Source organism: Equus quagga, chromosome 9 (genome assembly GCF_021613505.1).
Source record: "Equus quagga isolate Etosha38 chromosome 9, UCLA_HA_Equagga_1.0, whole genome shotgun sequence".
Taxonomy (NCBI): Eukaryota; Metazoa; Chordata; class Mammalia; order Perissodactyla; family Equidae; genus Equus; species Equus quagga.
The window spans coordinates 28,770,605-28,899,342 of record NC_060275.1 but is presented as its reverse complement, the minus strand read 5'-3'; the positions used below and the strand labels follow the sequence as shown (position 1 = coordinate 28,899,342).

The window sequence follows — 128,738 nt, the reverse complement described above, 5'->3', positions numbered from 1 at the left end:
AGTTGTGTATTCTTCGTTGTGGGTTCTTCTAGTTGTGGCATGTGGGATGCTGCCTCAGCGTGGTCTGATGAGCAGTGCCATGTCCGCGCCCAGGATTCGAACTAACGAAACACTGGGCCGCCTGCAGCGGAGCGCGCGAACTTAACCACTCGGCCACGGGGCCCGCCCCTTTGGTTCCCTTATTTTAAATAACATTAGAAGTTAGAACATCTGTTTTCTGTCCTTATTTAAAGTATTTATGGTGTTTCTTTTTTCCTTTAGGATATCATTGAAGCTGAACTTACAAAGAAAGTAGACATGATGGAACTCTGACCAGAGACAAATAAACTTCGTCTTCCCTAACGAAGTAAATCGCATAGGACTTTAAAGAATTGTTTCCTGTTGGCATTCCTTAATAACTTAATTTTTGTGTTCTTAGATGAGTTAATTTCGTTATTGATAGAATAGTGGTTCCTGTGTATTGCATTTTTGTGTCCTGATCGTTTTCATATTAAAAAATGTTGTTGGTTTTCCATGTTGCTGGCAGTTAAGTGTCCTTCAGTAGTTCTCTTAGGTGGACATAGTGACAGTTGTCATGCAGTTGCTTAGGTCAGCTGAGTGACCTGCATCTCCAGTTACGTTTCTCCCACCCTTCCCTCTCCAGCGGTTTGCTGTCGTTCTTTCTGATCAGCTCACCTGCCTACCTCCAAATGTTAATATATGCAGGAATTTAGTTTATGAAAAAGATGACCTTTTAGATCAATAGTAGGGAGATGGCTAATTCAACACATGGTGCTAAATCCATACTTCACAGCTTATGTCAAGATAATTCCAAAAGATCAAAGATTTAAATATTAAAAAATAGATAGTAAAAGAAGTCTTGGAGGAGTTTTAATGTTTGGATTTTTACATAATCTTAGAGTCGGAAACATATAGCTAAAATCCAGGAGCCATAAATTAAATGATTAAAATATTTGAAAATTTTAAAATACTAAAAATTCCTGCATGGCAAAATCTTTCATAAGTCAAATCAAAGGACATGACAAACGTGCTGTAGGGAAGAAGAAAGAGAGATTTTTCACTTTGCACCTTTCTGTACTTTTAAAAATTCTGTAGCATATGTTTAAGAAAGCAATCAGGTTTTTTAAAAATTATTTTGTTGAGGTCACGTTGGTTTATAATGTTGTGTAAATTTCAGGTGTACATTGTTATATTCCAGCTTCTGTACAGACTGTATCATATTCATCACCAAAAGTCTAGTTTCCATTCGTCACCATACATATGTACCCCTCTACCCTTTTTGCCCTCCCCCACCTCCTTCCCCTCTGGTAACCACCAGTCTGTTCTCTCTATCTGTGCATTTGTTTGTTTGTTTATCTTCCACATATGAGTGAAATCATATGGTGTTTGTCTTTCTCTGTCTGACTTATTTCACTTAGCATAATACCCGCAAGGTCCATCCCTGTTGTTGCAAATGGGACAATTTTGTCTTTTTTTATGACTGAGTCATACTGCTTTGTATATATATACCATATCTTCTTTATCCATTCATCTGTTGATGGGCACTTAGATTGAAGAAGCAACCAGGTTTTTATAAGATTATCTAAAAGACCTTAGAAATGTCCCTCCTCTCCTTTCCCATAAATATAATACAAAATACAGAAGACACTCGTATTTCCTTTTTTGGAAGCTGTCTATCTCCTTTAGCCATATAGGTATTGTGGTTTGGTCTTTTTCTTAATAATTTATAGGAGCTCCTTATGTATTAGCTAAGTTAATCTTTTGTGATTTGAGTTGTAACTATTTCTCCAAGTTTGTCATTTGTCTTTTGATTTAATTGCAGCACTTTTGGTAAGGCAGCTTGGTAGATGGATTGTGAAAATGACCACAATAATTTCTCCCATCCCTGTGTGCTTACCCTTTGTATTGTGACTTTACCACTTCTCTCATCAAGAGGCAGAGTCGGTATCTCCACCTCTGGTATCTGGCTTGGCCCTGTGATTTGTTTTGACCATTGAGACAACAGCAAATGTCAGAAAAGCAAAGGATTAAAAACTGCTTGTGCTTTGGCACTTGCCCTCTTACTGCTCTGGAATTCTAAGACCACCATGTAAATAAAACCAGACTACTGGAGGGTAAAAAACTACATGGAGCCGAGATAAGTAATTCCAGCTGAGTTCTGCCCCCATGCCAAGATCATACAGGCTGCAAACTGTCAGATAGGTGAACAAGGCCCTCTTGGACTGTCCAGCCCCAATCGAACCACCAGCAGACCACAGAGATCAACCAAGCTGGCTCAGGCCAGAAGCCCACAGAGTCAACCCATAGAATCATGAGAAATGATAAATGATTGTTGTTTGAAGCTTATTTTAAGCTTTGGGCCGTTTGTTAGCTGTAGTAGCTAACTGATAAAAGTAGTTTTGGGGGCCAGCGTGTGGCACAGCAGTTAAGTTTGCACTTTCTGGGTCAGCAGCCCGGGGTTTGCTGGTTCAGATCCTGGGTGCGGACATGGCACCACTTGTCAAGCCATGCTGTGACAGGCATCCCACATATAAAGTAGAGGAAGATGGGCATGGATGTTAGCTCAGGGCCAGTCTTCCTCAGTAAAAAGAGGAGAATTGGTGGCAGCTGTTAGCTCAGGGCTAATCTTCCTCAAAAAAAAAAGTAGCTTTTGAAATTAATGTTCAAAGGAAAAGGAGAGCAAAAAATGTACAATATAAGAATCAGAAGAGAAACTTGGGACCAGCATAATTTTATAAAACAATAATTATATTAAATGTGAGTGAGAAAATGTTTTAGTTAAAAAACAAAGATTGAAAGAATAGGTTTTTTTAAAAACCTCTGAGTATATACTGTACATGAGAGAAATATCTTAAAAATAAGGATAAATGGATCCACAATCATGGTAGGTAGATTACATACTTCTCTCAGTAATTGATAGGCAGAAAAAAAATCAGCAAGGTTACAGAATATTTAAACAACAGAATTAACAAACTTGATCTAATGGACATATAAAGAATTCTATACCAAACTGCCACAGATACACGTTCTTTGCAAGTGCATCCAGAACATTTACAAAAATTGTCCAAATAGTGGGCAGTAAAAGAAATCTCAACTACTACAAAAAGACTGAAATCATACACAGCGTGTTCTCTCACCACAGTGCAATTCGGTAAAACTAAATAATTGAAAAATGGTATGTTTAGAATTTAAGAAATGCATTCTAAATAATTTGTGAGTCAAAGAAATTATAAATTAGAAAATATTTAGAGCTGAACGGTAGTGAAAATTCGATATATCAAAACTTGTGGATTTCTACTTTGGGGCATGATGGAGTAAGAATGATCCATTTGACTCTCTTGCTTTAAATAGCTAGAAAAACAAACAAAAAAATAGGAAACTACAGTCTTCAGATATTGAAAACAAAGAAGCAGAGGACATTAATCCATGCAAGAAGAGAAAGAAACAAGGTGAGCCCTATGATTGTCCCAGCTATGACTGCCTGGAGAGAGTTTCTAGTCTGTAGCTCAGGGAGAGAGAAGTCCAACAGCCTGAAGGTCTTGCCTTGTTGAGGAGAGAGAGATGAGAATTTGAGGAATCCAAAGTAAAATTTGAGAGACAAAATAATAGAGAGCCCTGGAGATCTGCAGAGGTATTTCCTCAAGTCTTTGGCTGAACTACTGATTTTCATATACAGATGAGGAGACCACCTGAAGCCAGTGAAAGAACCACTGGAAAGGAGCAGACTGAAAAAACTGGAACACGCAAAAGGCTGGAAATAGTTCATGTTCCTATGAGCCAGAGTGGAACCACTTCCTACTACATAGAATGTTGAGGAGCATCTTCAGAAGAGTGTTTGTCTTAGTAGGGATGCCAGCTTAGCTCTAAAGTCATGCTAACACGAAGGCAACCATGGACTATACATAACAAATGAGTGTGGCTGCGTTGTAATAAAACTTTACTTACGAAAGCAGCGAGCCAGATTTGGCCCACCAGCAGTAGTAGTTTGCTAACTCCTGCCCTACAATAGCTACAAAACTACAACAGAGGTGTAGCTAATAAGCCAATGGTGGAGATAAAATGGAATCATAAAAAATGCTCAGTCCAAAAGAAAGCAGGAAAAAAGAACCAAGGAGATCAGACAAATAGAAAACAAATAAGATGGTAGAATTAAACACAACTATATCAGTCACATTAAATGCAAATAGTTTAAACATTCAAATTAAAAGGCAGAGACTCAGTTTGAATAAGAAAATCAAAACTCAGTTAAATGCTGTCTACAAGCAACCCACTTTAAAGATACAGACAGGTTAAAAGTAAAATCATGGGAAAAGTATACAATGTAAACTAAGCAAAATTTTGCAGTAATATCAAAATAGATGTCAGAACAGGATTACCAGCATAAAGATGGACATTTCTTATTTTTTTCTTCTTCTTCTCACCAAACCCCCCCCCCCCCCCCCCCCCCCGCCCCCTCCCGTACACAGTTGTATGTTCTAGTTGTGAGTAAGATGGACATTTCTTAATGATAAGATTTCCAAGACCATACAATGGAAAAAGAATAGTCTTTAACAAATGTTGCAGGGACAGCCGGATAGCCACGTGCAAAAGAGTAAAGTTGGACCCTTACCTCACACTATATATAGAAGTTCAGTCAAAATGAATCAAAGCCCTCAATATAAGAACAAAAGTTAGAAAACTCTTAGAAAAAAAGAGAGACGAATCTTTATGAACTTGGACTTGGCAAAGAATTCTTAGATCTGATGCCAAAAGCATAAGCAACAAAAGGAAAAATAGGTAAATTGGACTTCATGAAAATTAAAAACTTTTGTGTTTCAAAGGACAACATTAAGAGAGTAAATAGACAATTGACAGGATGGGGGAAAGTATTTGCAAATCATGTATCTGAAAAGGGACTTGCATCCAGAATCTATAAAAATTCTTAGAACTCAATCAATCATAAAAGGCAAACAATCCAATTGAAAATATAGATAAGGGATTTGAATAGACATTTCTCCAATGAAGATATACAAATGCCCAATAAGCACATGAAAAGATAGTTGACATCATTAGTTATCAGGGAAATGAAAATCAAAACCACCATGAGATACTACATCCAACCCACTAAAATGGCTAGAATAAAAGAGATATTAACAAGTGTTGGTGAGGATATGGACAAATCAGAACCCTCACGCACTAATGGCAGAAATGTGAAATAGTGCGGTTGCTTTGGAAAACAGTTTGGCAGAATCTCATATAGTTAAACATAAAGGTAATGTAATGTATGACCTAGCAATTCAACTCCAAGCTATATACTCCAGAGAAATGAAAACAGATATCCACACAAAAACTTGCACATTTGCAGCATCATTATTCATAATGCAAATGTCCATCAGCTGATGAATGGATAAACAAAATAGTATATGCATACAAGAGAATATTATTCAGCCACAAAAAGGAATAAAGTACTGATACATGCTCCAACATGGGTGAACCTTGAAGTCATTATGCTAAGTGGAAGAAGCCAGTGACAAAAGAGCACATATTATAGGATTTAATCATTCATATGAAATGTCCAGAAACATATATTGATAGAAAACAAATTGATGCTTGCTTAAGGCTGCGGGGATGATAGCAAAAGGGTACAGAGTTCCTTATGAGGTAATGGTTGCACATGCATGTGAATCTATTGAAAACCATTGAATTATACACTTTAAATGGGTGAATTGTATGGTATGTGAATTATATCTCAATAAAGCTGTTGAAGAAAAGGTGTGGAGATTAACAAGGAAGAAGTAGAACTGTGTTTATTCTCACATGAAGTTAGTGAAGAGAACGTCCATCCCAGGAAGTTAGGAAAAGAAGAACAAAATAACCCAAAGAAACTAGCAGGAAGAAATAATAAAAATAAGAGCAAAAGTTGATGAAACAGAAAACAAATACAATGGAGAGGATCAACAAAGTCAAAAGTTGGTTCTTTGAAAAAAACTGGGAAACTTGCCATATCATCTAAAATTTTAAATGTATGGATATAGCATTGTTCATAATATTCTCATGTCTCCAGAATCTAAAGTGAATCTCCTTTGCGTATTTGTTCCAACAAAATTTGGGGTTAAAAAAAGGAGATGGTCAAGCCAGCCCTGATGGCCTAGCACTTATAGTTTGGCATGCTCCGCTTCGGCGGCCTGGGTTCAGTTGCATGGAACCATAGCACTTGTCTGTCAGTAGCCATGCTGTGGCAGTCGCTCACATAGAACTAGAAGGACTTACGACTAGAATATACAGCTATGTACTGGGGCTTTGGGGAGGGAAAAAAGAGGAAGATTAACAACAGGTGTTAGCTCAGGGCAAATCTTTCCCAGCAAAACAAATGAAGGACATAGTCTAGGAAAGCAGGAAACCTGGGTCCAGAGAGGAAAGAGAAGAAGTAGAACAATCATGGGGAGTCAGGGGCAGTGGCTCAGGCAGACCTTCTTTCTCTTTGCCTTGACGTGCCAGGAAGAGTGTGGGGTGTGGGCAAGCAAACATCCAAAGCAGCCAGAATTAAGCTTTTTCGCTATAATTCCATTTCGAGGTCTCTAATCTGCATATTTCCTGGAAGCATCGGACATACCCACATGTATGAGGGTGTGTGTGACAGGGAACCTGTTTTTCTTGTCTCTACTTCTGACCCCCGGACTGCATGCCTCTGTAGAGAAACGCTGCTTGACCCCTAAATGCTTCTGCGTTTATAACCTAAAACAGAGACATTCTTAGATAATCACAGTGAGATGATTAAATTCACAAAATTTAACAGTGATAAAATATTATCTAATATATAGTCCATACTCAGATTTCTCCAATTGTCTCAATGATGTGCTTTATAACAACTGTCTTTCCAATCCGGGATAATACACTGTGTGTGGTTGTGTCTGTCTTAAGCCAGCTTTTGATACCTAGTTTTGACCATTTTGCTTTTACTGCTTCATTAGAACCCCATTTCTAGGTATATGAAACTTTTTTTCCCCTTAAATTCAGCTATCGAAGCTAGTCCAGCTAGTGGGGGGACTACTGGGGACCATTGCATATTGAGATCCAAGCCCTGAAGTGTTCCTATCCTCTGCCCAGCATTCTGCCGTGTGGGAGGGGCATTACTGTCAACAGATTTGCCTTTGTCTATACTAAAATAAGAACTCATGACTTAGGCAGGGGCTCGACTTACCAGCAGAATGGAGTTAGCCAGTACAGCTTCTGCTCCTTGGGAAGCATGTGAAGGTGAATATTGGGTAAGAAGTGCAGAATGAGGGCCAGCCCTGGTGGCCTAGTGGTTAAGTTCAGCGTGTTCCACTTCAGCGGCCCAGGTTCAATTCCTGGGTGTGAACCTACACCACTCTGTTGGTGGCCATGCTGTGCTGGCAGCCCACATACTAAAAAATAGAGGAAGATTGCCGTAGATGTTAGCTCAGGGTGAATCTTCCTCAGCAAAAAAAATTTAAATAAATAAAAGGCAGAATGAATGAAAAGATGTTCCTCATCAGAATGTGTCTGAAGCTATTTTAAGAGTAGACAGAGGATTGTGTGTGGATGTCCTTGGGGCCTGTTCGGTTGCCAGGGGAATTTTTTCTTGTGGGTTATCACAGGAGCACGTGACAGATAGCTGACCCTAGTCTGGCTATGAGCTGGTGCCTGGACTGCTGATGTGCTGGCTTTGATGAGATTCAACCTAAAGAGACCACTCTGCCAGCTTTATTTAGTACCTTCACGCACGGATGTCCTTCTGGTCTTAGCACAACTTCCTCTCATTGCGCAGGTCTATATTTTTAGGCTTATTTTTCAGTGCCCATCTCTTACATTTACAGTTCCCTTAAAGTCTTCAGCAGCCGTTGTGGGCTGACAGCCCGCCTCCTCTGCTTTCGAAGAGAGAATTGCTCCCTCTGCCTCTTCGGGATCCAGATTTTCCACAGCATGTTCAGACGCTGAGCGCGACACCTAGCTCTTATGCTTCCTAGCAACGTGACCTTAGAGACATGGTGTCAGCTCTCAGGTGTTGAATGGATATAATAGTTGCCCTACCTGCCTTATCCCATTCATTCATTCACTTATTTATTAACAAGTTTTATTAAGTACTATGTGTCAGGTAGTGGGGCCACAAAGATAGATAAGAATATTCCCTCGTTCTCAGAGAGGCAGTTTATAAATTCAGAGAGTATCAGACTGGAAGGACTATCCAGTCCACATTTTAGTCTCACAGACAAGGAAACTGAAGCCCAAAGAAGTAAACTGGCTGTCCAGATGTCACTCAGCCACTAACCAAGTCAAGATTGGAACCCAGCTTGCTTATTTCCCAACCCAAAGATCTTTCCTCTGCATCGCCTGCTTTTGGCTAAACTGTAATAAGCGTCAATCTCCCTATTCAGCTTTTAACTTCTTTAGAAATCTAGACTGAGGTTGCCCAAGCTCCTCAAAGTAAAAAAAAAAAAACTTCTTTCAGAAAATGACAAAAGACTCCAAACTACTTTGAACCACAAAAGTAACACCTGTTTATTGTAAATAATTCCAATTCAAAAGTATATAAAATTAAAAACTCTAAGATCTTTCTTACTTGTATCCCCAATTCTACTTCCCAAGAGTAGCTAACTACTAACCGCTATCATTAGAGTGAATCCTTCTAGATTTTTATCTATGCAAATCCAACATGTACACATATTTTTATATTCTTATTTTTTTTAAGATTTTATTTTTTCCTTTTTCTCCCCAAAGCCCCTCGGTACACAGCTGTTTATTCTTAGTTGTGAGTCCTTCTAGGTGTGGCATGTGGGATGCCACCTCAGCATGGCTTGATGAGCCGTGCCATGTCCACGCCCAGGATCTGAACCGGTGAAACCCTGGGCCACTGAAGCGGAGCATGCGAACTTAACCACTTGGCCACAGGGCGGGCTCCTATATTCTTTTTGATACTGTGTAGTATTTCAACATACAGATATATTATACTTTATGACTTTTAGATGGTCTCCAATCCAAAAATTTTCTTTTCTTTCTTTTTTTGAGGGAGATTAACCCTGAGCTAACATCTGCTGCCAATCCTCCTCTTTTGCTGAGGAAGATTGGCCCTAAGCTAACAATCCATGCCCATCTTCCTCTACTTTATATGTGGGACGCCTGCCTTAGCATGCTTGCTAACTGGTGCCATGTCCACACCCGGGATCTGAACCTGCGAACCCCAGGCCACCAAAGGAGAATGTGCAAACTTAACCACTGAGCCACTGGGCCAGACCCCAAAATACTTTTTAAACATCAAAAATTATCAGATACTCCCCCCACCCCATTAAGGCTGCAAAATTAATATCTAATGATTGAGAAAATATACAGTAACAGAAAGCTAATATGAATTCAGAAGTTAATACCGTTTTTATATCAATTTGAATTTATTCATCAAAACAGCATCTAGAGACATTTAAAAAATAGTTTTCATATATGTATGAGACATGGTATATATTCAGCTGATGGGTTTTCCTGTGTGCATAGATAGATTCTGGATCCTTCCTGATAAGTCTGTTATCTGTCCCATCCTGTTTCTTTGTTGGGGACCACTGCTGTAGTGCTGCCAAGGATCATTAGCACAAGTATATAATAGCAATGCTCTCTATTGGCCAACAGGTCCCTCTGAGTCATTGTATCAGTTTTGAATTGCATTTTGCTGCATATAACAGAAAACACAAAAACATGGCTTAAACAAAAGAGAGATTTATCTTTCTTTCATGTAAAATGCCAGAAGCAGGCAGTTCAGGATGGAGATGGGGACCTCTCTGTTCATTAGGGACTCCAGTTTCTTCTTTGTGGTCCACTATGTTTTAGCACTAGTTTCCAACCTCAAGGTCACCTCATAGTCATATGATGGCTGCTGTAGCACCAACTTTCATATCCACATCACTTTGGGTGACTCTAGCTGCAAGGGGGACTGAAAAATATATTTGCATAGACACCTTGTTGCACAGAATAAATTTGAGGTTCTGTTAGTTAAGCAAGCGTGAGAAGGAGGATTGTCCCTATCACAGTAGAAATCCTTTTACCTTCCAGTCTTGCGTTGAATTTAGCTCCCATTCTGTTCTTCATAGAAAAAAGATTTCCGGGGCCAGCCCCATGGGCCGAGTGGTTAAGTTCGTGGGCTCCGCTTCAGCGGCCCAGGGTTTCGCTGGTTCGGATCCTGGGCGTGGACATGGCACCGCTCATTAGGCCATGCTGAGGCAGCATCCCACATGCCACATCTAGGAGAAGCCACAGCTAAAATATGCAACTATGTACTGGGGGGATATGGGGAGAAAAAGCAGAAGAAAAAAAAATATTGGCAACAGTTAGCTCAGGTGCCAATCTTTAAAAAAAAAAAAGAAGAAGAAAGAAGATTTCCTTTCTTTCTTTTTATTTGGCTTTGCCACTTCTCTTTCTGCCACTTTTTGTTCTAACAAAGCTTAGCTTTTCTTTCTCTTCCAATTTGAGATGTCGGACTCCCTTCTGTTCGTATTTTTAAAGTAACTCTTTAACATTGCTTTATATTTTAGAGTTGTATCTCTCTTCATCTCTAGGTTTACAAATATATATTCTTAAGTAACTTTTTTTTAAAAGCAGAGAATGTATAGCAAAATCAGAAGGGTATAACTTGATTACTTTTCAAAGTGAACATACCCATGTGAACATCACCCAGATTAGGCTATATGTATACAAACTTACCAGGAGACCACCTTCCATAGGCCCCCTCCCAGTCATTACTCTCCCAAAAGTAACGAAAATCGCAGCTTCTATCACATAGATTAATTTACCCTGTTTTAGAACTTTATTTAAATGAAATCGTGCAACATGTACTCTTCTGTGTCTGGATGCTCTCACACAACATTATGTAACTGAGATTTGTCTATAATGTTGCATGTAGCAGAAGTTTGTTCTGATTGCTTTAGAGCAGTGATTCTCAACAGGAAAGGGGATAATTTAATCCCCCCAGGGCACACTTGGCAATGTCATCTGGGGCTTGACTAGAGGATCTGCTTCCGTGTTCATTCAGTTTGTTGGCTGAATTCAATTCCCGGAGGTTGTAGGACTAAGAGCTTCAGTTTCTTGCTATCAGCTGAGGCTGCCCTCAGCTCCTGGTAGCCGTCTGAAGTCCTTTGCCAAATGAGATTCTCCAACACAGCCACTTATTTCTCAAAGCCAGCAAGGAAGGGTGAGACTCCAGTAAGATGGGCACCATGATCTTACCTAACATGGTCATATAATCATGTACATCTCGTCACCTTTGCCTTACTCTATTGATTAGAAGCAAGCCACAGGCCCTGCCCATCTCAGGAGTGGATTGCACAAAGGGCGTGAACACCAACAGGCAAGGATCGGGGGGCCACCCTAAGAGTCTGTCCATATATCACTTCTGCTGAGAAGTCACCCATCCATCTTAACACTGTTCTTTTGAAAGTAATGTGTGTTTTTTCTGTGGCTACTCTTAACATTTTCTCTTTATCTTTGGTTTTCAGCAATCCTGTGATGTTCTAGGTGTGCTTTTCTTTAAACTTCTCTTAATTAAGGATCATAGAACTTGTATTAGCGGCTGGACATTTTTCATCTATTTGGGAAAGTTCAGCCATTATGTCTTCAATTATTGCTTCTGCTGCATTCTCTCTTCCCTTTCTGGTACTCCCAATTACCTAGATGTTAGACTTTCTTACCGTATCTCATATATATTTTGCACTCTTTTCTGTGTTTTCCATCCTTTTTCTTTTTCAAAGTTTTTCCATCTTTTTTCTCTCTTTCAGTCTGGATATTTTTACTAACCTATCTTCCAGATCACTAATCTTATTCTCGTTTATTTGCTGTTAGAGACATCTATTGCATTATTAAGTTGTTGTATTTTTCAGTGTATAATTTCCATTTTGTTTGTTTGTTTGTTTGTTTGTTTTGAGGAAGATTAACCCTGAGCTAAAAACATCTGCCACCAATCCTCCTCTTTTTTGTTGAGGAAGACTGGCCCTAAGCTGACATCCGTGCCCATCTTCCTCTACTTTATATGTGGGACGCCTGCCACAGTATGGCTTGCCAAGTGGTGCGTAGGTCAGCACCAGGAACCAAATGGGGGATCCCCAGGCTGCCAAAGCGGAAGATGCGAACTTAACCACTGTGCCACTGGGCAGCCCCCATTTTTTTTTTTAAATATATAACTTCCAGGTCTCTGGTGAGGTTCTCCATTTTATCTTTTCTTTTCTTGAACACATTAATCGTTATTTATTTTAAAGCCCATATTTGACAACTCCAGTATCTTAATTTCCCTGGGTCTGCTGTATTTTCCTTGGTCCTATCACTTGGCATGGTCATTTCTTGGTAATTTTTGACTAGGTACCAGACACTGAGAATGAAAAACTAGAGAGCTTTTAGATCGGTGGCTCTGAAAATGTGTCATCAGTGTCTCCTGGGAACCTGTTAAAAATGAAAATTCTGGGGCTGGCTCTGTGGCCGGGTGGTTAAGTTCGCGAGCTCCGCTGTGGCAGCCCAGGGTTCCGCTCCCGGGCGCCGACATGGCACCACTCGTCAGGCCATGTTGAGGTGGCGTCCCACATCCCACAACTAGAAGGACCTGCAACTAAGATATACAACTATGTACCCAGGGGGTTTGGGAAATAAAGCAGGAAAAAAACAAAAGGGAAGCTTGGCAACAGTTGTTAGCCCAGGTGCCAATCTTTAAAAAAAAAAAAAGAAAATTCTTGGTCCTACCCCAGACCAGCTGAATCAGAAACTCTGGGACACATCCCAGCGATCTGTGCTTTAGCAAGCGCTCCAGGTGTTTCCGATGCACGCTCAACTTTGAAGAGCACTGTACTCTATGATATCATCTTCCTCCACGTGGGATAATTCTTTCACTTCTGGCAGTTTTAATAGGAGCAGAGATTGAGCTGAATCCAGGATGGGTTTCAGTGCCTGTGAGCCCTGTTTTCTTGCCCATTCACACTTACTTCTAGAGTCTAGCCCTTCAAGGGTTCCTCCACACAACCACTCCGCTGCGGCAGCCCCTGAACTCCCAGGGTTATCTCCCCAGCACTATGAGACTGCTGATTCCTCTGCTCAGCCCTCTACCTCTTGACTTGTGCTGCTTACAAATGGAAGAACGCCTTAAGGAGAAAAAAAAAAACCGATTCAGACTGTTGACTTCGCTTCTCTGAGCTTCCTTTCTTTCTGGGATCTTGACATCTCAAGTTCTGACTGCTTCGGTTGTCCAAAACTCCAGATTTTTTCTTCCCAGCCCATTGAGACCACCAAAAACTGTGCTCACACTGCCACCTCTTGGCCATCAATTTCTGCTCAGCTTTTCAGCATGTATATCCCACACCATCTATGACTCAGCACATTCCTCAAAGAGTAAAGATACTCAGCTCCTAGAGTTTCTCTTCTCTCTGGAATCTTGGCTCTTTGAGTCCTGGCTGCCTGGACAGCTCTCTGATGCCTTCAAACAGGATTTTCTGTTTTCATTTTTCTAGCCTTTCTACTTGTTCTCAGCAAAAGGATTAATCCACCCACATAGATCTGCATTTATACTGTAACATCGATTTTTCTATACCACCCCACCTGGTCTGAAGTTTACCACTTCAATTCACATCCTTTTATAGGAAGCAAAAAATCATCTCACAACCCTGATATCAATCAGACGTATATTTATAACTGACTTCCAGACCTCAGCAACACTGTGGACATATGAAGTGCAAACACTGTAATTCATCTTTCATCTCCCCTTTTATTATTCACAGGGGATGCAAGTAACAACACATCATCAGTTCAGCACTGTGCAGATGAAAATCTAGTGGGAAAACCTCTAAGCCCTTGGTTCATCTAATAAAATCATTGCCCAAGGAAGAAATTCTGGAGGAGAGGTATCCAGGCTTGCTCTCTGAGTGACAGTTTCTATTTGGAATAAAATGGATTTCTTGGGAAAATTTATGAAGGGGGTTATGGCCAGGGCAACTCTAAGATGGTCCCCAATGACCCCGGCCTTCTGGTGTCCTTTTCTTTGTCTACACCCCTCACCTTGAGTGTAGGCTGAGCTTATTGACTTCCTTCTAACAAATAGAACTCATGGAACATAGTTATACTAAACCTTTCTTTGTTTTTTATCTGAAATTCAAATTTAACTGGGTGTCTTCTATTTTTTTTTTTTTTCTAAACTGGCAACCAGTGTGTATTCTCCACTGGTGGTGTCTCTAAATTAGAATTCCCATTGTGAGTGGCCAATGTTATAGTACTCTTGACAATGGGAGTCATAACTTTGATTGGTCATTGATGCAAGTAAAAGATGGAAAGAAATTAGGTTTTGAACTCAGCTCCTTATTGAAATCTCTTATTATTCTAATACTTTTCAGTTGATTCTCTTGGCTTTTCCAGATATGTAATTATTTCATACATGCAAATAATGATAAATTTATTTCCTCTTTATCAATTTTTTGTTCTTATAATTTTTTTCTCAGGAGCTGCTGTCATGTTATGGTAATACCAATGTGGTAATGGTGGTAAATGTTTTTGTCATTATTGCTATGTGACAAACTACCCCCAAACTGGCACAAAACAATCACAGTTTCTGTCGATGAGGAATCTGGACAGGGCACAGTGGGCATGGCTTATATTTGCTCCTTTCTGGTGCCTCAAGTTGGGAAGATTTAAAGGCTGGAGATGATTCAATAGCGAGGGGTAGAATCATCAGAGATGTCTTCACTCTCATGTCGGGCAGCTTTTGCTGGCCGTTGGCTGGGGGTCTCAGTTAGGCTGCCAACCTCTGGCTAAAACCCTTGCACATGGCCTCTCTGAGTGGTCGCTCCATGATGACTGGTTTGGGCTTCTTCCCAACTTGGTAGCCGGCTTTTAAGAGTGAACATCTCAACAGAGCAAGGCAGAAGTATATAGCATTTTTTATGATCTAACCTTGAAAGCCACAAAGCATCACTTCCACCATACTATATCAATCAAGGCAGACACAAAAGTCCACCCACAGAGTCAAGAGAAAGGGGGACATAGACTCCACTCCCAGTGGGTGGATTGTTAGGATTACATTCTAAGAACATGTGAGATGGAAGATATTGTTGTGGCCACTTTTGGAAAATACAGTCTGTCAAAAGGAACAGCCTTGTGTTCCTGAGTTGAGTGGAAATTCTTCCAATAAAGGGCCTTTACCTTTAAGCCTGGGTTCAGATTTATTTATTTATCATGTCAAGGAAGTCCCTCTATTCCAATTTTATTGAGTTTTCTAAAAATAAACAATAGATGGTAAATTTTTTCAAATGCCTTTTCAGCATCTATGAAGAGTCAGTAAAATAAGGTAAAATGAATGAGGTTGTGGTTGCTCCCTTCGAGGTGTGCCTGCAGTTCTAAACGTAAATACTTCTGAGCACTTATTATGTGCCAGACACCATGCTGGGCACTGGGTGCCCACTCTTCCACTCTCTCACCCCTAACCCCAAACAAACGCAGTAACCTAATCCTGCAACTCTCTCATTCCTGTGACACCCATCACCTGTTTGGATCATGTTTGGATGACCTTGAGCATTTACACATACAATTTTAGCCACCAGAGGGCAGTCATATTTTAAAAATACTTTCAAAGGGGACAAAAAAGGACAAACCCATTCCTTGAAAGGCTATCCCTGGGGTCCTAAGGCCAGAGTCAAATCACATGAAGGGATTCACTCCAACGAGGACACAAGCCCAGGACCCAAACCACTCTCGTATTTCAGGCCTGGGGATTGCACCAGTTTATCACGAGGCTCTGGTCCCTTGAGCGGAGGATGATGTAACAAAACCTGACGGCCACAATGAAATAGATCAGAGGGCCTCCCTAACCAACACTTCAGAGGAAGTTAACTGCACAGGAGCCCCTAGAGGTGGGGCCTAGGACACCTCCTTTCAAGACCTCCAGTCGATGAGCATTTATGGAGTGCTACCTACTCTATTCAACAACCAGCTCTGTATTGGTCAGAAGAAACACAGACTTGCTCTGGCTACAAAGAGAGACCTCGCTTGCACAACATTATGGGAAAGCTGTGAGGGCAGGCCCAAGCCAGTGTCCCGTCAGGATACCCTTTTCCTCCATTTCAAGGCAAGCACACAGAGAGGCCACCCAAGACTCCAGCTTCTCTAGACGCAACATGCAGCCCTGACCCTTGGGGTCCCGCCAGGGTAGGGATGCTTCCAGGAGCCCCCAGCCCTTCTCTCTCCTCTCCCTAGCCTAGCATAAGGGATCTACTTCCAGTGTCTTGTTTTGTTTGTTTTGTTTTTGCTTGTCCAAAGTGTTTTATCCACGCCCCACACCCTCACCAATCTGAGGCTTGAGCAGCTTTGGGAACAAAAGCGAGAGAAAGGTTCTTTCACTACCCAGCCTCCCCCAACCCCCACATCAGTGAAGGCAGAGCCTGCTTGAATAGGAAGAAGGAAAGGGGAGGAAAATAGTTAGTATTTCAAAAACATTCTCCTTCCACAGGGTTGCGAAATGCACAAGACTTAGCCCAAGTCTGGCGTAGGGGAAGAACTCAATGAGTGTCAGTTATTCTGTCTCCACAGTTCCTTACTGGAATTCCCAAAGTCGCAAAGTTGTAAAAACCCAAAGGTCTTTCATAATTCATTTGGCAAAACCTAATCGGACCTGAATTGATTTGGTGGCAAAATTTCGCCTGAACCACCACGTGGCTAATTTTGCTCTACACACACTACTTGGTGTGAGGACTCATATACTTCACCGCAGAAATCTAAAGTGTTTGATTTCAAGGTGCTGTCTCAAGACTCCACTGTGGATGTTGTGAGTCTATGGTGTAAACACCTGATTGTCTTTCTAAAATCTGGAACATTCTGAATTCTGAAACATACCTTGCCCCTGGGACCTGTTTGTACAGGAAATCTAGGTTCCATAGCTTTTCTCAGCTATTATCCAGCTGTGTGACGAGATGTGGTGATCAGACCCTAAAGTGGCCCTAAGATTCATGTCGCCTGCACTATTCGTGCCCCTTATGATCCTCTCGCTTTGAGTGTGGGCGGGACCTGTGACTTGCTTCTAATTTAGAAGAGTATGGCAAAGGTGAAGAGATTTTAAAGATGTAATTAAGATCTCAAATCAGTTGATTTTTATTTTTTCAAAGGGGAGATTATCCCGAGTCGGCCTGACTTGATCGGGTAATGGCCTTTAAAAGCGGAACTGGGCCCTCCCTCAGGTGGAAGACTCTCAGTTGTTGCTTTGAAGAAACCGCCATGCTGTGAGGGGGCCTATGGAGAGGGCCATTTGGCAAGGAACCATAGGCAGCCTTTAGTCTCCGAGAGCATCTGGCTGACCACCAGCAAGAAAAAGGGGACCTCAGTCCTGCAACTGCAAGAAGATGAATTCTGCCAACAGCCTGAGGGAGCTTGAAAGCAGATCTTTCCCTACTTGGGACTCTGATGAGATGGCAGCCCCAGCTAAAACCTTGATTTCAGCCTGGAGAAACCCTGCAGCAGGGGACCCAGCTGAGCCAAGCTCAGACTCCACTAGATTGTGGTCATTGGTTATGCAGCATAAAGAACTGGCACATTAGAGACATCCCTTAGCCTCCCTGGGCTCCAGTTGCTCATCTGCAAATTGGGGAAATGGTTGGACTAGGTTGCACCTAGGAGTCTTTCCAGCTCCAGCTGTTGGAGTCTCTATGTATGAGGCAGATGCTGGGTGCTTTGCTGTTGGCAGAAGATAGAATTGTCCCCTCGTGGGTGAGGAGATGCGGAGCTGGGGGCTGTGGGTACAAAGGAGGTGTGCCGTTGAGGCAGCTGGTGCACAGGCAGAGAAAAATGCAGACAGCTGAGGACTCGCCCCATGTCCCTGATGACCCATCTGCCAGGCTGGACACTGACCACAGCTGGCACCGCTCCTGGCTGCAGAGGTGATCATCTTTCAAAAGCAAGAAAAACAAGCATTCTTTTTTCCCTGCTCTGTAAGAGAAGCTCCGCCATGCTGGGCACCTGTCCAGTTTAAGAGGGGGCACAAAGCCTATTCTCAGCAATCTTCATCTGGAGACAGCTAAAGCTCTCAGGCTGGTGACCTCGGGAGCTGACCTGAGGAACTCGTGGGAAGCTGAGTCAGGGAGGGCATCGGGTTTCCTGTGAGCTCTTGGCAAACCTCTGAAGTGGGAGAGGTTGTGCTTCTGCGTTCGCCCACCAGACTGATCTGCCACGTTTCCCTGCTTTCCGTAATTCTGCCTCCTGTATGGGGGTCTCAGACCACCGACACGCCCTGGAGGTGGAGCATCAACTCACTGCCCTTCCTCCCCAAATACTCCCTCAGACACAGCTCACACTTTCATTTGACTGGCTGAAGCGATTGTCCCTTATTAAATTCCCTGGGGGATGATCTCATTAAGGCTTGTTATGGGTCACTTCTATTTCAGGGAGAATAAATTTGCTGGAATCTTTCTATGGGCAGCTAGTTAATTGAAACCTGAGGTAGAGGCTGGGGGGAGGAGTAGGCATGGGTGAGGTGGTAGAGAAAGCCCCAAAGGGTGGGTGTGTAACTGACTGAGTGAGGAGCTGGGAGCTGGTTGGCAGGAGGAGGCAGGGGGTACATGTGAGGGGAGCTGATAAGGAAGAAAGCACAGGCCATAGAGGGGGAAGGAAGACAAAACAAGTGTCCACTGCAGCCTGATCTGCTGAGATAGCCTCCTAGCTGCCTCCCAGGCCTCTGTGCTCGACCCTGCCCTGACACATGAGTCCAGACCAGCATGAAGTGATAAGAGCCTAGGCCAGGATGTGGCAACAGAGATGGAAAAGAAGAAGATAAAAGAGAACTTGGAAACAAATTCGATATAGGGATGAAGGAGAGGAAAGAGCCCAAGATGACCTTGAAAGATCCCTAGAGAATGGAGAGGTGCCAGAATATAAGCCCAGCAAAGGACTCAGATCAATGCCAAGTTCGTGGCGCTATTGTTTGAAGAATCCCTCTTTACCCACTTCTAAAAGAAATGACATTTTCTGTCTTCTGGCTCTTCAACCATTCATTTGCTCATGCATGCATGCATGCAGCTAACGTGAACCGAGTACCTACTGTAGATCAGACCCCGTGCTGAACACTGGGTAATGCAATATAGTCATGCGTTGCTTAACGACAGGGATACGTCTGTGAAATGCATCATTAGACAATTTCCTCATCGTGCGAACATAAGGGTGCGCTTACACGGACCTAGATGGTATAGCCTCGTATACACCTAGGCTCTATGGTACTAATCTTATGGGACCACCGTCATATACGGGGTCCATCCTTGACCAAAATGTCATTATGCGGCACATGACTATATAAACAAATACACATCTTAGGTCAAGTGACTTGAGTCCATTCAGAGCTGTTAGCCGTTCTCAGAATCTCTTCTACTTCAATTCCCTTTTCAAACAGTTGTGCCAATCTTCAGCATAAGTGCAACAGAGAAGAGGATATGAAGATGGAAGAAAGTTTTGTGTTGGGGACCTTAACATCAAATGAACTTGTGAATGTGGTAGTGCTGGAAGACAAGTGACCACTAATTCATTGTGTGGTCTTGGCTGGTCTCTTGAACTTCTAGGCCTGGATTCCTTCACCTGTAAAAGGAGGCAGTAGGATTAGGTGATTCCCCAAAACTCTCCTACCATTCTTTCTATGCTTTGTTTTATGGATGTGAAAATGCTATGAAAAGTTTGATTTCTACATAAATGTGAGGTAGTCCTTTATTTCAGAAAACAGTAATAATGTGAGTACCCACAGAGTAGCTGTGGGGTGTGACATGGAACTCCGTGCTTTACTCCTGTGTTTGCAGGGGCGGGTGCTCCATTTGAGCCACAATCCTGGAGTCTCTCTCTCTGGAAGAAAGACATCTGATTGGCAAGGTTGAGGGAATGAACTGCGCATGCTCCACTAAGACCCGCTGGATACTTGTTACGGACTGAATTGTGTTCTCCTCTAATTCCTATGTTGAAGGCCTAACCCCTAGTACCTCCAAATGTGACTGTATTTGGAGAAAGGCCTTTAAAGAGGTGATTAAGGTAAAATGGGGTTGTTAGGATGGGCCCTAATCCACCATGACCAGTATCCTTATAAAAAGAGATTAGGACACAGAAAACACAGGCTGAGGGGCAACCAGGTAAACGCACAGCGAGAGATGACTGTCTGCAAGCCAAGGAGAGAGGCCTCAGAAGAAACCAAACCTGCTGACACCTTGATCTTGGACTTCCAGTCCCCAGAGCTTGAGGAAATAAATTTCTGTTGTTTAAGTCACTCAGTCTGTGGTACTTTATTATGGCAGCCCTAGCGAAGTAATACAACACTCTCTTTAGGACTTGAGAACTAGTATCATACTTTCTTTAGGACTTGCCTGCCTACAGAGGGGCTATGTTCTGGGCTGCTCGTCATGCAGCAAATCTGCCACCTGGGGGAAGAGCTGAGGTCTTCCAGGCCTGTCTGCGGCTGGGTGAATGTCCATCTACAGTGGCCATGACATATTAGGAGGTCCATGGGGACCGCACATTCTCATCATGTCCTCCAGTCTAACTTTTATCTACCATAAAACTGACATTTCAATTTCACCTGTTTCCTGTGTGTTATTTGTCAATTGGTTCTGAACTTGAGGAGAAAAAGACAGTGGATGGTTTATTGTACCTCCACTGCCACCCCAGCAAGAAAAAAAGATCACAACCCATGTTACAAAATAAGTCTTCCTTGGAGATTTTATTCCTTTTTCCTAAACTCCTCTCTCACTGTTGCCCTTACCACTCCCAGATGAGCACTCTACCTCCAGGCCCACTCATTCCCAGAATGGCCTGGCTCTTTGATTCCATTTTGACATCTGCCTAGAACGCCTTTCCTTTTCTTCTCTTTGTTGCAAAATTCTCTCCATTCTCAGAGTCTTGCTCAGAGGTCTCCTCCTAGCTGAGTCCTCCCTGGGGCCCAGGCCGAGTTTGCAGCCTCCTCCTCTCAGCTCCTATGACTCTGGGTGCATATTTCTATTATGTTGTCATATAGTCCCAAAGTTAGGTGACCTCATGTCTGTCTTCCCCACTAGGATAGACTAGGTTGAATGCTGCATCCAGAAAGACTTCCTTTGGTCGCATCTGGGTCCCCAGATGTGCATGGTACTTGGCTCCAATGTGGGTGTCCATAAAGTGCTGGGAAATGAATGAATGACAGAATGACATTTTGGCAAATTCGTTTGTGTGTTTCTGTTAGTATTCTGCCAACCCCTTCCATTTCAAGTAGACTGCCAGGTTGGTACTTCCTTGCCTCAGGGATTTTGGCTTGGTGCAAAGCAGAAGGAGCCTGAGGTCAGTGCCTTTCCTGTCCTTTGAAAACAATCTAAACTCACTGAGTTTCATGTGTGTCATGGGGGAAGAGAAGGGGAAAGGAGGGGAGATGACCTTTGAGAGAGAAGAAATCATGAGGGCCCAGAAGGGGAGAGAGGTGTGGGTACCCTCACCCCTGCACAGCCATCCATGATGGAGGTGGTCAGTCCACCTTCACGGGGTGGAAGCCGTTTGGGGATCCCAGCCTTGGCAAAGATTTCTGCTCCCCATACATGAGACGAAAACAGAGCCCAGCTATCACCTACCACTGGGTTTTGGCAAATGATGTATCTGCATGGATGAAAGACTAGACCCCAGCCTATTTTCTGAGGCTCCTGGGTGGGGAAGGGAAATGAGGCTTAAGCAATGACTGACATGGACTTCCCTGCCAGATTTGGGCTTAGAGTATATATTAAATCAATTTATAGGACATAAAGAAAGCGATGTTTCCTGTGTACTTGAGTTGGAGGACTAGATTATCGTGCACTAGAAATGAATTCTGAATCCTTTGTTTAGGTCCTGAAATGTTGCCCCTAACCCAGCCCAATTCTACCCCAGAAATTTTGCCAAGGCCTGAGCTGGCTCAGAATTTACTCCATCCTCCTCTCACCTGCTTCCTGGAATGTGGCAGTTTGGGGAGTGTCTTATCATTCTCAGACTGTAGGGTGACATGTCCTCACGGCAGCTCCACAAGGGAAATCCTTCAGCTGATGGGTGTTTCCTGCCAAAGACTGAAGGTCCCAGTAAGGAAAGTTCTACTGTTCCCTCAATGAAGATGGAGAGTGGAGGGGCTGCTTAAGGTCACACCACACCCTGGGAGAGTGAGGCACCCTGGGGAGGCTGGAGAAGAAGATCCACGAGGAAGGGGCCCTGGTGGGGTTGGGGTGGGAATGAGGCTATGATGGACAGGAAGGATCCCTCCAGCCAGCAGGAGGCCTGCCTCCAGGGAACAGGTGCCCGGGAAGAACACGACATCAATAGATCTCTCTCTCAGGCCTGATTAGTCACCTCTACCCGAGTTAAGACATCTTGGAAACCCAAGCATCTCTCTCTCTCTCTCTTCTATTTAGCACCCCCTCTTGTCCTTGCTGCCCTCCTCTTTCTTTTTTTTAAAGATATTATTTTTTCCTTTTTCTCCCCAAAGCCCCCCAGTACATAGTTGTATATTCTTCGTTGTGGGTCCTTCTAGTTGTGGTATGTGGGATGCTGCCTCAGCGTGGTTTGATGAGCAGTGCCATGTCTGTGCCCAGGATTCAAACCAACGAAACACTGGGCCGCCTGCAGCGGAGCGCACGAACTTCACCACTTGGCCACGGGGCCAGCCCTGCCCTCCTTTTTCTTGATGTGTAAATCAAAGCTGCTCAGGGCCAGTGTGGTGACGGAAGAGAGGACATGCCATCCGTCTCCCAGGTAGACTGGGGAGGGAATATGCATTGAGAGAAGAACAGAGCAGCAAAGAGAAGAGGGGAAGCCCAGTGGGGACTTCGGGGAACAGGAGAGAGGGAGGGGCGCTGTGGATTTGGATCTCTGAAAGCAGAGTCAGAGACAAGAGCAGGCTTGCAGGTAGACGATTTTGGGAAGTTCTCCAGGAATAGGAGAGAGGGACCAGGAAGAGCAGCTTGAGGAAGGAGAGAGAGCCATTTCCAGGGTGTGCTACCAAGTTGGCCTCTGTGGAGACCAACTGGGGCCTGGCCCTGCTGTTTGCCTCTGGGGAACCCAGGCTGCAGAAATGTTCACATGAGGAAAAGAAGATGGGACATTGATCCACCAGCTCCAGCCTCTGTTGGCCAAGGGTCACCCCTGGGATATTAATTCCTTCTCTCATCCAGGATCGTTCATGGCCTCTGAGTGTTCTAGGAGGAAGCCCTAAGGCAGGTGACGTTGGCACACAGCTGGAGTGAAAATGTGGGCCAAGAAGACATGAGCCAGGGCACCATGCAAGACAGAAGGGTGAAGAAGAAGATGTAGCCAAAGAATGGAGGGAGGAAGGGAAAGACGGGGTGGTGATGGGGAGGGGAGGACAAGACAAACAGGAACAATCCCTGTTTCGGGAAGAGATGCAAGCAGGGCAGAGGCAGCCCTTTTGCAGCTGGGGATCCTCTGCAGAGCTCCTGGAACTGGCTGGGGTGAGTCCTCAGTGTAACAGTCTTTTCTGCCTTAGACTGTGGCAGGCCCGCTGGCAAGGACAGGGTAACCTTGGCAGTGACTGTACATCCCCACCCCCTTGTAGCCAGGGGCAATCTCTTTTGGGCGTCCTAGGAAGATAAGCTTTCTTCTTGATGGTCCTAGCTCTTCCAGTTCAATATCGTCAACTTAGGGTTCCCGACTGAGAACACACCTCACCCAACGGGCAGGTTGAAGGCACATGATTTTACAGAATGATCATGTCTGCCAGAATGGAAGCAAGCTTCCTGCAGTCCTCGTGGCAATGGGAAATCCCAGACTGGGTTATGGTTGCCACTCCCTCTCCAAGCCCTTAGTCTTGAGTAGACTTGAGGAGATAGGCTCTTGAAGCTTCCGAGGTTTAACAAATCCTGGAACCTTCCATATTTGTATTCTATCTACACTTTAGACTCAGTCTCATCCCACCATAGGGTGGGGCTTTTCCCACACAACACTGATCTCCTTCTCTGAATTATTATAGCACAATCAACAGCACAGCCTTAACACTCAACTGTCTTCTTATTGTTTTTTCCCTTTGAGTTATTCTCATCTTCTTGGGCTGTAAATTCTAGAGCTTCTTGGTATTTCCCAGGTTCATGGTAGACTAGGACTGCAAAACAGTTGGGGTTGGTGCTCGACAAGAATGCCCAGATAAATGTGTGTTAGACTGGCCCTCCCAGGCTGTCAGAATGTTGTGATTTGAGAATCCTGAAAAACCTGGCTAACCAAAAATATTTGCCTCTCCCTAGCTGACCGGACTTGCTGTCTGAAATTCCTACCTTGTATGTCACTCCTTGATGGCTTCTAACGAGTGTTTATTTCAGTTGGACAAAGTATTCTGTCACCTGGGAGGGGAAATATATTAGTCAGCTATCACTCTAGTAAGAATTAGATTCCTTAATTAAATGTTGTTAAAATATGGAGACTAGAAACCTTAGAGATTGAGTCTGAGGCCAGGAAGTTTCAGTTGTCAGAAGAACAGGGAGAGAGGGAAACAGAGCTAAAGTCCTGGTGCCCTGAATGGTGAAAGGTGAAGGCAGTGACTGGGTCAAGGAGTGTCCTGGATATAGTGAGAAAAGACACACTAAAGACAAACTTCGATTTTACTATTTTGCCTTAGGTAAGGCCATGCCTATAGTGGAGTAACTCATTCAGGAGACAGTGTTCTGTATATTCCATTAACAAGGTCTTAGTTCTCTGAGGGCAAGAACTGGCTGGTATACAGGTGGCCCTCTGTATCTGGGGGTTCCGCATCCAAAGATCCAACCCCCCCGGGATGGAAAGGCCTAGGTGGTTGTATCTGTAGTGAACAAGAACAGACTTTTTTTCTTCTTATTATTCCCTAAACAATACAGTATAACAACTATTTACACAGCATTTACATTGTATTAGGTATTACGAGTAATCTAGAGATTAAAGTATACAGGAAGATGTGCTAGATTATATGCAAATTTATTGCTAGTGCCATTGAGTCTATTCCAACTTCTAGTGACCCTGTGTGCAGTACAGCAAAACCCTGCTGGGTCTTTTTGCCCCTCCCTCTTACGTTCCAGCGCTATGTCAGAGGATGCTCCACTGCTATTCACAAGGTTTTCATGGCCAGTTTTTCTGGAAGCGGGTGACCAGGTCCTTCTTCCTAGTGTGTCTTAGTCTGGAAGCTCTGTGAAACCTGTCTACCATGGGGGACCCTACCAGTATTTGAAATACCGGTGGCGTAGCTTTCAGCATCACAGCAAGACGAAGCAGCCACAGTTATGATGACCAACAGATGGATGCGGTGGGTCCCTGAGCAGCCACAGTGGTGATAGCACCAAATCTAAACCAATAGATCACCAGTATATGCAAATGATATGCCATTTTATTTTACTTTTATTTCTTTATTTTTATTCCCCTCCCATCCACTATGCCATTTTGAATAAGGGACTTGAGCATCCATGGATTTGGGTACCTGCGAAGGAGGCAGGATCCTGGAACCCATACCCTGTGGCTACGGAGGGATGATTGTACGTCTCTTTCAGTCTGACCCACAGTGCATGGGTATGTGTTCTCTCGGACAACAAGAATGGAGCCAGCTTTCCACTCACCCTCCAGCTTCTCAGGCTTCCTGGACTTATGGTAGGCCTGGCTACACTCGTGAGGCCTCCCCATCACCCCAGGGAGGGATCTTGAGATGCATCCCTGCAGAGCTGGGCTTTTGCCCTTCTGGGGATTGCAAGGACTCAGGGCAGAAACCACAAGCAGAATTAAGAAGCCAGAACAGCTTTACTAACTGCTTTAAGGGCCACATTTCCCCCAAAAGGAAAATTATCATTTTTATCAAAAGTAAAAAAAACATCATTTTTCTGCAAAGTAAGAGGATAATCTCTGTGGTCCCCTTCTCAGGCTGGTGGTTACCAGTAAATGACAGTTACTCAAGAGGAGGGGAGGCCTTTGGAAGCCGGCTGGTGTCCTGTGGTCCTGGGGACTTGCCCCCTGTGATGATGGGAGCCCTCCCAGCCTGCTGGCCCCACACAGGTTCTGTAAACCTCTGCTTGGTCTTTCTCCTAGGGGGCCCCATCCTGTTTCCCCACAGCCTGGTGCTTTTGCACTGACTCCTCAAGAGAGGAGTCACATGAGATACTCTGCTTCATTTAATTTTAGGTTATTGTTGCTGCTGTCAGTCTATTGAAGTACTTTAATGAATGCTTGTATTGTTTTCACGCTCAGAGCCTTTTTCAAATGATCAGCACATTATAAAACACAATAATGAGTCTAATTCCCCGCCCCCAATACACACCCCCCCACACAATGGCATTGCTAAGTCCCCCAGATATGCACCGGAGTGAAAAGAGTCTGGGATTTGGAGGCACAGAGCAAGGTTTGGTCCTGACTCTTCTATTTAGTGCTGGTGACCTTGGGAAAGTCACGCATTCATTCTTTCAATAAGCACTTATTCAGAATCTCCTTGTTGTCAGTCATATCATCTCTGCAATATGGCAACAATTCCCGCTCTCACTACTTTTCAGGACTCTTTAGAGGAGCTAATGAAATCAAACTTATGAAGCGTTCAAGGGGCGCACTATGCAAGTGTACAGTGTTGGTATTAATCTGCGAAAAGATAAAAAACACACTTGGAAGGGTTGGGGGAGAGGGCCCAAACCACAGCTCTTGGAAGGTCGCTTGTAGGAGACACACTCCTCTTCTGGGCTGTCCCGCCGTGCCCCGCACTGTCCTGAGCCCAGTCTTTCCTCAAGCCCGACTTTGCTGGGGATTCCCTTCTCTTCGTCCCTGGAGAAAAGCCCTGCTCTTTCTCCAAGGCTCTTGTCAAAAGCTTCCGCTTCCACGAAGTCCTTCTTGCTCTTGGGAATTAATTTCTCCCTCCCACGGGCTCCTCCTCTGCTTCAGTGACGGCCGTGTTCCACTTGTGAACTACTGCAATTTGTTGCTAGATCAAGGCCTGTTACCAGACAGACAGTAGTGTTCTCGAGGGAGGCGGCCACGCTCTCTTCCAGGAATCCTGGCTCTGCCCCTTTAGTTCATATGACCTTGGTCAGGGGCACTGTCATCTCTGAACCTCGGTTTCCTCCTCTGTAAAACCTACCTACCCTTGTTGACTATTGTGAAGTTAATGAAATGCCACATGTCAATGGCCTAACAAAGCGCAGCTTGTATTAGGGGACAGGCATCCTATGATGTCTTTTGAATAAAACTGAACGGCACGCATACTTTGTTGAGCTCCTAATAGACACAGAGAGGAGGTGGCCACTTAATATGTGCAAATGAGGAATGCTGGGACCATCCCCACCCAGTAATATTTTCCCCACCCAGGATTTGATACCTGAAGTCTCACCAGGAAATATTAATTCCTCCTCAGAGGCACTCCTTTATGTTTCAATACCATGGGGAGAGGTGAAGCATTCAACCGTTCCACCTTCGGGATTCCTGGGTGATGGTGCGCAGGGTCACAGGGGAGGGAAGTGGGGAGTCTGAAGAGTCTTGGCAGGACTGGTCTTGCTTAATGCCACATGTTTATTTTAAACCAAATGTAACATATTTATTTAAAGTCGAAGTTTTAGGATCTTGTCTCCTTTTTTTCCGACACCCATCCTCCAACAACTGGGTGCCCAACAATTCAGTTCAATTCTGACACTAACTACCCAGTTAGCACAGACCCCACAGGGTTAGGGCTCAGTCCCACAAGTCTGTCGACTTCAGATGCCAGCCACAAGTGGCGTCCCCAGTTTACCCACACTTATGTTCTGGGGGTTCCCCTGACTCCCCCTTAAGTTCAATAATGTGCTAGAATGACTCACAGAACTCAGGAAAGCACTTTACTCAGTATTGCTGGCTTATTATAAAGGATACAACTTGGTAACAGCCACATGGAAGAGAAACACGGTTGGGGGGAGCACAGAGCCTCCACGCCCTCTCCAAGCATGCTACCCTCCCAGCATCTCAATGAGTTCACTAACCTGGAAGCTCTCTAAACCCTAACATTTAGGGGTTTTCACTGAGATTTTATTATGTAGGCATGATTAATGAAATCATTGGCCAACAGTGATAGAACTCAAGCTCCAGCCCATCTCCCCATCCTGGAGTCGGGGGTGGGGCTGAAAGTTCCAACCCTCTCACCGTGAGGCTGTTTCCTCTGCCAAACCGGCCCCTATCCGGAAGCCACCTAGGGGCCCACCACGAGCCATCTCATTAGCATATACTCAAGTGTGGCTGAAAGGGGTCTTTATGAATAACAAAAGACACTCCTATCTCTGGGGAAATTCCAAGAGTTTTGCGTGCTCTGTGCCAGGGACTGATGACAAAGACTAAATGTGTATTATTAATTATACCACAGACCCCCTGATGTTCTTACTTAAATACTGTCATTTTCAGAGCTGTAGAGGCAAAGGTGGGGGACTGGAGACATTCTTCCTAAAGCTAGTGTTTCAGTTGCTCTGAAGTCCTTTCTTCCAAATCAGTGCGTCTTTGGGACGTGTCCCATCCACCACCCACAAGGAAGGTCCTTCTTTCCTAATGCCTTCCTTTCTTTCTTCTCTTTCAGCAGTCCTCAGTTTTAGCCTCCCCCCTCCACAATCCTCCCCCAAACTCCACCTGCCCCTTGGCATGGTCAGCTCGGGGTCACACACTCTCCTTCCTCTCCAAGATGTCAGTGGGCCAGGGAGGATTTGCTTTCTGCTGGTCTTGACCATAACACTCAGTAGAAGTCCTGGTGAGGACGTCATACCCTGCTTCCCCCTTAGTGTTTAAAACATGAAGCCCAGACTCCTTACACTCACATTCAGCCCACAACCTCCCTCCCGCTTTTCTCTCTCCTCACTTCTCTGCTGTCCAGCCACAGGCAGCCTGGCCCTTGAGTTTTCATCCTTCAAACATCCCCGGGCTTTTCCATGTCTCGCCCCTTTCTCCCCAAAGGTCAGCTTCTCTGCACACTTGCTCCTTTGCTCACAAACATTTATTGAATGTGTCCTATCTGCCAGGCCCTGTGCTGGACATCAAGGGGGCTATAAGGAAGGATGGCGTGGGCGCTGCCCTCAAGGAGCTGACTCTCTTTCTCCTTTCTAACAGCTGTCAGGCAGGCTCCAGGTCCTCCCTGAGGTGTTCCCCGATTACCCTCAACTGCACGTCTCCTGCCCTCCTCCTAGCCTCTCATCCACTTGGCATCTGGCACCACTTCCTTGTTTGGACATCCTTTCAGGTTTCTCTGTCTCCCCAGCTAGATGCTGAGAAGGACTTCCTCCATGCACACCGTGTACTCAGACTGTCTGCCACCAAGCAGGACAACGCACTCTGGCCCCTGCTCTACTCTCTGGAGTGTCAGATGGATGAGAAAGAAGAATATGTACGAGTACTCAGGAGGGCAAATGTTATGAAGGGAGCAAACAGGTGCTGAGATGGGCAGTGGGGTGCTGGTTTAGTTGTGTCAGAGGAGTCCCCACCTCTCCCACCCCGGAGGTCCCACAAGGCCTGGCGCTGTGCTACACGGAGCTGCTCTTTTCATCAAAAAAGAGACCAATACATACTGTTGAAAAATTTAAAGCTGTCCTTTGCATTTATTTCCACTTTTTACTAGAAGTTACAGACTTTCCATATAGAAGGGGTGTCAGAGGAATCACCTGATTGCAAAGAGGCACTGGGAGCCCAAGACAGAGGAGCCCCAGTCATTCACCCACAGGGGCAAATGGCAGCAGTAACACTGTATGATTCAGCAGTAACACTGCAGATCGCCCTAGGCGTGGACATGTTTGTAGGACAGCGTGACCAAAGGAGTCTTGGCAGACATTTCGGTAGAGGCAACGGGATGGAGGGGTGGTAGGGGTGGTGGTGATGTAGGTGGTGTCTGGGCTGGTTTTATGGAGATGGGATTTCAGGAACTTGGAGAGCTGAGTTTGTGATGCACAGGAGATTCTAGGAGAAAATTTCAGGGCAGAAGCGGGATCAACGGCCCGGCCCTTCATGCTCCTCCAGAAAGGGAACAAAGCAATTGCTCTACGTAGCAATCTGACTATGGTGGTAACAGGGATATTAGTAATTAGGATATCAAACGCCCCAGCCTCCAAAAATATGCACAGTCCATTCACTGTAGGGAACTGACTTGTTGGTATCAAACAGGAAAAGGAGCCCAAAGGGTACCTCAGTAGTCAGGGTCCTCCTCCAGGATCTCTACAGCATTGATGAGATAAGACTGTCAAGGAGTTGTTTTAAAACGGAATGTATTAGTCCACATTCATTCATTCCAAGACTGACAGCTGTGATGTTAGTAGCTGCTTATTTTTTTTCCTCTTTTTCTCCTGAATGAGCCTGGGTTCTTGTGACGCCCCACAATCTCTCAAATTCCTTGACGACTAAGGTAGCAGAGAAATAAATGAATAAATTAAAGAATGAACAGGCAAAATAACATAAAGATGAAACGGTTATCTGGCACACCACGATCTCAGGGAATCTTGAGGAGGTGGTTGGTGGTAGCGGTTGGTGAAGGCAGGCTCTGTCTGTGCTGGAGTCCAGTCCTGCCACTTACTGGTGTGTTACCATGGGCATGTCACTTTACCATTCTGTGCCTCAGTTTCCACCTTTGTCACCTGGGGCTAGTAATACTACCAAACTCATAGGTTTGTTCTAAGGATTAAATGAATGAACCCATTTAAATGCATAGTACAGTGCCTGGCACATTGTAGGCATTAAAATAACAGCTAGCTATTATTATAAAATTATTTTACCAATTTACTCATTTAGTCAGGGATGGAAAACTCCCAGGCCTGTAGGGAGTCAGCATAAATGAGCAAACTGGAGGAGCTGAAGGGCCTGACCTAAAGGAGACACCGACATTAAGGGAAGTGTGGGGCCAGCCCTGTGATTTTCAGAATGTCCTCTTGAGGAGCATCACCCCAGGTCCCAACATGGCTTGAAAAGGTAAAGACCTTTGATATTTTCTCCTCAAGCCCTTATTTATTCATTTATTTCTCCAGGTCCTACTTTTAGGGAGCGCAGGCCTTTGGCTAGATATTGAGTTGGCAAGTTTGTTCTCAGCACCTCTTCTTTCTCAGCCCTGCACCCGCCAGGTGGCCTGCGCCCACCTCACCTTTCTTTGGGTCCCACATCCAGCAAGTTTCTCCCGATCCCAGACCTCAAGGAAGGGCCTCGAAAATTCATAGAGTGCGCCGGTGCGTCACCCTTCCCAGGGTGAACCGAAAGTCAGAGGAGTGACTCTGCAGAGGTGGAATTTGGGGCGTCTGCAACGCGCGCAGGGTCGGAGCGGGGTCTCCCTGGAGGCCCCTGTCTCACCAGCAGGTGGCGGTCTATCTGCGAGGCCTGCAAGATTCCCGTCCAGAAACTTGAGCGGGATGGTGATGCCACCGCAGGAGAAGAGCACAGTCGAGTCTCCCCGAGCCGAGCTGTCGGCGTCCGTGAAAAAGTGGAGAGAGAAGCGAGCGGACAAGCTGCTGGAGTGACTCAAGGATTCAGACACCACGAGCTTCATTTGGAAAGGCTTCAGGAGGGGTGAGTAGTGAGCAGCGCACGGCGAAGGGAGCGCTGTCCTTTTCTTAGGGCATTGCCCTTGGCTTGCATTGACTGCCTTTCCGAGCCGCTGGGAAAGACATTTCTGGAAGGGAGCTGCGTGATCAGATGGAGGGAGCGCGAGAAAGAAGCCGCGAAGCCGGTGCCCGCGCGCCAGGCGCTCTGCAGCGGGAGGAGCGCGTGTTCCCTCCCGCCAGATGGCGCTGTCTGGCTTCCCTCGGCTTCCCGCTCCAGTCCCTGGAGGCCCTCGCCGCAGCGGCCGCTCTAGCCGACGGACACGGGCTCTGTGGTTCCGGGCGGAAGTGAGGCGCCGAGCGGAACGGCCTCTGGTGACATTTTCTCCGGGCGGCGCGGACGAGTGAAGGCACTTGGTGGTGGAGGCTGCGGAGGCGGCGCGATTAGCTTTTGCCCCGGCGGGGCTCTGACCGCGACCCTCTGCTCGCCGCCGGGGCTTGTGCTGAGGAGGAGAAGGCGGTGGTGGCCGTCGCGTCCCGAGTCACCGAGGCCGGGAGAGTCCCGGCCGGGAGGTCGGTGCGTGCCCCGACGGGGCGTGCGGAGCGGGCGAGGAGGCGCGGAGCCGCCGCGGAGCGCAGGTGAGGCGGGAAGGGGCGCAGGGCCCCGGCCCGGCTGCCGGTCGAACCGTGGGACCGGGCGGCGTCCGGGGGAGGGGTCGCAGTGAGTCGGAGCGGTGCGGGCCGCGGGGAGGGCTCTGCGGCGTCCGGGCGCGGGGGTCGTGACGGGCGGGGCTGCCGGGCGCCGGGCGTTCGCGCCCGGACGTGGCGGGACGCTCAGCCCCGGTGGGGCTAACGAGGGGGGCGGACAGCCCTGACCCCTTGCTGCCCGCCCGCTGCTGACCCTCGCGTCCTCCCGGCCGAGTTGGCGGGCCGAGCCCCCCCTTCCCGGGGCCGTTGGGGCCCGGGCAGGCGGGTCCCTTTTCCCGGGGGCCGAGAAGAGGCTGGAGGGGCCGCGCGGGGCAGCGGCTTTGCGGCCCTGGAGTTGTCTTCACGCAACTTTGCGGCGCCCGGGGCCGCCGGGGAAGTGGTGGTGGCAGTTCTGCCAACTCCGCCAGCCCCGCGAGCCGGGGTCTGACGCCGACACCTGCCCCTACTCCTGGGAGCCCGGGCGGCCGCCGGGGCCTAGGAGGAGGGAAGAGAGGCTTTCTCAGCTTGGCGCCGCCTGCCTCTCGGCGCTTCCACTGCCTTCGGTCGGCAGACGCCTCTAGTCAACGGGAGGGATGTGTCAGTCGCCAAAATTGACCTCTTCTAGCGAGTTTGTCAACTTTATTTGGAAAACCAGGGAGGATGTAAACTGACGAGCCCCAAGTTAAAGATCATCGTCTTCTCTGACTCTTCCCAGAGAGAAGTCTCTTCTCTTCCCCAGTAGCACTTCGTGCTCTGTACTTTATTTCTTGTAGCGCCCATCTCAGCAGTCCCCCCAACAGCCCCGCCCGTCATACATTCTCCCTTTTAAATCGTCCTCTCCGCTGTCACAGGATAGATGCTCACAGGTTAAAGGAATGAACGTCTGTACTCGTTCTCCCAGATTGAAGCGCTGGAGCACTTGATGCTTGGATGAGCTTCTGCTTTCTGAATCCTTCCGCCCATTAGGATGAAAAATCCCACTGATGATGCTTGGTCAAGGTTGGGCCTCTAAATTACAAATACATCTGGCAGTTTTGCTTAGGCTGTTATTGTGTAGTGTCGTTGGGCCCTTGCTAACAGTTAGAATCACTCCCTTTCTTCTAGGATATTTTAAGGATGGAGTCTATTAACTTCCTAATGTTTTGCTGATCCTGGCAATCTGGATTCCTCCAGTAAGAGCATTGCCTTTTGGTTTAACAAGCATTTTTAGAGGCCTGCAATTGATAGTTATTACGTGATGTCCTGAGGAGTCACAGTGTTAAGTAGGAAGTGTAATGTTTTGGTTGAGTAATCTGGCTGATACGATGCCTAGTTGAGTGCTTTATGCACCGTAGGTGCTCAGTAAATATAAAATAATGGATTAAATTTGAATTCAGGAAACTAAGATGGAATTTACTGCCTTGACCTGTGCTACTTTAAAAAGAACCTTAGTGAAGTTTCACGCGGTTCTATTAAATGCGAAATATATTTTTAGACATTTCTAAATTAGATTTAGAGTGCTTCTCAGTACCACTGTAATCTTAAAACTTCAAACCATGTCTTTTTTGTAATGTTAACATAGATGTAAACTTCAAAATAGGTGTATAAAATGTGAAAGGGAAAAACTTCAAGGGTGGTTATACTTAGTGCATCAGCTAAATATGATTCCTTAGTGGAAAATTTTTTCTTCTGACATCTTTTTGTGAAAAATGGCATGGACTGGATTTTGGAGCTGGAAACTTGCCCTATTGTTAGCTTCATAAATGTAGTTGTTATATTACTAGTTCAAGTTTATATTACTTTTAAATGCGTTTATGAAAGAGTGTCATAATAATAGTCTATTTTATAGTCTTCATGATTAATCCACGACTTGTATGTTAAAGGTAAATTGAGCTTTAATTTAATGCAGTTCTGTTAGAACTGAGTCTTCAATGTATGTCCTTCAAAGGTTTCTGTTTCATAAGTGACATTGGTACCTTAAGTCTGTTTTATTACATGACTAGTAACTTCTGGGAGCTTGTGTTGTCACTTATTATTCCAGGGGTTGTTTTGCTGGGATCTTCAGTCTTACGGTTTTATTCTGATGTATGCATGAATAGACTTGACTGATGGGCGGTTAGAATGTTTTTGTTTTTTGTTTTTAAAATTTGGAACTGGTATATACTAGAGACTCAAACCCTACATTTATAACTTTGATAAATCATCTTAGACGTTCCTAATTTTCCTGCACTTAACTAGAGATATGAATACAATGTATATTTATGTTTACTAAATTGACAGTACTTGAAAAAACCTGTAAAAGGTGAAAAATAATTGTACTGTTAATGTGTATTGTTTTGAACCATAATGATTTCAGCATTCTCTGTTATTTTAGGAAAGCGTTTGGGCTGAAATAAAGTTCCTTGCGTAGCTGTAATTATGTAGTAAAAATGAAACAAACGTATTAATAACTAAATAAAAAGTTATGAGACTATAGAAAGGGAGACAAGCTATTGAGAAAACACAGAGGACAAAACATTTGGGTGGAACCTTTTTATTCTCATAACATGAATTTGTTGATTGCTTACTGTGCATAATAGTGCTCTGCTTGCTAGTGCTATAGTGGTGAGAAAGACTGACAAGGTCCAGATGGTAAAGGACTTAAACGCATTTAAACCTGAGGTGTCAGATGGATTTCCAGGTGGGCATTCCAGGCTAGGGAACAGCCTAAGTGAAGTCATGAGTATCACTGAGCTTAAATGGTTAAGTGTGACCAGTGCCGTGAATTTCCAGAGGGACACGTAGGGTAGATGAAGGGAGGGCCAGGTTGTGAAGGTACCTTAGTCTGCTGATGAGTTACTCATTTTCCTCTTTTAGGGGAAAAAACTCAGGTGGAATGTGAAGGACAAGATAGGCATTCCTTTTGAAAGATTTTTCTTTATCCTTCAGTGAGTAGAAATTTTCTTGGTTTTATTTCTTTATTTTGGGTTGATTATTGATCATCAGACTAAAGTAGTTATTTTTCTTGAGTTGTCAAATTCCAGTCTTAAATTTAGGTTTGACTCTTGTCATGAAACTTTTCTGAATCCTTTTAGCCTTTATCTTTAGTTGTACCTACTTTCCTTACTCTTTCAGGAGTCATGATTGAACTTAAGGGAAATAAACAGTGTTTTCTGCTTCTTTCTGGGCAGCTTCTCAGCAGAAGTGGGATTGATGGTCAGTCAGTTCTCACACTCTGCCTACAGGTCCTTGTGGTAAAAGGAAGGAGCAGGGTGAAACTAGAAGTGTCTTACTTGTTTTATTCTCTTCTGTGTTCCTGAACTAGCTTAGGAGAGGAAATGTGTGTTGTATATATTACACATATTTATTATAACATATTAGTAGCAGCTGATAATAGTAAACGTGATTTTAAAAAACTAAAATGACCAGTATGACTCAGATTTCATGATTTCCTTATTTAGGGTTTGTGGCTTTAATTTACACTGTTTAAATTTTGTTTCTATTCTCTTTCATGTGTTTATTCAAAATAGGGACCCCATTCCTCTTTGCTCAGATTTTGACACTTAATAGCCAACTGATAGAGGGTATAAATCCTGAGTATTAATTTGACTTTATTTAATTTTAAAACTACTCGGATGAGTTTTTCAAGTTAAAGGAAGATTAACCAGAAGTAGAAAGTTATCCACAGAACTTATTTATTTGTATATGGGAGTATTTATACCTGGTTAAATTAAAAATCCATTTATTGAGCACTTAGGTGCCAGATGGGGATGGGTACAAAGATCAAAGAAACCATTTCTGCCCAAGGAACTCAAATCTAGTGAACCAGATGATTTCTAAGTTTCTTTCCTGCTCTGAAATGTGGAGAAGAAAAGTAGGCTGTAGGAGAAAAAAGTATTGTCAAACAAAACAACTATAGTATGGAGTTAGTCTTTTTCTTTGTAAAATCCTTTAAAATAAGGTCATGGAGGGGGCTCGCCCGGTGTCCTAGTGGTTAAGTTCCCGTGCTTGGCTTCAGTGGCCCAGGGTTTCACCAGTTCGAATCCTGGGCACGGACATGGCACCACTCATCAGGCCATGCTGAGGTGGCATCCCACGTACCACAACTAGAAGGACCCACAACTAGAATATATACAACTATGTACTGGGGGGCTTTGGGGAGAAAAAGGAAAAATAAAATCTTTAAAAAAATAAAATAAGGTCATGGAAAATAGCATTTTTCTTTTCTTTTCCTTTTTTTTTTTTAAGATTTTTTGTTTTTATTTTTTTATTTTTCCTTCTTCTCCCCAAAGCCCCCCAGGACATAGTTGCATATTTTAGTTGTGGGTCCTTCTAGTTGTGGCATGTGGGATGCTGCCTCAGCATGGCCTGGTGAGTGGTGCCATGTCTGCGCCCAGGATCAGAACTGGTGAAACCCAGGGCCACCGAAGCCAAGTGCGTGAACTTAACCACTCGGCCATGGGGGTGGCCCCAGCATTTTTCTTAAGTAGGTCTCTAATTTTAAAAGAAAATGATCAGAGACATGAATGTTCCTTTTTTGTACTGCCAGTTCATTTACAAGATATTTTTTTCTTTGTGTAGAATTCAAGTCCATATATTAGTAAATTAGTTCTGATTGAGCAACAAAATTAAATCTGCTAAAACTTATTTATAGCCAGAGGCTGGCCCTGTGCTGTAGTGGTTAAATTCGGCATGCTCTGCTTTGGCAGCTGGGCTTCGCAGATTTGGATCCTGGGTGCAGACCTACACCACTCTTCAAGCAATGCTGTGGCAGCAACTCACATACAAAATGGAGGAAGATTGGCACAGATGTTAGCTCAGGGCTAATCTTCTTCAAAAAAAGAGAGGAAGATTGGCAACAGATGTTAGCTCAGAGAGAATCTTCCTCACCAAAAAAAGAAACTTATAACCGCCATTCCCAAGAATGTGGATAAACTAGGATTGTACCTAGGTAACCTAGAAATTTAAGTTTTCATTAGTGTAGTTGACATTAGGGAAACAAGATACTGACCAAAGGGATCAGTAGAAGTTATTTTTCACTGACTTGTTTGTTTAAAAAAATAGCTTTTATGATGTCCAGAGTCAGCGTTTTGTCAGGTGCCTTGTAATTAGAGAAAGGTATTGTTGACGATAGGGATGTTGGGTGTGGACTAAAACTCTAGGAAAACAGGACTGTTTTCATTTCTGTATTAAGAACAAAAACCTCATGTGGTTAAGATTTTAAGCAGTATCCTGTCTGCCTTAGTTTTAACTTAGTGTAGAAGCATAGTTTATTCTTAAATCAACGTTTTTTCATCAAGGATTTCCCGTTATTTTTCTCCACCACAATCGCTTAAACAATTTGCTATGAGCCCGAGGGCATGTATAGAGAATAGGTTTTTGGCAACATTTATCTTGGGGACCTTAGGTCCCAGCACTTGGCGACCCATCTTTATGTGTACTGTCTTCTGAGGGAGATAGAAAATGGCCAGAGCAGAAAACTTGGAGGAAATCTAGAGCCTTTGTTTTCAGTTATTCTTGATTACATTCATGGTCCGTTTGAGTACTTAGAGGGTCTCTCATTAGCCACGGTCCATTCTTTGCGTTTGGTAACTTCCTTGGCTTCTTACTTGATGCTGGTTTATTCACAGCCCTGGTGCTGGGCCAGATAGATGTCAGTAGTGGTAGTATCTGCATCACGAAGTGATTTGAGCAGGCATTATCACTCTTGGTCTATTTATAGAGCTTATATCACTGGCGAGAAGGTTGGCTGGCAAGCATGCAAAGCTGCTCTCTTCCCATGTTGCAGTCTCACAATTTATATTTCAGTTCAGGGTAGGCCAAATCCATTCAGCTGCATTAATTTTTAGTGTTCCCTTTCTGTGTCTCCAACCTTTTAGCCCTCCAGTTTCTTGGTTAACTTCACTCTTGAAGAAAAAAAACCCAATTAACTATTATCACACTGAAAAATAATTAGCAGTAATTCCTTAATATCATATGATATTCAGATTTTCCCATTATCTCATAAATGTGTTTTTAAAGTTATTCAGATCGAGTCAAATAAGGTCTGTGCATTGTTTTGTAATCTATGGTTCCCCCCCTTTCTTTTTCCTGGCAAATTGTTTGTTGAAGCCACAGGAGTTTTCCCACAATTTGGATTTGCCAGTTACATTCCTGTGGTGGTGTTAAACATGTTCCTCTGTCCCCTGGGTTTCTTGTTAATTTGTATTAGGCTTAGAAGTTTGTTCAGATTCAGTTTCTGTAAAGTATATTCTCTCTCATTTTTCTTCCTTTAAGGGGGGGCAAAAATAATTAATTACTCATAAGTCTTCACTCTTAATGCCTTTCATCATTCCCATTCTCAATCTTTTATACTTTGTCTTGTTTTTGGCCTCTTCAGCCTCTTCCTTTCGAGAGCTAAGTGAAGGGAAGGGATGAGTTGCTGTGGAGAAAAGCAACTATTTCTACTATATTGTAATTCTGTTGGTGTTTTTATTTCAGTCCTCATCTTTGGTCCTGCCCTGTCCACATTATCCATGCTGCAACTTTTCAGTGGAAAAAGTAACCCCAAATCCTGACAAATAATTGAAAGAAGTCCTTTGAAAGCAAAATTTGTTTTGAGATATTGGTGCTTATTTAAGAGAACTGTTGTCATTAAAGTAAGTTACTGTTTACTTACAAAAATTGGAAAAGTGGTTAGTTTTTCTATTTCAAAAGACTTGGGGGGCTGGCCCAGTGGTGCAGCGGTTAAGTGTGCACGTTCTGCTTCTCAGCAGCCCGGGGTTCGCTGGTTCGGATCCCGGGTGCGGACATGGCACTGTGTGGCAAGCCATGCTGTGGTAGGCATCCAACATATAAAGTAGAGGAAGATGGGCATGGATGTTAGCTCAGGGCCAGTCTTCCTCAGCAGAAAGAGGAGGATTGGCAGATGTTAGCTCAGGGCTAATCTTCCTGCGGGGGGGAAGAGGGGGAAAGATGGGAATATCACTGTTGTATGAATCTTCTCCTAGAACTGAATGTCTGGGGAGAGGGGACTTCATTTTGATTTTTAGTGAGAAACTGCTCTTTATATCATATTTGTGTTGATGCGGCTTAAGATATTTTGTTTTGTAGTATCTAATTTTTGCATCTTTATGCATAAATACACAATCACTTTATATACAGTATTCTAAATATAAGGAAACAGCTTCACTAAGCTATTAACAGTTGTGCCAGTTTTTGTCTTATGTTTTTATGTGGAAAGATAAAAGGAGAGTTACTCTATCAGAAATCATATTGATTCTCTGTAATGGAATATATGTGTGTGTGTATATATATATATTTTAAAGATTTTATTTCTCCTTTTTCTCCCCAAAGTCCCCTGGTACATAGTTGTATATTTTTAGTTGTGGGTCCTTCTAGTTGTGGCATGTGGGACGCCACCTCAGCATGGCCTGATGATTGGTGCCATGTCCACGCCCAGGATCCGAACTGGTGAAACCCTGGGCCATTGAAGCAAAGCGCACGAACTTAACCACTCAGCCACGGGGCTGGCCCCTGGAATATATTTTTATATACAAGTCAGTAGTACTATTAAGCAAACAAAGATTTCATTTGTGGTCTTGGTGAACTTTAAAAATGATTTAGTTCATCAATTCAACAAGTATTAATTGTTACTTGTTAGGAACTATAACTGAAGTGAAGATAATTAACTTAATCCCTATTTTCAAAGGAGATTGTAATATAATGGGGCTGAGGAGCGAGAGTAAAAACATTTGCACAAATAACTTGTTTTTAATTGCTTTCCTCATAATGTGCTATTTTCCTCCTCCCCCATGTAAACTCTTAATTTCTTGGGCTTAAATTTTGTCAGTCATTGCTATATGTGTGTGTGTGTTTGCTTTAAAAACCACCTTCTTACAGCAGTATATTTGTGTACCACAGTCAGAAAAATAAGGTAACAATTGTTAGGTGCTATTTTTTTTTGCATGATTGCTATTATTGTGATTCTCCCCTACCATTAAATTGTCACAATAGCTATTCTGATATCCAGCTTCTCTAACACTTTATGATCTGTGACAGTTGCACACACCAGTAGGAAGTAGGCACACAATATTGTTTGAAAGCCCTGCTTCATTCTAGTTTTATCTTCATGGGTTGTGATTTATCTCTTGGTCCCTGTCTCCTGTTGTGGTTTATTTAAAAAGCAAAACCAGGCAAAACTTCAAAACACCTGAATTTTGGCCTTTTTTTCTTTCTTTTTTTTTTTTTTTTAAAGTTTCTAGGTGTAGAGTAGGCAGAGTTTGACAAAGAGCTAAGAGATTGGTTTCAGAGACCCACAAGTGATTGTGAGGATTTTGTTTTTTTAACCTTGGTCCCAATTATTAGGGAAGTCACTTACTACTACTTTAAAAAGATGAGTTAGCAGTGGATGCAAGCTATAATCTGTTTTATGTCATAACTGTCTTGGAGGCAGAAACTTCTGTTATCTTAGAGTTAGCTACATTGTTGGTGGTGGTCCCATGACTTTGGTTTTTTTTTAAGTCCCATCCATTTAAGAAGTAAGTATTTTTTACAAAGTATAGAAGCAGGCCAAATACTTTGATTTTTAGTGCTAGGAGAGTGCATCATTTTTGAATCATAAATTCAGTAAGAGACATGTATAGTTTAATATTGTTAGCTAGCTAACAATTTGTGGATTTTGAAGCTAAGCCTATTAAAAAAATAGCTTTAAAAAATTTGTTTAGACTAGACTGCTGTGAGGCTATTTAGACTGCAACTCCCTTGCTTAATAACTCTTTCTTCCCTCCTTATGTGGCATAGTTTTTCTTTTACTGATTAACCATTTGGTTGCCTTTGGCATAATTTTAAGTGCAGTATGGAAAACTATACAGTTTTCTTCAAATATAAATATACCAAAGAAGTGGTGGTTGTGTGGTTTCTATAAAATGAATCAAAGCAATTGTTGTTTTGTTTTTAGGGAAAATTATCAAAGGAGCAGTCTTGTCTTCTTAAGTGTAAAATGAAGATATGCCTCGATTTACACAAAAGCTGTGTTCTTGTATATTTGTGGGCAAAACCAAATTATGAAATGACTTAGTATTTGTTATTTAAACATTAATAGCTTGTACTAATTGAGCCATAGATCTAAGCAAGAATATGGCATACCATTTGCATATCCTGTGGCTGCTGTTTTGAAAAAATAATTCATTTTTAAACCCTTTATCAATATTATGCATATCTGAATGGCACGTGTTATGCTAATGATACATTTGTAGATTAAATCAGAGCTGAAATAAATGTTAACTGCTCTCATAGCAGAGCTTGTCCTTAAAAATTTTAAATGGTTTGGAAATTGTTAACAAATGTATGGGATTTTAAAATGTCAATTTTGTAAAAATCAAAGCATTCTTAAGATTTTATTTTAATAAAACATTTTATTTTTAAATGGTATGGGACTTGTTAACCACAGGGCCTAGTGAAATGTCTTTTTGCTTGATAAATACTAAGCATAAGTATTTGTTGTTCAACAAATATTGTGTCTGCTGTGTGTTGGGCTTTTTCTAGGTGCTGTGGGTATAGTATTCAATGAGACAAAGTCCCTGCCGTCTTCTATCTTATATTCTATGAAGCAGACAGTAAATGAAACACATAAATAAGCAAGGTAATTTTAGACACTTTAAAAAAAAAGAGAGGGGGCTGGCCCGGTGGCCAAGTGGTTAAGTTTGCGTGCTCTGCTACAGCGGCCCAGGGTTTTGCTGGTTCGGATCCTGGGTGCGAACACAGCACCACTCATCAGGCCATGTTGAGGCGGCATCCCACATGCCACAGCTAGGAGGACCCACAACTAAAATATACAACTATGTACTTGGGGGGTTTGGGGAGAAAAAGCAGACAGAAATAAAAGATAAAGAAGATTGGCAACAGTTGTTAGCTCAGGTGCCAATCTTTAAAAAAAAAAGAAAAAGAAAAAAAATAGAGAATCATGAGGTATGGGCAACAGGAGGCATTCAGTGCATTTAGGGAAGGCCTTTTTAAGGTGAATTTGAATTGAGACCTGAAATATAAGAAAGAGCCAACCTCGCAAAGAGCTGGGAAGTGCTTTTCTGACAGTGGGAACAGCAAGTGCAAAATCCTGAGTCAGAAAAGATCTTGGTGTGCTGAAGACTTTGGAGCCTAATGAGGCAAAATGATGTTGAAATGAGATTTGAGCAATGTGTACCTTGTAGGTTTTAAAAAAAAATTCAAATCTTATTCTAATTGTAAGGAGGTGTGTATAAAGAAACCGTGGTTCTAAGTAGGGACCAGTCTTTACCTTCTTCATTGTAAAATGTAGATGTGCCTTGATTTACACAGGAGATATATTCTTATATATTTGTGGGCAGAACCAAATTTTAAATATCAAATTTCAAATATGTTAGGAAAACTTATTTTAAGTCTGCATTAAAATTTTGTCTTTTAAATGTGTAACCTAATTTATCTTTTGTAAAGATCCAGATATTCAGAACTTTGATTTTGGTTAAGGGCGGCTACTTGTGTAGCATGATCTAGTCTTAGGTTAAGAAGCAGGTTGGAAATTCAGAAACTGTTCTAAATATATCTATCTAAATCTATCTAAATATATCTTGGCCATTGACCTACATATTCTTTTCTTAGAAATGAGGATTATACATTTCAGGTTAATTATAAGCAATAATTAATAAAAATAATTAAAATGTTCTGAAAACCTAAATAGAATTGTTTAGATAGTTGTCAGTGTGAGTAGACCACTTATTCTGTGTATCTTTTTAAATTCAGCTTTTAAAAATGCCTCCAAGTAAGCAATAAAACATTCATTGATTTCTTTTTTTAAATCATTAGTGACTGAAGCGTTCTTTTAGTGGGTTTTTCAAATGAAATTGTCTATATCTTTTTTGCTTTTTAAAATATCCCTTGAAACTTGTTGAAAACATTGAGGTCGTGGCTAATTGATGGTTGAGTATTTATGCTGTGTCTAAAATTTACCAGCAGCACCAGTTTTTTGAGGCTGAGGAGCAAAGGCCAGGGTAATGCAGATTGCTTTCTTGTTACCTTTTCCACGAAGTCTACAAGTAAAGCCATTTAGCTGCAGTGGTTTTCTGTATGCTGTGACCCTAGCTCCTATGAAGATGTTTATGCAGAAGACGACTGTGACATATATAGTAGCATCACATACATTTTTCTAAAAGCAAAGATGAATTTTAATAGGTTCATTTAACTGTGATAAGTCCAGTGTACAACTGGCCTCTGGCCCTGTTGGATATCTGGGAGCATTTGATATCATCTGGGCACTATTTTTCTCTCTTTATGTACTGGCTCTCTACTGCTTTTCTTTGTGGGCTTTGTTTTCAGCCAGGCTTTCTTCTCTTGAGGGCAGAGTTGGTCCCCCAGCAACTCCAAGCTAACAGTTTTTTTAAAAAAATTAATAGACTTCACTTTTTAGAGCACTTTTAGGTTTGCAGAAAAATTAGGCAGACAATGCAGAGTTCCTGCAATTCCCCCCCATCAGTTTCCCCTATTATTAACATCTTGCATTAGTTTGGTTTATTTGTTACAATTGGCAGACTAATATTGATACACTGTTAAAGTCCAAGTTTACTTTAGGGCTCACTGTTTTTGTTGAAAAACAGAAATACTATGTTAAATAACATGGAATAACAGTTCTATGGGTTTTGACAAGTACCTAATGCCCATCCGTCATTACAGTATCTAACAGAATAATCATATTGCCCTAAGTATCTCCTTTGCTCCACTTATTCATTCTTTCCCCTTCTCCATGCTCCCCTGACAACCACTGATTTTTTTTTTTTTATTAATGTTATGATAGATTACAACCTTGTGAGATTTCAGTTGTACATTTTTGTTAGTCATGTTGTGGGTACACCACTTCCCCCTTTGTGCCTTCCCCCAGCCCCCCTTTTCCCTGGTAACCACCGATCTGATCTCCTTATCAATATACTAACTTCCACCTATGAGTGGAGTCATATAGAGTTCGTCTTTCTCTGACTGGCTTATTTCGCTTAACATAATACCCTCAAGGTCCATCCACGTTGTTGTGAATGGGCCAATTTTGTCTTTTTTTATGGCTGAGTAGTATTCCATTGTGTATATATACCACATCTTCTTTATCCAATCATCAGTTTCTGGGCATGTAGGCTGGTTCCACGTCTTGGCTATTGTAAATAATGCTGCGATGAACATAGGGGTGCAACGGACTCTTGAGATATCTGATATCAGGTTCTTAGGATAGATACCCAGTAATGGGATGGCTGGGTCATAGGGTATTTCTATTTTTAACTTTTTGAGAAATCTCCATACTGTTTTCCATAGTGGCTGTACCAGTTTGCATTCCCACCAACAGTGTATGAGGGTTCCTTTTTCTCCACACCCTCTCCAACATTTGTCACTCTTGGTTTTGGATGTTTTTGCCAATCTAACGGGTGTAAGGTGATATCTTAGTGTAGTTTTGATTTGCATTTCCCTGATGATTAGCGATGATGAACATCTTTTCATGTGTCTATTGGCCATATTCATATCTTCTTTTGAGAAATGTCTGTTCATGTCCTCTGCCCATTTTTTGATCGGGTTGTTTGTTTTTTTGTTGTTAAGCAGTGTGAGTTCTTTGTATATTATGGAGATTAACCCTTTGTCGGATAAGTGGCTTGTAAATATTTTTTCCCAATTAGTGAGCTGTTTTTTTGTTTGAATCCTGTTTTCCCTTGCCTTGAAGAAGCTCTTTAGTCTGATGAAGTCCCATTTGTTTATTCTTTCTATTGTTTCCCTCAACTGAGGAGTTATAGTGTCCGAAAAGATTCTTTTGAAACTGATGTCAAAGAGTGTACTGCCTATATTCTCTTCCAAAAGACTTATTGTCTCAGGCCTAATTTTTAGGTCTTTGATCCATTTTGAGTTTATTTTGGTGTGTGGTGAAAAAGAATGGTCAATTTTCAATCTTTTGCATGTGGCTGTCCAGTTTTCCCAGCACCATTTGTTGAAGAGACTTTCTTTTCTCCGTTGTAGGCCCTCTGCTCCTTTGTCGAAGATTAGCTGTCCATAGATGTGTGGTTTTATCTCTGGGCTTTCAATTCTGTTCCATTGATCTGACAACCACTGATTTTTTTAACAGATTTTTTATTTATTTATTTTAATTGACTTAATTTTTATAGAGCAGTTTTAGGTTCACAGAAAAATTGAATCAAAGGTACAGAGATTTTCCACATACCCCTTGCCTCCACACATGCATAGTCTCCCCCATTATCAAGATCCCCCACCAGAGTGGTACATTTGTTACAACTGAGGAACCTACAGTGACATGTCATTATCACCCAGAGTCCATAGTTTAATGTTAGAGTTCACTGTTGGTATTGCACATTTGCTAGGTTTGGACAAATGTATAATAACATCTGTCTACCATTATAGTATCATACAGAGTAGTTGGACTGCCCTAAAAATCCTCTGTGCTCTGCCTATTCATGTCTCCTTCCCCTGAACCTCTGGCAACTGCTGATCTTTTTACTGTCTCCTTAGTTTTGCCTTTTCCAGAATGTCATATAGTTGGAATTATACAGTATGTAGCCTTTTCAGATTGGCTTCTTTCACTTAGCAATGTGCACTTAAGTTTTCTCCATGTCTTTTTGTGGCTTGATAGCTCATTTCTTTTTACCACTGAATAATATTCCATTGTGTGGATGTACCACAGTTTATTTATCGTCCACCTACTGAAGGACATCTTGATTGCTTCCAAGTGTTGGCAGTACATCCTTTAGCATTTTTGACTGAAAATCACAATATTAAAGAGTAGAATTATAGCAGAAGCAACCTTTTTATTGACCTTATTACTATCCTGAATAGCAAATATTTATTGAGCAGCTCATTATTTTAAGGTTTAGTGCTAGGTGAGATATACCATGGAGTGATAAATGGTGAAGAACTTGGACTTTGGAGTCATTTCTCTTAAAATCCTGACTCCAGCATTGGCTCTGTGTTTGCAAATTTCCTAACTTTGTACTTATCTGTAAAATGGGGTAATAATATTTACCTTGTAGAGTTGTTGAGGGTGGGTTATGCATTTAAATGCTTAGCTGATTTTCTGGAAATTAAACAGCTTGATTTTAATAATGTTATGGTTTTTGTATATATAAACACATGTATTGTTTCCTTGGGCATCAAACAGTCTGATCCAGTCAGGCCAGAGGCTGAATTCTTTGCAGTTTGTTTTACAAGAATATACGTTTAGTACTAAAATACTACTAAAACAGCTGCTGCTCTTTCCTACATACATACAAGTATATATTAAGAAGTGTTCAAGTGGTTTGCTTGGCAGTACATTACATGTCTGTCATGCTTTAGACTTTTTGAAGCATCTTACGTTGTTTCTTGATAACAGGTCTTTTTCTCATAACAACCATTAGAGTCTGTATTCCCACTCCCTAGTCCTTTTTAAGTTTTACAGATTAGGAACTAAAGAACAAAGGTACACATCCTAGGCTATACAGTTAGTGGCCGAGCTGAGATTAGAACCCAAGTTTCTGACTCCTACCTACATTATTTTTTCTTCTCTACTTTGCTGCCTTTGTTTTTCATCTGTCATTACTTTTAGGTACAGTGAGAGTCAGCTGCAGAGAGATACAAGTAGAGAAAATGGTACTGATTCTCAGTGATTTGAATTTTTTTTTTTTTTTAAAGATTTTATTATTTCCTTTTTCTCCCCAAAGCCCCCCGGTACATAGTTGTATATTCTTCGTTGTGGGTTCTTCTAGTTGTGGCATGTGGGACGCTGCCTCAGCGTGGTCTGATGAGCAGTGCCATGTCCGCGCCCAGGATTCGAACCAACGAAACACTGGGCTGCCTGCAGCGGAGCGCGCGAACTTAACCACTCGGCCACGGGGCCAGCCCCCCATCTCAGTGATTTGAATTTTTTAGTTCACTGTTTTATTTGGTGTCTTCTTAGAAATGCCAAGGATACTTTAATGTTATTGGCAGGAAAATCCATCCTCGACCTCTCCTGAGCTTTAGAGCTGAGTATTAAATATCTTAGTGCATCCTCAACATTTCTTTAGATGTTTCAAAGGCACTTTAAACTCCCTATGCCTGATATCAGACTCTTGATGTCCCTTTCCCCTCTCCATTCACTACACACGTCTTTCGTGTCCTCTTAGTGATTGGTTCTACCGTCAGTAGTTGCAGAATCTAGAAACCAAAGATTTGTCCTTGACACCTACCTGTCTCATCCCCTGTATTTGCTCTGTGGTCTACCAGGTCAATCTACATCTGTCTGTTGCCACTACCATCAGTCCAGAGCTACTGTTAATTTTTGCCTTGCCTTTGAGTTGTTCTACTGACATTTATTTTTGTCTCCTGTTCTCCACTGTGCAGCCAGAGTGGTCTTTTTGAAGTACAAATCAGCTTAAATCTGTCTCCCTCCCCTATTTAAAACAGTGGGTTCGTATTTATTCCTCAAGGAAGCCTTTGTAGATCTCCTAGGCTGTGTTACATTCCTCCTCATTTTTCTCCTTGCATTGTGCCAACGTACCTTCTCTCTGCTGGACTTGCCACAGTAATAAATTTTATATTTATTTGTGTTATTCAATTGTGTGAACATTCAGTCATCTCTTCCTTAGACTCCAAGTTCTGTTAGAAAGGTGCTGTGTATTTCCCAGTGCCTGGCGTAGTAATTGACACTGGGTGCTCAAGAAATGTATATTGAATGCGTGAATGAATCCTTGGTTGTAGAGAAATGACTTGTTAGTTCTGTGATGGACTTGAACTGAAGAGGAGGAAGAGAGAATATAAAGATTAAAAAGTACTATTTCTTGAAATTCGACTTTGTGTTTGTATACTTCATACTTGGTGCTGTAAATGTGTTACTCATTTCATCCTACCAAGGACTGAACTTTTACAAACAAGGAAACTGAGGCTTAAAGAATAATAATTTGTCAGTAGAAACATAACACTTCAAATTCCCTTTCTTTTCAAGACTTAAGACTGGTGTTTTTATGAACTTTTTATTTGTTTTTATTTTTTGAAAGATGTTAGATCACTGTATCTCATGGCTACCACCATATTGTATTAGTACTGAGAGTAACATCGATGAAAACTAACTGACAGCAGCTGTCTTTCTGCAGGATTATTGTCTTTGCTGAAATAGACCTCTCATCTCATCTAAGTCTAATCAACTTGAAATCATCAAAATGAAACTGTGAAATCCCTTCTTGGGTTTGAAGTCCAATATCTCTGACCTTTCTTGTTTCTTTTGATTTTTCTCATGTCTCTCTTGTTATGGAGCCTAGGTTTAAGATTCTGTAATAGCTCTTTTTACTCTTGTTTTTATTTATTGAAATCCTTCTTACTTTTCTAAGACCAGTTAAATTATTATCCACTTCATAGACATTTTTTCTAGTTCTGATCTTGTGAATGTCTGGAGTTCTTTATATATAGACATTTGTGTCTGTAATCCATTTTGAGTTAATTTTTGTAAAAGGTATAAGATCTGTGTCTAGATTAATTAGTTTTTCATTGGATGTTCAGTTGTTCCAGTACTATTTGTTGAATAGACTGCTTTCTCCATTGAATTGCTTTTGCTCTTTGTCAAAGGTCAGTTTGTGTTTGTATGGATCTGTTTCTGGGCTCTCTGTGTTCTGTTCAGTTGATCTGTGTATCTTTTCTTTAGCTAGTACGGCACTGTCTTGATTACTGTAGCTTTATAGTAAGTCTTGAAGTTGGGTAGTGTCAGTGTCAGTCCTCCCTTCAGTATTGTGTTGACTGTTCTGGGTCTTTTGTCTTACCGTAGTTTATATGGTTTTTCTAATCCACGAACACAGAATATTCCCCATTTATTTATATCTTCTTGAAGGTTAAGAATAGGCACAACTGATCTGTGGTAATAAAGGTCAGAATAATGGTTACCTTTACGGGGTAGGTAATGACTTAGAGGCAGCATGAGGGAGGCTTCTGGGGTTTTGGGAATGTTTTGTATCTGTGAGGTCATTACATGGATATGTTCATTTTGTAAAAGTCCATCAAGTTGCACACTTATGTGTACACTTCTCTATGGTAATATTTCAATCAAATATTTCTTAAAAAAGAAAAATCTTAGGGGAGAGAATCTGACTTTTTTGATTTGAAGAGCAGAAAACTCAATACCCAAATTTGTTGTTTAGTGGTCTAACATCTACTTACTAGTTTTGAAAATTTGTGAGTATAACTTTTTTGGGGGGAGGGAAGTGGGTAGAGAATTTAAATATTCAAAGTAAGAGCAGACTTGGGGCTGGCCTGGTGGTGCAGCAGTTAAGTTCGCACGTTGCACTTTGGTGGCCTGGGGTTTGCTGGCTTGGACCCCCGGTGCGGACCTATGCACTGCTTGTCAGGCCATGCTGTGGCAGGCATTCCAGATATAAAAGTAGAGGAAGGTAAGCATGGATGTTAGCTCAGGGCCAGTCTTCCTCAGCAAAAAAGAGGAAGATTGGCTGTAGATGTTAGCTCAGGGCTAATCTTCCTCAAAAAGACAAAACAAAACAAAATAAGAGCAGACTCACATGAAAGGTTGATTTTAGTGTGTTTCTTGTAGGCTGTTTTTATGTTGGATGGTTTTTGGTCACAGATGTAGACAGAATTTTTAGTATCAATTTTAAATAAAATGAGGAACTGCAGTAGACTAAATCTTGGGAAAAACTCTGTCATAAATTCTGTTTGAAACATAGTGTACTCTCAAGGGAGGTGGCTATAAGCCCTATCACTTGGTATTTGAAGCTAGGTTAGATAAAATAGTAGAATGTGTCCTGTTTGGACCCCCATTGCAAGGAAATAGACAGGATCACTTGTAAGGCTTTTTTTCTTTAAACTTCAATTCTGTGATAAGGAAAATACAGCCTCTACTCTAGTGGGCAAAAGCATTCTTGTTTTGTCAGTCAAGCATTGACTCTCTTTAAAGTTGCTTTTTTGTCTAAATAGAAAGCCATATTTAGCTCAGATTATTGTTTTGTACCAGAGACCAAAGTTGGAATTCATGAATTATCTAATACTATGGCTTGTACATGTGGAGAAGCAGTGTAAGTTAACCGCTTCATATAGATCATGTTTGAGGCATTAGCTGCTTGTATTTCTTACAGTTCTTGGGTGGTGATATGAAATAAACAGATGCAGGAGTGCTCCAATTAGAATGCCCCATTTTACATGACTGTGGAGCAAAATCTTGCCTAGAAGCAGTTTCATTTAATGGGCTGTGCTTGTGTCAACTTGTGGTTTCAACGGAAAAGTGCCTGTAGCAACAGTAAACTTATAACAGCAAGTGACTTCAGTTTGCATTTGTCACATCAGGAAGGACAATACACTTTCAGTTTATTCATTCATTTTTGTGTCCTTATAGTGGTGGTAAAGGATGGTTAATGGTGGTTGTTGCTCACAAGGGGTAAAATTGAAAGGTGTAAAAGGCAAGCCTTTCTTAGGCTGAGTGCTTAAAGATTTTATCCATTGCTGCGTCAGAACCCTCAGGAGGGTTTTCTGTAGTGGTTAGTCTTAGGTAAGACTCCTTTAATCATGGTCCTTTCTCACAATTCTAAGTCTATAGGAAGTTGTTAAACATCTAAGAATATTTTGCAAGAAAACATACTTTCTTCTCTGTGTGTATTTTATGGATATTTTTATATCTTCTTTTTTCTCTGAGGATAATTTTTTACCTACCAGTTTATACACTAAAGCAACTGGTTCACATTTATAAAAAGTCTGTTAAAGTCTATTCTCTGTTCACGCTATGCTTTCTTCCTGGATGGGCTGATATAGTCAGCTTCCACCTCTACTTATATTGATAATGTCCAAATCTCTATTTCTATATTTCTTTTCTTGGGAACTTGTGTTCCTATGAGCATTATCTAGTTCAAATCAAAGTTGATTATTTCTCTTTTTGCTCTTCTTATAGTACACATCTTAATTGGGGTTGCCCTCTACCCGGTTGTATATATATGCCAGTAACCATCAAAGGAGTGGAGTGTTCTGTATATATCATATGGGTTGAGTTGGTTGATAATGTCCAAGTCTTCTATATTTTTGCTCATTTTCTGTCGAGTTTTATCCATTTAGAATGAGGAATTGAAATCTGCAACTATTAGTATTGAATTGTCTCCTTTCCATTCTGTTAGTTTTTGCTTCACGTATTTTGAGCCTTTGTTAAATGCATATATATTTATAAATATGTATACATTTATAATTTTTAGATTTTCCTGATATAGTAACTTTTGTATTATTATGAAATGTCCCTCTTTGTCTCTAGTAATATTTCTTGTCTTAAAGTCTATTTTTTCTGATTTTTTTTTTAAACATTGGCACCTGAGCTAACATCTGTTGCCAATCGTCCTTTTTCCTACTTCTTCTTCTCCCCAAAACCCCCCCAGTACATAGTGGTATATTCTGGTTGTAGGTCCTTCTGGCTCTGCTATGTGGGATGCTGCCTCAGCATGGCTTGATGAGCAGTGCTAGGTCCATGCCCAGGATCTGAACCAGCAAAACCCTGGGCCACTGAAGCAGAGCGTGTGAGCTTAACCATTCAGCCACTGGGCTGGCCCCTGTCTGATGTTGATAATAGACATTTCAGCTCTCCTGTGGTTGCTCTTTGCATATTATGTCTTTTTCCATTCTTTTCTTTCAACCTATTGTATCTTTTTCTGTTCTTTTCTTTCAACCTATTTTATCTTTGAATGTAAGGTGTGTTTCTCATAGACTTCATACACTTGGATCTTTTTCATACAGTCTGACAATTTCTGCCTTTTGATTGGAGTGTTTAGGCTGTTCATATTTAATATGTTTATTAATATGGTTGGATTTATGTTTGCCATTTTGTTATTTATTTTCTAATGTCTCATTTTTTGTTGTTCCTCTGTACCTCCTTTATTGCCTTTTTTGGGGGTTAGTTTTTGGGGTTTTTTGCTGAGGAAGATTCACCCCGAGCTAATATCTGTGCCAGTCTTCCTCTATTTTGTATGTGGGTCACTGCCATAGCGTGACCACTGATGAGTGGAGTACGTCCGTGCCTGGGAACTGAACCCGGGCCACCAAAGCAGCTTGTACTGGATTTAACCACTAGGCCACAGAGCTGGCCCTGGGGGTTAGTTTTTTAACTATATTTTTTGAATTATTTTCTTAGTGGTTGCTCTGGGGATTACCTCTGTGTCTTCATTTATCATAGTTTGTTTTTTTTTTTAATTGATACTTACTTAATTCCAATAAAATATAGAAACATTGCTCCAGTATGAGAGAGCTCCATCTCCTCCCTCTCTTTTAGGCTATTATTTATGTATATATGGTATCTTTGTGTTTTATAAACCTAGCAAACAATGTTACAATTATTGCTTTGTACAACCTTAAGCTTTTTGAAAGGAGATTGAGAAGAAATAAAAATTATTTAGTCTTTTATGTTAATTTACATATTTACCACTTTTTGTTGTCTGCATTTCTTTTTATGGATTTGAGTCACAATATGGTATCATTTCCTTTCAGCCTAAATAGTTTCCTTTTTTATTTCTTATAAAGTAGGTCTGCTACCAGTGAAATCTTAGTCTTTGTTTACGTGGGAATTTTTTTTTTTTTTTGAGGAAGGTTAGCCCTGAGCTAACATCTGCTGCCAATTCTCCTCTTTTTGCTGAGGAAGACTGGCCCTGAGCTAATATCCATACCCATCTTCCTTCACTTTATATGTGGGACGCCTACCACAGCATGGCTTGCCAAACAGTGCCATGTCTGCACCCGGGATCTGAACTGGCAAACCCCGGGCCGCCTAAGTGGAATGTGCGAACTTAAGCACTGCACCACTGGGCTGTCCCCTATCTGGGGATTTTTCTTTTGCCCTCATTTTGAAAGAATAGTTTTGTTGGATATAGAATTCTTAGTTAATAGTTTTTGTTTCCCCCCAGCACTTTGAATGTCATTCCACTACCTTTTGACCTCTAGTGTTTCAGATTAGAGATCAACTGTTAAATCTTTGTGGTTTCCTTGTGTATGATGAATTATTTTTCTTTTACTGCTTTCTAGATTTTTCTCTGTCTTTTTCACTTGTTTGGCTATGATGTGTCTATGGATCTCTGTTTATCCTACTTGAGATTTTTTGAGCTTCTTGGATGTATGGATTAATGTTTCTCATCGAACTCAGAGGAGATTTTGGGCTATTATTTTTTCAAATATTTTTTCTGCCTCTTTCTCACTCCCCTTCTTGGATTCCTATTATACATGTGTTGGTATTCTTGATGTTGTCCCATAAGTTTCTGAGGTTCTGTTTATTTTTCTTTAATTTTTTTTCTCTCTATTCTTTAGACCATGCAATTTCTATTGGCCTATCATTATGTTCACTGAGTATTTATTCTGCTATCTTGAACCTGTTGAACCCTTCTAGTGAATTTTTCCTTTCAATTTTTGTACTTTTCAGCTATAGAATGTCCATTTGGTCCTCTTTTAATACTTTTTATCTCCTTATTGAGATTCTCTATATGTCAGTTTATTGTTATCATACTTGAATTTTTAAAACATATTTTTCTTTAGTTCTTTGAGCATTTAAAATGCCTCTTTTGATGTCTTTGCTAAGTCTAACATCTGAGGACATTCATTTTTCTAGTGACTCCTTTTTTATCTTCTGTGTATAGGTTACATTTCCTGTTTCTTCAAAAGTCCTTGATTTTTTTATTGAAAACTGGACATTTTAGGTAATAAATTTACTGTGGATTCTGATTATTTTTCCTTTTGAAAGTGTCATTCCTGTTTCTTTGTTTTGATAACTGGGATAAATCTGAGAAATCTGTTTTCCTGCAGTGTGTTGTTGCTTATGTCTCTGCTGTTTTTTTTTTCTTCCTATTTTAAATATTAAGCCTGGCTTTCTGGTGGTTGCTCTTGTCCTTTCTAGCATAGCTTACTGGTTAGCCAGTGCTTGGACAGAAGTACTCAAACACCTGCCAGTAAGGATTTTTGTTCTCTGCTTATGGGGAGCGCATTTTAAAGTTCAGGCCATTTTCAAGTCTGCCTGGGCTTTTACTTTCTGTTGGGCCTTTTGGCATCTCTGCATAATCATGCAGCCTCAGCCGAGAATATGCTTAACCCATTCGTGTCCACATCCACAGGCTAGTAGAACCCTTGACTACCCTGATGGCTTACTGCAGAGATTGCCACTTGGTCTTACAATGCCCCTGGAGAAAGATGTGGCCAACCACTCCAAATTGAATGAGACCCCTTTGTAAGTGCAAACTGGCAGATTCTCAGGGCCTGCCTCACCTCAATAGGCAGAACCTACTAAACTGGGAGGTGGGGGGAAATGGTTGCAGCCCCAGGCAAGAGCACCACAGACTCCCACCGTTCTTAATCAAAATTCTGCAGGTTTGCAAATATTAACACTCAGGGTTGTGTAAACTTTTGACCTATTTCCAGAGCACTGAAATGGCTATTTTTGTCAATTTTGTCTTGCTTTGTAGTTACATTTTGGGGAGAAGATTTGCTGACCCTCTCACTTGCCCATAACCAGAAGTCTTGCTCTGCCAATACTTCAGAAACCCTACATACTCGTAATCTATCACATCTGCTCCATTCAGAGATAACCACTGTCCTGACAGTCTGGTAACTATTTCCTTGCTTTTTAAAGCAGTTTTACTGTACAACTAAGCTTTCATATATAATATGTCATTTCATTTTGTCTGATTTTGAATTTTCTATACAACTCATACTGTAAATTCTTTTGCAATTTCTTTTTTTATTTTTTTGCTTACCATTGTTTTTGATATTCATCTGTGTTGAAGTACTTGTCCTTTATTTGTTTTCACTGCTGTATGCTCTTTCTTTGCAGGAGTTTACCACAATTTATTTTTCCATTCTACTGTCGGTTAGATGTTTTGTTTTTGTTTTGTCTATCACAAAATCAGTGCTGCTATGACACATGTGTTTCTGTAGACAGTGTTTTTCAAGCTTCAGGTTGCCACCTATTAGTTGTGTAATCAATTTACTGAGTCATGACAAGCACTAAAGTTTTCAAATATAGAGATGGAAAAGAAAATATATGAGTGCTTTACGTAAGTTTTTGTGCGTGAATGTCGTCACAAGAAGCTCCAAACTACTAAGTCACCTCTTATTTCCTGCACTCTAATCTCCAGAAAGCACTGCACATTCCCTGTTCTGTTCCCTCCACTCCATCTCCAGCACCCTTCCAGGTTGCTCTCTGGGTCATCATCAGCAAAATCATCAATATTCTCAACCTCCTCTCTGAATTTTTCCTTTACTTTCTTATACTAATAGCAACCTGGCTTTCCCGTGGGCACTGCTTCACCTTGCGAGAGGTGGTTGTGTTTTTTTTTTCTCCTGTAGTCCTTATCCTCTGGGCTGGAGAAGGAGGGGTAAATGATTTCCTTGTTCCTCATTAGTACTTTTCAGATAATTTTTCTCTTCCATTTATCCCCATATTGCTGTCATGTTTTGATCACTGACCCCTTTATATTGTGACAATTTTTGTTCCTTGCTTCTTGTCATTTTGTCCTTTGTTAGTCTTGTCTTAATTCTTGGTGTTTTCAGTATACACATAGATGATCCTCTGAGACTGCCCACTCAGTTCTGTGAACTCTTCCTTAATGATTTTGTTCTCTACCCTACCTCAGCCACTTGCTTTCATAGTCATATTCTCATCGTTACTTCTCACACTGTCTGTTGTGAAGGACCAGTATATTTTTATTTCCAATTCATCATTGGTGGATTCTTTTGGGCAAAATACAGTCAAAATCTATTACTAGGAAATTGAAGTGCTGTTTGGTTGTCACGACAATATGAAATTGCTGTAAGTTTCTAATCAGTTAACTCTTAATTTCTATACTTCTCTCATTGCAGGCTGTCATTCAGGGATAATACTTTGAGGAGCACTCTGTTAGATCTTGTCAGTTACTAATAGCTTAGTTTCAGTTTCATTCACAGCACTTTTGGATTACCACCGTCTGTCTTTCCAGCTCACTCTACAGGACCCTGACTCCACTGGTATGTCCATTTCATCGGTCCTACCACGTGTTCACTGCCTTGTACCTTCTTGATGTGATCATTAAAATCATTTTGTTGCACATACTCTTGCTTCTTTCTTGCTTTGTTCTAATTGCTGGGCAAAACAATTCTGGTTAAATCCAATTTCTACGTCTTCTGCAGTTGGACTTAGACAGCCGAACTTGAAAGGAGAACAATACACCTGTGTGTACCAGTCGCACTTTAAGTTCATGGCTGCAACCCTTAAAGTGTGCTCTTATTATTGTCTGGAAATCATATACTGTACTTCTGTAGTTTCTTCACTTTCTCACTGCTGTTTCACACCTGGTCCTCCGATCACCCTCACCACCACCTCATTCATAACTGATGACCTTGCTTTCTTCTTCCTAGAGAAATTTACATTCAGAAGAGAACTTCCACAGATTCCCATTACGTTTATCATTGGGCCATGCAAGATTAGAATGACACCTTTTGTTTTGATAATAATTTTTGCCTTACGGTCTGTTTTACCTGTTAATCATAGAGATAAATCAGCTAGAGGGGAGTTGGTTATATAATTTTCTGTTCTTTTCCTTTAAGCCTTTATATGTCCTTATGTATGGGAGATGGACTTTAAACAATAACACAGTTATTTAACTACAGTAATGTAAAGTATCATGAAGGAAAATAGGTGTGTAATCTGTATATAACAAGAATCTTATTAGTCTGTAAGATACCAAAGGCCACCCCAAGGAAATAATATTTATTCTGCTATCTGCAAAGAGTAGCCAACAAACGAGCAGCACAAAATGAATGTGATAGGTCAGAGATCTGAAAAAATTGTTTATATGACCTTTTTTTGTAGCTAGAGAGAGCTAGCATATGAGTGGTCTAAGATTGAAACTGGAGAAGTGGGCAGAGGTTTGAAGCAGGGGAGAGCAATCACATTTTCCTCCTGTTAAGTTTGTGTTAATAGCTTGGAAATTGAGATTGTGAGTTGGTATTTTTTGACTCCATGTAAATTATTGTACTTAGCAGTTTTATTCTCCTTCAGATTTTCGGTAGCAAATGGTATAACCCATTTCCATTTTTCACAAACCCCCAAACCTGCCTCCTTTTTCACCTTGCCTTAAGCTTTGCTGACCAAGGAAGTCTGACATGAAACACGCTCACTCCAGATTTTCACAGTAGCCTCATTCAGCCTTACACTTTCCACTTCCCTGTCTCTTCAGGTGGGGGTCAGTATACTGCTTCCTTCCAATGGTTTAACTCTTCTACCTGTCCTCATCTTCTGTCATCTTAGTTTCTTAATGAGTACAAGGACTAATAAAACAAATCCTGCATTTTCATTGTCCAGAATTGACAGCCTGTTTTTGTTTTTTTAATTGTTGCATATTACCCCCCCCCCCCTTTTCTTTGAGGGGGAGAGAAAAACATCATATAGAGCTCAATTTGCCTTTAACTACTCTCCTCTCAGTCATTCCCTCCATCTCAACCTTATAGGACATTTAAGAAATGCTCTGTATGTGGGATCTAAAAAAAAAACTTTCTCATATAACCATGTCATATTTGCCTTGTAAAAATATTGTTCTGCCTGCTGTATGGAGAACAGGTTGGTGGGTAGGAGCAAGACTGACTATGGAGAGACAGGAGATGATTGTCAATCATTCCATTTAAAAATAAATGATGGAGGTCGTGTTTAGAGTGGTTGACCGTGGAGCTGGAGAATAGTGGACAGGCTAGAAATCTAAGGCGGTAGGATTGATAGGAGTTAGTGAATGATGGGATGCAGTGAGTAAAGGAGGAGGCATTGTCAAGAATAACCCTCAGGTTTTTGACATGAGCAACTGAGATAATAGTGGTGCTATTTACTGAGCTAGGGAAAACTCAAGAAGGAGCAGAGTAGGATAGTTCAGAGATGACTAATTTGGTTTTGGGCATGAGGAGATTGTGGTGCCCTTATGAAATCTAAATGGAGATGTCAAATGGCTATTTGGGTGGACTGGGATAGACCTCAGAGAAGGTGTGAGATGGAGAAACAAAATTACTAGTATAGGGATGGTATTGGAAACTGGGTGTAGAAGAGGTCACTGTTGTGGTTGGGAAAAAGACGTGGTCCTAGGACTAATGCCTGAGGTTTGGTGTAGAAGAATTAAGCCTATAAAGTAGGGTGAGAAGGAGCAGCCAGAAAAATAGGGAAACCTGGAATCCAAACAAAGACATTAGTTTAAGGAGGAGAGAGAGTGGTTAGGTAAAGAAAGCTGCTTAGGCAGTAGGTAAGATGAGGGCCAAACGATGTTGGATTTACAGAGATGGGGATCATTAATGACCCTGGTAAGAACTGTTTTACTGGTTTAATAGAAGCAGATGTGATATGGGATTGGGGTTGAGAGGGAGTGTGAGAGGTAAGGAAATAGAGGCAGGGAGTTTAGACAACTCTCCTAATAAGATTGGCTGTGAAGGAAGATTCGGTACCTGCAAGAGGAGATGTGAGATTGAGATGATAGGTAGAAGGAGGATTTTTTTGAATGAATGAAGGAATGAGCAAACGAATGAACAGTTCAGTTGAGTGTGAGAGGTGGACGAGTGCCAAGGAATAATCAGTGTAAGGTTCTAGGGAGATGAGAGGGGGATGAGCTGTAATATTCATATAGAAGAGGATTGCCTTTAGGTGGGAGGGAAGAATAGCCTGGGGGAAAATGCTTTCCAATAGGATAAATGCCATGTGTGGTATGTGTAGTACTTTCATTGTAAATTCACTTTGAGCGTTAAACCAGAGGGTTGAGAGCCTTTTATCCCATTTACAAAATGCAACTCCCATCTGATAATTTTATCATTTTCTACTGCCATGTACTTTTGACTACCTCTACCAGAAAAATCCATTTTTATTTTATTTTATTTTATTTTTTATTGAGTTATTGATAGGTTACAATCTTGTGAAATTTCACTTGTACATTAATGTTTGTCAGTCATGTTGTAGCTGCACCACTTCACCCTTTGTGTCCACCCCTCACCCCACCTTTCCCCTGGTATCCACTAAACTGTTCTTGGTCCATAGTTTTAAATTCCTCATATGAGTGGAGTCATACACAGATTATCTTTCTCTTGCTGGCTTATTTCACTTAACATAATTCTCTCAAGGTCCATCCATGTTATTGCAAATGGAATGATTTTGTTCTGTTTTGCAGCTGAGTAGTATTCCATTGTATATATGTACCACATCTTCTTTATCCGTTTGTCTGTTGATGGGCACTTAGGTTGCTTCCACGTCTTGGCTATTGTAAACAGTGCTGCAATAAACATTGGGGTGCACAGGACTTTTGGGATTGCTGACTTCAGGCTCTTTGGATAAATACCCAGTAGTGGGATGGCTGGATCGTATGGTAGTTCTATTTTTAGTTTTTTGAGGAATCTCCGTACTGTTTTCCATAGTGGCTGCACCAGTTTGCATTCCCACCAGCAGTGTATGAGGGTTCCTTTTTCTCCGCAACCTCTCCAACATTTGTTGCTGTTAGTTTTAGATATTTTTGTCATTCTAACGGGTGTAAGGTGATATCTTAGTGTAGTTTTGATTTGCGTTTCCCTGATGATCAGCGATGATAAGCATCTTTTCATGTGCCTATTGGCCATCAGTATATCTTCTTTGGAGAAATGTGTGTTCATGTCTCCAGCCCATTTTTTGATTGGGTTGTTTGATGTTTTGTGATTGAGTTGTGAGAGTTCTTTATATATTAAGGATATTAAGCCTTTGTCAGATATATGACTTGCAAATATTTTTTCCCAGTTAGTGGGTTGTTTTTTTGTTTCAATCCTGTTTTCATTTGCCTTGAAGAAGCTCTTTAATCTGATGAAGTCGCATTTGTTTATTCTTTCTATTGTTTCCCTTCTCTGAGAAGGCATGGTGTCCGAAAAGATCCTTTTAATACTGATGTCAAAGAGTGTACTGCCTACGTTTTCTTCCACAAGCCTTATGGTTTCAGGTCTCACCTTTAGGTCTTTAATCCATTTTGAGTTTATTTTGGTGAATGGTGAAAAAGAATGGTCAATTTTCATTCTTTTACATGTGGCTTTCCAGTTTTCCCAGCACCATTTGTTGAAAAGACTTTCTTTTCTCCATTGTATGCCCTCAGCTCCTTTGTCAAAGATAAGCTGTCCATAGATGTGTGGTTTTATTTCTGGGCTTTCAATTTTGTTCCATTGATCTGTGCACCTGTTTTTGTACCAGTACCATGCTGTTTTGATTACTGTAGCTTTGTAGTATGTTTTGAAGTCAGGGATTGTGATGCCTCCCGTTTTGTTCTTTTTTCTCAGGATTGCTTTAGCAATTCGGGGTCTTTTGTTGCCCCATATGAATTTTAGGATTCTTTGTTCTAATTCTGTAAAGAATGTCATTGGGATTCTGATTGGAATGGCGTTGAATCTGTAGATTGCTTTAGGTAGAATGGACATTTTAACTATGTTTATTCTTCCAATCCATGTACATGGAATGTCTTTCCATCTCCTTATGTCGTCATCCAGTTCTCTCAGAAAGGCCTTGTAATTCAGAAAAATCCACTTTTTATCCCCTGACCAAAACCAATATATGCAGTAAATAATCTGGTTGTTTGGGAAGATTGATCTGTACATACGACATCTTTTTCCCCTGTGTTTGGGGTACTTCATTTTTATTCCACTGCAGGGAGTTTTGTCAGAGCTTGTATTTCCAGTTCCTGTGACATTTTTTTCTCTTGTGTTTTATGAATTATAACAAAATTCCACTACAGAGGGGAAATTCTAATAGAATTCACTGACTAAATTTGACCTGAGTAGTTATTGGTGCCAAGAGCAGAAAATACACAGCTCCTTTTTCTCAGAAGACTTTTCAGTAGAGTTTTATGTTAGAATGGATTTTTAAATAGATAATACTCGTACGTGATGCAAAAATCAAGAGGTACAAAACTACATACAGTAGAAAGTCTTTGACTCCCCTTCCCTCATTCACTCTTTCCTTGCCAGGGCAGCTGGTATTACCATTTTCTTAACTATCCTCCTCGAGATTCTTTGCATCTACAGACAAACTCATATATAAATATAATTTTGTTTTTTATTTACACAAATGGCCTAATATAGCTTTTTTGTTCATTTAACATTATGTATTAAAATTGCTCCATATCAATATATAAAGAACTCTTTCATTCTTTATGGCTACATTGTATGGACTTAACCGTGAACTAACTGGTGTCCTATTTATGGTTGATACCAGTGTTTGTGATTGATCTGGGCCCATTTAAGTGATTTTGACTACAATACTGTGCTTTTTTAGGCAGCAGTAATCATTGTAAATCTCAGTTAACACTTAGATGTAAGGAACTTGAAATGAAAGATGATTGATGTGTCATATGGAAGGCTATTGTTATTCTCATGCTTTCTTACAAGGAAAAACTGTCTAGATTCATTTATGCTACCCATACAATTTATTTACTGAAGAAACAAGAGTTTTATGGTCAATTTAACAAATTTACTTTTCAACCTGAAGTTATGTTATGTACTTTGAAAAGGTCCGGTACCTTCTGCTTTCAAAAATTGAGACTTTTTTTTTAAAGATTGGCACCTGAGCCGACATCTATTGCCAGTCTTTTTTCTTCTTCTTTTCCCCAAAGCCTCCCAGTATATAGTTGTATATTCCAGTTGCAGGTCCTTCTGGTTCTGCTCTGTGGGATGCCACCTCAGCATGGCTTGATGTGCAGTGCTAGGTCTGTGCCCGGAATCCAAACCTGTGAAACCCTGGGCCGCTGAAGCAGAGTGTGCGAACTTAACCACTTGGCCCTGGGACCGGCCCTAGTTTGAGACTTTTGATGCTTGTGCTTTGTAGCTGATATTAATTTCGTTTGAGCATATTTCTCAGATGTTTCAGCTTTAAGAAAAATCTTTATTCCAGAATATATAACTTTTTCTACAGAAGAATCAACTCTCATTTTTATTCTTAGAAAATCTTGAGTTTGTTCCTCATATCTGGGGGTATTTCATATCTATAAATATTTTATTTCTTGTTTCTCTTGCCAGCATCCTTCATTTATGACACTGGCAGTTTGTTGGTTTAACTTTTACTCCCTCTGTTGGCTTTCAGAGGTGTTACATTCCTTTTGGAATGGTGTTACACTTATGCTTATTTTCATTTAACTAAAAAATTGGCAATGATGCAAATATACTTGTGAAATAGGCTACACCTAAGATTGTTTTAAATTAATAAATGTTTTCAGTGGCCATGAATATTCTGGTTTTCAGAACATTTTAAAGAAACTTCATCAGAATGCCTGTTTTATAATGCAGCTCAGAACAGGGCCATGAAAAACAAAACAGGTATATAGAATATTCATATTTGTAGTAAGCAAAAAGTGGTCTTGGCATATCAGATCAATAAAAGGACTTTTTACATATCTTCTGGTTGCTGTCTACCATATATTGAACTATTAAGTAACTTGATGGAGTGAAATGATGGGGATGGCTTGTTGCACCTGACTAGCATACCATCTAGCTTAATGCTCGTGTCTGTCTGTGACCTATGAGACATCATGATAATTGCCTTCTTTAACATCGCATGCACAGGGTGAGGTATTTACTTGCCTTGCAGATTCTTAGCATCCTCTTAAAAGCTACCAGTTAATGAAGTTTGGACTGTATAGGTCACAACTCTTGTGGTTAAAGATTATGTCCTCTTTCTCCATTATTAAGTGGAGCTGTAGCATACACAGATGGGGAAGGATGTTAGGTTCTAAAGTTAGCATATAAGGTGGAAAATGTGTGTAGGGTGTTTTCTCTTAAACCCCTTAAGTCATTCATAGAATACAGTGTACTAGATTTTCTGGGTTCACAAAGCAGCTGATCAGTATTTAGTGGCTATTGTTTATGAAACAAAACACATATTTAAACCCTAGACTCACATTCAGCATGATGAGAGGTATGTGGGAACTAAGGACTGAGGGAACAGCAGATTCAGGCCTTTCATCTTAATGTCCCCTCTAGAGCAACTCCTAGTGAGAGGAATGGCAGGGAGGTTTAATGCATATAGTAACTTTGGTTGCTCATTTGTCAAATGCATGTAGTTGAAATTTTTTTTTTTAACTAAGTGTGCATTTGATGTTACTCCATTGTAACTTCCCCTTTTGCCTCCTTTCTTTGAGGATTTGAGTGTAAAAGTGATCATTCCAGTTAACTTGTTTTCTGGACCAGTTTTTTTGAAGCATTCTTTTTCATTTATATTAAAGTCAAAACATACATATTAACTATATCAGAGTTTTGAGGATCCCTTTCTTGAACACTTAAAGTTTTAAAGTTGAAAATCCATGTTTGGTTCCTTGCTGGCCTTGCTAGTTGAGTAATAGAGGATTAATATTGTGCCATTTTTAGTAGCTGTGTATACTTTTTTGATAGTACTAAGTCCTTTGAATTTGATTATTGTTCAAGCAGATAATAGATAACATATTTTAAAGGCCTGCATCATGGTAACTTTTGCCACCCACTTAGAAAGGTAGGCATGTTGTATTGATTAAATAATCTGCCATTTCTGTTTATTGATTTTGTGTATTTTTGTACAGGTTGCTTTCCTGTTGCTTCTTTGACATAGTTTCCTAGACTCTGCTCTATGATTTAACTTGAAAGTCTGAAATGAAGATGGAGGAGGCAGTGGGAAAAGTTGAAGAACTCATTGAGTCTGAAGTCCCACCAAAAACATCTGAAAAAGAGACAGCTAAGGAGGAAGATGGATCTGTAGAACTGGAAGCTCAAGTTCAGAAAGATGCTGTAGTGGATTCTACAGTTCTTTCTTCAATGCCCTGCTTGTTGATGGAACTGAGAAGAGACTCTTCTGAGTCTCAGTTAGCATCCACAGAGAGTGATAAGCCGACAACTGGCCGAGTTTATGAGAGTGACTCCTCTAATCACTGCATGCTTTCCCCTTCCTCTAGTGGTCACCTGGCTGATTCAGATACGTTGTCTTCTGCAGAAGAGAATGAACCCTCCCAGGCAGAAACAGCAGTAGAAGGAGACCCTTCTGGAGTATCTGGTGCCACAGTTGGGCGCAAGTCTCGGCGGTCCCGATCTGAAAGTGAAACATCCACTATGGCTGCCAAGAAAAACCGGCAATCCAGTGATAAGCAGAATGGCCGAGTTGCCAAGGTTAAAGGTCATCGAAGCCAGAAGCACAAGGAGAGAATCAGGCTACTGAGGCAGAAACGGGAGGCTGCTGCACGGAAGAAATATAACCTGTTGCAGGACAGTAGTACCAGTGATAGTGACCTGACTTGTGACTCAAGCACGAGCTCATCCGATGATGATGAAGAGGTTTCAGGGAGCAGCAAGACAATCACGGCAGAGATACCAGGTAGAGGATGTTTTTTAAACTGACTGTAGAGTACCTGATGGCGTTTCTTGACTGTCAGGCCCAGTTAGATGAGTGACACTTGAAAAAGTCCAGGAGACCTGCAGCTCTGTGTAAATTTGAAGACTGCAGTGTATTAACAAGACATGGCCAATTTAAAAAACCTGTTCTGAGGTTTCCAGTGCACTTTAGCACATCGGCAAAAAAATATTTAAATGGTTAATGATAGGGACAAGATTATTTTTAAGTAATGGAATTCCTCATGAGTCTCTTTCTCTGTAACACGTTATCTGAACTCCGATCATTGCCTTTTTAGCGCTACTTAGATTTAATACTCACTGTTCAGCATTATTACTAAGTACTTTCTCCTCAGGAATAGGCACTTTGCTTTATTATATAGGCAGTGCACTTGAGCTTATGGTGTCTGAAATAACATGTTCTATCTTTTGTTCAAGTTTTCTAATAACTATCCTCCTAAAACAGTATGTTTTATGTTTTCCCCTCATTCATTGCATGATAAGCTAGTTATCCTTGTTGCGCATTTTTCTATTCTAAGTTGTCACTCTCATTGAAAAAGACAGTTTTTTGCAAAATTTCCCCCTTAGTCCCCCAAGCTTTAAAAAGTTTGATGGAAATCTGCTTGTTCCAGCTCTCATTGATATAAGGGTCTGTAATTTATTACATGTTTGACATATCTGCTTTCTCCATATTATCATGTCTGGTACTGTGTACTACAAAGGCAGTCTTGAGATTTCATAGTGGAAGAAAGATGAGTTCTGAATGGTTCTTAATTGATGAATCTCATTATTAAAGAAATTCTTACGATTAGGAACATTCTGTAAACTACATGGTATTTAATAGATCATGACAGCATTGTTTATTGCTACATTAAAGAGGGGGAAGTTTTGGTTTTCAGAGTTTTATGGGTGACTTTTTTCCTCCTAGTTTTCTGAAAGGTTTCTGTTTCTACACATGAAGACAGCATATTGCTGATATACAAAGACTATTTCAAGAAAAATCATATTGGTTAATTAAATTTATAGCTAACCAAACTTATATAAACTTAACAGAAAAACTGATTTTAAAGCACTTTATAGGTGTTCACAGTATAATAATGAAAGTCTCATGCACATAGTGTATTAAATATGTGTTTTTAACAGTCATTAGAAATGCTTACAGTTTTAATATCTGTTGAATTCCTTTGGTAGTTCCTTGTGTTGAAATTCCTGGGGAGGGGATTGAATTGAAGCTCATCAGTTGAATGCATGAGAAAAGCAGACTTTGGGGTTGTTGTAAGGCAGGTTCTAGGTATATTTCAGTTTTACATTTAATAATATTTTTAAGAAAGCTTTATTAATACCTATAAGATTGTTTGTTCATGCATTTTATGTCCTCTTCTAATCTATTAATCAAGATCATGATGGATCTCTTGATAGAGTGCTTAATGCCACTCACTAAACATATTTTTATGTAACCCCAGTACTTTGCCTTTTTATGGAAAGGGATAATAAGGTGGGTGAACAAAATGCTCTTTGAAGATAGACCCCATTGTAGAAGTGGCATGAGAAATGTCTTCATGGGCACTCTCCCTGTATGGCTTACGTATGTTAGGTGTGCCTTGTTCATATTTTCCAGACTTCTTTGCTAATTGATTACCTAGACTAGTGTTTAAAACTTCAAAAACACCAGTGGTCAGTTTCTTGTCTATTCTGAATTGTATACCAACTGAAGCACTGAAGTAAATTATCTGAATCTATAATTTAGTTTTTGTTGTTCATTTAGTAAGTTTGTGGCTTTTGAAAATATGTTGAGTTTTCTAAGGTAATCATGGAGAATTAAATGGTAGGTAAGGTGCAAGACCATTATATATGACTACCTAGGTTGTGCACTACACAGTTTCAGGAAATGCCGTTCACATTAAGACAAGGGTGAGTGGTCTTCCCTGGAATTGTGCAAAGCAGGAAAGATGGAATAGCCTAAGTTTAAATATTAGCAAGTTCATTTCAACTGTCCATGTTTTTACCCCTGAAAAATTGTGACATTGTGCATTTTTAATGTAATAATTATGTGTACCTCACTTTTTCCTCAGTCACGTTATGATTGTGGGGAAGGGGGGGTATATTCACCCTTATAGCAAGGACAGTTGTTGAAAAGTTTTATAAATTGTAAAGACAGGATAAATTATGAACTGACTTGAGTGCAATGGCATGGATATTCAGGTGAACTTAAATGGGATGTGCCTAACAGAGAATCTCTTGGATGTTGAAATTTGAATCCAGCTGTTTACACAGAATGGAAACCAAGAGGAAAAGTTAAAACTAAGATTCTTGCTATACTCTTTCATCAAGGTACAACTAATTTAGTCATTCAGAAAATGCTTTATTTATAAGCTTTTGTTTGGCAGCAGCTTAAAATTTGAAGGAATTATGCTAAATGTTCTTTTATGCTGAGTAATTTAATAATTAATGCATTTTCTTTTAAAGAGTGAAAATAACTAATGATGCAGACTTACATAGTGCATGTTAATAGTTGAACTTGATATCTGGGCAACGGATGTTTGTGAATTTTTTTTATAGTTAAGAGTTAACTGATGGGCAGGTTAGTATGCATACTAGATCATTCTTTCGAAGTTTTTGAAAAATATTACTGTTTTAAGAATCTGGAGGTATCATATCAAGATAATTCTGGCAGTTCTTTCATTTGGGGGACTTGCAGATGAGCAAAAATAGAGTATTTTGTAGTGAATATTAATGTAAAAATACTATATGGTGGTCTTGAGTATTCAAGGCTCTTAGCAAATGTCTCGTTTATCTTCATAGATGATCTTTTGGCTATTAATCACTCTTTGCAGTTTTATGATTAGAGCATTATTTCTCCGGGGGTGGGGGCAGTTTCTCTATAAAATCACTTTGAGATTAGATCTGTAGAGTCTGCTCTTGCGTGGAATTTTGTTTTTAGTGAATATGAATAATGGACATCAGACTTCATTCAGTTCGAGAAATTAATTCTGTGAAGAGACTCACGTGCACCAGTGTACATGGGCAATGGGGAAAAGTTTTTCGAGTAACTGTTGTTTTTCATAAATATTTAGCATAGAGTAAACCTCAGGGTCACTACACCTTGTCTTGCTTTTATGTGGTTTAATAGTCACCATATACAGTCATGCACTGCATAACGGCATTTTGGTCAACAATGGATGATTATATGACAGTGGTCCCATAAGATTAGTACTATAGAGCCCAGGTGTATAGTAGGCTATACCATCTGAGTTTGTGTAAGTCTATGATGTTTGTACGATGCACTTCTCAGAATGTATTCTGGTCGTTAAGGGATGCATGACTGTAAATGCCTACTCAGACTGAGGTTCCAAAAATAGTACTTACCTTGGTAGGTAAGAGTCAGTTGTCTTGGCTGTTTTTTTTTTTTTTTTTTAAAGATTGGCACCTGAGCTAACAACTGTTGCCAATCTTCTTCTTTTTTTTTTCTGCTTTTTCTCCCCAAATGCCCCCCAGTACATAGTTGTATATTGCAGTTGTGGGTCCTTCTAGTTGTGGCATGTGGGATGCCGCCTCAACATGGCCTGATGAGTGGTACCATGTCCGCGCCCAAGATCTGAACTGGTGAAACTCTGGGCCGCCGAAGTGGAGCGGGCAAACTTAACCACTCGGCCACAGGGCTGGCCCCTGTTTTGGCTGTTTTGCATTTAGAAAATCTAATTGGTCTATTTTGGAGAATGTCAGGAAGGCTGTTGAGGATGGCTGTCTGAGATCACCTGAATTCTCAATCCATGTGACCAGACCAGAACAGCTCAATCCCACTGAAGCTAGAATCTCAGCACCCATTACTCACCATACACGTTTATGCACTGAAATGCATCATGATAAACTATCATCTTACCTCACAGTTTTTCTGAGGTAGAGACTTATGCTTGATCAATTACCTCTTGCTTGGAAATTAAAAAAAAAAATTTTTTTAAGTACTAAATCCCTTTTTGAAAATAGGAAAAAGGGGAGGTAGACAATTAAAATCACCTGTAATCCTGCTTTTGTTACCATTTCAGTATGTTGCCTTGCACAATATATAGCAAAATTTATCATACTATGTATACTTCTATCTTCATTTCCCTCTTAGCATTGCATTTTTAGCAATTAACCAAAACATAATATTCTCCTTAAAATATATGGATTTTGAATAATTTGGTTAACTATAAAATAACTTCCCTAATGTTGATCCTTTGGGCTGTTTTTCGTTTTTGCTATTATGAGAAAGGGTATGAACACTTTAAGGCTGTTACACACACTGCCAAACTGCTTTTTAAGAATATTAAGTTTATTCCATCCAGGAACTTGAGTATTATATGCTTCCTATTGAGTATTTTTTAAAAAACCTTGCCGATTAGATGCAAGAATTGTTAGTGTTAATTTGCATTTCTTTGATCACTAGTGAAGTTGAAAAATCATATTTGGCCATTTGTGTTCTTTTGGTAAACAGTCTATTGATGTTCTTCTCATGTTTTCCTCCTGCCACATTTGTTTCTCTTATTGATTTGTAAGGATTCTTAACTTTGGGAACTGAATTACTTGGAAAAAATTTAGTATTAATTTAAGCAGTGGGGACTCATGGGAGAAGACCCCAAATCCACATTGGAAATCTTATGACCTTTTCCTAGATTGAATATGAAGTGACTAAAAGCCCCAATTCCCCATTTTAAGCCTCTTGTAATCTGATTGTATTTTGGTAGCCATTTAGGAGACTTACTAAGTATATTGAAAACAAAATACTGAAATGGAATAAATAGGTGAGAACTGCCTATTTTCAGCTTAGTAAATGCAAACAAGGCAAGTAAGATCCATGCAGTTTTCAATCTCGCTGTGTATTAAAATCACTTGGGGAGTATTTAATATTTATGATGGGCCAGCTCTGGTGGCTTGGTGTTTTAAGTTCAGCGTCTCCTCTTCAGTGGCCTGAGTTCGGTTCCTGGGTGTGAGCCTATACCATTCTGTTAGCGGCCATGCTGTACTGGGGGCCCACATAGTAAAAAAAGAGGAAGACTGGCATGGCTTTTAGCTCAGGGCAAAGCTTCCTCAGCAAGCAACAACAAAAACTTATGATGCCCAGGCCCCGCTCCAGACCAGTTAAATCAGAATCTCTGGGTCTGACCCAAACATCAGCATTTTTTCCCCAGCTTTTTTGAGATATAATTGACATATAGCATTGTGTAAATTTAAGGTGTACAATGTGAATATTTCATTTATGTATATATTATGAAATGATTGCCACAATAATATTAGTCAACACATCTGTCACTTAACATAGTTATAATTTGTGTGTTGAGAACTTTTAAGATCTGCTCTCTTAGCAACTTTCAGATATGCAATACAGTATTGTTAACTACAATCACCATGCTGTACATGGCATCCCCCAAACTTATTCACCCTATCACTAGAAGTTTGCACCCTTTGATCACCTTCACCCATCCCATCCTTAGCCTCAGCGCCCGACCACCAACGTACTGTTTCTGAGTTGTTTTTTTTGAGGAAGATTAGCCCTGAACTAACATCTGCTGCCAATCCTCCTCTTTTTGCTGAGGAAGACTGGCCCTGAGCTAACATCCATGCCCATCTTCCTCTACTTTATATGTGGGACGCCTGCCACAGCATGGGGTGCCGAGCGGTGCCATGTCTGCACCCGGAATCTGAACCGGCAAACCCCGGGCTGCTGAAGCAGAACATGTGCACTTAACCGCTACACCACCAGGCCGGCCCCGAGTTTTGTTTTTTTAGATTACACATATAAGTGAAATCATACAGTGTTTTGTCTTTCTCTGTCTGACTTATTTCACTTAGCATAATAGAGGCATCAGCATTTTTAAAGATCCCTAGGTGATGACAGTGACCAGCCAGGGCTGAGAACTATTCAGCTGAGCAGTGATATGTTAAGTCTCCTATAGCTAAAATCATTCTGAAACTGGTAGTCTGGTTCAAATAAGTTCTGTTACTGCCAATGAGTATCAAGTTCTGAACTGTGGAGTTGAGTTTTTAAAACTCTTATTAGTTGTAAAAGCCACAGTACAGTTCTATATTAATTAACAAGAATTAGTACTTTTGTCTTCTCCTCCATTTAAGTGATTATTTTAAAAGTATGCATTGTTTAAATGTGGTTTTCTCTGTGCTACAATGTCTGGATAATGTTACCTTAGACTTAGAAGCTTTCAAATCTTACTGGGGTAACCTTTGGCAATCTCTAATATTAAAGTGCCAAGGAATTATTTTTGGCCTGCTTTTCCTAACTTATTTCTTAAAGTGAGTGCCTGTATTCTTTGTATGAGCAAAAGCATAAGCTTTACTTTTGATATTTTTTTCCTCAAAGTAGGTTATATCTTAGTATTAATAAAAGGACATATGTGTGTTTAAGGTGAGAATATGGTTCCTGTTTGTTTTTGTTTTTTCTTTTAATAGACTTTATTTTTTAGAGAAGTTTTAGGTTCACACAAAATTGAGCAGACGGTATAGAGATTTCCCATATACTCCCTTCCCCCACATATACTCAGCTTCTCCACTGTCAACATCCTCCGCCAGAGTGGTGCATTTGTTACAGTCAGTGAACCTACATGGAAACATCATCACTCAGAGTTCATAGTTTATATTAGGGTTCACTCTTAGTGTTGTACATTTTATGAGTTTTGACAAATGTATGTTTGGTCCCTGTTTTTAAGCCCTCCAAATGTCTTGTCAGTCTTTATCAGTGGTAGTCATCTTTATGATGCTGCAACTTATCTTGCTGTCTCCAGCATAAGTATTTTCACACCATTTTCTGAATTTAGCTTTTAAATACCCATTTTTCAATGCCTGTTGAAAAATAAGCAATTCCAGAATCTGAAACAGGTCAAAGTAGCTGTCTGATTTCCTGTTCTATGTATGTTAAGTTTACCCAGCAGTTAAAATGGGGATAAACTGCTTAAAGAATGTGTAATATTCTTTAAATTCCGTTTAATCTTTCCATAAGCTAAATATACTAGACTTTGGGGAAGCATATGTCCCTTTTGAGGAAGTTTATATATAAACAAGATTTTTTTGAAACATGAAGAAGGGGATAAGTAATCAGGGGAAAAGGAATAAGATGAAGTTAGAGGGATAGTTGTTAACAATAAACTTTGTAAAGTTTTTATTTGCTGGGTAGAATTGGGCTAAAAATTTGTTCCATATCCTTTTAGGCATTGAAAAGAGGTGGTATGACTGATTAAACAGTTCTCATTGTCCAGGAGAAACATTGCTGTTCTTGATACTGAGACCTGGTAAATTTTTCTTTTGCATCTTCATAAAAAGCCACTATGAGATAAAGTGAACCACATTTTCAGAAATACCCTGGGATAAATACAACAGAGTATTGCATAGGACTGTTCTTTATAAGACTTCTTAATGTAGGTAGATGGTATAAGGCCAAGATTGATTGATTCCATCAATCATTGATTTATTCAGCAAATATTTGAGCACCTACTATGCAGCATTGAGAACGCAACAGTGAATGAAAAGTCCCTGCCCTCATGGAACTTAATCTTTTTTGAGGAGACAGACAATAAATGAGTTCATCATATGCTATCAGGTAGGAATATGCACTATAAATGTTAATAAAGCAGGATATAAGCGATAAAGATTGACTAGGAATAAGGTAGAAAAGCCATTTTAGATAGTGTAGTCGAGTGGTCTGAGGAGGTAACATTTTTAATAGCTTCCTGAAGAAATGAGGAGTTCAGTAGAATTAGTTTTATTAGAGACCCAAACTATATGGGACCAAACTAAAGATGATCTGGCCTAGTTCAAGGATAAAATAGTGTATGTAGAGGAGCACATCCTAAACTGGAATCCTATGAAACTCCTGTTCTGCTGGATATTAATAGCTGTACACTATCACACATTTGGAAAGTGCTGGATCATGTGGAAACAGGTTTTTTTTTTAACTGCAGGACAACTTGGAGCCATTAATGTACTCTCCAGACGGGGAGGATATGACTTGTAGTGTATCCCAGACTAAACCACAAACTTTTTTTGGTTTTGTTTTTGAGGCATACCTTTTAAAAACCATGTATAGGCCAGGGTTTCTAAAAAGCTGACCCAGAGAGACACGTGGATTGTGTATATCCTTTATGTGGTTTTCCATAAGAAATGTTTTTTTAACTTAAAACAAGAGGATTTGATAAGAATCAATCAGTTGAAAATTATTTTATACTAATTTATTATGAGTTAGGTGCCAGAATGACTTTGAAAATTTTAAAGTTAAAGCAGTGGAAATATTCAAGGATGCAGTGGTTCTCAACCAAGGCTGTCCATTAAAATCATGTGGGAGCTTAAAACAAAACAAAACAGACCTCCCGTGCCTTGGAGCCTGCCTAGGGTTTGGTATTTGTTAAACCACTCTAGGTTTTTATGTTCAGCAAAGGCTGAAAACCACTGTTACAGATAAATAGTTAGTTGTATAGTAACAATACATATTCCCAGGCAGATATATTGAAACTATGAAAAATGGTGGTGGTATGTTATTTTATTTTTCTTGGAATTACTTTTGTTTGGCTAATTAATTTAAATGCTGCTTATCAATGCTATATTTATATGGCTGTTCTTAGTAATGCTTATACCATTTTCCTGAATAAGCATGTCTTAATAAAAATACAATTTTCTTAATTAATGATGTTTTATCAAATGGCCTCAATGTCTTTAAAGCTGACTTCAGTCGTGCTGGGGGATCTGAAGGAGCGCCCAGGGAAATTCCAGGATTACTTGACAGGGGTGCTGTATGTGATAGGAACTGCATAGGCAGTGTCCTAGAAGAGGCCATGAGCTGTTTTTCCGAGATGCAGAGGCAGACAGAGGAGAAGTTCTGCGTGTGGATGGAAAAGCTAACTCACCTTGACACTGGCGAAGAGAACAAGCAGCTACTGGAACCCAGGGAACTTAAATGCAACTAGTTGGCCAAAGAATTTCCCCTATCACCCAATCATGTGCTTACATGCAGATGCCTGATTCCCAAGAACTGCCACAGCAGCCCTTTGGTTTTTATGTGACTTGTTGAAATGTTGACAGTGTGTTAGAATTCCCAAGGATTCATAACAGTTTTCCAATTAACTTTGCTGAAAATGGGAATATTACAGAACAACCTTTGAATCTATCACAAAATTGTGTTAACTGTCTGCTTTTTGAATTGTATAAGAGGGAATATGCTTTTGCCCATTGTAAGTTTCTTTTGATGATGTTTTAAAAATTATGATAGTAAACAGTTTCTTTTTTAAAAATTAGATATTCAAAACAAAGCAGCAGAGTTTGACAAATTTTAGTTTGAGTTTTGTTGCATATTTTGGGAACATAGAACCATATTTATACGATAATAGGAATGACCCTCATCTTTATGCTTTTTATTCCTGCCAAAAATATAAATAACATATAAAATAGGGAATCTTAAGAGAATCCAAATAGGTAAGTAGTTAATTCCTTGGGTTAAGCATTTATTCCCTACAAAAACTGTTGACTCTTTTCTGATTCCAGTGGGGGGAATCATGTAATTAACCCCACTCTGAAGATCATGAATAAATGTACTGCGTGAATATTTTTATATCATCATTCTTCCATATGTCATTTAATGAACTAGTTTGTTGCTCGTCTTAGTGAATTATAATATTAAATAGGATTTATATGCAGGAAGAATAAATAAATTTTTGAGCCAATATATACTCTGATGTACTATCCAAGATGCTGTAGGGAGAGCAGGATTAGACTGGAGTTTGATATCATGCATGAGAAAAATACTATTTTTCATTGCTACAAAAGTGAATTTTTACCTTGAGCTTTAACTTAAAGCTGAGTGCCTGAGGTAATAACCTGGCAGACACCATCTAGTGAAATTGTCCAGTACCCTGATATAAGGGGTAACTCTAGAGGATACAGATGAAATGGTCACTCTGTTAAGGGTGTATATTGAATGGATTTTTAAGTTACTAGTGGCTAAGTGTGTTAGCCAATGTACTACTAATTTAACTTTGTTTTCCATTCCTGGACTGAAAAGAAATGGCCATTCAGCATGCTAAAGGACCCGTGGAGTGTGTCAAAGGGAAGAAATATCACAGGATTGAAAGTCTTGCAGTGTGGTATCTGTTTTTATGTGCTGCCTAGGACTGGGAAATACTAGTTTTTTGTTTTTTATTTTTAAGATTGGCACCTGTGGTAACAACATTGCCAATCTTTTTGTTGTTGTTGTTTTCCTGCTTTTTCTCCTCAAATCCCCAAATATATAGTTGTATATTTTATTTAGTTGTGAGTCCTTCTAGTTGTGGCATGTGGGACGCTGCCTCAACATGGCCTGATGAGCGGTGCCATGTCCGCACCCAGGATCCGAACTGGTGAAACCCTGGGCCGCCAAAGTAGAGCGTGAGAACTTAACCACTCGGCCACGGGGCCAGCCCCCGAAATACTGGTGTTTTATCTTTTATGCTTTGGTAGGAATATTGTGAGAAACAGCTAAATTAGCATGAAATTTTTCAATAGGAATATGTAGCTTTGCTAACACTAACCAGTTTTTAAAAAATTGTGCTTTCTTTTGGATTTCCTTACAATAAAAATTTATTAATTTTACCAACTTTATAACTTAATTTCTCAGTATGAAAAAAGTTAATTATTTTAATATTTAATGAAGTTGCAGTTTTGGAAAAAACCTAGTTCTGTGTTTTGTGAGAGGAGGGATAGATGGCATATTTGGAGTTACATATATAAACAATCAAGACCTTTATTTTAATAGTTTTTCAGTAACTTTACTCAGAAAAACTCACCATTTTTTCTCTTTAGTTCTATATCCAAATATTTGCAACTTGTAAATTAGCTGTAATAGCCTGAGCTCATTTTTTTTCCTTTCCTAGTTTTGAACTGAAAAATATCTGTGATTTGGTTTTTTCTTTTTAGAACTTGATGTATGAGAATTTGGAGTTAACTTTGGGAAAACCTTGTTAGTGTGCTCGGTTCTCATTTATGAAAAAGACTAGTAGTATCTTTATTGTGTAATGACTGTCAGATTTCCTGAACTTAGTGTTTGACAAATGGGGTAAAGTTTGAACACTGTGCAACTTGTAATAAATTTCTTAACATATGCTAAGCATTTCTTAACATTAACATACATAATATTAGTATGAATTTTCACCATAAAATATATAGGAATTTATTGTAACTGATGGGTTTTTCTCTGAAATGATAGTACCACACTTGTAAACTACTTCAGCTAATATTTTTTTTAAATTAAGTTTTATATCAACGGGAAGAGCATAGTGGTTTTGGATGACTGACTGGATTTTGACTAATCTATAATTTTTACTTGAAGATGAGATGTTTCCAGGGAAGTTTCTTCTGTCTTCAACTTCTTCCTGGGATCAGAGAGTTTACTAGACATGAGAAAATATTAATTTAATTTCAACGTGTTAACATGACTACTTTTCTATGCATGTATGAACTACTTCAGGCACTTACCAGCTTTCTTTTTTGTTTCATGATTTAATATTTGATGTATTAAGCATGTACTGAAATACTTTTTATTTTTAAAATAGAAAGTATGAATTTATCTTTTAAGAATAAGATATAGAGACATATTCCTAGTATTGACTGGATATACTTTAGTTTTTGTTATTATTATATAATTGAGTAAGAGGTCTACAGATAGAGAAAAATGAAAAAATTTCAAGGGAATGGAATTATCAAACATAGGTTTTAATGATTGTTATTCAAGGTAAGAATAACATTTTGAGAATAACATTTCAGATGTTAAACGATAATAATTTTGGGAAACCTTTTCTACATAATTTTGGATAAAGATGTGGAAAGAAAGGTTTTGTTGGAAAGAAAGGTTTTGGTAGAAAGAAAAGGAATACTAGAATACATTGATTTAATTCATAGAATATATGCCAAAATGTTATAACTTATTCTAAAGTAAAATTCGATATTTTGTGATTTGGAGATTTTAACCTTAAGAATAATTTTTAGCAGAAACATATATACAAATTTTATCCTGATTTTCAGTTTCTCACAGTGCCTTGAAAATGTGTTACTGTCTTAAGGAGTATTGTTTTGGAAAACAATAGGTTTTTATAATGAGTTGTGCTTTAAAATGATTATACTTTTTCCAGGTCACACAATTTAAAAGTTACTCTTTCAAAAAAAAGAGTTTTCTTTTGTATAGTGGACATTTAAAGAAGTAAGTATTTGAAGTAGTTTTAATACTTTTTTTTACGTGACTGCTGTTGTGAATTACTGAATTCGCTTTCCCTGAGGCAAAGTCTGTATTCCTAAGATTATAAGTACTTATAAGTATAAATACTAAGAAGTGGAGATTACTTTTTGATTATGTGGTGGCATTTTTATGTAGGTATAGTTTTAGAAGTGCCTAGTGTGGTTTTCCCTTAATTTCCCTAGAAGTTTAAGAAGGATAGGGAATGTGTCCTGTCTGGACTTTTTTGTAGTCTATGAAGGGCTAATGCTGGGAAGAAACTTCTTTCATCCTATATATGACATTAATCTAGATGTGGTTGAAATGCTTTTTATTTAAGAATAAAATCCCATATTTGGATTATTTCATTTCTCTAATATGTGCATATAGAATTCAGTTGCTAGTATTTAAAAGGGGGCATTATCCCCTCACTAAAGGTAAATGTGTTGTCTGAATCTGTCTACAGACTGCTTTCTGCCTAGTTTGTACTAGTTCAGTGTTCTAGGACATTAGCTACCTAATCATTTTAAGAGAGTTTAACCAGCAGATTAGAATTATCTGGTTGTTTGAGCAACTTATTAGATAATAGTAACTCTTAATTATATTGATGTGTACTTGGTGTGCAGTATTAAAATTGAGTGTAATAAAAGCCCAAATAAAATTTTAATGTAGAACACAACACAGTAAAATTAAAATCTTAAGATTTAATATTTTGCATGAAGTTTTATGCTGTCATTTTGGGGTTCCAAGAGAAAAATCTGTTTTTTAGTTACCAAGTCAGAGGAATGAACCTAGTCTCAAGTGTGTGTGTGTGTGTATGTATGTGTATTCACCTTCAAAATTCTGAGTTAATTAATAAATTCTGTATTTTTATTGTTATATTTGACAAGTTGCTGGAGACAGATAACTATGCAATACTCTACAGGGATTTTAATGGATTCAGGTCATTAATATACTGTCTATTCATTCCTTCCTAAATGTATGGAGGAAAAAAAAGAGTTGCCCATACATAAACCTAGTTAGGGTGATTAACTCTGAGAAAAAAGTTGATCTATTTTTTTTTAATTGTCAAGTAAGGATTTTGACCTCTTGTTTGTTTCACTAGCAGACAGAGTAAAAGATTATACAAGAACTGATTGATTTTGCTTCATTGCTTTTGTCATTCCCTAGTGTTATGTAGATTTAACAGCAAAGGTCTGTGCGTCTAGGTTTGTCTCAATTTACATAAGAGTTTTTACTTAAAGTTTATATGCAAGTCAGAATATTAGGAATGAAATCATTTAAAATGTATTCAGTTTGCTTGTTAATGAAAGAAATGCTGTAGTGAATCCTTTTGTTGAGCAAACAAAGCACCCCAAATTAATATTACTGATAATTTTCACTTTTAATATACAGCTGAATTTATCTAATGGTACAGTTACATGGAAGTAATAGAAAAGATGGTAAATAGGCTTTGTGCTGTCATCGTTTGTTCAGAATAACAAATTATAGGCAAGTTATATTACAGAAGGTAACGTTTTAAAAATAATTGTACCTGTTATATTTTGTTTAGCTTATATTGATTTCCCTCTCTCGTGTTTGTGTTATTTAAATAGTACAGTGAGGGTACAATGAAAAAGGTTTTGTGGAATACCGCATATCAGAAAATAAAGTATCAAAACAGTTTCAGCAAATTTATTAAACTTAAAATTTATTAAATTATTATTAAGTTCCTTCTCTAAAAATTGTTCTGAAAGAAATATTCTTCTCAAAATCTTCTCCAAAAAATGGTGTTTATGCACTCAACCATTGTACAGATAAGAAACTTCTCTTTTTAATTTGTCTATAACAGTTGTAGGAGTAAATGAATTGTAAACAACATGAATTACTTCCAAATTTGTTCACTTTTTGTTTTTTTCTTGATTTCTGTGTTTAATTCTTCTAAGTTTAGGAAAGTTAGTGGGGATTGAAACCAAACTGTTAGTTTACTAATATTGAGTACATCTTTTCATATTACATTAAATTACTACAGCATAAAATAGAAGACATCCTAAAAGGTGAAGGAATAATCATCCACAAGGAAGTGTATTCTTTGGTAATGAAGTCTTATTCGTATTATAACTTTAAGATTTGGGAAGAATGTTATCAAATTACTGTTATTTTATTTATACCTTTTACCTAACTCTGCATTTGAAGTGTAACGGCTAACCTAGATAATAAAAATGTTAAAAGAGAAATGTTTCTTGTTGCTCTGTTGAGGACAGCATTGTTACATTAGTGATTCCCTACCAGTTAATCCACATTAGGTGTGCCTGAGTCAAGAAAACTGCCTTTCCACAATGAAATGAATAGTATTAGTTTGTAGTCAGTATAACTAATGATAGATTTTTACGTGATGTTTTGGGGATAATTTCAAGTTTTTGTAATTGGTATGTTGAAAAAGGAAATAACAAAATACCAGTGTTAACATAAAAGGTTGAGATTCTTTTCCTTTATGTGTCCTACTAAGTTATTCTGTTGAAAATTGAGGAATATTTGGAAAATAGCAAAATTTAGACTAATTGAGGAATAATCAAAAAACTGGAATGGATCTATCTTTAGCAGGGTACGCAGACATGGGCATGTGGCTAAAGTTGTATCTAATTTTTGTATTCTTCCTTTGTGTATGTAGTGCAGATATTTTAGTTTTGTTCTCTATAGATCTAAATCCTCAAAGCAGTAGGTCATGGATTTGTCCCTGAAATAGAAAGATAAATTGAGCCCTGTTTTCTGTATTTTTAGGTTCCTTTGAATATCCAGATAAATTACCTAAGTTGTCTTTTGAATAAGCTCTCTTGATTCAGTCTTCCCAACTATAGTTAGTGGTGAAGGGTTAAAATTAAATCTTTCTTATGGTCAACTTTTTAACTACTCTGATAATCGTGAGTATTTGCTTTTGCCTCTTCTTTGATCCTTTCATTAATATCATAGGTAACTTTTCTGGGCAGACAATGATCTGTCATTTACCAGTTTGATATAAGAACAGGCATAATCCTTAAAACTTTATTCCCACCTTGGAAACTTTATAACATCTAAATTTTTAATAACTGAGATGAGTATAATGGGAAACGTACAAAATTAACATTGATTCAATTTTACTTTAAAAATGACTTAACTTCTAAATGTAAAATTTCAGTGCGTATTGCTGGATTTCATTTTCATTTAGCTCTATCTCAGGCATTTTTCTTTTCTATTAAAATAGCTTTATGATATTATTCTTAAAATATACACTTGTAGTTTTTGGTATTTAAAGCTGTTTTTCTAGAGATGGCATTTTTCTATATAGATTTTTGTCTTTTCTAGTTGATGTAATCGTCTTTTCTAAGATGCTTTGAAAATGCTATTTATTCAAATTGTTCTAGGTATATATGTTTTATTTTTGATTGGTAGTACTAAAATACAGCATAGGTATTCTCAAATATTCTTTTTAATTTGCAAATATAAATTTTCATCTTGGTAAATATTTTGGTGTGTAGTGAAAAAGCGTTTTTTCTTGGGTAGGTTCTAGTAAAATGCAAATTCCCTTCTGCGACTCTTGAGGTGGTTGCTCTTTTCCCTCAATCCATCTTGACCACACCTCGTTCCCCCACACCTCTTTTCTTCACCTGACCACCACACACACACTTCCCTTTCTTAGATCCCTTGGCTAGGTAATTACTAAGAACTCTTCTTTCGGGTGTAATTTTTTTAAATCTTGCTATCTGGATTGAAGCTGACTGTGATTTCCGCCCTCTCCCCCTTTCTCTTGATGTTGTAGATAATGGCACTGTATGGCATCCTTCGTCAGCAACAAGATAGATTTTTCCTCTTCTAGTGAGGGGTTTTGGGAGATTGGCTGTAGTAGGGAGAAGAGAAGGAATTTTTTTCTGAGCTTTATTGTATATTACTATAACCATAGAACTGGGAGTTGAAGGGGCAGACCATGTATTGGTCCATTGCCCCACCTTTACTTGGGCCTAAGACTTAGCAATAGAGAGAGAAGGAGGAGTGACATTTCCAGGTGTTTCTGGGATACAAGAGGAATTCCTGTTTCCTAGATCTGTTTAGATTTCATACTAGGAGACTGACAACACTTTGTTAGTGGAAGGCCTCTGTAGGCAAGGATGATGCTAAATATGAAATAATCCAAAATGATGTCTGTTTGGCTTTGAAACACTTTTATATGAATACATCCAAGCTGACATTTCACTTCATACAAAAATAAAAATACAAAAGCCACATTAGTGATGATCTCTAATCTCAGCAAAGCATTTACTTAACAATTCGCATTAATCTATGATCAGTATAAGTTGCAGTCTGTGTACAGCAGAGTTTACACGTGAAGATAAGCATATAAATAATGAAGTAGAGCAGGTGCTAATTATAGTAGATGGGGCATTGGACCAATATTTGAACTGCTTTGTGTTCTGCGTTATATCTTCTTTAACCCCAACTGTAACCCTGTGAAGAAACTGAGTTATACAGCTAAGTAATAGTAGGCAGGACCTTAACCTATGTGTTTGCTACCAAAAATCTGTATGTACTTCGTATGCTGCTCCCAGTCTCATCCTGTATATTCCCTGTTCCCTCAACAGTGAGAACAACTGTAGTCTGTTCCGGTTCCACCTAACTAGGACTCCAATTTCTCGTCTATAAGACAAAGAGTGGTAAATTATGTATTACCTTATATAGTTTTAAAATTCTGAGCTTTTGTTTGTCAGATTTGAAAAGAGGGATTTGTCAGGGATAAACACAATAAAGGATGTTAGGTTTTGTTTTGCCTCGTTTTTTGTTTTCGTGATTCAAATTATTTCCATGAGACTTAGAACATATTTGACTGAAAGAAAACTAATTTATAAAATTAAACATTTGATGACAATAATACAGAAGGTTTAAGGTTAAGGTCATAAAAGGGCAAACCTCACTGTATGAGGGATGTGTGATGACACAGATACATCTGTATTTTGGTATTTGAAAAGTTAGAACCTGTTTATCGTCTAGGAGGTCAGTGAGAGTGTACAAACCTGTTTCTAGCATAAAATGGATGAGGTGATGTTCTTAAACAAAAAGTAGTTGGTGGATTGCCCAACTTTAATTTTTCTTGCCTTGTGACGAGCAGCAAAAATTTCAGTCAGGAGAAACAGCACTTGGATTAACCTAGACCAAATAGTTATTAACTAATTGTGTTAAATTTACGTTTACTGAGAGATGCTTTTAATGGTTGTAGAAAAACTAGGAAGTTCATTATTATAAATTTATGTTTTAAGATTGTGACACATCAGAGTTAGCAGATAGGAGAATGTGCAGGTTGGATAACCTTAAATGTTGTAAACATGGAATGTGCTCACATTAGTGACTAAATTTTATTATTATTTTTTAAAATTTTTCCTTTTGCTCCCCAAATCCCCCCCGGTACATAGTTGTCTATATTTTTAGTTGTTGGTCCTTCTAGTTGTGGCATGTGGGATGCTGCCTCAACGTGGCCCAACGAGCGGCCCCATGTCCACACCCACCATCCGAACCGGTGAAAACCTTGGCCTCCAAAGCAGAGTGTGCAAACTTAACCACTGGGCCAGGGGGCTGGCCCCAGTGACTAAATTTTAAAGATTTTTATTTTTTCCTTTTTCTCCCCAAAGCCCCCCGGTACATAGTTGTGTATTCTTCGTTGTGGGTTCTTCTAGTTGTGGCATGTGGGATGCTGCCTCAGCGTGGTCTGATGAGCAGTGCCATGTCTGCGCCCAGGATTCGAACCAACGAAACACTGGGCTGCCTGCAGCGGAGCGCGCGAACTTAACCACTCGGCCACGGGGCCAGCCCCTAGTGACTAAATTTTAAATGGGAAATGTTTCCATGTGTAACTTGAAGTGACTATTTTGATGTTTTTGAAAGTCAGATAATCTTAGTAGCAGTGTAATTGTTTTAACTGCAGAGAGGAGTAGTCAAGTGAGAGGAAGGACAATGCCTCCATGTTTATTCCATCCTGTAATGAATTGATGAGAGTCAAATTGGAACCATAAATAGCTGCCTCTGTTATTAATGTGCTGAGTTTTCCTAGCTCCTCCTTAGTGGTTTGATTTTTTTTTTTCCCCAAGAGATGCTTCTTTTAAAAGGCAGATGAAATCATTACAGGATCTTACCTGTCTCTTAATTCTGCTGTGTAGCAGGAATCACGTTTTAAAAGAATATCACAAATTGTCACCATCAGTTAACTAATATTCACTTAGTGATTAAAAGTCCAGGACCCCCTGCTAAGTGCGTTAAACACATTTTATGTAATCTTGGTTTGCCAACGAGAAGTGTAAGATGACCTTGGAACACAAGATCCTTAATTGTGATTTCTTGTTGGAAGACAAGGTTGGAAAGGCAACCATTGTTTTGTTAAAGTTGTATGGTATTGACTTGTCATCGTTTGAATATACTGAAAATTAAGTGACAGTGATAATTTATTTTAACTTTTAAGTGTAATTAAAATATGAAAATATTACTGTCTTTGTTTATGATGAATACTAAATTTAAGCTAAGCTATAAGGTGTGCTGTTTGGAAATATGGAAGATACAAGAATGAAGCCAGATAACAAGTTTATGCTTGTATTTCCTACTGATGAAGACTTTCAGACAAGTTATTTCCATGGGTAGGTGATGTTACTCTGCATGTACATATATACTTATACTATTTGCATGATTATACATATAGGAGTGGTACAATTTTGACTTGACTGTTGACCTATTGCCTCAATTTGGTGGTTGTGGGAGGGATGTGAGGGCAAGAGTCTGTGAATGGTATTAGTGATATAAATTTCTAATTATTTTGCAAACACAAAACACTTAATAAAGCCCTTTTAAACTAGAACATTTGGTCAAATAGTCAATATTGTACTTGACCCTCTTATCTTCTGCACTCAAGTATTTGGACATCACACGGTATCTTGATTCCATAATAGTCATTTTGAACTCTGACGAGAACTCCATAAATGATACAGCTTTCTTTTCTTTTTTTAGAAAAGAAAAACCTCAAACATGAACCAATTTTTTGCTATTTGAACTAAAATCCATTACCAACTAAAATCCATTACCAACTGATCCCAAGGCTACACTGTTGAATTTTATGAACTTGATTTACCCTTTTGGGGGAATTGGAAATTATTTCTAAGTAGTCAACTGAAATTGTCATGATCGTCAGAATTTCATATTGTGACATGTCTGTCCTTTACACGGTGGCACTTAACCCATTTGCTTTATGTTTGGTCATTTTTTATTTTAAAAATGTTGCTACATAAACCTGTGGTTTAGGAACTTAGTTATAAGGGATAAATACCCCAAGTGTGTTCCATGTTTTGTTCAGTAACAGTTTACACAATGGATGTTTGTATTAAAACAGTAATCCTTCATTGTGTTCTATTTTAATAATTCATTGGCGTATGTATTCCTTCATAGTCAAGAGTTTCATAAAATAGAGGTGTTTAATGTTAATTTGTTGGATGATACTAAAAAATCTTTATGGAAATAAATGATCTGCCTGCACTTCATAAATAGCTGTTGGGGGGAGAAACAGCATTCCTTTATTTCTGCTTTATTCTGAAATGGAGGTAGTAAGGGATGTATTTCATACTTGAATGAAAACTTGATTTTTGCTTTTTGCTGTTACATTAGAAAAAGGGTAGCATTAGCGTTTTAAAGCATGGATCTATTCTACAAGCATGAGTATTGAGTTATTTTAGCATGAATCACTGCAGTGTAATTACTTTGGAACTCAGCTGCCTTTTTCAGCTAGTTAGGGTGATTCGGAGGTGGAAAGGATCTCTTATTTTTCCAGTAAGAACTCTTAATATCTTCCACTAAAATAACCCATAAGATTGCATATCATTTCCTTGGAGTGTCAGCTGGTTGTCTTTCTCATGGAAAAGAAAATATAAATATTCCTCATAAGGGACCCCTCTAAGACATCCAAAGCAAAATCCTGAAGATGGATTTTGCGAATATTTTCTTTTTGTGGAATGTCGTAAAATGCATAACATCCCTAATTTTATAAAAGGGCTTTACTGGAAGTAGATCAGTCAGTCAAGTAGAGCTCTTAGTGTTAATCTTTTTTCTTTAGAAAGATGAAAATATGTATTTGATTTTCTTCTCTGAATCTACTAGGGACTTTTAGTATTAGCTACTAAGAGAAAGAGCTAGATTCATTCTCTTAAAAAGTCTAAATTGAATTTTAATAGTTTGCATCAGTTTTTTCCTTTAAACAGTCTGTTTTACTTGCTCTGTGGAGTCTTCCCCCTTAATCTTTTGCTCTTTAAAGAAGTATGACAGGGATTCAGTGTAACATTGTTCAGTATAGTCCTGTCTTCTGTTCTTCATAATAACACTCCTTTTCCTCCTTCCCAAATGTGTCCTTCATCTTTGTAAACTCGGGTTATCTTTTCCACTTTCACGTCATATGCAAAATAGATGTATAAAGTGCAGCTTTTCTGATGAGAGAATAATAAGATAAAGGCCACTGGCATTTTTAGGGCTCTTAGTTTCGGAAGTATTTTTCACCCCACAAGTTAGATACAAGTATACATTTTTTTTCCTCCCTAGATGGACCTCCAGTTGTAGCTCATTATGATATGTCTGACACCAGCTCTGACCCAGAAGTGGTAAATGTGGACAATTTATTGGCGGCTGCAGTAGTTCAAGAGCACAGTAATTCTGTAGGAGGCCAGGACACAGGAGCTACCTGGAGGACCAGCGGGCTTCTAGAGGAGCTGAATGCGGAGGCAGGTTGGTCTCCCTCCCCTCCCCCTTCTCTAATGGTGTAATGTGCATGTGTCCTGGCATCTGTTTTCCTTGTAGTGGACCCTGCTGAGGAGAGCAGGCCAACCAGAGACATCTGGCATTAGATGATTGTGACTATCCAGGGTGCCAGTTATAACTGAAAAGGAGATTTGGGTAGCACGTCATGCATCTTTCCTCATCAGAAGGAGGCAAAATGAGAATACATAAGACATTAATTGTAGGCATAGGTAGATTTCAGTAGACATATTTCTTGAGTTAAAAATGCCTAATGTGAAAAATACCTAGATGACTTACCTCCCTCCCTCCCCCATCCCTTCCCCATTTCTCCGTGATTTCCCTCACTTAACTCTGCACGGTGACCTGACAGCTCGGGGAAGGAACTGTTTAAACCTGCCCTGTGGGGCTGTTCCTGTGCACTGCTGTGCTGCTGCTTCTGCCACTCAGTGCGGTGTCCCTGTTAATTCCCCTACGGTAGTTCTCATATTTGTCTTTTCTAACCCTTTTCTTTCAGTTTCTGCCTCTGTTATCTCAGGAAAATCTATCTCCCTGTTTTGCATTATTTATCTTGGTTCTGTGGTGATTCTTAAGAGTGATATTTATTCATCAAAAAACCCATTCCTATCACCTTTGAAAACCTTGCACAGTGCCTCCAACACTCCTTCAATATGTTCTTCAAAAGTCTTTCTTTCAATATTCTTTCTAATTTAAACCTTTTTTATAAAAGTACTAGTGCTTAAGTTTGAGAAAAGAGGGGGAGAGGATTGAGAGACAGACTGCTTATGTCATGTGTATTTTCTTTAGTGTTATGGAAGGACTGTAGGTGTCTAGTTAAATTATAAATTACACCGGCTTTTGTGAGCTCATCTAGTAACTTAATTACTACCTAAAATACTGTGTTTATGGGAAATGAGTTTTGTATTATAAAAATAACAATGGGTTATAGTTTAGAACTTTTTATATTCAGATTGTTAGGAAACAAAAAAGACAGAACCCCACAGATTGTTGTCCTTAATGTTTCCTTTCATAATCTTTGATTGGAACTAATAAAAATTTCATTTGTTGAGCTTCTGATTAATTTATTGTGGCTAATTTTGGAACAGGACCTGGGTTTAGTTTTAACTATGTTTTGACTGCTAACTGCCTATTTGACCTTGGACAAAGCATTTCTCCCCTGGACTTCAATTTTTATATGCATAAATACTTGCTTTGGCCAATAATGATCTTTTAAGGCTTTATTAATATGTATAAGCACTTTGAAAAGAATTAAGTAGTAATACTTTATATCAAAGGAGAGCAGTTTGACCACATTTTGTGGAATCTGTTTTTTTAAGTTATATAATTTGTTCTGTGTACTGGATAGTTTATCTTCATTTTTCATCCGTTGAAAATTAAGCGGTCCATTCTACTTCAGTTTTATTTCCCTGTTTCCTTATGCTTCCCATTAGATATAGACCACCTTATAGTAAATTCTTGGGAAAAACATGAACAATTACTCTCTTTTTTTGCTTTTCATATAGAGGTTGGTTTTTTGTTTTTGTTTTTGTTTTTGCTGAGGAAGATTCGTCCTGAGGTGACATCTGCGCCAGTCTTCCTCTGCTTTTTGTATGTGGGATGCCTCCACGGCGTGGCTGACAAGTGGAGTAGGTCTGCACCCGGGATCTGAACCCACAAACCCACGCCACTGAAGCAGATTGCGTGGAACTTTAACCACTCGGCCACAGGGCCAGCCCCAAGAATTTTAATGTTAGCTTGAACCATATGGAATTGTTAATACTTGACTTTTTGACCTACAACAAACCCAGCAGTTTCATCTTATTTAACTTAATAGTGCAAGGTTTGGGGTCTTAAAATATCATTAAAGTCACCAGTGTTGGCTATGGCATCACATTTTCAGGTTCAAGTAATTGTTACCTTGATTATCTAAATCATCACTAGCCTTTGTGTACTTACCTCTAAGCTCTAAGCTAGTCTAAGAAATAGAACATAGCAAAAATATGTGAGGAGGGAAATACCATGGCTTCGACTGTCTGTTCTCCTTCCTTTTCCCCTATTCACTCCAAAGCTGTCCTGAATTTGGTATTCCTGTGTATTTCTTTATATTTTTACTGCATTTGTTATGTATCTGTAAACAAGCATGTTTTAATACTAATTGGTATTACATTGAAGGTAATCATTTGCAACTTGCTTTTTTTAGTTCAATGTTTTGTGAGGTTCTTGTTGATAAGTGCGGCTCTAGTTCATTCAGTTTTCGCTGCTATTTAGTATTCTACTGGATGAATATATCACAGTTGACTTACCCATTCTCTTATTGGACGTTCAGTGTATAGTGTACTATTCCAAATTATGCTGCCATTAACATTTCTTGTACGTGTCTCTTGGTACCTGTGTGTGGTAATTTCTCTAGGATGTAAGGGAGCATATGTGTGTACTGGGCCATAAATTATGTGTAAATTTTTGTATATCATGGGATGTGGTCATCATTCTTCAACAGATCCTCATGACATTTTCTTGTGAAGCCATTTATTGGCTCATTCAGAGTCTTTTTTTTTTTTCTAGATCTGACTGTGCAGGTATGTGAGTAATAAATAAAACAATAACACACTCTAGTCTTGATGTAACTGTCATAGTGGATACCCACCTTGCAAATTTGAATCCACTTACAGTGTCACTTTATATCAAAGGAGAGCAATTGGACCACATTTTGTGGAATCTGTTTTTGTAAGTTATATAATTTGTTCTGTATACTGGATAGTTTATCTTCATTTTTCATCCATGAAAATTAAGTGGTCCATTCTACTTCAGTTTTGTTTCCCTGTTTCCTTATGCTTCTCATTAAATATAGACCACTTTATAGTAAATTCTTGGGAAAAACATGAGCAATTACTTTTTTGTTTTTGCTTTTCATATAGAGGGTTTTTTGTTTTTGTTTTTGTTTTTTTTTTTTTGGTGAGGAAGATTCACCCTGAGCTGACATCTGTGCCAGTCTTCCTCTGCTTTTTGTATGTGGGATGTGTCACTACAGAATGTCAATAGAACTTATGCTCGATTGCCAGTTTATAGTTTTGAGACTTGGACTATTAGTATTAATTAGATGGTCGTTCTTGTGGTTTGAGTTTAAGATAAATGTTCTCATGGTTAATCTGAGCCCTCCTTCTGTCCCTCCCAATAAAATAAAAACCCAGTCGTTAAACAGACTATTCAGGGGTTAATCAACAGCAACTTCTCAGACCAGGTCTGCAGCCCCACTCCATTTGGGATCACATAAGTAATCACTGGAGATAGAATAGCTTGTCTCTTTTTCCAAGCAATTAGATGATATTCTTGTATGCAAAACAGTTTTTATGGTTTAGTTTTAGTTTTGACCAAGGCAAAAGAGTTGAAATTAGGAAAGCCACTGGTGTGAACAAAAGACCTAAACTTTCCTTTTCAACTCTTGCCACATGTTTACTTTTCTCACTTGATGCTAGAATTGAACAGTGTAGTGGATGGCAGCTGCTGCCAACAAACAGCCTGGTTTTGAACCAGCAGCTACTTAGAAATGCTGTGACCTCAGGTAAATTATGTAATGCCTCAGTTTTCCCTAGCTACAAAACTAAAAAACTGGGATAAAACTAGTATCCACCCCAAAAGTCTACTGTTAGCATTAAGTGAAATAACATATATAGTGTGCATAGTACAGGATACAGCACACAGTAGGCCCTCAGGCGTGCTAACCAGCATTGTGTTAAATATTTATGCTGAAGTAGACTTGAGTAAGAAAGTGATTAATGGACCCAATCAGTGGATATCTGATTTACTGTCCTGCCCTGGAATTAATTGTTCTTGCTACAGTATTTCCTAAACTTTGCCTGAGCATGGAAATTACCTGGGGTGTTTATAAATATTCAGACGCCTAGATTTCTCCCTGAGTGTTCTTGTAAGTAGATCTGAAATGGGCTTTGGGAATGTGTTTGTAATAATCACCCCCAGATAACTCTTGCGTCGGACATGTTTAGGAAACTACCAGGATTTCTGAAAAAGGCTTAATTTTTTTATTGCTGGTAATAGCTCACTATAAGCATAGATGTAAATGAAGCTAAGAGAAACAGAATTCTGAAGTACTCTTGGTGTGAAAGGCTTATAATTATGGTAAACTAAATTTATTTAGAGCTTTTTTCCCCCTGGGAAATTAAAAATTCTAAACAAATGATCTCATTTTTCCATCAGCCTTCTCGTCAAGAAGGTAGGCTATGAGTATTTCCCTCATCCTTAAAATAGGGATTGTAATCTTGATTTGTCCATAACACAGGCTTAGTTGTGGTACAGAGAAGTAAATCTTGGGTTTCCTGTTCTTAGTGTAGAGCTTTGTATTTTTTATAATCAGGTGAGAATGGCCATGTATTCTTAGCACTTCAGTCTTGTGAAGGAGATCAAATTTGGTCAGGTTCCTCTTGTTTACATGCTTCATATGGACTGTAAGATTTTAGTTTCTGACCTCCTCTTCCCCTGCTTTTAAAAGTTGTTTTTAACATTCTTGTTGAAAAAACTAAACACAAGGTAATAATTTGCTTATTTTAAAGCTAAATGAGCAGTGACTTAAGATATTAACCTTCATTATACCTAACATGCCACTGTCATCCAGTATGTAATAATTTCCTTTAATGTGTTGCAAAAAGCTCAAGACTAATTCTTACCCAGTAGATTTATGATTTAAAAAGTAGCTAAATTATTTCTTTTGAAGACAAAAAGAAAATGTTTGCCATAATAATTTAGGTACTACTTTTTCTATGCTGCTTCTTTCTGACTTATTTATTTGTTGAAAGGTCCGTAGTGGGAGGACAAAAATTTAGAATTTTCCCAGAGTGAAAGAAGTTATCTTTCGAAAGAGCTACATAGGCAAATACCTACACAGAGACAGCCAGCTGCCACAATAGCTAAATATAAGTCCTCCACTTTATTTTCAGTTTAATATATGGTAATTGTGGTATTTACACTTTTTCTGCAGGGCTTATTCTTATCCTAGACCAGGAATAGATTACTACCACTGACAGTATTTGAAGAACCTCATAGCATCTTTGACTCACTTTTATGTGTGCTTTAGGCACTGCACTGCTATTAGATTCCTGTGAGGTCATGGGTGGGGTGGAACTAGGGGATGGCCCAAAGGCCAGAGAACATCAGGCTCTGCACAGGAGCTCCCAAAGGAATGTCTGACCTGCTGAAGAGGGTTACGTCGAGAGAAAAGGACTAATTGTGCTGGTTCTGAAATAGACAGAAGAGAGGAGGCATTCTGGGCTATTGGATAATGGTCTTAGTGTCTCTTCTAGAGCATGGCATCCTGCAGACTTAGTGTGTATCCCAGGTGACTTGTTATGTGGGTGGCACATTTTATCTAATGGCTCTGACGTGAAATGTGGCAAAACTCTCACACTATTATTCTAGAGTTATGAGCATTCACCAGGGAACTTGTATTTAGGCCCCCATCACTTACTTCATATCCCTTATTTTATCTTCTACTCATTTTTAAACTAATAATAAAGATATTGACTGTAAGAGCAGACCCTGATTTTTCAGTGATCAATTTTAAAGCATCGTACAGGTCTTGTAACAATACTGAACGCCAGCAGGATTGGATTATAATTTTTATGGCCAAAATTGCACTGCCAGAATGGTTTAGATTGATGTAATAACGTGAAAGCAGTATATAAATTATTAGTTTCTGGATCCATAATGGATGAATAAAGTTAGAAGAATCTTAAATATTGGTGATAGTTACCTTATTTTTCTTAAGATATTATAAAATTAGGAGCAAAAGCAGCATAGTAATTTTTTATTTCTTCCTCTTCCTTTAAAAAGAAAGTGTTGATATTTCCAAATCTGAAATGAGGCTGTGTAGGTGGTAGGATCAGGATGATGGACCTAATCAGTGAAAATTGGTTGTTCAGAAATATTGATGACTGAGACATTTCACAGAACATTCCTCAAGTTAGAATTATAAATTAGAACTATGGAGATACAACTGGGCACAGAGATACTAAGAATTAACTAATTAAGTCGTGTTCTGGTGTTTCCTTAATTACTGTTTTTTAAAAGCATTGAGTAATCAAGGAGAAAGAGTTTGGTTATAGCAACTATGACTCCTACGATCTGCCTTTTTTTTTTTTTTTTTTGCTTTAATTCAATTAGCTTGTCTTTTAGGATGGTAAGGGCTGAGCCCCTTGCTGTGAGTCTACCACAGGGGGCTTTAAGTGGCTCTGTGGCTCAGCTCCTTGCTTCTTAGTGAGTAGGCATGGAAAGTTTTGGGGTGGTTGTTCATATGAATGAGTATACATATAGTACTGGATAATAATAATAGGATTTTAAGTGGAGACAGAGAAACTAAGCCAGGTGCCAATCATGTTTCATGAATGGGTGAAACTGTCCTGGACTCAATCTATGGCAGTGAAAGGGAAGCATCCTGGAAGATAAGAGCTGTTGGTGTCCGTACATAAGGATGCAGGACCCAAAACTGAGGAGGACTGCAGGGGGGCAGCATTTTCAGAATAGTCAGGTTTCCACAAGGAGCTGAAGAGAAAGTTCAGTGCCGTTTTCCATAGAGCTGGCATTCCAGAGGGCAGTGGTAAAGTTGTAGGAAGATGAGTAGTGGGTAGCTGGAGCAAAGGGCAGCAACAACAGAGTGAGGGATAAGATGGGAGAAAAATGGATGGTCCCAGAAGCTTTATTTTGTAGGTGGCTGAGAGGGTGGCAGTACAGTGTTTTACTTCTCATAACCATTGGTTTTCTTCCTAATGCTTTCTCCTTTTCCACTGGGGGCTTTTCTGTATTCTCATACTGTTACTTCACTACACTACTCTTCTACCTCATTGAACCCATCCAGTAGTCCTTTGTCAGTCCCCTCCTAGCTTCTCTTCTTTCCCTATCTAGCATATACACCCAACTCTCCTTTGCCAATATGCTCAGCTCGTTGTATAGATGGCTTTCCTGTTGTACGCAGCTGGCAAAGTCTGACCCCTGGACGCACACTTGGAGCCTTTGTCCACACTGCTAAGCCTAGCTGGAGAAAATCACGTAGTTGCAGAGTTAAGGGTCATGTTAACTTTCTAATCTGCAACCTCATCCTGGCTGTCAGTGCTGCCCAGCACACCCCGCTTTCCTTAGGCAGCATTCTTCATAGTGGCTACTCGCTTTTCTAAACCCCTACCCTGCCTCCCTGCCCACACCTGTGCTCTGCAGATGGCCTGGCTGCATTCTTCACAGATCAAAATTACCTCAGCTTTCTGCCACGAAACCTGTTTGTTCTCTGCCTTTTTTATAAATAGGGCCAGATCTCTCCCATCTTTAAAAACTATACATACATACACATCACGCTCCCTCAAACCCATCTTCCTCTCGGTACCATCCTATTGCCTTTTCCTCCATAACCAAACTTCTTCAAATGTGTCTGCTCTTCCTTTCCTTCTGTTCTTCTTCAGCTTGCTTTGCTACATTGGCTTCTGCCTCATCACTCCTCTGAGGCTCCCCTTGCCAAGGTCATGTATGGTCATCTTATCACAGATTCTGGTAGACTCTACTTACTTCCTCCTCCTATCGGACCTTTCTGTTGAACATTATTAAGCACTTCTTCCTAGAAATGCTCTTTCCATGGTGTCTTGGCTTCATATCTCTCTCTTGCTTACTTTCACAAGCTCCCTTTCCTCTGCCCATCCCTTAATTATTATATATATATATATATTTTTTTTTAAGGTTCTATTTTTCCATTTTCTCCCCAAAGCCCCTCGGTGCATAGTTGTATATTTTTAGTTGTGGGTCCTTCTAGTTGTGGCATGTGGGGTGCCGCCTCAGCATGGCCTGATGAGCGGTGCCATGTCCACGCCCAGGATTCGAACTGGCGAAGCCCTGGGCCACCGAAGCAGAGCGTGCAAACTTAACCACTCGGCCACAGGGCTGGCCCCTCCCTTAATTATTGATGTTCGTCAGGATTCTGTTCCAGGCCTCCTTCACTCCTCTAGATGACCTTTATCTTCCCACCTGTTGCTGAGGATTTTTCACATTTTTATTTCCTCTCTAGACCTCTGACCTGAGCTCTAGAACAAACAGTACCTCCAGCTGCCTATTGGACATCTCAGAGGCACGTCATCATCATGACCTAAGCAACCTCAGCTGTTCATTGGTGCACTGAATGACACTGTGACTCTATCCAGTTCTTAAATCAGAAACTTAGGCATCATTTTTTGCTTCTTGTATTCTTTTATTTGCCTGATTCCCAACATTACTAACCCTCCGTATGTACATGAACACAAAGTATTCTCCCTTTTGTTTGTTTCCTAGTACAGCTGTAATCATTTCTTACCCAGGAAACTATCAGTCTAACTGATTTCCTTGCCTCTGGTATTCCCTGCTTGCTGTTAGTTCTGTTTCTACACTCCAAAAGGAAATTTTTTAAAATGAAAAATCAGATCATGTCACTCTTCTGCTTAAATCCTTCAGTGGCTTCCTACTTCTTAAGGTCAAGGTCAGACTCTTTACCACATCTGACCTCTGTTGACTTTGCCAGCCTGGTTTCTCATTATTCTTTTTACTGCCATTACCCCAAATCTCACCCAACTTGTATACCCTAAAGGGCAACACAATGTTCCTTATGCTGCTTCTCCTCACCTGTGGCTACTCTTCCCTGAGAGGTCAGCGTCCTTGATTATCCTCAAGTCTGGGAAATGTTCCTTTTCTGTGTGCTTCCAGGGCACTCTTTACCTCCCTGTCAGAGCAGTTTCAAACTGTAATGCAATGGACTGCTTTTTATTATCCCTGAATATATTGAAGCTCATTTAAGGTAGAGACTATACCTGCCTTATTTGTTCCCCATAGTATTCCTAGCATCTAGCACAGTAAGTAGTATGTCATAAACAAGTATTTATTATAGGAACAAATGGATGAAGTAAACTGTGATAGTTGCTCAAAGCAAAGCTGCTCAAAATAGTGACTATGGACAAGTTGAAGGTTTGAAAAAAGAAAAGACTCAATTTGTGTTCCTTCCTGTGGTACAGTAGGAACAGTGTGCTTGACAAAAGTTGAAGTAGAAATTGGATAAAAGACTTAGCCATAGGCACGGTATATTGGGGCCAGAGTAAGAATCTAGGTTTACCAAATCCAGACTTAACCAAACTCCATTTAAGTGACCACCCTAGTTTTAACAAAACAGTTTTGTCTGGTGAACGCCACCTTTTGTATGCTTTTAGGGTTTGAAGATAGGTGCGTACTGCCAATGCCATATAGAATCTTATCTAGATTATTCTTTAATACAAAAGGTTAACAAACTCGTGCAGACTGTAATACAATCTCAATCACCAGTTTTATATAAAAGTCTTTTTAATCTTCTGTTTTCTCATATGTGCATCATTTTCAATAGAAGAAAAAAAGTAAAAGTAATCACACTCGTATTCAAACTTGATTACTTTTCACAGCTTTTACCCATTACTACATATTTTTATAGTGTTATATGTGACACTGTACGTGACACATACACTTTTACCAAGTTTCTGCATAGCTCTTGTAGTGACTATCTTTGGACATCATAACATTTTGCTTATTTAAAACTTTCTCCCTTAGACTAGATTCTCAGAGATGGGATGACAGGGTCAGAGAGTATAAAAGTTGTAAGGTTTTTGCTTTGGGACTGTCTGTAATTTTCTAAAAGGATTACACTAAAAGTTGACAGGAGTATGAAAATACCAGGTTTCCCAGTGACCTTGAAGCATTGGAATGAGTGAAGTGAGGGGGTGAGGGAGAGGAAAGCGAGAGTTGTATGTGTAAAATCTTACTGACATTGGTTTCGTTTATATGAGGTGTCACAAAGGATTTTTTTTAATATGGAGGAATAATTTTATATCAGATGACTGTATGTAAATAAAAATATCCTTTAAAGAGTAAATGAAAATTTGTACCTGTTGCAACTCTGTTTATTCTATGTTAACTTCTAGATATTCTAAAATATATTCTTTTAAGTCAGAGCATTCAAGAGCTGGGTACATAGGCCGAATTATTTTAACTCTTGCTAAGATTGTTAATAGAGCTGTGTATTTTGATGCTGTGCCATTAGCCTTTATTCAAAGAGGCTTCTGTGAAGCTCATGTTTTCTGTGATGTTGGAGAATGTGTTTTATTGCACCATGTAATAGATGCTTTATGAAGACCCTCGTGAAAAAGTCCTTACATGCCCCAGTGCCCCAAACTGTTGTGCTTTCCCCAGAGCATGTGATTTGTTTCTGTCTAATGAGGACTGTTCGCAACATACAGGTTATGTTTCAGTTGCTCAGAGCAAAAATTGTGATCTGCCTCTAGTCTTCCCTTTTAGATCAGATTTTGTCAAATTTTCATTCCTTTAGGGAAAATTGTTAAAATTATTTAAAATTGAGAGGAAGTTGTTAAATCTTTCATAAAGCATCCCAGTATAAATTTGATATTAATGATTACTTCTATTGCTTATTCCATATATGCCTTTGAGCTTTTCTGGTTTAGAATTTTGTTCTATTAAAATAATAAGCAGTAGAGAACCTCATTGCCCTCTAGGTGGTGACAAACCTGTTATGCAGGTCATTTAATAGCAGACTGGAGTTGAATGCAAAAAGCATTATGAAATAAAATAGTATTATCACAGTTTGTGTATATACCTATATGTACATATACATGTTTATTAAAGTACTCAAAGTTTTTTTTCTCTTAAGGAATGGGAGTTAGAGAGTGAGAGATTTCGAGTTCTTACTTTTATCTACTTCCATGTTTGAACATTCTTTTAGCCATGAGTGTGTATTCTGTTTAATTTTTTTTTAACTTTTGTGTGTGTGTGTGTGAGGAAGATTGTCACTGAGCTAACATCTGTGCCAATCTTCCTCTATTTTATGTGGGATGCCGCCACAGTGTGGCTTGACAAGCCATGCTAGGTCTGTGCCTTTGATCTGAACCTGTGAACCCTGGGCTGCTGAAGCGGAGCACACCAACTTAACCACTACACCACTATGCTGCCCCAAAACCTTTTTTCTTTCCTTTTTTTTTTTTTTTTTTAACAGAACACTGCCCCAGCTCATTTGACTTGGTAGCAGTTTCACCATGGCAAGCTCTCATAAGGCCATTCTGTTTCTATGATTAAACAATGAGTCAATGAGTTGTTTCTGCTGCTTGTGAGAAGTCAAAATGTAGTGTTTATTTTTTCCCCTTCTCTCTCAGGTCATTTGGATCCAGGATTCCTAGCAAGTGACAAAACCTCTGCTGGCAATGCACCACTCAATGAAGAAATTAACATTGCCTCTTCAGATAGTGAAGTGGAGATCGTGGGAGTTCAGGAACATGCAAGGTAAGGTATTAATTGGAGTATTCTTATATTTTAAATTCTGAATTTTATTTTAACCAGAAAACAAGTGAGAAGAAAAGGCTAGGCCTCACGGCATGGCTGGTATGAATGGTGGGAACTTTCTCTCAGCTTCTTGTGGTTTAAGAAACACTTTTTGATTAGACATGGTGTGAGTTTCAGAATGTTTTGCATGTTGTCTCATATCAAAAACCTCTGAACCATACGTATATGTGAATTAGAACTGATGTTTTTCTCTTATTTTTAGCAAATGTCTAGATGGCTTGACAGATTTTTCTCTTATGGCATATCTATCACCATTCTTTTCCCCCTTTCATTCATATTTTCTTGCCTTTCACTTTATCTTGAAATATATTGGGAGCAAACAATTGGGAAATATGCATATGACATCATACCTCTTTTGCTTGTTTCCTAGAGTGCCTCTCCTTGTCTTTCATGAAAACTTGCATGTTACTTTGATCTGTTCCTAACAGAGTGTATTTCTAGTGATGTTCATGTGACTCAGGGCATCTTGTTTCTTGGGATTAAAAAAAAGCCACAAGACATCAAATTAGTGTGTAATATTAAAAAATAATTTTATGAAGTTTGTCATTCTTTAAGGTAGGGGCCAGTGAACTATAACCCATGGGCCAAATCTGGCCTGCTGCCTTTTTTTGTATGGACCTTGATCTGAGAATGGTTTTTACATTTCTAAATGGTTGGGGGGAATAGTAAAAAGAAGAGTGATGTTTTGTGATGTGAAAATTATATGAAATTAAAGTAAAATTTATCCATAAATAAAGTTATTGAACAGAGCCATGTGTGTTCATTTACTTAATGTCTGTGGCGGTTTTTGCACTCCATTGGCAGAATTGAGGAGTTTGAGCAGACAGCTTATAGTCCTCAAAGCCTAAGATATTTACTGTCTACCCTTTGCTGAATATTTTTACTGTCTACCCTTTGCAGAAAATATTTACTGACTTTTGCTTTAAGATGTGTTCCTAAGAATTGGTTGCAGCCTTCTCAGGAACACATACACACACACACACACCCGCCCCCAAAAATTCACACTTTGGGGAAGTCTGTATTTTCTATAGCAAACAACTTTTTTCCTATGCCACAAGAGTTAAGTCGTTATTTCTCCAATAGCTATATATATAGGTATGTAAACCAGTATCTACATTACCTTGCTCTTAGAGCTGATTTTACTGTTTACTGTTTGGTTAGCAAGGTAATAAAACACTCACCAGCATTTCCTCTGTTGCTTATATAAAAGAAGTAGAGGGGGGGGAAAATACACAGGCACATAAATTGAAGAATACCATTTTCTAATGAGGACTACTTTCTGAGAGCAATTTTCAGTTAGACAATTGGGACTTTAATGATGTAGAGTTAGATTATAATTTAACATGCTGTCTCCCCAAAAGTGGCCAGTTCCCTTTATCAGAACTAGTATTGGGCTGGCACTTCATCCTCTATCCTATATTTATGCCATAAGTATCCTTGCATAGCTGCTTCCTTTTATTCTTTTCTTTTTCGATGGTCATTTCACCTGTTCTGGTGAGAAAGAATTTTCATTCGTCAGTCTTTCATCTCATTCTTTTTTCTCTTTTTTCTGCCTTAATCCAAAACTTTTGCCTGTTAAATTCTCTTCCATTTTTCCATCTATTCCCTTGAAGCTGACTTATCCATCTGATAAGGAAGATAGAACTCCTGATTTCTTCCTTTACTTCAGCATGTATTTATCATTAATTTATTTCACCTTTGTTCTTTATAACATAGACGGCATTATTATCCTTTTAAGCTTCATGTCAGGATATTTCTAGAATATTATAGTATTTTTATTTCAGACTATCTACTATAAAACTTACCCTGCCTGTAGACAGATCGATGTAAATAAATTATCTTGAATTGTGCCAAGAGCACATTATGCATTCATCAGCTTTCTCTGGAGTTACATTTCAAATTTTAATTCAGTGTTGCTCATGTGTTCCTACTTAAGTCGGAAAGGGTAGGTAATAACCTGTGTTGTTTATGTAATCTCTTACTCTGTGCTGAGACATCACTAGGTCCAGTTCTCTGTTAGCTCCCACCAGCTCTTCCTTCTTTACTGTTTCCTTGTGCTTCGAAATATATAGAGTGAGCCACCCTTCTTTTTCAGCGCCTTTGTTCAATTTTTCTTCCATCATGAAATCTTTAGCTTCTTTTTCTCCCCATATTTTTGGTATCTGGAGTTAAAATTATCATTATATGTCTATTAAAGCTTGGAAATTTAAATTCTAAGTTCCTCCTCACCTCCAACATACACAAGACATACACACAAGTTATCTCTAGTTTACCCTTCTCTGAATTTGTTGGGTCTTTTATCCAGATTGTTATTTTACTCTATAAGCATGTTTGTTCTACTCTTGAACTGAGTCAAGTGACTTTGGCTGCATTTTATATAATATGCTGTAATATTACTTTCAAGGACTTTTTCTTCCATGCTTTAAAGTATAAAGATGTGTATTATTCTGATCCTTTGGTTTGAACCCTGGGGAAATCATATCTTGGAGCTGACAGATCCATTCTGAAATCTCAGTGGTGGTTAATACTATCCATGCAATGGAATGTAGAGTTGGCAGATTCTGTTGGAGTACTGTGAATTGACTCCTGTATCATTTTGAGGGGATCTTTTATTTTGGTCATTGGTTCTAGGACTGATTAGAGTCTCACTGACTTTTCTCTGTCTTTCTGAAAATTTTTTCTGCAGTTTCTTTGGAAGAAGCCTGATAATCTTTTAGACATTGAGATTAAAAAGCTGAGAATCAGGTCGGGGAGAGGCTTGCTTGTTGGTTGCTTCAGAATTGCCCCTTGGCTACCTGTATCTCATCTGGAATTTATTTCTTTTACAGGTCTAGGGTTGCAGTTATGAAGTATTGATGGGCTTCTGGCAGGGTTATCGCTTGGAAAAAAGGTTTTAGGTTTTGAGCCACATCTTTTCTAATTTGATTTGCATGCATAGATGTTTTGTTTGGGTTTAATTATCCTGTCCTTACTTTTTCTTTCAATATTCTGCCTTGTTGTGGGCTTTCTGAGAGTTTTTAAAAACTCAGAGTTGGTCCTTGAGTTGTTCTCCTTGGCATTGTGGTTGCTCTGATTTGCACTGGGTACCATTATTCTGTATTTGGAAGCATTTTGTTTGACCGTTGCACTCAGTAATTCTAGTTGTGATGTGCCTTTTTTTTTTTTTTTTATAGTTTTTCTTTTCTTGCATGTTAATTTCTTTCCCTACTCTTACTTTAGATTTTGATGCTTTCACTTAGCATTTGTATTTCCTCTAGTCATAGACTAGAAAGCATGCTTTCTAAACTAATGGTTGAATGCATCTTTTATGGCTGCCTTGTATTGCTGTGATGAACTCTTGTTACCTAAACATTACCATTTTCAAGTGTTAATTTTGGGGCAGTCTTGTTTCACAAGATGTTCTTTGCCAATGAGAGAGAGATTTTTCCAGCATCTCTGGTTCTTCTCTGCCCACTTAATTTTGCCAGAAGTTTTAATTTATGACCTTCATGCCAGTGTTTTTCTTCGTCCTTGGTCCTTTTTCCTTCTCTTCTATCAGCCTCTTTGGTAATTGCTGTAGGAACGGGAATCCATATAGTGCAGATCTTTCTGTCATGGAACTATGTTGAAACAGCTCCTTCAGTACTTGTTATCTGAAGCTTTTGTGACTAATCAGACCCTTACCTCATTTCACTGTAGTCTTTGATCCTGTGGTCATTGGTGTTAATGTTGGTTCATCTCTCAGCGGAAGGATTGATGCAGGAAGTCTTTTGCATTTAAGACTGATTGCTTCCTAGAACCAATTACTAACGTTAACTCTAAAAAAGCCAGGGAGGCTGAGAAGCATTTCCCTAAAGCGGCAAGGATTCATTTGATCCTTAGGAAAAATAAGTAGGAATATTATCTAAGAGATCACCTTCAGGCTTTGTAAATGAGAGCAAAAATAATTAATTTTTAATGTTTTCTTAGAATAGTTAAGTGTATCAAAAGCTGACTATCAGAGCCTGCCCTCTTTCTGTGCTTTTTCTTCTTTTCCACTGTGAAGTCTCTCCTTTTTTGGTTTTAGTGTATGAAGAGCAGGAATTATTCCATCAAAACTTATTGTTTATAAAGTGCTTTTTTGGGAAGCGTGGCGCAAGCATTTTCTTGGTTATAAGACTCAAAATATGACTCTCGGTTGTGTTTTGTACCTATTACCAGTCATATACAGATTAAATGCTTTGTGAGAACAAAGCTGGTATCTGCACTGCAGTTGGATTGGGCCAATTAAAATATAGCTGAATATCCTCTCACCCCGTATCTTTCATAATCTACAAAAAGGATATGTGATAATATATGAAAATCTGTCCTTTATGTTAGTTGCCTTACAAAATTTTGAGCCTCTCACATCCTTCTTTATGGAACATCTTCATAAGCTTATAACAGTTGTTGTGGTTCCATTTTCTCCTGAAATTTTTTTCTGTCTGATAAGTTATTTTGTAAGGTACACTGTCTTACAAAATAGTTGAAGTGTTTCTCCAGCACTCTTTTGTTTGCTAGCTTGACCTTTTTTTAGTTTTTAAAGAAAAAATTTTCTTAAAAGCCATTTTCAATGCTCCTCCATCTCCTAGCTACCATTTATTTAAGACCGTTGAAGTCACTAACTCAAAAAATTGTTTGAATGTTTATTGGCTTATACCACACACAGAAAAGTCATGTGTGCACTTTAACTTTTGCAAAGAGGGGCCAGGCAGTGCCCTTCACAATCAAACATAGTATAGTACTTTAGGTCTAGTCTGAGGAAGGTATATTTATTTAGTGGAAAATAAACTCCGCAGTGGACACCTGATTTTGTTCTGGTTCTGTGCTTAATTTGCTTACGACCCAGGGTGATTGTCTTTTGGTCTTGGTTTTCTCTTCTGTAAAATGAGCAGTTTGGATCAGATGCCTTTTAAAGATTTTATTTATTTCCTTTTTCTCCCCACAGCCCCCCGGTACATAGTTGTACATTCTTAGTTGTGGGTCCTTCTAGTTGTGGCATGTGGGACGCCGCCTCAGCATGGCTTGATGAGCAGTGCCATGTCCGCACCCAGGATTTGAACCGGCAAAACCCTGGGCCGCCAAAGTGGAGCACGCAAACTTAACCACTCGGCCACAGAGCCGGCCCCATGGATCAGATCCCTTTTAAAACCACTACCTGATGTTACATTGTATGATCACTTAGGGAGCAGCACAGATTAACAGTTGGGACTACATACCTCTTTAATGCAGAAATATTTCTAGGAATTCTGCCAGAGATTGCATTGACTCTCTTTGTAGCCATTTATTCCCTGAATTCCTACTAAGTTTCTAGTCATCTTTACTCCATTAGTACATGTACAGATGAGCTTTTCAACTGTTGAAGAACTTTATATTTTTAAATTGTTAGTCTTGGCCTATCTTTGTGCTCTGCCGACTCTTGCTGTTTGCCTTACCTAATTTAGTATACAGATTTGTAAAGTGACAGCATGATGTTGTGAAAAGCATTAGATCCAAAATCAGACCTGGCTTTGAAGATCCTTAGCCTACCACTTTCAAGCAGTGTGACCCTGGGCAAATCATGTAACCTCTTTAAACTTCAGTTTCCCTGTCTGTAGAGTATGGATAATAACTTCCACATCTACTTCAGAGGTCTGTTGGGATTGTCAAATGAGGTGAAACTACTTAATTAACTTAGTATTCTATTACCATCAGTCATCAAAACCATTTCTATAAATGCTGAATGGATTCCTTTGGCTGACATTCTTCCACGACTACATGAACACTTAATCAGAGTGTACTTAATGGGTTGGACAGATTTGGATTAGACTTTGGACTCTTATGTCCCGTATGTTAATGCTCTTCACTAGCTAATCTTTGAAAATGTGGTAGCCTCTGGGTTAGGAGCTACTTAGCCCATTTCTGAACAGATGATGGGCCTCTGGGACTGTAAAAAATCTACATTCTCCCCCTGCTGTGGCCTCAAGGGATCTGCTTTTCAGCACCTCTCTTGGTAAGGGAGTCATTTTCAGGCTAGCCTTTGTAGGAGCAGGGCCCTTTCCAGTAGCTTAAGGATCTTTGGGGCAGTTTTGCCACTGAGCCTTGACCATTGTTACCCTAATGTTCTTTTGAACGTGGTGGTGTGGGTAGCATTGAATCTCAAAGCTGGCATTCTCAAGTGACCTAGCATCACTCATTGTACACAGGTTGTCAGGACAGCTGCTCAAGATCTGTTATAGTAGTTTATGTGACTAGAGTCATGCCACTTGTCTCTTCTCACATATGCCACATAGGGACTGGTCAGTAATTTAGATAGGAGGATATAAGTAACAATGATAGCTTGAGCTGCCCACCTTCTCATTTGAAACAGAACTTACTCAGTGGTTCATCCTGGAGGCTCACAGTTCTGTCATTTGACTGGAATGTGAAACTCAACATGTCACTGTTTCTGAAACAATTTTCTTCCAGTGAACTCCTGGTGAGATTTGTCTGTCAGCAAGGCAGTACTTTCTGTCTCTTTCTAGAACACATTTAGAGAATTTAACTGAGTACTTCAGTAGTGTTACTATCACTGAATCTAAAGCATAAGCAGCCAAGTGTTTTTGTTGTGACCTTCATGATGAGGGAAATTGATCCATTATGAGTGACCTAGTACCCGCAGACTTTTAGAAATTTAATCTGTAAAGGCATATTACTATTACTGTCTTTGAAGGTATTATTACCAAATATGGCACCGAACTTATTTTAAGAACAAATTTCTCCTATATTTCCTTACTCTTTCATTTGTTCAGACTAAGATTGTTTGGGCATCTTAATTTTGCTCTGGATTTATTTGCTGACTGTCCTGAAGATTCCAGAGGTTTAAATGAATTCAGAGAAAAATCCATTGTCCCTTGTCAGCAACAAATCTAGACATAACTCGGGGGTTTTTTTGTGTGTGAGGAAGATTGGCCCTGAACTAACATCTGTTGCCAGTCTTCCTTTTTTTGCTTGAGGAAGATTGTCACTGAGTTAACATCTGTGCTGATCTTCCTCTGTTTGATGTGGGATGCCACCACAGCGTGGCTTGACGAGCAGTGCTAGCCCAGGACCCAAACCTTTGAACCTTGGGCCGCTGAAGTGGAGCGCATGAACTTAACCACTATGCCACTGGGCTGGCCCGTAACTCAGGAGTTTCTGACAAGACCCTTGGCCTTCTGTTAGGCTAAACAGAGAGGGTGAAGGGAAACAGACAGAAAGACATGGAGAGAGGAAGGAAAAAGGGAAGGATACTGGCTGTGGGTTTCATGAACTTGCATAGTAGGCTTATCTTACTGAAAGTGTTGCTCAGTGCTGCTGAAGCTGTATTGCTTTCTGTTTTTCCTATCGTGGGATTAACCATGCTTTTGTTCCTCATCTCAATCGCAGATGTGTTCATCCTCGAGGAGGTGTGATTCAGAGTGTTTCTTCGTGGAAGCATGGCTCGGGCACGCAGTATGTTAGCAGCCGGCAAACACAGTCATGGACTGCTGTGACTCCCCAGCAGACTTGGGCTTCACCTGCAGAAGTTGTTGACCTTACCTTGGATGAGGATAGCAGACGTAAATACCTACTGTAATACAATGTCACTGTGTTTCCTCTGCACTGTTCCCTTCCACTTCCTCATCCTCCTCTTTGTGACATGGAAGTTCATTGTCATAGCTTCAGCCTCAGAAGCTGTTTGTGGCATTTGTATAATCAAAACTCATGGAAAATTGCTCCCCTCCCTTTTTTTTTTTTGGTAATTAAAAGAAGTCACGTAGGAAAATAACTTATCACAGAGAAAAGAATTTCTTCTTTCCCTCAGTAGGAATATGAGAATGATGAATTTTATTAGACAACTTCATTTTACTTGGTGACTTTTAATCTTAGGAAACTCTGCCTTCCTTTTAGAATAATATTTCAATTACCAGGTGAAATGGATTTCAGTTTTTGAATCTTGTATTTATTTTTCTGTGGAATAAAATTAATGTCTAGACTTGACCACTGTCAGCCCACCCATTGGCACTCCCACCTTAGGGCATTTGCACACATATTAGTTAGGTCCTTGTGGGCACCTAGTAGGGCATGTGCATTTGAAAACCTGTCCTTGAAAATAGAAGACAAAAGTATTTTCTTCCAGCTTAAGTCTTCTGCCTTCTTTCCTGACTTTGCTCCTGGCTGACTTCCCACAACACAAGTAATTGACATGCCCCTTTGTGTTTATAAATACTGCTGAGGTGACTTAGCTGGTCTCCTTGTTGCAATAATTCATAACTCTTTGGCACATGTCTCCTTTTGGGGCAGAGGCATTTCAGATGGATACCCACCACGAGGTTTTCTGGGCATCTGAAGAGAGTATTGAGAGATCAGTAGGAAAATCTCTCTCCCTCAACTTTTTTTCCTGGTTTATTCAAATAACGGGAGAACATAGAAACCTATTACTTAGGAAGAATATAAAAAGTTGTGTGGTTTCTAAGGCTGTGGGCACTTGCAAATCTAAGAGGACAGTGCCGCCTTTCATAGCTAGTGTTCCCATAAAGGGTCTTCAAAAAGTTTTTAACACTTGAGCTGAAGGTGACCTGATGCTATATTTGGGTATTTGTCTCCTCTACCTTCTAAAAGTGGAAAAATCAAAATACACCATAAGAAACCATATGCAAAGCACATTGTTGGCACTGTAGGTTTTATAGTATCTAAAAGGAATAGCAAAGGGTAGTAGGAGCTTTAGGGAATTCAGGAAATGCCAGTGTTGGAGTTTTGTGGCATTAGTTTCTACCTTTTTTCCTATAACATGTTATAGTTACTAGTGAATTATTTTACAAGCAATACCTAAAGTCAGAACACTATATACTGTGCACAGGAAGGAGTGAAGTAACATTGGCTTAGAAGACCTCACCTTTTGTTTGTCCACAGTCTTTATTTGCTGTTTTTCTTTCCATTTTTACCACATAATGTTGCTATAGCCCTTTGCCTCCCTCCCCAAATGCCTTGGTGGCTCTTTCTTATCATAAGAACTACCACTTTCAGTCTTCATTCAGCGGACACATTTACCAAGTGCCTGTTCTGCATAAGGCACTGTGCGGGGTGGGTGCTGTGGGGCCGCTGAGATGAATGAGACGCCCCTTCGTGCGCATGCATCAGTCTGCCTGGCTCCACCTGCCTGGCCTTTTCTTCTCTTTTTTGTAAAGACTTGTTTATCTCTTTACCCTGCTTCCTGCTGCTCTAGTTCTTCTTTTTACCTCTTCCATAGGCGTGTATTTAAGCATGTGTTCTTTGATCTTCTCTGATAGCATCTCATTGGATCTGGCCTCTGTTCTTCATCAACTTTTTATTTTTCTGTCAATCTACTTTTAATAGATCAGGCTTTTAAAAGATCATGAACTTCCAGTTTTAGACCTCATATATCAAGTCTCACATTGCCACAATTCTAGACAAAACCAAAGACCCAGAGGGCAGAGCGAAGTAGGACCTTCTGCAGATTCACTACTGGTGTAACTTGGACCTTCACATTTTACTCTAGAATTAACTTATTGAATTTTACTGTTACATATTGTTTTTGACTTGAATTAAAATGCTAGACAAAGCAGAAATGTACCATTTCTGGTCTGTGTTTTCTAGGAAAATCATTGGGAAAAGAACAGAGTGGATCATATGACTTGAAGTTTTTACAGCTTATTTATTCCCCAGTATCAGGGCAGAGCCCCATTATAAAGTTTTTGTATTACCTATTCTTATGTTAACAGTATGTTTTGTCCAGTTCTATACAGCACATGATTTCCCATGACATATTTTCTTTAGCCCCTAAAAATCATCCTCTAAAGAGAATTCTTTTGGTGTGCTGTCTGCACTGTGGATTGGGATCAGAGTGAACTTGTAACCAAGCTCTTTTCTGGCCTTTTGCTTTTACATCAGGTTGAACTTTGCCCTCGTCTGTCCCTATCCCAGCACCCTGACTACCTGACTTCATGCACCAGAACAGAGATTTAGAAATTAAGATGAAAAAAGGGGAGGGGAAGGGATGGTAGAGACCATCAGCTTTTTCTCCTGTGAGGTTGGGACTTTTCCACCTACTAACTCTGGAGAGATTATGTTTCAACTCTTCTTTCACTGCCAGAACCCATAGAATGGGGATGTTGTTTCTGGTAAGGTATTAATGATAAAATTCTGTGGTAAACAACTCCTGTGACATTTGAATTTTTTTTTAAAGAGATCTTTTTTCACCAAAGTTTTGCATTTGGTAGCATAAATACTTCTTTATGCTTCACAGGACATCGTCTGTTCAAAGTAATATCTCTGCTGAAGAGGTACACTTGATCACAGATCGGTTTATGGCACTAATTTGGTTGTCCCCCCGATTCCCCAATTTGAAACCACAGAGCTGTAACCTAGCTGTTGAATCATCATCACTGCCCTGTAACATGTAATTGCTGCTCACCAGTAGTTGTCTTTTCATTTTGATGGAAGGGGCCAGACTGAATGAACTCCATTATTCTTTACGATTGAGCATCCCATAAACTCTGCTTTTATTATTATCAATTGTGAATATGAACCGTCTGATTTGCTAATTTAGTCAATTGTTCGTTGTTACTTTTAGCAGATTAGCACCATAGGTAACTTAAAAATGAGTGTGTTGCCTGCTTTTTTATACTGTGTCACAAGGTTTTTCAAAAAGCTGGGGACACAATTTTGACTTTCAGTTTAAACTTTTTTTAAAGGTAAAGAGCCCCTAATCCCTATTTTCCAGTATGTGTATGATGTGACTTCCATGTATATATAAAAATAATTGCGCCCTAACCAGACTTCCTCAGATTGTGCACTGTTTGTTTAAAATAATCACGTATTTTAGTCTGATGCTGTTGTATTTTTTCATTTTATTTAAAACACTACGTACTTCTTATTCTTTTAACGAATTTTAAAGGGTAGTGATCTTAAAAAAAAATCACTGGATAACTAGGAAATATTTTTGTTGTTGTTTTGTTTTGTTTTTTAAAGAGTACAAAGGTCATTGAAGCCTTTTGCTCCTCTTACCATGAAAATGAAATGTTAGCCATTGTATGGCTAGGAACCAATGCACTTGGTGGTTAACAGATCTGCTGTTGCTGGAGTGTGAGCGTGGACTTGATGCAGTGACGACAAATCATTGCTTAGAATTAATGTTTTAAAATGTGCAACTCTAGTTTTTAAAACGAAATTTGGTTCTTTACATTCATTATTTAGTTTTTGTTTCCATTTAGTATTTAATGGTCTTTGGAGAAAAAAATAATAAAACAGAGTGTTATATATATATTTTTTGGTGCAAGATAAGATTTTCTGTTTTTTGAAATAAGTCTGTAGCATAAAGGTTAAACTATTTTAAGACAAAATAAAATAGAGTGTATTTAAACAACGATAATTTCTGAGGATTTTTTTTTCTATCTGCTTCAGTTAATTAGATGTGCCTGGAGCAGCTCCCAAGTTAGCTTTTGGATGTGAAAGTGAATTATATTTTGTTATCAGATCTTATTGTTATAAGATGTCTGATTTTTCCAAGCAATAGCTGTATCCTACTCCCAAAATGTTTTGCAAGTGGTCTTTGGATGTTAGCTTTCCTGTAGCCCCCACTTCCTTTGCCAGCTAGGACCAGTGGATTTCAAAGAGGGCTGAAGGCTGCCTTGTGCTAGGAACCTTTGCTCCTGAGAACAAAATTCAGCTGACATTATTTCCCAGAGCCCAGTGCACCAGGGTAGAACGCGGTAACTGCATGCACTTTGCATGCGGTTGAACTTGGGAGCAAATATAGGATGTTTCAAAAATAGCTTAAAGAACTTTTCCCCTCATTTGGTTCTGTTTTCCTATTTTTTATTTGGTTGTCAAAATGATAGGAACTACCATATTAACATTGTCTCATGACTTTTGTAACTATCTTCACGTAAAGGAGAATGAGGAACCAGGGAGAGTGAGGCCTATATTTATTAAAACACTAATTCCTGGATCTCTTAGTGTTCCTCAAGAATTTTTTTAGTTCCACTTGCACTGGAAAGAGATCTGTTAATAATTAGGAAATGTTCTCAGGTTTTTGCAATAGTTCTTCTATACTATATTTTACTGAGACCTAGACATATTAGCATATTAGTGCTTGTGAGAAACTTCTTTTCTTGGGCTCTAGAAGAAAATTGTTTACCTAGGGCCTTGCTTTTGAATCCTTTTGTCCTTGGATGCTGCTTCTGAAGACAAGGTGTGAGTAAGTGAAAAAATCTGTATGTAGTGCTTACTCTCATTCTGGCGTCCTCTTCCTGCTCTTTGCCGGCTTTTGGCTTTGCCATCCCTTTTTTGTATGAAAGTAGATGACAGCTATTTATAATTTTAGTCCAAACAGAGGAAAATTATAGATAAATCTTTACTGAATGTGTAAATATCTCTTTAGATCCAATTTTGCAACCAAAGTGAATTTCTCCTAGGTCTTGTTTTAACCATATTACTGATCTCTGAAGGAGTGATTCTCCTGGGTCCTTGGTAGGTATGATTTCCTTTCCTTCCTTAACTCCATGTGTTAGAACACTGACTCACAGAATTAGGGAAGTTCCTGAGCTAAGGTGAAACTTTGGCTGAGAGAGTCTGCCTAGAGCAAAAGAAGTCAATAGTAGTGGCCAGCCCCACAGCCAAGTGGTTAAGTTGGTGTTTTTTGCTTCAGCGGCCCGGGGTTCGCCAGTTCCGATCCTGCGTGCGTACCTACACACCACTCATCAAGCCATGCTGTGGCAGCATCCCACATAGAGAACTAGAATGACCTACAACTAGGATATACAACTGTGTACTGGGGCTTTAAGGAGAAAAAAAAAAAACGAGGAAGATTGGCAATAGATGTTAGCTCAGGGCCAATCTCCCTCACCAAAAAGCCTACTTAAAAAAAAAAAAAGTCAATAGCAAATACTGGAAGCAGCAGTGAGCTCAGAAAAAGATGCAAGTGCTGATCATGAACATCATAGAGATGCGGGAAGAGCACCCACTAGCCCACCAGCATTGTGACACTTGGCTCAATTCAGCTGCCTTTGTACTGCTCTGCAGGTGGCATGTCTTCTAGCTGGAGATGGCTTTAGGCAGTTTCCCTTTGTATGATAAGGTTCAGGGATAATTTTTTCCTGCCAAGTCTTCGCACCCCATTTGGTGGGGTTGATGTGAGTAAAGGATGACAGTGAGTGCTGGCAGTGAGGTCAAAACCTCAGAAAGGAGGTGTGGAAGCAGCAGCTGGTATGATCCTGGCCTGCTGGTTGGGAACACCCCTTGGTTATAAGTTATATCGATCTACCTTCTTATTCTTTGGTAAAGAAAGCTATTTGGTACCAGCTTTTTCCCTTGTGCTTTGATAATTGATACCTCAGAGGAGTCATTTCTGTTTCCTTTCTGTGATTGCTTCATCCTAAGAATGGGATGGAAGAGCTGTGGACTACAGAGCCCTCACTCTTGTGATTGACTCTAACACAAGCAAGTCTGACATTAGGGTGGATCTGCATCTGCAGCCTGAAGGGGATCAGACCAAAAGGTGCGGTGACTGACCTGAACCAGAGAACAAGAGACCCCAGAAAGGCCATCTGACCACTAAGGGATTTGGTTTCTATGCCTGAACATGAAGAGTTTCTTAGATTTCTTTTCTGAGACTGAAAGGTAGGGCTGTGTTATTTTAGGGGATAATTTATTGTTCTGCAGTGCCATCAGGCCTTTCAGGCAGGAATTCAGGAGAGCTGCTTACTCTGAAAAGCTGTTCAAAGGTCTACAGTTCTCTCGTCTCACTTAAGCTTTTGGAAGGCGTTGGATGACTAACACCCACAGAACCTCGGATTTCTACAAACTCTTTATCTTCTAAGTTTTAAAAGAATTTTTATTTCCAAATTCCCACGTGAGGGGAAGAAGTGGTACAGATTGCTATCCTAATTTTACAGATTGGAAGACTGAGAACAGAAGAATAACAACTTATCCAGATTTACATAGCTAGACTTTTCAAGAGCAGATTTTTTCTGTGGCCCAAGTTAGGACTTTTTAGCTTTACGAAAAACAAAACCTCTTTTCTCCACCTGGTTTTTCTTTATTCTTTTTGCTGCTGATTCTACTTTGCTCTGGCCTGAGAAGAATTGGAAGTCTTCCTGAGAAGGTAATGTTTGACTGCTTCCCTTTTCTCTTGGGCAGGTTGGTCACACATCAGAGCCACACACTGGAGTATGTGTCCTAACTCAGGCTCTGAAATGGCCATGGAAACTTTTCCTGTGTAGATAGATTCCCTGTCTCATAGTTTATGGAACAGGAAAATACAGATGGCCAATAAACATAGGAAGGATGCTCAGGCTCACTACTAATTATGGGAATTTATACTTAGATTACAGGATGCCATTTCACATAGGCAGAATCAGATAGGATTATATTTAAATCCAATGAGGAGGCACAACACTGGCAACTTGCTTGTCTTCTTGTGCAAGCATAATTTGCTATAACTCTTTTGGAAAACAGTGGCATTGTCTAGCAAAGCTGAATATGTGTGTACCTCAAGCTGTGGACTGAATGTGTCCCCCCCAAAATTCATATGCTGAAACCCTACTCCCCAATGTGATAGTATTTGGAGATGGGGCCTTGGGAGGTAATTAAGTTTAGATGAGATCATAAGAGGGGAGCCCCCATAATGGGATTAGTGCTCTTAGAGGAGAAGACCTGAGCCTTACATGTGAGGACACAGTAAGAAGGCAGCTGTCTGTAAGCCAGGAAAAGGGATCTCGCCCAAATCCGACCGTGCTGGCACCCTGATCTTGAACTTCCAGCCTCCAGAACTGTGAGAAAAAAATGTCTGTTGTTTAAGCCACCTACTCTATAGTATTTTGTTATGACAGTCCGAGCTAAGACAGGCCATGACCCAGCAATTCCACTGCTTGGGATAATACCCTTGAGCAGTTTTTGAACTGTGGTGGTAGCCTATATAGGGAAGTCATGAAGTCAATTTATTGTCTGTAAACCATCTTTTGTTTATGTATTTAAGGAAATAGAACAACATAGAAGATAACAGGAGACAAATGTTACATGAAACTTTTGTTACGTAGTGATATACATACATACAAATATATGTATGTGCACATAGGGTCAAGATATAAAATGCATTCTTTGCTGTGGGTTGTAAGGAAAGCAAAGCCATAGTTCTACAGAAACTAGTTTATGTGCTCAAAAATGTTTAGTGTCATTTTTCCCAGTTTTTGGCTATTTCAACTTGGATGTCTGTCTATAGGATGGATAAACAATGTATTTATACAATGTTTAGCCACTGTGGAAATTAATGGACTAGAGCTATATTTCTACACTTGTATCAGTCATATCAACATGGATAAATCTCAACAATGTGGAGTAGAGAAAAAGGTTGCAGAATATATACTACATGATGCTGTTTACATGAAGTTTAAAAAGACTAAACAATACTACATGTTGATAAAGGATACATACACATATAGTAAGAATATAGAGAAAAGCATGAGAATAATAAACACCAGATTCAGGGTAATGATTACCTTCAGAAGGGGAGGTAGAAAGGGGTCACAAGGACTTGAACTTTATTGGTACAATTTCTTGAGTAGTAGGGACACAGATGTATGTTATTCTTTGTACCTGTATGTATATCTTAAGTATTTCATAAATTAAAATTTTTTGTCTGTCTCAAGTAGAAGGAATAAAGTTCTTTATGACCTTCCAGATGATATTAGTGGGAATGACTAAGATCTGAAGCTGATTCCTTTTAGATGCCCTCAACACTTTTTGGATATGTTACCAAAAGTGTAAGCAACAACAGAATATAAATTTGAAAAATTGGACTTTATCAAAATTAATTTTGTGCTTCAAAGGACACTATCAGGAAAGTGCAAAGACAACCACAGAATGGGAGAAAATATTTGCAAATCTTATATCTGATAAGGGACTTGAATCTAGAATATATAAAGAACTCTTGCAACTCAATAATACAAAGACAGCTCAATTTTTAAAAGTGGAAAAAAGGTCTGAATAGTCATGTCCCCAAGGAAGATATACAGTTGGTTCATAACACATGAAAAAATGCTCACCATCATTAGTCATCAGGGAAATGCAAATCAAAACCACAGTCAGATATCACTTCACACCTGCTAGGACAGCTAGATTCAAAGTCAAATAACAATGTTGGTGAGGAAGTGGAGAAAACAAAACCCTCATACATTGTTGGTGGAAATGTGAAATGGTGCAGCCATTTTGGAAAATGGTTTGTTCCTCAAATGGATAAACAGAGTTGCTGTAGGTATATGCCCAAAAGAAATGAAGACATATATCCACATAAAAACTTGTACACAGATGTTTATGGCACCATTATTCATAATAGCCGAAAGGTGGCAACAACCTCAATGTCCATCAACTGAGGAATGGATAAACAAAATGTGGTAGAACCATCCAATTGAGTATTATTCAGCCATAAACAGGAATAAAGTACTGACGCATGCTGCAGCATGGATGAACATTGAAAACATGTTAAATAAACCAGTTACGCAAGACTGCATATTCTCTCATTTATAGGACATGTCTGGAATAGACAAAGCTATAGAAACAAAGTAGATTTGTGGTTGCCATGGGCTAGGGGCAGGTGGAAATACAGGATGATTGCAGATAGGTAAGAGATTTATTTTCGGGGTGAAGGAAATATTCTAAAATGATGCACCACTCTGAATATACTAAAAACTGCTGAGTCAGACACTTTAACCAAAGGGTGAATTTTTTGGTATGTGAATTATGTCTCAAAAAGCTGTTATAAAAAGTACCAATTACTTTTGGAATTGAGGATACCATGATTTGAGCTGCTTTAAGCTGTTCATATCTTGGCATGAATGAGTGCCATAGACTCTGCAGAAAATGGGTGTAGTTAGTGGGGGGCATAAAGAGTAGGAAGTTGCAACACAGCTATGAAGGAGGACTCAGGAGACCAAGATGACAGTAGTTGAAGGCAAGCGTGACCAACTTCCTCACTGGATGCAGACTGCCCTGACCCTGAGATGCAGCTTTAGGAGGGTACCTACCTTCTGTGAAGAGAGATGTGACTTGGTGAGGTTTCCCTCGCATTCAAACCTGCCCCCCAAGGTAAAGATTATAGAAAGAGCCCAACCTTTCCCCACTGAAATGTGAGTGCTTGCCCTCAGGGCAAGGTCAGGACCGCAGCCTTTTAGCTCCTAGGACCCACCCTGGGCTTTTGCCTAGAATGTTTGCAGCCACTGACAGCTGACATCCTGCCGGAGTGGCCCTAGGAGTGGCCCTAGCGGCATCCTTTGGGCAGTGAGTCACACTGGGGTGGGAGTTGAGGCACTTTCTCATTATACACACCCCTGTCTCCTGTGAAATTCTGCTGCAGTGACCCCTGCCCCCTTTCTTGGTTGTGAGCTGCTGAAGATGGGTGCTGAAAGTTACTGCTGAGAGTCTGTGGTGTCCCTCAGAGGTGCTGAGGCAGAAAACGTGTTGGGACCTGGACTTTAGGCAGTGCTGGCTAGTACCTCTTTTTCATCCATTTAGTGAATTTCCACATCCCAAAGTAGACGGCTAAATTCTACTGTTTAGCTCTTGGGCTCTTGGTACACTTGTACACTTGTAAACAAGTACACTTGTTTGTTGTGACGTTAAAAATGTATACCATTAAAAATACAAACCTTTCATTCAGCAGTGATATATTCAGAATTCTTTGAGCACAAGCACCAGCCAGTCAGACTAGCACTGGAAGCATGGCTGGCACAGGCCCCTGTGGTGGGTATGGGGTTAACACCTTCATTGCTGGACTGCGGACCTGGGGGAGCCACCAGGGTGGTGGGGAATGCACTCAAGCGGCTCAGGGCACGGGCTGTCTGCCAGCTGCAATTGAAATATGTCATTATTTTAACAACTGATAGAACCAAACTAGCGTATACTGTCAGAATATCAGTCTTGCATTTGCCTAACCTCTCTGTGCCTCAGGTTCCTTACCCGTAAAATAGAATAACACGGGATTGTCATAAGGAGTAAATGAATGGAGATTAAGTCCATGCCACCAGTCTTGCCAGCCCCACACCAGTCCTCGTTGTTTGGCTAGCTCATCTAAGAAGCATGTAGACCAAATAAAACTCGTCTGTAGGCTGCTAACAATTTCACAAAGTTAATTCTTTACAACATTCTTGGAACAGAAGTGAAGTGCTTTAAAGAAAGCAAGCAACAGTTTGGGTATGTGATAACTGGCGTGGGGTGGAGAAAAATAAGACGTCCGAAGATCTGGGTTAGAGTCCCGCCTTCACTGCTAACAAGCCGTGTGACCTGCCAAAGTCCGCTGCCTCTCTGGATCTCAACTTCTTCATCTATGAGGGGAGGATACTTGCAGCCCTACCGCCAGGGTGGGGAGTCGGGGATCACCTAAGGTAAGAGACTAGCATAGGATGATTGAAAGCACTCTAGAAGTTGTAGACTCAGATGGCTACGGAAGCAAGACTGGTAATGGAAGTGATGCCTTGAGCCAGAAAAGTGAGGAGTGTGGCACACTGGAGAGAGTTTATGTTTTGTCCTAAGGGGAAAGCTGCATCTCTTGTCATGAGAGTACAAGTTTGATGTTGTCACATCTATCGATTTTTCAAGAGAAAATGGAAATCTAGATTTTAAAAGTGTAAATGTGAAATTTCTGATTTGTGGACATTCTTGTGTGGCCATGGTCAAACAGGCCTGACAGGAAGAAATACAAATAGGATGGACCTGTGCCACCCCACCCTAACCCCACCCCACTCCCCATCCCCTGAATCCTTCTGGCATGGGATAAAAAGCAGTGGTCCTGGGGCAATCTGGTGCTCCAACCCTTATTCTATACAGGCTGCCAAGACTTTTGAGCTGCAAGTGAATCTGTGCTGTAAGGGACAGGGCACCCCAGGGAGCTGTGGTCACTTGCATCCTTGGTCTGGTGTATTGCCTGAGTACATCTCTGGTTGGCTAGAGAGTCAACCAAAGAGAATAGAACCCAATTCCGTGTCATCAGTCTCACCAGCTCTGTAACCTGAATCAATCCTGTTTGGCCTAGCTCAGCCAGGAGCTGTGTGAGCCAAGCAAAACTTTGCAGGTCTGATTTAGCCTGCAGGCTGCCAGTTTGCTACATCTGTACCATGCAGATTTCATGGGTTCAGCAAACACTTAGTAAATGCTTGCTGTGTGCTAGGCACTGAGCCAGACCCCAGGGACATGAAGGTGACTAGAAGCCAGTCCTCACCCTCAAGTAACTTGCTCTGTCTGGTCTAACAAACCATTGTCACAAAGCCTGACGAGCTAAGACAGAGCTCAGTGCAGTGGGAACCAAAGGCTTTCTAAGCCAACGTTGGGTTGGAATGAACAAATGGGGAAAGAGCTCCTGCAGAAGATGACAGTTGAGCTTAGTTTGCAGGATGGGTAGGAACTATGGGGTCAGGAGAAGTAGAGAGTGGAGGGTGTGGGTGAGTGTCATTCCAGGCACAAAGCTCAGGCAAAGCATGGAGGTGAGAAGGACTGCATGGCTCAATAGAGGAGCTGCTAGTTGGGAGAAAGGGAGAGTGGTGGGGAGTAAGCTGGAAATGTAGTTGGGAGCCATGCATCAAAGGGCCTTGAATGCCTCACTAACGTCCCACAGACACTCTAATTATTGGTCTCCACCAATGGAACAGGCGTATCACCCTCAAAAAGCCTACATTTAGAGGCAGAAAATAAACATCTAAATGCGGTAAAGGTGTACCTCTGAAATGATGGGGGCACTAAGGTATTGTGTGAAGGGGAGGAATAAGAGCACCTGTCCCTGGCAGTAAAATGCGTGGGAGAGCTGGTGGTAATCAGAGAATTGAGGTTGGAAGTGAGGAATTTGATTAGGAAGTTTCTGCAGGAATTGAACAGATAAGTGAAGAAGGCTGAATCAAGGTGGTGGGAAGAACAGGGAGGAGAGGTCAGAATAAAGAAATTTAAGAGGTTGATGAATCTTCAGGACTTGGTGACAGTGTTGGGGGTTGAAGGGTGCAGTGCATGTGAGTGAGGAAGAGTCAGGAAGAGAGGCTTCCAGGTTATTGCATTCCCTGAGTAAGAAATGCAGAAAAAGATCAGGCTTGGAGAATGTCACTGAGGCTTTTTGGTGTCCTGTATCACACCCCTCTAAGATGAGGACAAGTTATTGCCCTTTGTACCCTGTGCCATTAAGGAGACAGTGCTTGGTGGACCTCTTTGGCTTTGGGACACAATACAGACCAAATTTGGAAAGCCTGCTCCCGCCCTTTCGTTGAGTGACTTGGAGCAAGGAAGGGCTCTGCAGCAAGCCCAGGCTACACTGCAGGCTGACCTGCTGCTTGGACCATATGACCTAGCAAATCCAGGAGTGCTAGAGGTATTCACGTGGCTAGGATGCAGTGTGGAGTCTCTGGCAAGCCCCAGTAGGAGAGGGGTATCATGGACCCCACAGGTTTTGGAGCAAGGCTATGCCATCTTCAGCAGAGAACTAGTCACCATTTGAAAAGCAGCTTCCAGTATGCTCTTGGGCCCTGACTATGGGATGTTAATTGACAGAGGCATCAGAACTGCCCATCATGAGCTGGGTTTTGTACCATTCACGGTATAAATCTAGGTAGGCCCAACAGCAGTCCATTCTAAGATGGAAGTGGTACATCTAGGATTGGGTGTGAGCAGGGCCAGAGGGCACAAGCAAGCTGCACAAATAGACTAGCTGCACATGCCTCTTCCCCACATCTCCAAGGCACACCCCGCTGTTCTATCTGTGATTTTCTCTCAGTTCACACCGAACATGTTCTTGTGATCAGCTGATGGAGGAAGAAAGATCCTAGGCCTGCTTTAATGTGTTGGTATTAGCCAAAAACAGGCTGCTAATTTCACTAAAGCCCCAGCCATGGTAGCCCTGAAAGACAGTGGTTCGTGGACCCCTCTCTCAGTGGGCAGAACCTCAAGCAGATACCTGTTCATCAGTGTAGTCTATAAGAGGAAATGTATGTATTCCATAAGGATACAAAACTTAGGCAGCAGCAAAGGACTTGATTGGTTGGTCAGGGGCCTGAAAGGAAAACAATGAGAAGAGAAACAAGGAAGTCTGGGGAAGGGGCATGTGGATGATCCTATGGGAGTGGGCACAAAGTATATAGGTCTTTATGTTCATGCTAATGCTTCTCAGAGATCACCCACCACAGAGGAGGTGCTGAACAACCAGGTGGACAACATGACGCCCTGTGGAGGTCAGCCTTGTCCTCAGCCATCCCAGGGCTTGCACAATGAGCCCATGAATGGGGTAGCTATGGTGAGAGATGGAGGCCAGGGATGGGCCCAACAGCACAGCTCCCTCTCAAGGCGGATCTGGTCACTGCCTCTGCTGACTGATCTGTCAGCACAGAGGCAGGCCCCAAGTCATTGATCAGCCAGCTGCTTGAGGGCAGTTGATTACATCAGGCCCCTTCCACCTTGGAAAGAGCAGCGAATCCTTCCTGGGATTGATACCTACTCCAGCATTAATGTGAGGGTTTACAGAGTGCCTGATTTATCTACATACGATGCCTCATAACATCACCTCAGAGTAAGAGGCCCATTTTATGGCAAAGGAGGTACAAGAATGGGTGTGTGACCACGGGGATCCGATGGTGTGGTATATACCAAATCACTGGACGCGGTGGACCTAACAACATGATGGGAATGGTTTATAAAAAACTCAGCTGAGGTCCCAGCTCAAGGATGATACTCAGGTTGCGTGCTATCATCCAACACATAGCTGATCTATGGTGCTGTGTCCCAATTGCTATAATACCCGGGTCCAGGAATCAAGGGTGGGTGTAGGATTGGCCCCTCTCATCATCACTCTCAATGGTCCACTTGCACCAAGTAAGAGGATGTCTAGACTCAAGAGATTCCCTCAGGAATCTCTCTGAGATTCCTCTAGAATTTGGGGCTTCCATGCCTGGTGATATCAGAAACTGGGTCCTTGCAGCAGTCATGGCTTGAGGAGGCCAAGTCAGCAGAGGGCTCAGACTCCTCAGGGATGTAGGTCAGAGTCACTCCATCAGGCAAACAACCTAGACCAGCTGACAATGAGGAAAATGTAGAACAGGTGGTGGGGAAGAAAGATAACGATCAGCAGTTTCAGCCTGTGGACTTGCTGCAGCAGTGAGTGGGGTTGTGGCTTGTCTCAGTAAGTCTCCTATACAGAGTATTTTCACTAGTTTATGGCTGGCCACTGAAGACTCAAGCGACTGAATAGACTTAATGTGGGGCATAAATGGATCAGAGCTGTGCAAGGGGCAGACTGGATAGACACTTTGGGTGCTCTGCATCATGTCCCCTTCATCGACCTCTGCTTTCAGCTACAGCCATGGTAGACAGTTCTTTGTAGGCCTGGACTCATGCTGACAGCCCACCCAGTTGAAGCACATGGAGTGTATCAGTCTGATGTCTATTCTGGGGCCTTCGTCAAAGCCACAGGTGTCTCTGGCTTGCGTGGCTCAAACACAGCCCAGAAGTTAGGGCAGTTAGTGGCCCTGGGACAACCCTCAACAATGGAGAATGGGAGCTAGTGGATGGATGTCCCCAGCTCACATGCTCTAGCCAGGGGATAAGTGCCTGGCCTTACATCTTTTGGTTGGACAATTCTGGGAGGCATTCTGCATGCTTCTCAGGAGATCCCAGTGGAATTGAGCCTCCAGTGCTCACAGCAGTGACTTTGATGATGGACCTTATGTTGGCTTTTCCTCCTTTGCTCTCTTACTCTCATTCCTCACTCCTATTTACTCCCAATTAAACCTCCTCCACCTGAGTCCTTCTCTCAGGCTCTGCTTCTGGAGAATCCAAACTAAGGGAGGAAGAGGGTAGTTCACTCTGAGCTTGACATGCTGAAGAGACATCCAGTGGAAATGGGCGGCAGCCAGTGGCCACATGACTTTTGGAGATGTAGACTTATATATTAGCATAAGGTGGCAGGTAAAACCGCAGGCCCAGGGAAAACGTATTTAAGAGGCCAGTGGAAGAGAAGCACCCTTCTAAGGCAGTAGTTCTCACCCAGGGGCCACTTGATAATGCCCGAGGACATCTTTAGTTATCACAACATGGCGGAAGGAGTCGGGAGAGATGTATGCTGCTACTGGCATCTAGTAGGTAGAGGTCAGAGATGCTGCTAAACATCCTAGACTGCACATTTCAGATCCCCATAACAAAGAATTATCAACCCCAAATGTCAGTAGTGCTGAGGTTGAGAAACTCTATTCTAAGAAGATTGCAAACGAGCAGCCTAGAGTGGTGCTGTGAAATCCAGAGTTTCCCAGAGCCAGAAGAACCAGCAGGTCAATGCTGCAGAGGGGTTAGGGGTAGTAGGAACTAATAATTGTTCATTTAGTTTAGCAACAAGGACCTTTGCTAAAGTAGTTTAATCAGCAACGTGGGGTAGACGTCAGTTTGGAGTAGCAGATGGCATGACTGGAAGGCAGTTAGTGAAGACAAGTACAGACTCCTTCCAGGATCTTTGAACGGAAGGAAAGGAAGGGGTGTTGGGATTGGCTAGGAGGAGCTATAGAGTGGAGGGAGAGTTTAAAAAGATACTGAAAAGACAGATGTCCTGTATATGCTGATGATAAAGAACCAGTAGGGTTACAGGAAAGGGGATGATTGATAGAAGAGAGAGCCCAGGGACATCTGTAGTACTGCAAACCAGAGCACAGGTGCACTCACTTGGATCAGGTAAGGAAAACTTCCTTCTGAAGCTGAAAGGAGGCAAGGATGGGTGTAGTTATACATATATTGTGGGGAAGGGGGTGCAGACTGTTGAGGGGTTAACCTGGGGCCTTTGTGTTCTTTTCATGTCCAGGAGACAGCTGTCTGCATGGTAAGGGGATCGTGGTGGGGTAAGAGGCTTGTGATTAAGAACTACTTGTTGATTGATTGTATATGGTTGTTTATTGTGATTTGTATGCTCTGCTCTCCCTAAAGAGTCTCCTTGGGAAGTTTGTCCTTTTTCTTGCTAGTATGCTCCAGGGGTGAGCACAAGGCTATTGTGGAAACTCAGGCTTCCCCTGAGACGTCAGCTGAAACACCCCTTCTCTGTGGAATGCCTATGGACATCCCAAGTTCTCTCCAAGATGTTTGTGGACTTGGGGTTTAGATTTTTGGGGTCCCCTCTGCCTCCTGGTTCTGAGGTCTCTGTGCTCTCCCTGTTCTGCTGTGGATTTAAACTCGGACATGAAACCCTTCTCTTGTTCTCCAAAACCACTCACACCAAGCATTTAGGTGTGTAGCTGGTTCTAGGGTTTTATGGTGCCCACCCTCGTGCCATTTTGTGAGTACCTTTCTCTTCCTCTTCCCTTCACTGCTCCTCATCTATTTCCCACAAATTGCCCTCATCTCCAAATCCTCCCTCTATTTACTCAGCCCTCCTGAGCTCCCCACCCCAAACAGGCTTAGGCTAAATTGTCATGGTGCACAGTAGACAAGAAAGCTTCCTGTTAGACAGACTCATCCTCCAATAGAAAGCGGTTATGGTTAAAAATTCTGAAAATGTGCTGGGGCTGGCCCCGTGGCCGAGTGGTTAAGTTCGCGCGCTCCGCTGCAGGCGGCCCAGTGTTTCGTCGGTTCGAATCCTGGGCGCGGACATGGCACTGCTCATCAGACCACGCTGAGGCAGCGTCCCACATGCCACAACTAGAGGAACCCACAACGAAGAATGCACAACTATGTACCGGGGGGCTTTGGGGAGAAAAAGGAAAAAATAAAAAATCTTTAAAAAAAGAAAAATTCTGAAAATGTGCTTTCTAAAAGACAAGAGATCCAGCAGTTAGGGTTTGGGGACCTCTAAGATTTATGTCCAAACCCAGCACAACTACTCATTTTAAACCAGGAAGGCCTCACCCTTCAAGACATCATCTCACCTTGTAAAGTATTAGCTCTTCCAGAGACAGGGCAAGGAGAAGTTGAAAGGCAGAGCAAAGCTAGAGGCGAATAAGAGGCCCAGCAGGGAAAAGGGTCCCGATCACCCTACCTTCTCCTCTTGTCTCCAGAGGGCTGGCCTACAAGTCAGAAGGCTGGGCTTCTGGAACTTGCTCCTCATCAACCTTATGATCTTAGGCCTGGGTGTTCTCATCCGTAGAGTGAGGATAATAAGGGAGGGACAAAGACTTAATGGAACGGGATACATGAGTACCTGCTTCATAGTAGCTGCTTAACATGTTCTAGATGCCACATTCGCCTCTGCTTTTGCAACAAGAAAAAGACGTGAGCCTTAACATTTCTTGTGTGGGTGCTGAGACTATTAGCTAAATGTTTGGTGATCCTCCACAGCTTCTTCAGTGCTCATCAATCAGTCAGCAAGTGAGGGTCGAACACCCACACCATACCTCACCACAGTGGTCTCAGGTGGAGATGTAAGAACCCAAGGGGCCCCTACGAACTTCAGCTCTCCCTGAGGAGATGAGATGATTAGACAAAGCCATGAGACCACAGTGAAGACAGTGTGAGACTGGTGATCAGGGCGGTACTTATTTTGGAAGCTAAAGTGAGCTAACGTTTTGTTTTAAAATTTGTTTGTATTTTGATATTCTCCCATGAGGAAACTGGCGCTGCCTCCCCACCCACCACCAAGTCAGGGCGCCCCCCCCACCCCCCTCCACCCCTGTGCCACCATGTGGTGCTCCTGGTGCAGTGCTGGCAGCGCCCAGCAGGGGCCGGCCTCGCTCTTCCCTGGCCGGCCCTGGCTCACCGGCGAGCAGCAGGCTGCGTGGGGATGTGGGGGAGGCTCTTTCTCTCAGCTGAGGTTTGAAGACCTTTTCACCATGAGCCACAGGAAGACATGCATTTTACATCACAACCCAGTGTAGGTTTATGCACATGTGTGTTTTGCTAAGCAACACTTACTGCATGGGTGCACTCTGATCTATTTCTAGTTTGTTCAGTTCTGTCCGAGATTTGGTCATTTAAAAAATGCTGCTCACACCCCCCAGTAGATGGAGACCCATACTCTGAAACCCACTGGGAGTCTGAGCCTGGGAGTGGGGACATGGTTGGGGGAGATTTGGGATCACCTGAAAAGGACCTCTCAGTACAGAGATTAAAAAGTCTGGGCTAGGGAGCCAGGCTGCCGCATGGAATCCCAGCTCTGCCCTTTTCTCCATTTGTAGCCTGGACGACCTTCTCTACCCTTCTATGCTCAGTAAAAGACAGCACTGGTGATAATAGCCACGCCTTTTCCACTCAGAAGCAGGCACTGCTGCAGCGTGCCATCACCGCAAAGCCTGCCTGGATTTACTGACCCGACATATGTTGACACCTATGTTGACACCTCCTACGGAAGATAGCTGAGCAGAAAGCTCCCGGCCTGGCTGATGTGGCTGAGTAGCACGCAGACAATTACAACAAAAGTGATACGGTGATGATGGGCGCTGGGTGCCCTGGGGACACGTGGATGCCTGGAAGACTCCTTAGCTCAGCGGTTCTCAAAGCATGGTCCCCCAGACCAGCAGCAGCAGCAGCAGAACCTGAGAACTTGTTAGAAATGCAACTTCTTGGGCCTTCATCCATGTGTGCAGTCAGAAAACCGGGAGTGGGCCCGGCTAGCTGTTTTAATAAGTCTTCCCAGTGATGCTGATACACACTCCAATCTGAGAACGACTGCCAGTGGTTACCAGACTTTGCTGTACTTTAGAGTCATCTGGGGGCACCCAGTATCAATTTAATCACATCTGGGAGTGGGAGTCAGGCATCAGTAGTTTTTTAAAAGATTCCCAGATGATTTTTTTCTCCTCCTTCTTCCCAAAGCCCCCCAGTACGTAGTTGTATATTCTAGTTGTAGGTCCTTCTAATTCTGCTATGTGGGGCACCACCTCAGCATGGCTTGAAGAGCAGTGCTAGGTCCCCGCTCAGGATCCGAACTAGTGAAACCCTGGGCCGCTGAAGCAGAGCACGTGAACTCAACCACTTGGCCATGAGGCCAGCCCCTCACAAAAGTAGGGCAACCGCTGTCCCAACCCAAACCCAGGGAATGGGGCATCTGAGAAAGCTTACTGGAGGGGGTGTCATGTAGGCAGAAACCTTAAATGCAGTCGGGGCTTGTGAGTTAACATGGGTTGGAGGGAAATGTGGAGGAGCGAGGGGATTGCTGGTGCCCATAGAAGGTTCCAAAGGGACTGTAATCTAATGTTGAAGAAGGTGGGATCTGGAGATGACCATCTGGGTGCGAATCCTGCTGCACCCTCCTAGCTAGTGTGACCACAGGCAAATTACTTAACCTCTCTTTCTCATCCACATGGGGTTCCCATGAGGATTAAGCACATAATAGAAATTTTGCTTATTACTGTTGGTATGGGATTATAATTATAAGTTGAGCTAAAGGCCCAGACATGAGCCAGAATATCTGGGGAGCTTAGTGTGACAAGAGCTGACACTGGAGAGATGGGAGGACAAAGCCACAAAAGGCTTTATCCCCACGCTCTGTACCTAAACGCTCTGGGAAGCCACTGGATAGCCTCAGGTACGAGGGGACCATGTGTAGAGCAACAGGGCTGGAGGAGAGTGATCAGGGAGGCACGAGGCAGGTCAGACATGATGGTCGCCCGCCTGGTAGGGGTAGGGGGGTTGGTGATAGAAGAGCTGTTAAGCTGGTGAAATACGCAGGACTTGGAGATGAGAAAATGTCCCATTTCTGGGCTGGACGAACTGGGTGGTCCATGTACTGAGTTGGGCCACAACCCCTCTACACCCAGCCCCAGCCCAAGTTTCTCTTCCTTCTGTAGACTGGCCACTGATAGGCATGGTTGGAGGGGACCTTTGACACACTCTCCCCCTCCCCTCCCCCCATCACGCACACACACCTCCTGGGAACTGTTGGAGCATTTTGGAGTCATTCCTCGGTTGAAGGCAGTGAAGGCCCATCCAGACCGGTTCACTTTTGTCACTTGAATGTGTCGTGCATGTTCCTGTCTCCAGGGCTTTGCCCATGTCCCTGCCATTCCTCCCGTCCATCAGAATCCTGCCTCCAATGCATCCCCCTCCTGCACAGACGTATTCCAGGGCTCACCTCCTGAAGCCCTCCTGACCATAGGGACTGTCCTGGAAAGGACAGCAATCACGGATGTGCCACTCAGTCCTATGGTCAGTCCTGTACCTGTGGTAACTGAAGTCTAAGTGCCTGGAGGCTGAGGAGGGTCTCCACGCCTCTGCCTCTCCCAAGATGCCCAGCCGGGTGTTAAGTTGAGCAGACGTGGGGGTGCGGCCCCCTGATTGGGTTGGGAGGAAAACACAGAATTCAATTACCAGCCAGGAAGGCCTTGTTGAGAATTAGATTATCAGAATTGTCAGCTGGGGCCTCAGCCCCTAGAGGCTCAGTGGGAGAGAACAGAAGGTAGAAACTTCTCACAATGTTATCCTCTCCGGGTCTCAGGGGGTTGGGTACATCCCCCTGGTTTCTGTGATATGGTCCCTCTTTCATCCTCCAGTGAGGGGTGTAGATAGTTGGGCCCTCTCTGAACCCATGCCCAGCCCCCTTCAAGGCAGCTTCTCCCAGTGCCTGGCGGTGGAGGTGACAGATGCTACCGGCACCCAGCAAGGGTCAGGACCAGAGGCAGTGGCTCAAGAAAAACTACTTAGCCACTAAGGACCCACTGACTATGTTCCTATGGCCATGTTCGGTGCTGCTTAAGACGCGCCAGGAATATTAAGACTAAAGCCCCAGAAAAAATAGGAGAATGGTACAAAATGAAGGGCTGATTTGTGTAACACAGATGCTAATGCCTGGGTGGTAGGGAAGTGAGAGCTCGGACTTTGGACCCAGACAAACCATAGTTTGTTGACCAGCTGAGGGATGGTGAGCAATGCAGGAACCTGAACCTCCCTGAATCTCAGTTTCCTCAGCTGCTAAAAGGGGATGATAATAGCCCTGTTATTCAAATGACTGAAATGTTAATTATATATTCAAAAGTACAATACAATGATTAAATGATACATGTGATAAAGTATGTAAAGTCCTTCAGCAAAGTGTCTGGCACAGAGCAAGCTCTAATAAGTGGTAGCTGTTACTATTGCTGCTGTTTCCCTTTGTTTGTGAATGATTACAGGAGTTCAGGAAAGGGTGACTCCACTGAATGATCCCAAATGGCCTGAGGAGACAGGACTTATAGGATGGGTTAGAGAAGAAAGGCAGGACTAACCAGCCATAGGAAGCAAAATGTCCTGATTTTCAAAGAGAGACTATGGTTCCTGGGGTGTAAGCTTAATGCCACTCAACAGCATTCTAGAATTATTACACACATGGTCTGGGAGCACTTTACAGAGAACCAGGCTCGTTCCAGAATTAAGTCATTAAAGCATGTCAAACAAAACTCCCATTACCAAAGGATTTTTTTTTCATTCACTCAGAATGTTTATTGTCGGCATCTTAGGGAAGGCAGAGGGTATCTTGGGAAGGCACTGAACGAAGCTGCCCTGCTATCCGTGTGGACACGAGAGAATGTGAGCAGCTGATGCACAGGTAGGTGAGGTCTGCAACAATATCAACAATGCAGCTTTCTCTGGAGGAGCTGGATGAGTCAATCAACAGCAACCTGCAGAGGTGTCCCTGCAGGCAGGCCACAGGGACCTAGTCCAGTCACTGAAGAGCCAGAGGAAGCACACGGCAGGGAGGGATGGCACCACTGAGTGCATTGTTGGCACTTAAAGATTCAGCTAATTATGAGCAAAAAATAATAGCAGAACAGCAGAAAAGTAAAATGCCTTAAATTATTTTTTTCTAGTAATGGGAGTAATATAAGCTTATGGTTGAAAATTTGGAAAATAAAGATCATACAGAAGTAACTAAGAGACACCTGCAGTTCTCCCTGAATGGCGTGGTTTAATAGCGTGACTGAGAAGAATGATGGTGAGAATGGGAATGTGGGTGATATTTAAGATGGTGAGGAGTTCAGGACCGTTGAATCTGGAGAAGGGTCCATGTGTATCTCTTTGGAGAGTTGACAGGCTGTCGGGAAGAGTGTGTAGGCTATCCTGTGCTGTTCAAGAGGGCGGGACAACAACACAGAGGCTCCAGGAGGCCACTCTCAGCTCCCTGAGAAGGAAAGAGCCTCCCAGAAAGTCTTCCCGCCCGCCGTGAGACAGGCTGCCCTGGGAGCAGGGGTTCCCGTTCACTGGGAATATTGCAGCCCAAGCCGGTTCTTAGCTACGTTCTCTGAATGGTACCGAAGATTCCTTGCCCTGCCCTGGTTCCTTTCAACTCTAAGATTCGTGTATCTAGAGGTGAAGACACGAAGGCACAAAGGAATGTGTTCAGTTATCACAAACGGAAACAAGCATGCTGCAAAACAGTGTTCTCTCGATTTTGTTAGAAGCATAGAGATAATTAAGTACACGTTCATTGAACAGAGAAGGCAAGAAAATGAATACTACCACATGGACTGTGCGAGATGCTTTCTTTTTTTTAAGCTTGACCCTGAGCTAACATCTGTTGCCAACCTGTTTTTTTTCTTTTCCTCAAAGCCCCCCAGAATATAGTTGTATATTCTAGTTTTAGGTCCTTCTGGTTGTGCTGTGTGGGATGCCGCCTCAGCATGGCCTGATGAGCAGTGCCATGTCTGCGCCCAGGGTCCCAACCGGTGAAACCCTGGGCAGCCAAAGTGGAGTGGGCAAACTTAACCACTCGACCATGAGGCCCCGCTGCGAGATGCTTCTTACCTTTGGGCTATTTTGATTTTCCCAACTTTTCTACAGTTGACTTATTTTAAAATCCAATAAATATCATGTTAAAGTAAAGTAAAATGTATGTCCTCCATGTGTAAGGATATGCTCTTTACTGAAACAATAGACTAGCGAGGGGGTAAGGGAGCATATTCTAGATAGATGCATAGGGTAGGGTTGATTGTAGAAGGCCTTGAAAGACAGGCAGAACTGTTTGGGTTTGATGGTCACTACAATGGCAAAGATAAGGTCAGCAAATGACCTTATTGTTGAGCCAAACTCGACTGATAATCTTAACGATAACGACATATTATGGGGATGAGAGAACAGCATACACTAACTGAAACTCCCAGAAAATTGGTATTACAGTAGGAAGCCTTATAGGCTTCTTAAGGGAGTAACATTCATTTGCTTATTCATTCATTCAGTTCAGTAACATTTATTAAGCCCTAGCTGTATGCCAGACACAGTGCTATGCACCCAATGCAATCAGGTCTTTCAGGAGCTGAGTGCAAGACACGCTGAAAGATGAAGGTAAAATGGCCGATTATAGGTCCCTACAAATCCAGGCGAGAGGTTCTAAGTCTCAGGACTAGGGGTGGTGAGAATAGAAATCCTGGTGATATTTAAAGATAGTCTTTGCTTGCTTCACAGTTGCACTAAGGGTCCTTTGAGGCCCCTGAACAGTAGGCACTCAACAGACATTTGGCAGGTGACAGGAAGTTACTGCAGTGGAGGAAGGGCTGGCAGTCACTTCCAGGCACAGTTAGATGCTTGCCAGTCGTCCCAGTGTAGAAATGGCTTCCTATGGCTCACTGTGAGCACCATGACACAAAGGTGCAGGGCAGAGGTTGTATCACAGTATGAGTTGTCCCCTGAGGCTGGACTATGGAACATGTGGGTCATGTAGGAGAAACAAAGTTTGAAATGGTGGAGCCAGAAGCTAATCTGGGGAATATTCTTCTGATCATCTGCATAAGATCAGAAACTTTGGTTCTTGTCAATCCCTATTCAAAATGGAAGTGCAATCCTATAATTGACAAAGATTCTCTCCTTGACCAAACTCTAGTCAGGCTCCTCGGAATTCTCTGCCCAGTTGGGCCCTGACTTTTGGGCTTCCACCTTTGTCTCTGCATTGTCCAATTTTAGCAAGAATCCTGCTAAATTGGTTTAGCCAGAATCCCCCACCCTCCATATCCGATCACCCCCATCCTCCCCCTCCCCAAGTGATGTGTGATCACCCTGGCCTGCCCTCAGCAGGAACCCTGCTGGTCAATTTAGCCAGAATCCTCCCTTACTCCTGAAATTTTCTCTTAGTAATTTTCCATCCACTGACCCCCAACCCTGCTCCTTGG

The 128,738-nt window shown here is 40.6% G+C and overlaps 2 protein-coding genes across 3 annotated transcripts in view; both read left to right on the top strand.

Moving 5' to 3' along the window:
* Positions 1 to 512, top strand: part of HAUS1 (HAUS augmin like complex subunit 1) — a 13,041-nt gene extending 12,529 nt beyond the window's left edge. Inside the window, exon 9 of the mRNA XM_046671029.1 lies at positions 262 to 512. Coding sequence (XP_046526985.1) covers positions 262 to 312 — 51 coding nt within the window. The 3' untranslated portion in view covers positions 313 to 512. The remainder of the gene's footprint in view (positions 1 to 261) is intronic.
* A 31,264-nt stretch (positions 513 to 31,776) lies between these two features.
* On the top strand, positions 31,777 to 108,098 carry ARK2N (arkadia (RNF111) N-terminal like PKA signaling regulator 2N). Of its 2 annotated transcripts, XM_046671777.1 has the most exons (5): positions 31,777 to 32,051; positions 63,569 to 64,353; positions 85,156 to 85,338; positions 96,549 to 96,675; positions 104,119 to 108,098. In XM_046671777.1, the coding sequence occupies exons 2-5, from the start codon at positions 63,639 to 63,641 to the stop codon at positions 104,306 to 104,308; spliced, it is 1,215 nt and encodes a 404-aa protein (XP_046527733.1). In that variant the 5' UTR covers positions 31,777 to 32,051; positions 63,569 to 63,638; the 3' UTR covers positions 104,309 to 108,098. The 2 variants fall into 2 exon arrangements, with proteins under 2 accessions (XP_046527733.1, XP_046527734.1); XM_046671778.1 differs by lacking the exon at positions 85,156 to 85,338.
* Positions 108,099 to 128,738: the final 20,640 nt, after the last annotated feature.

Bases quoted from the DNA above. Each gene is read 5' to 3' on its own strand.
- ARK2N (XM_046671777.1), top strand. From the start codon at position 63,639: ATGAAGATGGAGGAGGCAGTGGGAAAAGTTGAAGAACTCATTGAGTCT. The intron at 64,354-85,155 runs GTAGAGGATGTT...TTTCCTCCCTAG, and splicing joins AATCACGGCAGAGATACCAG to ATGGACCTCCAGTTGTAGCT. The intron at 96,676-104,118 runs GTAAGGTATTAA...TCTCAATCGCAG, and splicing joins GGAGTTCAGGAACATGCAAG to ATGTGTTCATCCTCGAGGAG.